Raw genomic sequence first — 144179 nt, forward strand, 5'->3', positions numbered from 1 at the left:
AATGTTCAAGATAAAGATCAAATATCTTCCCCTAAAAAGGGGAAAGGATTGTGATAAAAATGAAAGACGCTTTCACTAGATTACAGCAGGTATCAAAGGGAATGTGAATCATTGTCGTGTATCAAAACTTATTGGCTGAAGGTCTGAGAATGATATGCATCTTAAAGACAAAGGACATATCCTAGAGTGAATCATCATTCATCAGTTAACTTCCAAACATACTTTGTACATTAAGGTCACAATAAAACCTCAAATACATATAAAAGTGTTGGCCATTGTTTCACAACTCCCGACAATGCAAATAACCTGAAAGATTAAGTCATTTCACCAGGTTCTGTGGAGAGAATGGTCAGAATCTACTTCCCTGAAAGATGTTGAGGGAATTTAGGGGGATCTGTTTGGCTGTATCAAGCTAAGTTAAAACCTCTTGAGCTCAGTAGGTGTTAAGGGCTTTATCCCTCTTTGCAAATGGACATTAGATTCCAACAAATCCTGCTCTCTCTGCTGTGTGGGGCCGACCCAGACAGCTTGATCCTCACCCTGGAGGGTCTGACCTAATGACGTACCATGCTCCTGTTGAACAGTCAGGAGAATAGACCTGCCGTTTGATGTATTCATCTAACCAGTCTTGTCTTATGACAGAAGGATGCTGATCAGAAGCAGCATTACTACAGAACAACATTGTTTGAATGAGATTTATTTGTTTTACTCTTGTTTTGCGGAGAGTGTAGGTTGGGAAAATGCAATTCAATTGTCATTGTAATGAAAGCTGACAAATTAGATGTGTACTGTGCTTCAAAGGAAATTGGTAAATACATTCCTTGGGGACACCTGCAATCGGTTGGAAAGGAATTGAAAAACAATGTAAATGTAAAAAGCCTAATTGGAAGTTCACGTTTCTCCATCTGCTTCATGACTTTGTAGTAGGGGTATGGGTTTAGACAAATTGCATAGCCTGTGGTTGATGTTGGAGACAGAAGAAGCTATTAATTCAACTCAAGACAGAAAAGATTTCACACTTGCTTTCTCACTTATTTCTTAGGGTTTTCACATACAGTGAGCTCCAAAAGTATTGGGACAGTGACACGTTTTGTTGTTGTTTTAGCCAGTGGTGAAAAAAGTACCCAATTGTCATACTTGAGTAAAAGTAAAGATACCTTAATATAAAATGACTCAAGTAAAAGTGAAAATCACCCAGTAAAATACTACTTGAGTAAAAGTATTTGGTTTTAAATACACGTAAGTTTCAAAACTAAATGTAATTGCTAAAATATACTTGTGTCAAAAGTAAAAGTATAAATCATTTCAAATTCCTTATATTAAACAAACCACAATTTTCTTGTTTTTTAATTCACTGGTAGTAAGGGGCACATTTCAACATTCAGACATAATTTACAAACGAAGCATGTGTGTTTAGTGAGTCTGCCAGATCAGAGGCAGGAGGGATGACCAGGGAAATTCTCTTGATAATTATGTGAATGGACCATGTTCCTGTCTTGCTAAGTACTTTTGGGTGCCAGGGAAAATGTATGGAGTAAAAAGTACATTATTTTATTTTGGAATGTACTAAAGTAGAAGTAAAAGTTGTCAAATATATAAATAGCAAAGTAAAGTACAGATACCCTAATAAACAACTTAAGTAGTACTTTAAAGTATTTTTACTTAAGTACTTTAGACCACTGGCTTTGGCTCTGCATTCCAGCACTTTGGATTTGAATTAATACAATGACTATGAGGTTAAAAAGGGGAGTAAGTACAAAAAGTATTGTCATTTCTAAACAGTTCACCTGATATGGATTAAAATAGCCTACAATTAAAGCTGACAGTCTGCACTTTAACCTCATAGTCATTGTATTAATTCAAATCCAAAGTGCTGGAATGCAGAGCCAAAGCCAGTGGTCTAAAGTCAAATCCAAAGTGCAGGAGTTCAGAGCCAAACAAAAACAAAAATGTGTCACTGTCCCAATACTTATGGAGGCGACTGTAAAGTCCTCTTTAAAATAACCTGTCGGTCCTCTTTAAAGTCAGTTAGCTAACTACTTCTCTCACACATCTGCTGTCTCAGCTACTGCCTGTCACCAAGGGTATACCACAAGGCTCGATCCTAGGCCCCACCCTCTTCTCAATTTACATCAACAACATAGCTCAGGCAGTAGGACGCTCTCTCATCCATTTATATGCAGATGATACAGTCTTATACTTAGCTGTGCCCTCCCAGGATTTTGTGTTAAACATTCTACAACAAAGATTTCTTAGTGTCCAACATTCTTTCTCTGTCCTTTACCTTGTTCTGAACACCTCCATAACAAAGGTCATGTGGTTTGGTAAGAAGAATGCACCTCTCCCACAGGTGTGATTACCCCTGAGGGTTTAGAGCTTGAGTATCTTACAAGTACTTGTGAGTATGGCTAGACGGTACACTGTCCTACTCTCAGCACATATCAAAGCTGCAGACTAAAGTTAATTCTAGACGTGGTTTCCTCTATCGTAATCACTCCTCTTTCACCCCAGTTGCCAAACTAACCCTGATTCAGATGAACATCCTACCATGCTAGATTACGGAGACATAATTTATAGATTGACAGGTAAGGGTGCTCTCGAGCGCCTAGATGTTCTCTACCATTCGGCCATCAGATTTGCCACCAATGCTCCTTATAGGACACATCACTGCACTCTATACTCTCCTGTAAACTGGTCATCTCTGTATACCCGTCGCAAGACCCACTGGTTGATGCTTATTTTTAAAACCATCTTAGGCCTCACTCCCCCTATCTGAGATATCTACTGCAGCCCTCATCCTCCACATACAACACCCCTTCTGTCAGTTACATTATGTTAAAAGTCCCCAAAGAACACACATCCCTGTGTTGCTCGTCTTTTCAGTTTGCTGCAGCTAGCAACTGAAAGAAGCTGCAACAAACACTCAAACAGGACAGTTTTTATCTCAATCTCTTCATTCAAAGACTCAATCAACACTCTTACTTACAGTTGTGGCTGCTTTGCGTGATGTATTGTTGTCTCTACCTTCTTGCCCTTTGTGCTGTTGTCTGTGCCCAATGATGTTGGTACCATGTTATGTGCTGCTACCAAGTTGTGCTGCTGCCATGTTGTTGTCATGTTGTGTTGCTGCCATGCTATGTTGTTGTCTTAGGTCTCTCTTTATTTCGTGTTGTGTTGTCTCTGTTGTCGTGATGTGTGTTTTGTCCTATATTTTTATTTAATTTATTTTTTATTTTAATCCCAGCCCCCGTCCCCGCAGGAGGCCTTTTGCCTTTTGGTAGGCCGTCATTGTAAATAATAATTTGTTCTTAACTGACTTGTCCAGTTAAATAAATAATAAATCAATTAATTTAAAGTGAACTCTGGGGTGAAAACCTCAACTCAAACTCAACTAAAGCTCTCTTGCCAGTTCACTTCAAAATGTTTGTGATCTGAGTCCTCTGCATTCACTTTGCAATGTTTAGAAAAGAACGAAGATCTTTTTCCAAAATTTTTTGTTTATTTTATTTATTCATCCTTTAAGCAAGTCAGTTAAGAACAAATTCTTATTTACAATGACGGCACACTGCAGGACAAACCATACCATAAGAACCTGTTATCGCACAGCCATGGATGTACCTACATACATTTTGAAAGGTAATAGTTTGTATTTAGTTACAAAATAAGACGTACTAATTATAATCAAAATATAATATTTACATGTAAAAATTACTGGTAGCGGGATAAATAGCAGAAGAATAATTGTAGGTTTAAATAATGCTTAAATTGAAAATGTTATACTCAAAATCTTACCATCGACCTGCACATCATCTTTTTTTAGTTGGTGGCACTAAAGAGAGGGGCTGTGGCAGGGGAAACGGTGTTGCAGTAGCTTATGGTGCTTGGTGTGGAAATAATAAGTAAACCTGGAGAGCTTTGTGTTCACATTGCACTAAAACAGAGAACCGAACAAAAGACTTCAAGTGAACCGAACTCTGACCACCTCACGAGGATGTTCTCAGTTCGGTTCACTTTGTGGGCTCTTTTGACGGGTCTCTTAGTTCCTTTGGAGCATTCACAATGCACAAAAATGTAAGCGAACCGCACTGAGTTCCCAAAAAATGTCTGAAAGGGACCAAGTGTGAGTTCCCAGTTCTGCTTGAGTGAGGCACCACTTTGTTAAATGGATGATGAATGACTTGTGTCTTGAGGAAATGTCACCATGGCCTAAAAGCCATAACAGTTGGTCCATAAATGATTTTAGCCGCTGGTGCAGTGCCTGAATGAATAATGTTCAGACATTTAAGATATTTTAGAGCTGAAAGTTTTCCTTGCTGAACAGACGAGCTGGCCTTTTCATTGTACTGCGCTCCTTGCCGTTAGACAGTAATTGGTTTTAATGCACAGCTAATTGCACTCTCTGGCAGGAGAAAGACAATAACCGAGCTGAGTGCTTTAAGTAGGTTGTTGATAAAAAAAAATGTATGCTTTTAATCAGTACAGTTACAGTTCAATTTTTATGTGTGGACATCCATTTTACTAATGGTCTCCAATTTGCTGAAGCAATTTGTAGATAATGCATCATTACCTCTCTCTCCACCTAAACCACTGGACAATGCCCTTCTCTCTGACTTTGACACAATAATGAGGAAGGAGAAATAGGATGTTTTTCATATCCATTGTCCTTCCAGTATCTTCACTCATCAGGCACACTCCACTCCAGTTAGACTTCAGTGTGAGAGTGTGAGGGAGTAGCATGGACATGAGGAGAGCAGAATGCAAATTATTCCCTCTCCAAATGAACCTGCCCCCTCCCCTCGACCACACAGCCACTCTAAGGAACATTCCGGTGACTGTAGAAACCTGTGACAGGACCATTGGACCCATGAGCACTTCCATTTCCACAAATGAAATGGCCCGTCCTTCTCAATGAGGCCCAGATCCGTTCCTCTTAAAGAAGCTATTAGCTTTCTAACCAGATGGAGCACAGTTGGAGGAGACTGGAGGAGGAAGGAGGAGGGCTGGAGGAGACTGAGGGAGGACGGAGCAGGAAGAAAGAGGGAGGAGGCTGGGGGAAGCAGGAGGATGCTGAAGGAGACTGGGGGAGGCAAGAGGAGGTGGAAGGAGGCTGGAGCAGGGCTGGAGGAAGCTAGAGCAGGAAGGAAGAGGGAGGAGGCTGGGGTTGACTAGAGGAGGATGGGGGAGGCAGGAGGAGGCTGAAGGAGATAGGAGGAGGCTGGTGCAGAGCTGGAGGAGACTGGAGAATTGCTGGAGCAGGAAGGAAGAGGGATGATTCTGAATCAGGAAGGAATAGGGAGGAAGTTGAAGCAGGAAAGAAGAAGGAGGAAGTTGGAGCAGGACTGGGGGAGGCTGGAAAATGGAGGTCCTGTGCTGTTGAGACAGAAAAGCTTTAGGCTACCCTCAGAGGGAGAAGCTGCTTGGGTGACTCTGCATGTGTCCCAGGCAGCCACCATTATACGCTTAATTTGCAAACACAGGTACTGGGATTTGGATGTTGTTGTGTTAGTGAGACAATTTTATCTTACTGCATTGTGTGCCTCGAGGACAATATCATTTAGCTTCTCTACATGAATGGCTTTGCTATTGCTTTCCTGCATTCCCATTTCCTTGGTGGTGTGATGCTTTTTCTCTCCCCTCCATCTGACCCTGGTGAATAATGAGCCCACACTGCTATCGATTACCCCAGGGCCCATACAGCCAAGGTCTACAATTCAGAAAGGGGTCAATAGTATCGTAACAACAAAGGTTAGCGCAATGGCTATAACATGCCCCATTTGCAATTAGATTGACTAAACAGTAGGAGAAAGACACTTGTTAAAGTTCACTTTGAAATAGTGTCATTCACACATCTGGGATTCAATAGTTTTCTGTTCAATTGTTTCCCAGTCTAACTGGCTAACTATAGTACACAGCCCAAAAGGAATCACAAAGTGAAATGCTGTGGGGAAAAACATTTCTATAAATGTTATGTTTCTGGTTGTGGTTGTTGGAAAATGTCATTTCAGGCTGCTGATATTATTTAGGAAAAGGAGTCCATAGCCATTGCCAGTTCTGCAGTGTTCAGATTGGACTTGCTGGGGCAAAGTTAACATTATTTTTATGCATTATGTGGGAATGTTTGATTATTCTTTATGCTTCTTAAACATCACTCTAAAATGAATTGGTGCTATTTATTCTCTCCAGAGTTTGTATTGAAAACGCAGCAGTGAATATGTGATGTCGTGTTTTGGCTAGGGCAGAGGCATGGGGAAGAGGATTGCCCGGGCTAAAGCTCTACTCTGAACCCTGACTCGGACTCTGGTACAAGACAGCGACGTTTCTCAGGGCCTGATGTCCATGATGAAGAGTGAATGTTGATCCAAGTCAACAAAAAACTGCCCAGTAAACAAACAGTGTCCCAGTATTCCTTCCAGGTTATGGCATATGCAGTACTAGTTCTGCAGAGAGAGATAGCGTGTGGTGAGTGTAGGCACGGAGGAAGAAGAGGCCGATTACAAATCCCAGACAGCAGGCAGTAAATCGGCAGTCCCTCAGCGGTTTGAGATGTGAACCATGTCACACTTCTACCTGTATTTATCAGACCCGGGGGGCAGTCTGAATGGCTTGTCATGTTCGTGGGGGGATATGTGTTCTGACAGTGTTGGTGTTCTGTCTGCACATCTCTCCACTTTGTGTCAGAGGAGCTCATGGACGCATACATCTAGATCAGATGTCCTGATGAACAGATTTAGTTCATTTCTCACAGGAGAGCATTCTGTAGTATTGCTTTGGCTTCAGACCCTGTGTGGTGCAGTCTGGTCTGGCATGCAGGATGGGAGCGTTCATGACCATTGAATCACACAAGGGGAGTTATGGACACACCGCAGTGGACTTCTACTTCACTGATGGGTATGACCAATGGTTATGTAGCATTTCAAAGGGCTGTCTATTTCCAGACAGACAATTACTACAATTGCTACATAAGAGTTCTTACAGCTGTAGAAATAATACAATGAAATATCATTACTCTGTAGATTAGACAATATAACTCAGGTAGAGAGGAATGGTTACATCATGCCACCTCTGGCACAGCATCAATCTAAGGTGAAGGCAAAGAACATTGGATTTGAACCACACTGGAGCTATTGCATTTTTTGCCAGGAGTACAGTAGCTGCAGTGGATATTTGGTCACATAGGGCTGTTAGACAATACTTTTAAATGACACAAATGCATGAGAAGCAACATTCTTGAGACACAAATAATAATATGATGTCTTAAACTCCCACAGCATATTTAAGCCTATAAATATACCAGGTCATGAAAAGCCATGGCCTTTATTCTGACTCTGTATGAATCAACCCCCAAAGCAGAAGTAAATGCAGCGCAGCAGTCTGGATGCTCTGGTGCTCTGGTGCTCTGTACAGCCTGCTGAGGCATGTCTGTGGCAATTAACCTCCTCCTGAAAACAAACCCTGAGTCCTCACTGTTCCACTGTGGCTTCCCTTTCAACTTTAAAACGCAGGTCTGAGAGAGAGAGAGTGAGAGAGAGAGAGAGAGAGAGAGAGAGAGAGAGAGAGAGAGAGAGAGAGAGAGAGAGAGAGATTGAGAGAGAGAGAGAGAGAGAGAGAGAGAGAGAGAGAGAGAGAGATTGATAAAAGAGAGAGAGAAGGAGAGAGAGAGATAGAGATTGAGAAAAGAGAGAGAAGGAGAGAGAGAGAGAGAGAGAGAGATTGAGAAAAGAGAGAGAAGGAGAGAGAGCGAGAGAAAGGGAGAGAGAGAGAGTGTGCGTGTGAGAGAGAGACTGATAGGATAAATCAAAGACCCTGTGGAATCACAGACCATTTATAAGGATATTGTGTTCAGTTATAGCATAAATCATCCTTTGCCAAAGTAACTCTCCAGCACACAAACACAATTGGTAAAATGTGCAGTATAAAGTCACTGTTTAATATTTTCAGTTTGTACTGTAGGCTAGTCTATGTCTGGAAGTTAGAAATACCACACCTTTCAGGGTTTCCTATTGTCTCTGCAGCTAAACCTATAACTTAATTACAAGTATATGCAGCTGGAAAATGTAATCGCTACGGTGGTGTCCCTTTTGGTGTTTAAATCCACTTCTTTCCATTCCTAGAGTGCTTCAGAGAATATCAGAAGCTAGTGAGACAGTGAGAACCAATAGCCATGAACTGGATATGCCACAGGCGTGTAACCCCAATTTCAAATGTTAAAAGAACCTAATTAAGCCAAGGCATGCCTGGACTGCCCTACAATATCATATAATACTGTTGTAGTGGCTCTAACTCAAGATTACAGTTTGTACTGATTGCACATGTGAACATTTATAATAGAGACGAATGATGCTCTGTGTCAGCCAAGCTTATTATTTAGTGGGCTGTCAGGTCAATTCAAGTACTGCTTTTTAATAGAATAGAGGATCTTCCTAATGACTGTGAATTGTACAGTGCATGCTCGCTCCTATTAGTGGAGTAATTTTGTCTCAGAAGAGGGTAAATGAACTGCAAAATACTCCACAGAGAATGATACATTCACAGTGGATATCTGATGATTAAAGGAAAGGTAAGCAGTGATCTGTGCTTAGTTTAATTATTGCTAATAGTTTCAGGCTTGTGAATGATTCCATATTCCTTTGTTTCAGCTTCAGAGCTTTGATCTTTGAGACACAAACACAACATGTCCACACAGACACCTGTTTCCGGCCTCTCCTCTTGGCTGATCCATCCAAACTCCCATGGATCCAAATGTTCTTCCCCAGGTTTCCCAGCCTCATCCACCTCTCTAATGTCTCCTTCGTCTCACCTCACAAACTTTGTCTCACCTCACTGGCTGTGATTGGATATACCTGATTGGACATACATGTGGCACCAAAGTGGGCACCTTCATTTACACTGGTTACTGGTGACACTGGGATATGGAACAGACAGGGTCCCTTGCTTGTCTGGGGAGCTTCTGCCAATGCCTTACAAATGAAGGTGAGTGTAGTTGATGTATGGTCTAATGCTGTTTTCTGTGGGTTCCTCTGTCTGAGAGATAAGAAAGCTACATTATTTCTGCCTTATATCACTGTGCTTCCAGGGACTTCATTTAGAGTCATGTAGTGAAGCTGTAGGCTGATGGAACACTGTTTTAGTGAGGAGAGACGCATCACCTTCTCTGAGAGAGGATTTTTTTGGTTTGTTTTGTGGAGGGGATTGTTGTTGGATTTCAATCTACTGACCGGTGAGTGTTGTACCCACACTGTTGTAAAACATGAGAAAACATCCTCTTTGTGTTTCTGTATTTCACCCTGTAGCCATGCAAATTCAGTTAAAATCTCAAGGGTGGTCTCGCTAAAACAGTCTATGATCCACCTCTATACAAAATCCATGTATTTTATTTTCTAAATAAGACATCAAGGTCAGGGCTACGCTTTCAAACAACTTTGCGTAGTAAGCAACTCTACAACAAGCCTCGGAGCTTAGCCCAATTGAGGTTTTTAATAGACGAAGCACCCAGTCAGCACTCCCCACTTTATAACTCTGACTAATGAGAGGAAGCAGTGCACTCTGGATCCGTCCACAGCACAGAGCAATAGCATAGTGACATCTCTAGCAGACACAGCATCAGGAGGTCAGCGGCCTAGCACACAGGAAACAGAGCAGGGAGCTGCCCATCAGCTTTTGATGTTCTCCCAACACAGAGGAAAAAAACACAGCAAGTGCTGTGAGTGACAGCTGAGGACTCGTTTGCTCATCAAAGCCTCAGTCTGAATCCTTAACCATATCAACTGGGCACAGAGAGCACCTGCCCGGCAGTCCTAATGTTAGAGAGACGCTGGCCCAGAGTAACTGGGGGGAACCATCACCCTCACTTCAATTGATTTCCCCTTCTTTCCCAGACTTAATGAAATCAGAACCAAATCTGGAAGGCTTTCTGTCCCCACCTCTCTCTCTCTCTCTCTCTCTCTCTCTCTCTCTGTCTCTCTCTCTCTCTCTTTCTCTCTCGCTCTCGCTCTCGCTCTCGCTCGCTCTCTCTCTCTCTCTCTCTTTTGCTGTTGCTTTGAAGTTTAAATTAGATTGGACTGCTACATGAAAGCAGAAAGCTCAGATCATACACCAGAGACCTTTTAAAGGGCAGAGGGCATGCAGGAGGTCGGCGGGTGTCAGAGTGCATCTATTTCACCAGACGCATAGTTCAGAGAGGTCCACGTTACACTATCAGTAGAGCACCAGATCAGGACATGGTCCTCTCAGACTTGTTACTTCTGCTAAGTATATGGACTTAATGCCAGAGAGTTAGAGGATTGGTTGTTCCATGTGATTCAATCTGGATGGTGGAAAATGTCTCAAAATTGATAGTCAATATCCACCCTAAGGGCAACTGGTGAGTCAGAGACGGAGTTCAGAAATTCAGTGGAGCGAACTTAGGATAAAAAAATGTCAACATCCAAATGCAGTAGACTGCTCACAACTGTTCTAGGGTATAATGTATGAGCAATCTAAAGAACATGACTAAGCATGCCCTATTACATTTTGTATGTAACTACTTCACACAGCATGATAATGCGGTCATTAGGGCAGGCTGCTTAACTTCTACAAGAACACCACAACATTGGCTCAGACATACAAGCCTATGGCCACTGGGCAGTGTTCAATGCCAGTGGAACAATACAATTTAGAGATAATCCTTATCACTGGATTACTGCTAATGATGTGTGGGCTTCCAGTTTCCCAAACTATAAATGGTGTTCCTGTTGGATAGAAGAGGGAGTTTGTGTTGGATGGTTTACCATAGAAATGGACGGAATAGAAAAGACAGAATTAAGGGTTGCCCTGATTAGTCCTACAGTTGACTAGTTACTGGTTACTTACCGAGGCCCTTATTCTATAGTTTATGTAACCTAGCACGATATACAACTATGGTTGACGGCCACTGAAGGTCTTTGGCTGACATAAATGGGGTTCTTTTCAGACTTTTTTCAGGAGTGGATTTGATCAGTGTTTGCTCCTTGACTCCTCCACTTCAGTACATAATTCCCTTTTTGTACCATATATTACGGTCTCCTGTTCAGTTCATAATGTCTGTAATATTATTTTCTGGCAAAAAAAGATGGGTGTAACGCCGATGTATGATAAGATCTAATGAATTAGCCATCGCACCTCCTGCACTTGCATCCATTTATAGAGAGAAGAACAAAACGACAACACAGACAGTGATGTCCTCATTTGATTCCTCCATGATGACATCTGTCCCCTGTGCTGCTGGAGCTCTTTCAATAATGCAGGTTTGTCGTTCGGCCTCAAAACACACACTCACACACACTAACACGTCAGTGAGTGACAGGAATCACCATGTGATTGACAGCGTAAACATGATGTGCTCGGTGCTCCATGACAAAGCCGGCAGACATCAAGGCGTCCTGATGGGCTCGCTCAGTCCCCCGGAGAGAGGATGTCAAGACTAGTTAGCATTTAACAATCCAGGCCCAACACCTGCTGCTACTGCTCATCCAATGATCTTCACTAACAACCCCATCAACTAGCAGAGGGCTTGTCATGTTATACATGACTCGGCGGCAGGTAGCCTAGTGGTTAGAGTGTTGGACTAGTAACTGAAAGGTTGCTAGATCAAATCCCTGAGCTGACAAGGTAAAAATATGTAGTTCTGCCCCTGAACAAGGCAGTTAACTCACTGTTCCTAGGCTGTCATTATAAATAAGAATTTGTTCTTAACTGACTTGCCTAGTTAAATAAAGGCACATCACTCAGCATTTGGTCATACTTGCCATTGGAAATGGAGAAGCACAAGATAAGAACCCACTGGGTACAGGTATCAGTTTAATGTCTATTTTGGATTTACACTTGGTTGAGTTGTCAACTAATGTGAATTCAACAAGAATTCACCATGACATTGGATTTAGGTTCCAAGTTGGGTGAAGAAAATGCTAAATTACGTTGATGACTTCTAGCAAATCCAATCAGTTTTCCACGTTGATTCAACGTCATCACGTTGAATTGTTTTTGCTGAAATGACGCGGAAACAATGTTGATTCAACCAGTTGTTTTCAGTGGGAAGTGACCTATGTCTATTCCTAATGAATCGTGATCTTTACTACACTTACCCCTTTGTCCTCTAGCTACCTCACAAGAAATCCATCTGCCTTAAGGAGAGAGCAACTACATGTCTTCATGAGTGATGCGGCACTCTCCCAAGAGGGTAGACTTTAACTTTGCTCTGAGCCAGTTTGTTTTGTGACCTCAATTTGCACTGCGCGAGCAAATGTTCCTCGTCTAAATAGGTTTGACATTTCAAAGAAATGTGTGTTTATTCTGTCAAAAGGGACCCCGTAGAATGGGTTTGTTAAAGCCTCGACATGAAACAAATGCAGACTTCCATAACATATATATTTCCATTCTGCTTCAGAAGATACACTTGATAACTAAGATTCATTTAATGGGTTCATGCATGCAGTCGGTTATCCTCCAAAGTTTGTCTCTACCCCTACCCACATGTACAGTACATACTGTACTACCTCAATGACCTCAGATATCTCGTACCCCTGCACATTGACTGGGTACTGACTCCTTGTATACAGCCCCATTATTGTTTTTGTTGTGTTACTATTTCCTTTTTGTATTTAGCAAACACTTGTCTTGCTTTTCAACTAACTCTGCACTGTTGGGAATGGGCTCATAAGTAAGGATTTCATTGTACAGTCTACACCTGTTGTATTCAGCGCAAGTGACCAATACAATTTGATTTGATTTTGATTTTGAAAAGGTCTCGTATAGCTACCAAAATGTATCAGATTCAGTTAGTAGCATAAATCAGAATCAGGCATAACATACAACGCCTCATGTACACGATAGTGTCATTGTTGTTCACAGTGCTCGACTTGGAATGAAATAGGTTCCGGTACTCATTTTGGGTGCAGCTACTGTTTATATTTAGGTGCAGAAGCTCAACAGTACTTTTGTGCTTATATTCTGTAGGAGGAACAGGAGCTCAAGCAGTAGAACTTTTTAGGTGTCGGTGAGCTCAAGTTAAGCACTGGTTGTTTAGTTAAATAATATCCCCCATGCACATGGGTCAGAACACTAATAATCTGTTCATGTAATTCTATCCCTGCTCATGGGTCTATCTTTATTGTGTTAATAATTCAGAGACTCAAAAAGCATCAATCAAATGGGCTAAATCATTAAATTGTCGAGAAGTCAGAGCCAGGAGAATCCTCACAATTGATTTTCTTCTCAAGTGTTCCTGCTATGCCTGTACTTAGATGCTATTACCGCTCAAACCCATAGGCTATTAGATTATCAAATATCATGGTGACCTGATCAGGAAATTCAGTACATTTCTCAGGAAAATGCTTTTGTTGTTCACTCCTCCCATAGCCGCTTGGTTACGATTTATATCCTCAAAATGGGATTTTCCTTTAAAATTGCATTTAAATATACTCACCATTGCTACTGGGTGTTCAGTCAAAGACAAAGTGTTGTTTGCACACACTGATTTGTAAAAGCCTCTCTTCAGGGACAGAGTTTCCTCTCGTGTCCTTGTTTTCTGCTGCCCACAGAGAACATGGAGATAAGTGACAGTAACAAATTGGTATGAGAGATGAAGTGGCAGACACAAGGACGGGCAGGCAGGCGGCAAGCACCGACTGGTAGGCGGCCCTGAAAGCTTTTGTTTCACCAAGGCCTGTCGCAGACTTCTTGGTCACAGTTCTCAAGCTTTACAAGCTTTCCCCAATATGTAAAGAGCTTTTCAACAGCAAGCTAGCTAATCACCATACCGTGGTAATTACAAAGACACTCACTGAAGATAAATGAGTGATACCATCTGTAATATTGTCAAACATTTATATGAATATGCTATATTGATCTGATATGTATGTCAATTGCTTTATAGGTCTAGGGAGAAATGAAAACAAGTTCTGCTGAGAAGGATCTGAGTCACGGTGGATGCAGCAATGACAGTCAGGTATTAGAACAATGTTACATTTACCCTGACCCCTGGGTGCCTAGAAATGACTGAGGTACGATTTAGGAGTGAAATAGGGCAAAAGTGACCAGGGGCTTGGAAAATCACTCTCAAATAGGCCTAGTGTACAATATTTGGTAAAAATGTCCTTTCCCCCTTGCAGAGATGGCGATGCATTAGGACAGAGGCAGCAGTGTTCCTTTCCTGTCTAAATGTCTCTACGCTATAGAAAACCCCCATGCAGTCATTATTACTGACATGATCTCCTGAAGAGGATCCTCTTGACAATGGACATTTCCTCAGATGAGGCCGATAGGAGTCTGTTGAGAGATCAGGCACTGAGAATCATGGGAGGTCAGTAATTAGACGCTGATCTACTCTGACCACATGATGTCTGGCTGCTCCTTGCACTGCTGATATGTGACTCACCGCTCACCCTGACATGTGAGTGAAAATGTGAGAGGCAATAGTACATTCAAGAGCAGATTGTGTCCTCTCCTCAGTGCTCTTCTTACTGTATACACCAGAGAAATGGAGCGGAATTGCTGCCTCCGCCTGCAACTCAAACTGAAAAAGAGGGGCAAAGGGATTTTCTCCCAGGTGTTAGTCCACTACTGTTATCATGTTATTATTGCTACTTTCTGGTTACTGGGAGAGAGCAGAGCAGAATTTGTACAATTTTTGTGAATGCAAATGTCGCGTTATCTCATAAAGGGCCATAAAAGGTAAAGAACTGCAGTATCAGCAAGAACCACAAGCTATAAGCACAGCACTACACTATCTACACATAACATTCCAGTAGCATAGAACTGACATGCAGCTGTCTCCATGCATTGTTGGCCGGTTACTCGAAGTCTGTTGATCAGGAGGAGAGTTCATTGGATTGGATTAGAATAATTAATTAACCCAAAGCTGTACTTGACAAGGCTTATCAATTGGTTGTTTTTCCTCCACATAAAAAAAAAGCACATTATGATTCAAACTAATACATCACACATCCAGCACAGATTAACCTGACAAGCATCTTTATATATCTATGTGGGACGAACACAGCATACGTGTGTGGTTGTTCCTACATGATGCAAAGCGACATGCAGTACTAAAACGCCTCAGAGATAAATTGCAGTTTATTTGCCAAAACTTTTGTCTTATTTTGATTCTATTACAAGAGACCCCTATGATGTACAGTGGGGCAAAAAAGTATTTAGTCAGCCACCAATTGTGCAAGTTCTCCCACTTAAAAAGATGAGAGGCCTGTAATTTTCATCATAGGTACACTTCAACTATGACAGACAAAATGAGAAAAAAAATCCAGAAAATCACATTGCAGGATTTTTTATGAATTTATTTGCAAATTATGGTGGAAAATAAGTATTTGGTCAATAACAAAAGTTTATCTCAATACTTTGTTATATACCCTTTGTTGGCAATGACAGAGGTCAAATGTTTTTTGTAAGTCTTCACAAGGTTTTCACACACTGTTGCTGGTATTTTGGCCCTCCTCTAGAGCAGTGATGTTTTGGGGCTGTTGCTGGGCAACACAGACTTTCATTGTCTCAATAACTCGAGCTCAGTGATAAGTTATCCTTATTTGACTCCTGACTGCCTGCAGAGAGAAAGGCCCCAGACTTTTGTTCCAGGGGACCCAACTATGCCCGTTAATGCTATTACCTTCAAATCCCCTGTGACATCACAGATGATTCTCTTCACATATTAATTTTCCTGCCTGTTGTTTCTCCTTGTTTCCTGATTATTTTCCACAATCTGAAGCAATTCTTTTTAAAGGCTCACATCTGGCCCCACTGAGCTTTCCCAGCATGCAGCATGATGAGAAAATTAAAACATGTCCCCTGCTAACTCCCCTCGTTGGTGACCTAAAGTGTCTGTTCCTCCTGTCTGAAGGCCTCTGTTTCCCTCCATTCTCTGGGCTCATTTATTGTGAACTTATCTGAAGCCAGTGAAGTCAGAAGAGACTGGCCAAGGGCAGGAAATGTAATATCCCTGTTCCACCTTAATCTCATCAGTGACCACCCATCCAACAGCTCAACAGAATGGGGCACAGATAGTAATGAAAAACAAACAGACATTCTCCTCTGGGTCCATTTACAGCTTAGATCAAGATGACATAAAACTCAGAGCTCTGCATCTGATATTATTATAGACGTATGTACGTATGTGAATTTTGAATTAAAAAAAAACATATCTCTAAACATTGCAACAGCAGTTTAGAAGTATGCCAGACTTCCAAAATACACATACACACACACACACACTGAGCTATACTGTCCAAAGAGGAAATTGGAGTCCATCCCCCAAAGACCTACCACGAAGACCAATAAAACTGCTTAGCTATTCAAACACCCTACACAGATCTCTTTAAAGGTGTTAGGGAAGATACTCTATAAAGGGAATTAGTTATGTATGCCAAACGCAGCGCCGTAATCCCTGCAGACGCACAAAAGGTACACATAGCACCTGGCTCCTTCCTGTTGCCTTTTAGTTTTTCACGCTGTAATAAGCTGTGAGCTCATTAACGTGGAGCTGTGTGTTTGTGTTTACTATTAAGAGGATCCATTTAAAATCTTTAAAACCTCCATATAAAACCCTAGTCCACTCTTAATAATTAATATGCACAATGTGGAGACATTTAAAAAAATGACTCGAGCTCGTTGAGTTTATTTATTTCATCTGTGCCTGTGGCCTATAAACTGTGTGGATTGTTCATGCATGCAGAGAGTGGATTAGTCCCATGAATTATTCTATGAATCACCCCACCACCACATTCCCTAGCTAAGAATCAATCGGTTGATTACTAAAGGGACTCATGGGACCCCAGAGCTTCCATCACAGTAGAGGATGCCATAACCCCATAATTAACCTGTATGAGTCCCATCAAAGTATTGATCATGGAGATTGGCCATCATTGAACATTTTCTGACATGATAACGAAGTATGAGTGTTCTCTGGGGCTCAGATGAAGGAGAGTGTCTGCAGACCAGCAGCCAGAGGAATACAATTACATCAGCACTGTTCACATCTGTAGGATCAAGTATCGTATTGTCAATAGTGTGAAAAGTACCCAATTGTAATACTTGAACAAAAGTAAAGATAACTTAATAGAAAATTACTCATGTAAAAGTGAGAGACCCAGGAAAATACTACATGTGTAAAAGTAAAAAAATATTTGGTTTTAAATATACTTATATATTGTATTTTTTTATTTAGTACATTTTTTGGGGGGGGAATTTTGTCCTATAAGGAGCATTGGTGGCAAATCTGATGGCCGAATGGTAAAGAACATCTAGCCACTTGAGAGCACCCATACCGGCCAATCTATAAATTACGTCTCCGTAATCTAGCATGGTAGGATGGTCATCTGAATCAGGGTTAGTTTGGCAGCTGGGGTGAAAGAGGAGCGATTATGATAAAGGAAACCAAGTCAAGATTTAACTTTAGCCTGCAGATTTGATATGTGCTGAGAGAAGGACAGTGTACCATCTAGCCATACTCCCAAGTACTTGTATGAGGTGACTACCTCAAGCTCTAAACCCTCAGAGGTAGTAATCACACCTGTCTGTCTGTCATTCTTCTTACCAAACCACATGTCCTTTGTTTTGGAGGTGTTCAGAACAAGGTTAAGGGCAGAGAATGTTGGACACTAAGAAAGCTTTGTTGTAGAGCGTTTAACACAAAATCTGGGGAGGGAACAGGTGAGTATAAGACTGTATCATCTGCATATAAATGGATGAGAGAGCATCCTACTGCCTGAGCTATGTTGTTGATGTAAATTGAGAAGAGCGTGGGGCCTAGGATTGAGCCTTAGGGTACACCCTTGGTGACAGGCAGTGGCTGAGACAGCAGATGTTCTGATATTATACACTGCACTCTTTGAGAGAGGTAGTTAGCAAACAAGGCCAAAGACCCCTTAGAGACACCAATACTCCTTAGCCGGCCCACAAGAATGGAAGGGTCTACCGTATCAAAATCTTTGGCCAAGTCAGTAAAAAAAGCAGCAGAACATTGCTTAGAATCAAGGGTAATGGTGACATCATTGAAGACCTTTAAAGTTGCAGTGAAACATCCAAAACCTGAGCGGAAACCAGATTGCATACCAGAGAGAATACTATAGACATCAAGAACGCCAGTCAGTTGATTATTGACAAGTTTTTCCAACACTTTTGATAAACAGTGCAAAATAGAAATAGGCCTGTAACAGTTAGGATCAGCTTGATCTCCCCTTTAAATAAATAAAGGATGAACCATAGCTGCCTTCCAAGCAATGGGAACCTCCCCAGAGAGGAGAGACAAGTTAAAAACGTCAGAGATAGGCATGGCGATTATAGGGGCAGCAACCTTAAAGAAGAAAGGCTCTAAATCATCTGACCCAGATATTTTTGGGGGGTCAGGTTTAAGGAGGTCCTTTAGCACTTCGGACTCAGTGACTTTCTAGTGGGGCAGGGGAAAAAGAGGGAGGAGCATTGGGGCTAGTGGCATTAGAATGGGTGGGAGATGAGGAAATGTTGGACGGGCAATGAGGCACGGCTGAGTCAAATAGGAATCCTCACTTAATGAAGTGGTGATTAAAAGCTCAGCCATGTGCTTCGTCAGTAACAACCACATCATCAACTTTAAGGGACATGGGCAGCTGTGAGGAGGAGGGTTTATTCTCCATGTCTTTAACCGTTTTCCAGAACATCTTGGGGTTAGACCCACAGAGAGAGAACTGCTCTTTAAAGTAACTAACTTTGGCATTCCGGATAGCCTGAATGCACTTTTTTTCTAATTTTTCTGAACGAGAGGCAGTCAGCCTGAGTATACATGTGCCAAGCCTTTCGCCAAATGCAATTCTTGAGGTGGAGTAACTCTGCAAGATCACGGTCGAACCAGGGGCTGAACCTGTTTTAAACTCTAATTTTCTTAACAATATCACTGAAAATATCTAAAAAGAAGGTCCAAGCGTCTTCGACAGAAGGGATCAAGCTGATTCTATACCAATTTACAGAGGCCAGTTCATGAAGGAAGGCTTGCTCATTAAAATATTTTAGCAAGCGTCTATGACAAATCAGGCAAGGTAATTTCACTGTGCAGCAATTACGAACACAGCCTGTAAAACAGTGATCACTAAGGCCATTACAGAAAACACCAGACTGATACCTATCAGTATTATTTGTGAGGATAACATCCAGGAGAGTAGCCTTTTCTGGGTGTTTGGAGTCATACTTTGTGGGATTGGTAATAATCTGAGAAAGATTTAGCGAGTCCCATTGCTTTAGGACTTGGTCAGATGGTTTAAGCATGTTCCAGTTTAGGTCACCTAGCAGGACACATTCAGACTTAGTGTAAGGGGCCAGGAGAGAGCTTAGGGCAGGTAGGGTACAGGCCGGTGCTGATGGAGGACGATAACACCCAGCAACAGTCAACGAAGAGCTATTTGAAAATTGGGGCTAGTAACAGTAGATGGGCCAGGATGTATGTGTACATGCACATTTCCAGATATCATCAACAGTAATACAATCAAAGCCCGGCAGAGGACAGGGAGAGCTCTGTAGTGTTGATTTATGACATTTGAATGTGCATTTGATGGCAACAAGATCATATTATACAGCAATTTCATCAGGTAACATGATTACAAAGCCAGCGAGAGGTGGTTAGAATAGGAAGGGAGGCCAAAAGTCAGTGTAACCAATAGAGAGTCAGAATACAGAGTGTGGGAACAAACATAGTCTGTCCCACAGTTGGGCAAACAAGAAAGTTCATAGTCAACAAAGCATGCAGTAGTCATGAGGAAAATAGCAAAAAGAAAAATGCAGAAGAAAAAAAAGATAACGACTTGGGGCTAGCCATTGTGAGTTCAGGGTCACTTGCCCCAACAGTGCCTGTGTGCTGGAGGTGAGCGAAAGCTCGGAGAGGGGGGGGGGTGGGACAGGGGGAGACAACCAGAGCAGAAGGTGACAGATCACCAGGTGGAATCCAAGCAGGAGTGCAGCAGGCAACAGGAGTAGGTGTCACGTCCAAGCTTTTATTTCTGGAGGCAGATTTCTTGTAGAAAATGCCAGTGGATGGACTGAACAGCAGGAGGAGGCTTCAAGGCCTCTGGATTTGGGTGGGGTAGCCTGCCATGTGTTGGGCTCATAGGCTTCGACACCTCTCACTTCACACCTCAGTGCTAATTGAAGTTGTATCTAGTCTGTCCGGTCTGTCTCATTTCCAGGTTGGGGCGGCAGGGTAGCCTAGTGGTTAGAGCGTTGGACTAGTAACCGGAAGGTTTCAAGCTCAAACCCCCGAGCTGACAAGGTACAATTCTGTCGTTCTGCACCTGAACAGGCAGTTAACCCACTGTTCCTAGGCCGTCATTGAAAATAAGAATTTGTTCTTAACTGACTTGCCTAGTTAAATAAAGGTAAAATAAAAAAAACATGGTGTATTAATCCTTCCAGATCATTTTTTCCAAAATTAGGTAATACATTTGGAGTTTTGATCTGGAGTGAATGTTATGCTGTGGAGGGTAGCATCCTGTATATGTCCCTGTCGAAAAATCCATGTTTATCTAACTCCAAATCTATCTTTTTGTAAAAAACATGTTGAAAAATGTGAGAACTCACATGCAGCTGTGTTTCTCTCTCTCCCTCCACCTCTGTAGTAAATATAATTGCCAAAATATACTTTAGTATCAAAAGTAAAAGTATAAATCATTTCAAATTCCTTATCTTAAGTAAACCAGAAGGCACCATTTTTTTTACAGATTGCCAGGGGCACACCAACACTAAGTTACAAACGAAGCATTTGTGTTTAGTAAGTCTGCCAGATCACAGGCAGCAGGGATAACCGGGGAGGTTATTTTGATGTGAAGTGTGTGAACTGGACAATATTTCTAACCTGTTAAGCATTCAAAATGTAATGAGCACTTTTGAGTGTCAGGATAAATGTATGGAGTAAAAAGTACATTATTTTCTGTAGGAATGTAGTGGAGTAAAAGTAAAAATTGCCAAAAATATAAATAGTAATGTAAAGTACAAATACAGTGCATTTGGAAAGTATTCAGACCCCTTCACCTTTTCCACATTTTGTTACATTACAGCTTTATTATCAAATGTATTAAATTAATTGTTTTACTCATCAATCTACACAAAAAAGCTGATAATGACAAAGTGAAAAGGTTTTTAGAAGTTTCAGCAAATGTATAAAATATAAAAAACATAAATACCTAATTTACATAAGTATTCAAAACCTTTCGAGAATTTCCATTGATCATCCCTGAGATGTTTCTGCAACTTGATTGGAGTCCAACTGTGGTAAATTCAATTGATTGGACATGATTTGTAAAGGTAAACACCTGTCTATGTAAGGTCCCACAGATGAAAGTGCATGTCAGAGCAAAAACCAAGCCATGAGGTCAAAGGAATTGTCCGTAGAGCTCAGAGACAGGATTGTGTCGAGGCACAGATCTGGGGAAGGGTAGAAAAACATTTCTCTAGCATTGAAGGTCCCCAAGAACACAGTGTCCTCCATCATTCTTAAATGAAAGAAGTTTGGAACCATCAAGACTCAAGCTAGCCGACCAGGCCAAACTGAGCAATCGGGGGAGAAGGGCCTTGGTCAGGGAGGTGACCAAGGACCTGATGGCCACTTTGACAGAGCTCCAGAGTTCCTCTGTGGAGATAGGAGAACCTTCCAGAAGGACAACCATCTCTGCAGCACTCCACCAATCAGGTCTTTATGGTAGAGTGGCCAGACGGACGCAACTCCTCAGTAAAACAAACATGACAATCCGCTTGGAGTTTGCCAAAAGGCATCTAAAGGATGATGAATAACAAGATTCTCTGGTCTAATGAAACCAAGATTGAACTCTTTGGCCTGAATGCCAAGCGCCACGTCTGGAGGAAACCTGGCACCATCCCTACGGTGAAGCATGGTGGTGGCAGCATCATGCTGTGAGGATGTTTTTCAGCGGCAGGGACTGCGAGACAAGGGAAAGATGAGCAGAGCAAACAGGATAACGACCCTAAGCACACAGCCAAGTCAAGACAGGAGTGGCTTCGGGACAAGTCTCTGAATGTCCTTGAGTGGCCCAGTCAGAGCCCGGACTTGAACCCAATCGACATCTCTGGAGAGACCTGAAAATAGCTGGGCAGCGATGCTCAACATGCAACCTGACAGAGCTTGAGAGGATCTGCAGAGAGGAATGGGAGAAACTCCCCAAATACCAGTGTGCCAAGCTTGTAGCGCCACACCCAACAAGACTCAAGGCCATAATCGCTGCCAAAGGTGCTTCAACAAAGTACTGAGTAAAGGGTCTGAATACTTATGCAAATGTGATATTTCAACAACAACAACAAAAAAAGTTTAAAAAATAAGTCTAAATCGGTTTTTGCTTTGTTGTTATGGGGTATTTTGTGTACATTGATGAGGTAAAAAAAATAAACTAAATCCATTTTAGAATAAGGCTGTAATATATGGAAAAAATCAAAAGGTGTGAATACTTTCTGAATGCACCGTATCCCAAAAAAAACGACTTACTGTAAGTAGTACTTTAAAGTGTTTGTACTTAAGTACTTTACACCACTGCATAATGTAGTTTGACAAGCATAGTTTAGTTAAGTATTGTTCTGTGTCTGGCAAGACTTTTTAGTTTTGTAACATTCCTCTCTAGCAAGTTTTCGCAAAGAGGAAATTAATTTCTAGCTAGAAGCACCATGGGTTGAGTCACATCCATGTTTGCAGGCTATAGTTCAGATTGCGTCCTTGGTACTTAAACAATAGACGTAAAACTTCCTACATCTGTTCACAGTGAATCATTGTTCTCTCTGTAATGTAAAGGTCAGACTATAAATATACAGCACCCGCTCCAGTGTAAGGTATGTTGATTAATGGACCCTGTCTCTACTGGCTTAGGGCAGTTTCTCTGAACCCCGCAAAGTCTGGGTCTCTGTCGAGATTGGGAGGCTGCTAGAGTTAGCTGCTGCATGACTAGGCCTACTAGCTTCCAGCTGTGATGGTGTTTCATCAAACGAGGACGATGGGGTAGCTTTGCTGATGTGATAATTTGGCACGAGCTTGATCAGATAAAGCTTTTTTTGGTGGCGTATTTGTGCACCAATTGGTCTTGACTATTGTTTATCCACCTTGAACAACTCACTCACTCTCCATCCGAGTTCGATCCGATTCACCTAATCTTTTGGAACTTGATAGGCAATAAGGTGATGAGGCCGAGGCGGGCTGCCGCCGGCGCTGTTGAGAAATAGGCTAATTCGATTCATGGAAACTATATTGTCTGACTCACCTACTGTAGATTGGACAACACAAGAATTTTAACTGTCCAAATTATTTATAAAAAAAATATATATATATACAATTTAGACATAAATGTGAGATGACAGGCACATGGGCCCCAAGATTAATGACAACACACTGCTATGTCACTGCGGAAGCAAGGTTTCCAAGGTTAGCATCCTCAGCCATTATTATACCTGTAGTCAGAGATTGTTTGAGGATACTTTGACCACAACATGTGAGATAATCCTATGTTGGGAAATACAGGCATCTACTGTATGCACTGTCAGGACTAGATGTATTGGGTTAAAGAGGATGGAGTATATTTGCATCATGGGCTGGAATAAGCATCATGGGCTGGAATAAGCATAAATCTATTTAGACATTAGCACTTCATGATTTGATGGCCTCAAAACCTAAGGGCCATCTGTCAGCCATGTCTGTCATCAGAGTGATTAAAGACAGAGAATATCATATTAATAATATGGTGGTCTAAACCCAAGGAGAGTTGCCATCTGCTTTCTATACGCTTTGATTAAAACGCTAATGCCATAACTTGAAGCAGAAGAGCTTAAGGCCAGTTCTGTACCTTGTTATGAACTGTGCAGGGTTAGAACTTAGTTTAAAAAACACTTCAACTGACCTGGAAAAATCCAAGTCCATGTTTTTTTTTAGGATAGTCTGAAGACTGATTTCCAAGACACATACTGTAATGTAGATAGATATGGCAAGGTTAAATGAAAGGAATGGAGGCTGGGCTGGAGTGGTGGGGTTGATATTAATTCTGATGTTAGTGTAAATAATCAGATGAAAATAAGCACTGCCATTTTACATCACACCCAGGTAGCCCTAGAAGCCTCTGCCTCCACACTGTAGTAAATCACAGATGCAGTGGGCTGTATGCCTGTTAGCTGGGAGGAATGGACCACACTGATCATACTGTATAAGGGCCTGACTCATTCTCGCATGAGTGTGAAGCTGATGAGATGGAGCAGTAGAGGAGACCAGTGGTTGTTTGTCATGTCACCTCAGGGCTGACACTGGGATCCAAAACAAATGGATCCCATCTTGCCATACAACTCTCCTTCCGTGGCCTCCAACTGCTCTTAAATGCAAGTAAAACTAAATGCATGCTATTCAACCGATCGCTGCCCGCACCTGCCCACCCGTCCAGCATCACTACTCAGGATGGTTCTGACTTAGAATATGTGGACAACTACAAATACCTAGGTGTCTGGTTAGACTGTAAACTCTCCTTCCAGACTCACTTTAAGCATCTCCAATCCAAAAATAAATCTAGAATCGGGTTCCTATTTCGCAACAAAGCATCCTTCACTCATGCTGCCAAACATACCCTCGTAAAACTGACCATCCTACCGATCCTCGACTTTGGCGATGTCATTTACAAAATAGCCTCCAAATTGGATGCAGTCTATCACGGTGCCATCCGTTTTGTCACCAAAGCCCCATATACTACCCACCACTGCGACCTGTACGCTCTCATTGGCTTGCCCTCGCTTCATACTCGCCGCCAAACCCACTGGCTCTGGGACATCTATAAGTCTCTGTTAGGTAAAGCCCCACCTTATCTAAGCTCACTGGTCACCATAGCAGCACCCACCCGTAGCACACGCTCCAGCAGGTATATCTCACTGGTCACCCCCAAAGCCAAGTCTTCCTTTGGCCGCCTTTCCTTCCAGTTCTCTGCTGCCAATGACTGGAACGAACTGCAAAAATCACTGAAGCTGGAGACTTATATCTCCCACACTAGCTTTACGCACCAGCTGTCAGAGCAGCTCACAGATCACTGCACCTGTACATAGCCCATCTGTAAATAGCCCATCCAACCACCTCATCCCCATACTGTATTTATTTATTTATCTTGCTCCTTTGCACCCCAGTATTTCTACTTGCACATTCATCTTCTGCACATCTACCATTCCAGTGTTTAATTGCTATATTGTAATTACTTTGCCACCATGGCCTAATTATTGCCTTACTACCTCCCTTATCCTACCTCATTTGCAGACACTGTCTATAGACTTTTTGTACTGTATTATTGACTGTATGTTTATTCCATGTGTACCTCTGTGTTGTTGTATGTGTCGAACTGCTTTGCTTTATCTTGGCCAGGTCGCAGTTGTAAATGAGAACTTGTTCTCAACTAGCCTAGCTGGTTAAATAAAGGTGAAATAAAAAATGAAATAAAAATCTTGATGATCAAATATATTTAAATAACAATGCCCTCTATGTTCAAATGTGATGTGATTCTAATGGGATTATAAAGGAATACATTTGATATCAAATGATAAGCAGATGGTACATCTTCTAATTGTGTTTGCATAATGTCTTCCCCTACTGATCCTTACAAATTCCCCATCAACGCAATTGTTAAAGCTTTTTAATTCCCAGAGATGCTGAGGCTGCTTGGTGCTCTCTACTTGTGGCATCCTCTCTCTAATCAAGTTTGTAATCAAGGCCAGGCACACAGGCGGCCAGTAATTCATTATGTTCTGAAGAGGCAGGGACTGTGAGTGTCCCACAACGAAGGTTGAGAGGGCAACTGCCACCTCCCTGCTGTGGCATAAATATGTTTGGTCAAACTCCTTAAGCAGTGCAGACGTCTGTCAGGGGCAAAGAACTGTCATAATTATTCGCCTTTAATCCGGTGTTGGAAACACAACTGGCCTGCTGGGGCAACATTCCCTGCCTCTCTTTCATCACATCTATTGTGAGTCTGGCCCTGCTGCAATCTTTGACTGGTGCTTGTGATGACTAAGACACTGAGTGCCAATGACCCTCTAGCTCTCCTTCAGATCATATTGAGAAATGTAGTTTTTGGTTGGATGCTGATACCAGACTTTGATACTGCCATTTATGCCCATTAGGAATCCCGAGGGAGAGGAGGCTGAGAAACTCAGTGCTTTAGCAATAGGGAGCTACACAAAAGTAATATTCTGGTCACACTGCAACAAACCTCACAAGAGGACCATGGGGCCAGCAGGATTTATGAATACAATATATAGAGTGAACTGACCAGTAAAAAGGTATAAATTAGTTCCTCTTGATTGGCGACAGGAAAAGGGGGGTTGGAAGCTGCTCGTATCAGAGGAACAGTTGAGGCATTACACAGAGATCTGTCATCTCTAAAAGCAGCCAGCATGAAGAGGGAATCAGAATGGGTTTTGGGGACATTTTGTTCCAACAGGTACACAACAGAAAATCCATTGGCCCCACTGCACCAAGAACATTATATTCCAGCAGATATGAGAATTACAGCATGATGCTTTGGACTGAGATTTTTACAAAAACCTCTCCACTCTGACTAGGTTCTGCGGAATAAGCCTGGCTTTCTGCTGTGCCCCTTAATTGAGTCTCCATTCTCTCCCACAGCTGCAGTGTGCTTGGCACTTACAAAACTGCCACTGAAGTCATTCACAAAGGGCCTGCACTCTGAGCAGATGCAAATACCAATTTTCCAAATTAAAGTTTCATACGACTAGACGATTTGAATTCCATTAACGGCGTCACAACAAAAGGGAAAGGAAATTAGTGTACAGTGGGGCATGTCATTCGGGTTCAAGTCCAGGTTCTGGCTGGGCCACTCAAGGACATTCAGAGACTTGTCCCGAAGCTACTCCTGTGTTGTCTTGGCTGTGTGCTTAGGGTCGTTGTCCTGTTGGAAGGTGAACCTTTGCCCCCAGTCTGAGGTCCTGAGTTCTCTGGAGCAGGTTTTTTTTATCAACGATCTCTCTGTACTTTGCTCCGTACATCTTTTCCTCGATCCTGACTAGTCTCCCGTCCCTGCCGCTGAAAAACCCCACAGCATGATGCTGCCACCACCATGCTTCAACGTAGGGATGGTGCGAGGTTTCCTCCAGACGTGACGCTTGGCATTCAGGCCAAAGAGTTCAATCTTGGTTTCATTAGACCAGAGAATCTTGATTCTCATGGTCTGAGAGTCTTTAGGTCCCTTTTGGCAAACTCCAAGCGGGCTGTCATGTGCTTTTTACTGAGGAGTGGCTTCTGTCTGGCCACCATAAAGGCCTAATTGGTGGAGTGCTGCAGAGATGGCGGTCCTTCTGGAAGGTTCTCCCATCTCCACAGAGGAACTCTGGAGCTCTTTCAGAGTGACCATCAGGTTCTTGGTCACCTCCCTGACCAAGTCCCTTCTCCCCCGATTGCTCAGTTTGGCCGGGCGGCCAGCTCTAGGAAGAGTCTTGGTGGTTCCAAACTTCTTCCATTTAAGAAGGATGGGGGCCACTGTGTTCTTGGGAACATTAAATTATGCCTAATTGTTTTTGTACCATTCCCCAGATTTGTGCTTAGAAACAATACGGTCTCGGAGCTCTAGCACAATTCCTTCAACCTCGTGGCTTGGTTTTTGCTCTGACATGCACTTTCCACTGTGGGACCTTATATAGACAGATGTGTGTCTTTCCAAATCATGTCCAATCAATTGAATTTACCACAGGTATACTCTAATCAAGTTGTAGAAACATCTCAAGGATGATCAATGGAAACAGGAAACAGAAAGCGCCTGAGCTCAATTTCAAGTCTCATAGCAAAGTGTCTGAATACTTATGTAAATAAGGTATTTCTGTTTTTTATTTATAATAAATTAGCAAACATTTCTAAAAACCTGTTTTGCTTTTACATTATGGGGTACTGTGTGTAGATTCATTTTTATTGAATCCATTTTAGAATAAGACTGTAACGTAACAAAATGTGGAAAAAGTCAAGGGGTCTGAATACTTTCAGAATGCAGTGTCTATAGTAAAAGACAATGCAAAACCATTCGTCAATGAATCGTTGTGGTGCTGAATATGTTATCTTTGCTTTACTGTGAATCCATTACTTTACAAAATAATGACACCATATCGTTCAAGAACTGAATCACTCGTTAGAGGGGAGGAAATAATGGCTTGCACCAGCACATTTGCATCCCTACGAGGCATAAAGTCAAAGTCTCAATGTCCCACTGAACTCACGCTGGCATCAGAGATCAATAGCCTTCTCAACCTTACAATATAATATTGTATATCCATCTTCCATGATGCCCCCCATTGAGCGGCTGTTGAGATGTTTCAGTGCTTATTACCGTTTTCAGGCCTGCAGGGGTGAAATCATTTTTAGGCCTGAGGGGTGACATTTCTCTCATGCTTTCATGTTCCAGAGGAATACAGGGGGAGAGGGATCAGGCCCTGTCTGATGCACACAGCAGGAGCAACTGGGCACACTGAGTTCCCCCCAGAAGGAGCCACTGTGCATGGTGGGGTCAGTTCTAAGACCACTGATGGAAGGACTGGGCCAAATGCTTTCACCATGGTCCCTACCCAAACAGTTGTGGCCTGTTTCAAGTAGGCTTCTCACTCAGGGACACCTAAATGCACATAGCAAATATTGATTTCTGTGCCATTGTGCAATTAAGTATGTTGCTGTGCATGCAAGGATAATGTGTATTCTAAGCGACTTTGATTATAATAATAATGATGACGATGAGGATGAAAATGGGAATGTGTTTCAGCACCTTATTGTTTTGTTTGGCTGTCTGTTTGTGTACTCCACTGTGTCCTCACATAGCGTACCTGTGATGATCAATCGAAATGTAGTAATTGGGTTGTCCAGTGTTCCTCCCTTTGGATAGAGAATAGACTTCATCTACGAGCAACAAGCAGGACACTGTTATGAGATAAATGTGTTCATTTTCTAACATGAACCTCTCCTGTCGAACTGATGAAGTAGTGTGAACAAACAATTATAATACACCTTGTCATTTAGGTCCCAGTGTCTCTATCTTGTGGCTTAATTAAGTATTGCTAGTGATCTCTCATGCTCAGTGCTTCATCCATTGGAAACAAAGTTGAATGTTCAATTTGCATGGAGAGACACTATAAAAAAAAATAGGTCAAACATTTATTTGGATACAGAAACCATTAGGTGTCAACAATTACCATAAGCAATATGGGGATACTTTTATCACAAGTTCATGACATACCAACTGATTCCACTTTTCTCCAAGCCAGTCAGTCTGATTGTCAGTAAAGGTGGCACTATTTAATATGCTGTCATCTCTATGATACGTTTACTAGGCCTACTCTTAGTATGTGACAGGTTGTAGATGACAAGAAGGCATGTGACAATAAATAAGTATTTGACAAGAATGTAAACGTCACATTTCGCTATATAAATGGTAGCCTAGGTTTAATCTTTTCCTTTAATGGAAAACAGTAAAATCAAACTTGAATCAATGTATGACTTCTTGGACTGTACAGTAGCCTACCTTGATGTAAAAATAGGAAAATATTGAAACAATTACAGTTAATAATTGCTGCGACATTGTAAACGAGCAATTACTATCTATTAATTATTAGCACAATTGAAAACGTTCACAATAAAACCCTCCCACATTCTAATCTAAATGGATAATTGTGGAAATGAATGCACAGTAGCCTATTACACAATTTCACTATCGTATCTCATTGGACAGCGGTTGAACGTATGTTCCACACGCCTTCTGTCGGTCGGTGAAATCGCGACTGGTGTGGATTTGCAAATTAAGCGAAATAGGGAACGTTCGTCACCAAGGCAATCAACTTTACTTTCCAACAACTGAGATATTTTTTAAATCTTTGACCTACCTATTTGGATTAAATCATAGCCTTCTGCGTGTGAAGACACAGTGCGGTTATTGGCTCCGTTGCCCGCGTTTGCAGAACGAATTGCAACGTTGTGGAGTTGTAATTTATCCAGGTTGCTCTCAAGTGACGCGCATATCACATTCTATGATTTTGGTGGGCGACAGTCGCACTTGTCCTCTGGTATACTGAATTTTGTTGGCTGTATGGAGGGATGTCGGGATGGCTTGCACCAGGAGAACCAAAACTTTGGTGTCTACATGCGTGATCTTGAGTGGCATGACCAACATCGTGTGTCTCCTCTATGTTGGATGGGTCACTAATTATATCGCGAATGTATACATCAAAGTCCCTATGCCTGTCCCAGAGAAAAAGTTAGAAGGCGACAAGAAGGGGGAAACCCTACGGATCATAGAAAGACTTGATCGACTTGAGAATGTGGTCAACCAGCACATACAAGGTAAAGTAACCACTACAGTGAGCAAGTATCCTTTAATTGGCATTTGATAGATTCTGAGTTGCATATGATTAATTGCATTGAATGCATGGTTTGTGATTTATTCATGATATAGGCTCGTTCACTTAGGTCGATATCTCCAAACGCAGCAAATAATGACATTGTTGATTTATAACATAAGATGACCATAACATTGTCCTTTGTGAATAATGTGACCGCCATTTGTCATCTCCTTACTTCGAATGGTGTGCCTGTCTGGACCATGTGCCAGAAAGGGAAAAGGACAATGAGATCATTGCAAAGGCCATTGATACTCTGGGGGCAAAATTCCTAGTAGTCTATGCATTATAATTTGAACAGTGTTGGTGACCATAATAGCTTCTCCCACCATGTGAAATATACATATAATAAATGTATAGCTGCAGTTATACTCAACCTTATTGTTCAGTTTGCTGTCTCTCACATGCTGAAGCTTAAAACCTTTTTCAAAACCCAAGTCTGTCTCCTTATACATTTTGGCATAATTGTCTATTTTTTTGCATCTGTTCATCAGGTTTATTATGAAACTCTTGAAGTTTGTTTTTATGTTAGGCCAATAGTAGAAAACAGTCTAATTCTCTGACTGTCTCAAGACTGTCTACAGTTTGTAGTGTAGAATGTGAAAACTAGCCCAGCATACTGTATGTATCTGCTACAATGTCATCTATTTTGAACTATAAACTCCATGTCAAATGTACTGGGACTACATTTTGAAGGATGTTATGTCAATGTAATACGGCACACACAGTATAAACTGTACCCAAACAGACGTTGGTCTGTCTTCCCCAGACATAGCGTTGGAGACACTGTTGAACTTGCAACAAGTGAACTTCCACAGACAATTTTTTTATACTGTACTTTATAGTATTATCATCTCACAAGCTCAAATGCAACAGAATGGTGCCATTAATTCAGTTAATCTAATGGGAAGCTGATATTATTTTATTTTATTTTTTATTTATTTTTTTGTAGACCATATTGAATATCCTTTTGACTTTGGATTACTCTTGTGTTCTAGGGAATGTCTGGAATTCCCTTCTCAAATTCCTTCAGGCTTTGCCCCTCCATACTCCTACTGTAATTCTCTCCCTCCCTTTCTGTGTCATGATTTGAGCTTTACTATTGTCAACTTGAGAATAATGTTACCCAGGCTCTGATTTGAAGAGAGGACAGGTAGAGTATGAGTTACAGACAGACAGGGAGGCACCCATCCCTAGGTCACGGGCAGAGGTGGACTTCACTGAGCTGTGAGGCACCGTACATAGTCAAGCCTGGCTGGTCAGTTGAGTAAACATTCTTTGTGGTGCCAAGACTACATTTCACTGTTTGGCAGCCTGTTGAACAGCGCTCTGTACGTTTTCTGTGTAAGAGTGTCTGCCTATCTCCTCAGGAAATGTTTTGACTATTTGTGTTACTCAAAAGGGGAAATGTCGCATTAGGTCAGATTGTAAAGATCAATTCAATGTGGCACAGAACACAGCTGGAAGGACAGAATGCACTCTGTCTATAGCAATATACTGTATGGATGGAGGGTGGACTGATAAAACATGCACTGTAACTCACCTGTACATGCATGTTGATTTGGAATGTATCATCAATCAGCCTATTAGAGGTGGGCCTCAGGTTTGAGAGAGGTTTGAAGACACGGCTTGGGCAGGCATAAAATATTTTGATTCATTTTGTAGAATAGTAAACTAGGAAGACTACTACTCAGAACACATATAGAGTTCTGTTTATCTTGCCAATGTAAGTGCCAAGAATGAAAACATTTCTAGTTTGCGTAGCTGACAAGTCCACACACGCCCACCATAAGTGCTGTTACTGCACTCTATGGCTTTCCTCATACTCCCAAAAGGCTTCATACTGTTAATGCATGTGTGTGAGGGTGCTGCTGTACTAAACGGACAACAACTTACACAGTCCTCTATTAATAAATGCGCTGCCATGACACTTGTTTACCCTGAACAAATGACTATCGTTCTAAACCATTTAGTATGTGACAACCAAATATGGACGGAGTGTTCTTGTACAGAGACATAGAAATGTGTCTTGCACTGTATAACACTGGGCATCATTCAGGCATCAACCACTCCGAATGATGGTGTTTTGTCTTGTAAGTGTGAAGTGTCTTTCCTCCTACAATGTGTTTACCTGGCTTTTTATGAGCATACCAGCACTCACATTTTGAGCCACTCCGAGTGCTCCTCTACACAGGTAACTGCGAATTCACCTGAGAGGTCTTTTTGAGTCATCAAAAAGTGAATATGAATTTAGACATGACAGAACTCCAAAGGAGTTTTCTTCCATAAAGTACAGCTGTGCCTCAGACTTATTTTTTTTACTCTAGATCTCCCCTCTGAACATGAGGAAATAAAAGACAGTATGGGTCTATTTAATGGTGATTGTTTTTGTGAGAAGGCAGTGGTCCTCTGGTTGATTTAACCTCAGGGGCTGTATATTACCCCTGGGGATAACTAATTATATGGTGCTGATTCAGCGGGAGATGATGATTCCTCAATCAAATCAACCCGTCAAATCAATTGAAAAGCCCTCTAAATCATAATGAGTGTTTACTCTTGAGAAGAGGAGTGAGCGAGTGTGTGTGTTATACGCTCCTTGCTGGAAGGCCAGTAATGCATGTTGTATAATGGAACAAGAAATGTATATCCGATGGTATTATCTTTTTGCATGGTTTTGGCTACAGAGCACTTATCTGCCTTGTTGCTTCCACTAAAATATCACTCCACATAATCTGCCATGCCAAGTCAGTTTGCCCCTATATCCTTTCAATGAAATATTGAATGACACATAACGACTGCAAGAGGCTGCAGGCGTTGACCAAGTGTCATAATAATACATAATGCTTAACTTGCTGAATATAGGTTGAATATGGATCGCAAACAAGTGGTTCTCTTGATCTAACATTAGGGCTGAACCGGTCGTGTTCTGCTGATCTGCTGACGGTTGGGAAGCTGCCCAAAACATTAATCAAATCATTGGCGATGCCAGGTTACATTTGTATTTGTAATTGTTACTTTATGCATGAAAGACTAACATTTGATTGACAGACTGGGGAAGTCTGTCAGAGTTTCCATTAGATATTTAGTTAAGTACCCTGCTTCCTTTCACTGACAGTCTTTATGTAGCCTACTCTTCAGAGACCAATGAATATCCTCATTTCAGAGCAGAATGCAGATATGCTGTAACCCTTTTCCCTCAAAGGGAAGTGCAGATACAGTATCATTCTCCCATACTTCCTTTTTTTTCTCTCAGAATTCCTCTTAGCAACTCCCACAACTCCCTTAGCAGGTTGTGGATTGGTAGAATGTGGGTGTCAGGGTAACATTAGTTCCACGATAATCAAGTAGAAATGTTGTCATTTCTCTACAGCGTGTCTGTTCTTTACAGAGCACAGCCTCAATGTATGTAGTGGTTTTTGGATTGTAAACTTACTGGAATGACAAAGATCTACCAATCCTAAGTGAATGTGGTGTCAGTGAAAGTGTGCTGAAGTGTGACAGTGTGGATAGGGAGGGGAAAGGGAGTCTCCAGAATGTTGATTTCCTTTACCAGTAATGGAACGATTATTGAATTACAGTTAAACAAATGCACAGGAGGACGATTGCTAATGAAAACAATTAATTACCATGTATCCAGAGGGCAAAAGCATCATGAAGAAAATCTGCATAAATTGTAACCTCCCTTGCAAGTATTTCAGTTCTGAGTTTCCCCTGACAATTTACTCTAAACAGGAAGATATCTATGGCACTTCTTCAAGGCTACTGTTCCTTGTTTATTTGAATTAAATGATAAAATAGTATCTTCATGTAATTGTTGTTAGTCACTACTCTGATTCTGAGGTAGATTCATGTCTCATTGCTGGAGAAGTGTAAGGAGGGGGTTATTTTTACGGTTTACTCCGTATCTGCTATAATATCTAGAAAGCAAAGTGCAGATAATTCAGGACAGTGTTTAGAAGTGTCCCACTGAAACAAAAGCGTTTGACAGCCCTCTCTGGCTTTACCTTGATTAAGATGGTCCCAATGCAGACTCTTCCTCTCCTCTACCCCACCATCATCCAAAGCAATTTGTCTCAGTCCCTCATATCTGCCCGGTCTATTTGCTAAGTGCACACATGGGCACAAAGACAGCTTGTGTTCCACCAGACAGGCTTTTTAGGGAAGGCTCATCTCCATGTGGCGAAACGAGGAAGCTGAGTGAAGGTGACAGTAACTTAGACAAATTGGAGTGCTTTGTTTTTACATGCTAGATTGTCTACCCATATTCATCTGCCATCCTATATACTTCATAATGCATGCCTCTGAGTAAGAAAGCAACATTTTGGTTTGAGCAAAAAATAACGTATTACTTCTGGAGTTCTACAGTCTTTCTAGTTTTCTAATACCCTATTAGTGTTTGTATTAATTTATTTATGAGTAGGAATGTTTTCTCATAGAGCAGGAAACATACCAGGATGTACTACACAGGGGAAATGCACAAACACATTTTCTTATTTAGGAATTCATATAGAAACTCCCTGACAAGCATGAAGGAAGGGTTGGCACAGTGGTGCAAATCGAGGTCATGCAGAGCACAGCACAGTCTGGCTGCATTCAAAAACAGGTCTGGAGATATTTACATATGTAGGATCTTAATTTGAGCCATTTCGCTACAGCAGGAAAATAATCCTGCAGCAACAGGAAATGTGAAGTATTATGTGGATTATCATGAATGGACATCTTTGTAGGGGTTGATGCATTTTTCAAAGGGAAAAGCAAGGGAATAAAGGGAAATTCCAAACTTCAGAATCCTTTTTAAACCTTAAATACACTACACGTTTTACATTTTCTGCATTTCAGGAAGGTTCTCCTGCAACACAGTGATCATTACAGATACAGGATCTTAATTTGAAGATATTATTTCGTAGGTAGTGTCTGCAGGTTAAGACATTTAAGGTAGGGTATTGCTGGAGTATTGGCAAAGAGGAAAATAAGTTGTTCTTTATTGCATGCCTAATTTCTCTGCGCCTCTCCCTTGTGAATCAGCAGACTACAGATGTAGGATCTTAATTTGATCACCCTGTTGCAGGTGAACTTTCAAATGTAGTGTATTTGAGGTTTAAAAGGGCTTCTGAAGTTTGACATTTTCACATAGACATTTCAGACTGGATTTACCCTTATGAAAAATGTATCAACCTCTACAAAAATGTCTTAATTATAATCCACATTTCCTGTTGCTGCAGGATATTTTAACCACTGTAGCAAACTGGCTCAAATTAAGATCCTACATCTGTATCCTGCTGAACGTTGGTGTAAACCGTGGATTGATAACCCAGAGACTGAAGGAAGAGATGACCGGAAGGAAGGAGGATACTCCGCAGGAGGCTGCTTCACCAGTGACCTGCCTGGGGATTCATCGCTGTTAACCCTAATTGGGATGTTAATCAAAACGCGTATGTCTCCTCTTGTCCCCTGCTCACTAGCTCCCAGGGCTCATAAAACAACAATAATAATCCATCACTGACACAGAAGTGAACTGAATGGACCTAACTAACTGTCATTGTGTGTTATTCTATGATAGTAATTCATTGGCACATGCGTAGCTGTGAGACTATTGAGGTTGTTGCTATGTCGTTGTTGAACAGTCAGTGAGTGAAACAACTCCCTCCTGCATCAGTGTTCTTATTACGGAGTGTACTGAGTGGAGAGGCTTTCTAACTTATACTAACTATTGAGTGTATGAAGCAGCCAATTACAGAGAAGCCACTTTTTTGCTCCCATATCTTGAGCAGGGGATTCTAATTAGCGGCAATGGGACCTAATTGCTGGTTAATTAGAGGGAATGAGGAACCTGTGAGTAGCTGTGAGTATCTGCCCAATCAGCCAGAGTTGAACATTCCCTGATCCTGACAGAAATTAGCGCTCCACTGCAGACAGGCATTTGTGCTGATGTATTGCAAGAGAGTGCTACTAAGGCATCTCATACCCACAGGATGTTGAAAATCAGCCTCAATTATCGCCATGTCTCATTTGATAATTTTTACCCTGGAACTTAATTACTCAGTGCCGCTAAATTCTCCTGTTATCTAATTGTTTTTCAGTATTCGTCACAAAACACCTGAAGGCAACACCCACACCACACAGGTTTATTTTCAGATGTTTATTAAAATCGCTATAGCAATTAGCATCTGGCCACTTTTGTCCACTGGGCTGAAACACGTCCTGTTATTCATAATAGTTATTACCAATCCATATAATCACAATCTGCCCTGTGCGCATTAAAGACATGCCTCATTCATGCTGTTGTGTTTTCTCTTAGTGCACATTATTACTACCAATAATAGACTACACATTACTATCATTATATTGAACATGTTCCAAGTAGGGCTGTGGGGGTCATGACATTTTGTCAGTCGGTGATTGTCAAGCAAATAACTGCCGGTCTCACGGCAATTTACTGTTAATTAACATAAACACGTTTAGCATCTCCTTGCTTCCACGCATAGCCTACAAGCCACTGATGCAACCTTTGGAACATCTACATTTTAAGAAGTTTAATTAATCCATTTAATATAGCCTACACCATCACAATAAATCCATGATTAATTTTAGCCCGGTCTAAAGAAACATGATATGAAGAAAATGTAGTCTTTCGAAGAACAGTACAGCATTCTGAGTTGTCCATATATTAGCCATATGCCATATGGCTGTGGGCTACACTAGTTCATTTAGCAGACAAGAGTTGCTTAGATTCCACATTATTTCATAGTATGGAGAATACAATTGAACATAGCTGAATAAAAATTAAAGGATATTTTCTCCAAATGATTTCCAAAAAAGTGCACGCTATTCTGTGTTAACAAAGAAACAGGTCCTGATATATGATTAATATCGAGTTATTTATGTAACTTTAGTTGTGATATAAACGTTGGGCTATATGTTTAGATTTAGGCATGAGCTCTGATTTGTTTGTTCTGCAGGCTGCACAAACTTCGTCAATCACTCATTCACAATTTGACAAGCATTTGATAATATTCTCGACAGCCCATTGTTCCAATAGCAGTTGGATATGTGTTTTGTCTTGTCCCGTGTATATATCATTTCTTCATATACATTTCGTAAATATTTTTAATCTCGATTTCCATCTATGGACTGAACATACTCTCCTGCAACCCGCCTCACCCAATGTGGTACGGATCTGCTATTTTTTTTATACTTTAGAACCGGAACCCCCATCAGAAGCTAGCCAGCTAACTAGCTAGTAGTCAGTTAGCCACTACTAGCGGTCAACACCGTTAACTCGGACATCAGCCAGCCTCAGTCCGGTCAATTCCTGCCAGTCTGCACAGCGTGATATCAACCCAGAGCATATCGGACTGCTTTTTCTCTACTACCGCTCCGGATTCCTACTGCAAGCTCTGGACCTTTACACCGGATCATTGCAGCTAGCTAGCTCCTATCCGAGTGGCTACTCCTGGCTGATGTCTCTGTCCCGAAGCAAGCACCAGTTAGCCTGGAGCTAGGCCCATCTCCCGGCTAGCCGAAGAGGTCCATCAGCCAATTCTTGGGCTACAATACCTCTTTTGCCAATTTGCCTGGACCCGTTGCTGCCGACACGGAGCCCAATCCATCATGACTGGTCCACCAACGTAACCGTCCGAGGTGGTTTCAACAGGCTCTTCCGTTGCGACGTCCCCTGTTTTGGTTAGTGATTGTCTTATTTCACTGTAGAGCCTCCAGCCCTGCTCAATATGCCTTAGCTAGTCCTTCTGTTCCACCCCCCACACATGCGGTGACCTCACCTGGCTTATATGGTGCCTCCTAGAGACACAACCTCTCATCATCACTCAATGCCTATGTTTACCTCCACTGTACTTGCATCCTACCATACCCTTGTCTGTACATTATGCCTTGAATCTATTCTTCCGTGCCCAGAAATCTGCTCCTTTTATTCTCTGTTCCGAACGCACTAGACGACCAGTTCTTATAGCTTTTAGCCGTACCCTTATCCTACTCCTCCTCTGTTCCTCTGGTGATGTAGAGGTTAACCCAGGCCCTGCAGCCCCCAGCACCACTCCCATTCCCCAGGCGCTCTCATTTGTTGACTTCTGTAATCGTAAAAGCCTTGGTTTCATGTATGTTAACAGTAGAAGCCTCCTCCCTAAGTTTGTTTTATTCACTGCTTCAACACACTCCGCCAACCCGGATGTCCTAGCCGTGTCTGAATCCTGGCTTAGGAAGGCCACCAAAAATCCTGATATTTCCATCCCTATAACATTTTCTGACAAGATAGAACTGCCAAAGGGGGCTGAGTTGCAATCTACTGCAGAGAGGGCCTGCAGAGTTCTCATACTATCCAGGTCTGTGGCCAAACAATTCGAGCTTCTACTTTTTAAAAATCCACCTTTCCAGAAACAATTCTCTCACCGTTGCTGGTTGTTATAGGCCCCTTTCAGCCCCCAGCTGTACCCTGGACACCATATGTGAATTGATTGCCCCCCCTATCTATCTTCAGAGTTTGTACTGTTAGGTGACATAAACTGGGACATGCTTAACACCTCGGCCATCCTACAATCAAGCTAGATGCCCAAAATTATCAAGGAACCTACCAGGTACAACCCTAAATCCGTAACTATGGGCACCCTCTTAGATATCATCCTGACCAACTTGCCCTCTTAATACACCTCTGCTGTCTTCAACCAGGATCTCAGCGATCACTATCTCATTGCCTGCGTGCGTCAACCGCTCCCTAAAACACTTCAGCGAGCAGGCCTTTCTAATCGACCTAGCCCCGGGTATCCTGGAAGGATATTGACCTCATCCCATCAGTAGAGGATGCCTGGTTGCTGTAGCACTAATTACAAAATGTTTTGGGACACTAAAGTCCATGGAGAATAAGAGCACTTCCTCCCAGCTGCCCAATGCACTGAGGACAGGAAACATTGTCACCACTGATAAATCTACGATAATCGATAATTTCAATAAGCATTTTTCTACGGCTGGCCATGCTTTCCACCTGGCTACCCCTACCCCATCCAACAACTCTGCACCATCTGCAGCAACTTGCCCAAGCCTCCTCCTGCTTTTCCTTCACCAAAATCCAGACAGCTGATGTTCTGAAAGAGCTGCAAAATTGGGATCTCTACAAATCAGTTGGGCTAGACAATCTGGACCCTCTCTTTCAAAAATTTCTGCTGAAATTGTTGCAACCCCTACTACTAGCCTCTCGTATTGTCTGAGATCCCCAAAGATTGGAAAGCTGCCGCGGTCATCCCCCCCCCCCCCCCCCCCCTTCAAAGGGGGAGACACTCTAGACCCAAACTGTTATAGACCTATATCAATCCTGCCCTGTTAACTTGGCTTTTGAAGATTTTAGAAAGGCAGATCACCGACCATTTCGAATCCCACCGTACCTTCTCCACTATGCAATCTGGTTTCCGAGCTGCTCATGGGTGCACCTCAGCCACGCTCAAGGTCCTAAATGATATATCATAACCGCCATCAATAAAAGAAGGTACTGTGCAGCTGTCTTCATTGTCTTGGCCAAGGCTTTCGACTCTGTCAATCACTGCATTCTTAGCCTTGGCTTCTCAAATGACTGCCTCGCCTGATTCACCAACTATTTCTCAGAGTTCAGTGTGTCAAATTGTAGGGCCTGTTGTCCGGACCTCTGGCAGTCTCTATGGGGGTGCCACAGGGGTTAATTCTCGGGCCGACTCTTTTCTCTGTATATGTCAATGATGTCGCTCTTGCTGCTGGTGATTCTTGATCCACCTCTACACAGACGGCACCATTCTGTATACATCTGGCCCTTCTTTGGACACTGTGCTAACAAACCTCCAAACAAGCTTCAATGCCATACAACTCTCCTTCCATGGCCTCCAACTGCTTTTAACTACAAGTAAAACTAAGTGCATGCTCTTCAACCGATTGCTGCACGCGCCCGCCCGCCCGACTAGCATCACTACTCTGGATGGTTCTGACTTAGAATATGTGGACAACTACAAATACTTAGGTATCTGGTTAGACTGTAAACTCTCCTTCCAGACTCGCATTAAGCATCTCCAATCCAAAATTGAATCTAGAATCGGCTTCCTATTTCGCAACAAAGCCTCCTTCACTCATGCTGCCAAACATACCTCCGTAAAACTGACTATCCTACCGATCCTTGACTTCGGCGATGTAATTTACAAAATAGCCTCCCACAGTCTACTCAGACTGCATCCAATTTGCTATCACAGTGCCATTCGTTTTGTCACCAAAGCCCCATATACTACCCACCACTGTGACCTGTATGCTCTAGTTGCCAAACCCACTGGCTCCAGGTCGTCTAAGTCTTTGCTAGGTAAAGCCCCACACCTTATCTCAGCACACTGGTCAGCATAGCAACATCCACCCATAGGGTGCGTTCCAGCAGGTATATTTCACTGGTCATCCCCAAAGCCAACACTTCCTTTGGGTGCCTTTCCCTTCAGTTCTCTGCTGCCAATGACTGGAACGAATTGCAAAAATCGCTGAAGCTGGAGTTTTATATCTCCCTCTAACTTTAAGCATCAGCTGTCAGAGCAGTTTACCGATCACCGTGCCTGTACACAGCCAATCTGTAAATGGCACACCCAACTACCTCATCCTGATATTGTTACTTATCCTCTTGCTCTTTTGCACCCCAGTATCTCCACTTGCACATCATCATCTGCACATCTATCACTCCAGTATTAATGCTAAATTAATACATTAATGCTAAATTTTGCCTCTATGGCCTATTTATTGCCTTACCTCCCTACTCTTCTACATGTTGGCAGGTAGCCTAGTGGTTAGAGCGTTGAACTAGTAACTGAAAGGTTGCAAGATCGAGTCCCCGAGCTGACAAGGTAAAACTCTGTCGTTCTGCCCCTGAACAAGGCACTGTTCCTAGGCCGTCATTGAAAATAAGAATTTGTAATTAACTGACTTGCCTAGTTAAATAATGGTAAAATAAAATTTGCACACACTGTACATAGATTTTTCTATTGTGTTATTGACTGTATGTTTGTTTGTGTAACTCTGTGGTATTTTTGTTGCACTGCTTTGCTTTATCTTGGCCAGGTCGCAGTTGTAAACTGGCCTACCTGGTTAAATAAAGGTGAAATAAAAAAATGAATTTCCCAGTGGCATTCCCCTTGTGTGGCCATAATGCCACCTAAAAAAATCCATACCTTTTGCGTTGGCCGTTGTGCCCTTGGGCTGAATATAACAATTATAATTCCCTCCCCCTGGCTGTGGCACTCCAAAGCGCCTCTCACTCACATAGCTCTCTCGGATATCTAAATTCTTATTAACCAATGCCCTTCACATGATCAGGTCCGACTCCGGGATGCTGGCCTTCTAGGCAGAGTTCCTCTGTCCAGTCTGTTATTTTGCCCATCTTAATCTTTTCATTTTATTGGCCAGTCTGAGATATGGCTTTTTCTTTTCAACTCTGCCTAGAAGGCCAGCATCCCAGATTCACCTCTTCACTGTTGATGTTCAGACTGGTGTTTTGTGGGTACTGTTTAATGAAGCTGCCAGTTGAGATCTTGTGAGACATCTGTTTCTCAAACTAGACACTCTAATGTACTTGTCCTCTTGCTCAGTAGTGCACCGGGGCCTCCCACTCCTCTTTCTATTCTGGTTAGAGCCAGTTTGCACTGTTCTGTGAGGGGAGTAGTACACAGCATTGTACAAGATCTTCAGTTTCTTGGCAATTTCTCGCATGGAATAGCCTTAATTTCTCAGAACAAGAATAGACTGACGAATTTCAGAAGAAAGTTCTTTGTTTCTGGCCATTTTGAGCCTGTAATCGAACCCACAAATCCTGATGCTCCAGGCCAGTTTTATTGCTTCTTTAATCAGAACCACAGTTTTCATCTGTGCTAACATGATTAGCCTTTTAAAATGAAATATGGGTTAGCTAACACAACGTGCCATTGGAACACAGAGATGGTTGCTGATATTGGGCCTCTGTATGCCTATGTAGATATTCCATAAAAAATCTGCCGTATTAAAGTTTATTTGTCACGTGCGCCGAATACAACACCTTACAGTGAAATGCTTACTTACACGCTCTAACCAATAGTGCAAAAGAGGTATTAGGTGAACAATAGGTAAGTATAGAAATAAAAACTACAGTAAAAAGTCAGTGAAAAACAGTAGCGAGGCTACATACAGACACCGGTTAGTCAGGCTGATTTAGGTAGTATGTACATGAATGTATAGTTAAAGTGACTGTGCATATATGACAAAAACCGAGAGAAGCAGCAGCGTAAAAGAGGGGTTGGGCGGGGCACACAATGCAAATAGTCCGGGTAGCTATTTGATTACCTGTTCAGGAGTCTTATGGCTTGGGGGTAAAAACTGTTGAGAAGCCTTTTTGTCCTAGACATGGCACTCTGGTACCGCTTGCCATGCGGTAGTAGAGAGAACAGTCTATGGCTGGGGTCTTTGACAATTTTTAGGGCCTTCCTCTGACACCGCCTGGTGTAGAGGTCCTGGATGGCAGGCAGCTTAGCCCCAGTGATGTACTGGGCCGTACGCACTACCCTCTGTAGTGTCATGCGGTCGGAGGCCGATCAATTGCCGTACCAAGCAGTGATGCAACCAGTCAGGATGCTCTCGATGTTGCAGCTGTAGAACCGTTTGAAGATCTGAGGACCCATGCCAAATCTTTTTAGTTTTCTGAGGGGGAATAGGCTTGGTCGTGCCCTCTTCACGACTGTCTTGGTGTGTTTGGACTATTCAAGTTTGTTGGTGATGTGAACACCAAGAATCTTGAAGCTCTCAACCTGCTCCACTACAGCCCTGTCGATGAGAATGAGGGCGTGCTCGGTCCTCCTTTTCCTGTAGTCCACAATCATCTCCTTAGTCTTCGTTACGTTGAGGGATAGGTTGTTATTCTGGCACCACCCGGTCAGGTCTCTAACCTCCTCCCTATAGGCTGTCTCGTTGTTGTCGGTGATCAGCCTATCACTGTTGTCATCTGCAAACTTATTGATGGTGTTGGAGTCGTGGGTGAACAGGGAGTACAGGAGGGGACTGAGCACGCACCCCTATGGGGCTCCAGTGTTGAGGATCAGCGTGGCAGATGTGTTGCTACCTAATCTCACCACCTGTCAGGAAGTCCAGGATCCAGTTGCAGAGGGAGGTGTTTAGTCCCAGGATCCTTAGCTTAGTGATGAACTTTGAGGGCAATATGGTGTTGACTACAGCTCAGCGTGCAATGAATGGTATTCTCACATAGATGTTCATTTTGTTGACGTGGGAAAGGGCAGTGTGGAGTGCAATAGAGATCGCGTCATCTGTGGGTCTGTAGTCATTTAGGCAGGTTGCCTTTGTGTTCTTGGGCACAGGGACTATGGTGGTCTGCTTGAAACATGTTGGTATTACAGACTCAATCAGGGATATGTTGAAAATGTCAGTGAAGAATCCTGCCAGTTGGTCAGCACATGCCCGGAGCACACGTCCTGGTAATCCGTGTGGCCCAGCAGCCTTGTGTATGTTGACCTGTTTTAAAAGTCTTACTCACGTCTGCTACTGAGAGCGTGATCACAGTCGTCCGGAACAGCTGATACTCTCATGCGTGTCTCAGTGTTGCTTGCCTCAAAGCGAGCATAGAAGTGATTTAGCTCGTCTGGTAGGCTCGTGTCACTGGGCAGCTCGCGGTTTTGCTTCTGTTTATAGTTTGCAAGCCCTGCCACATAAGATGAGCATCGGAGTCGGTGTGGTATGATTCAATCTTAGCCCTGTTTTGACGCTTTGCCTGTGATGGTTCATCGCAGGGCATAGCAGGATTTCTTGTAAGCTTCCGGGTTAGTGGCAGCTCTGCCTTTTTTTAGTTCTGTGCAAATGTTGCCTGTAATCCATGGCTTCTGGTTGTGGTATGTATGTATGTACAGTCACTGTGGGGATGACGTCCTCAATGCACTTATTGATAAAGTCAGTGACTGATGTGGTGTACTCCTCAATGCCATTGGAAGAATCCCGGAACATGTTCCAGTCTGTGATAGCAAAACAGTCCTGTAGTTTAGCATCTGCTTCATCTGACCACTTTTTTTTATAGACAGAGTCACAGGTGCTTCCTGATTTAATTTTTGATTGTAAGCAGGAATCGGGAGGACGGAGTTGTGGCCGGATTTACCAAATGGAGGGTGAGGGAGAGCTTTGTACGCGTCGCCGTGTAAGGAGTACAGGTGATCTAGAATGTTTTTCCCTCTGGTTGCACATTTAACATGCCGATAGAAATTTGGTAGAGCTGATTTAAGTTTCCCTGCATTAAAGTCTCCGGCCACTAGGAGCGCCGCCTCTGGGTGAGTGGTTTCCTGTTTGCTTATTTCCTTCATTTGCTGACTGAGGTCTTAGTGCCAGCATCTGTCTGTGGTGGTAAATAAACAGCCACTAAAAGTATAACTGAAAACTCTCTAGGCAAGTAGTGTGGGCTGCAATTTATATCAATATACTTCAGGCGAGCAAAATCTAGAAACTTCCTCAGATTTCGTGCACCAGCTGTTATTTACAAATATGCACGGACTGCCCCGCCTCGAGTGTGCTGTTCTATCTTGCCGGTGCAGCGTATATTCCACTAGCTGAAATATCCATGTCGTAATTCAGCCACGATTCTGTGAAACATAGGATGTTACAGTTTTTTTATGTCCCGTTGGTAGGATATTCGTAATCGTACCTCATCTAATTTAGTGTACAATGATTGCATGTTGGCGAGTAATATTCATGGTAACGGCAGCTTTCCTACTCACCTTCTGCGGGTCCACTCGAGGCATCCCACTCTGTGTCCCCTGTACCTGCGGTTCTGCCTCTTGCAAATAACGGGGATGTTGGCCCTGTCCTGTGCCTCTTGCTTGTTGAAGAAAAACTCTGTCTAATCCGAGGTGAGTGATCGCTGTCCTGAAATCCAGAAGCTCTTTTTTGCCGTAAGATATGGTTGCAGAAACATTATGTACAAATTAAGTTACAAATAACATGAAAACAAAACATAATAGCACAATTGATTGGGTGCCTGTAAAACTGCTACCATTTCTTCCGACGCCATTTTACTACAATAGTCATTTACAACATCTACACTGTATTTCTGATTAATTTGATGTTATTTTAAAGGACAAAAATGTGCTTTTCTTTCAAAAACAAGGACATTTCTAAGTGACCGATCCTGATGATTTGTTTTGAAGCCAGAGCAACGTGCACGGTTCGGTTGAAGCCCATTAAAAGCACCTGCTGTTATTGTTTTTTGTTGTAAACCACAGATGACTCAAAAGACTAACTTCGAACAGATGTTATGAGGGGGAAATCATCCATGCCTGCACTATCAAACCTCTCCATTCTGGCCAGTGGGCGGAGGGCAGCGGTTTAGTCATCTCTGTCTCATAGACTGACTCATCTCATAAGGAAGAACAGAGCTGTAGAAGCTAACAGAGACTCAAATTCAGCGTAGCTCACTCAAGAGACTGTTGTCTTGAAACAAAACATTGGATTAGGTTAATATTCGTGTTTTAAAGATTTTTAAAGCAGTTTCCCAGGAACGGTTCAGGTAGGCTTCAAGGCAAGCTCCTAATCTGCTCTGCTCAGAAAGAAGACGCAATGATGTGTAAACTTTCCCACTGTGTTAACTTTGCCACCTGTGTCGGTATGGTTCGCCTCTGGCATTACCATGCGTCTTGTAACCTTTTGAATCGAGATAAAATTGCTTCAAAGAATATCGACCACTCTCATTATCCCATCCTGTTTTGATTACTTCATTCACTTTACATCAAAGATAAACCCTAATTATTTGAACTTTAAGGTGTGACATTAATATGAAAGACCGTAGCCTTAAATTCTTATTTTAAGAGAATGATAATCTACTTAGCCTTCAAGTTCAACTCTTCCTCTTCTCTCCAGTTGAAATTGAAAGCCCCTGTGACATTGGCATTTGCGTACGTCAGATGTGAGGACAGATGGCAGCCTGTTCCTCTGCTGTTTCAGTAAACTCTTACACTTGGGGTGTTGGTGTCAGATGCCTCATGTTGAAGAGCACAGACCACAGGGCTGGAGGAGGAGAGCCCTTTATACGTCTGTTTTCACAGGGAACCAATACAGAGACAACGACTGTGTTACTGTAGGACGTGATGCTAGGTGAAGTTATCAGGCCCTTTGAAGCTCAGAACTTGCACCTGAATTGCATCAGTGTCACAGTGGACATCTTCCACATTTGACTACAGCAGGTGCATCAGGCAGAAACCATGTGGGGGTATTTATCATACACAATATTCAGGAGTATCAAATGTTTTCTGTTTTAAATGTTGTCTGAAAAGGTCTCCAACTTGTCAACACTGGTAAAGTCCTATCCACCTTTCTAGAGCTGTCACTGTCACTGCAGGCCATACCTCAAGGAATGCCCAGCGAGATGAGTGGTGTTCTGAAACATGTCGTCTCTACTCCTGAAATAGTCTGACATTTTACTTGTTCCAACAAATGCGTCTGGCACACAGGCATCACACATGTGTTTCTCAATCAGCATGAGGTTTTGCACATTTGAGAGGTATGGATCTGTAAACCTCATTACTGATATCTTTAGCATGTGTGGTTTCTATATTATACATCCTTATGAAACCTGCTTCTGCTGGCATTCTTTTTGAGCTGCTATTCTTTCTATTGATTTTGAATCTCTCCTATGTTCATCAAGGCCATCAGCCTCTATAGAAAAGTAGCCTTCGCCAGTCAGAGGTTGAAGTGGAGCCAGAAACTTTAGTCAGAAGAGGAGTTTATGCCTGGAGTGCTCTGCTCTGCTCTGCCAGCCTCTCTCCTCTGCCTCTCTGTTCCGCCTCCTCACTGCACAAGTGCAAGCCATCAAACATTCACTGCTGCCTTTAGAATGCAAATGCAAAGTATAAAAATAGATCCAATATGTTTTAAGGTGGTGATACTGGAAGGAATGAGTCATTACACATTCTCCCCAAAGATGCTTAAAATGCTGTTTGTGTTTGCATCCGACCGCCTCCACTGAATTGTGTGCGGAACTCTAATGAACTCAGGTTGAGCATTCCAACAGCGGTAGTGTTGGCTCGCTGCAGTCTGATTCTGTTGGACTCACAAAAGGCTCCTTTAAATAGTAGTGGTACATTCATCAAAGAGGATAGCCTGAAGTGTATGATGTGCATCTGCTAGTACTTTGCGCACACATGACCCCTCAGACCTCAGGTCTCAGGTTCAGGTTCAGCCTCATTAGCTACTCCCGCTCTCTATCAGTTATTCAATAAATTCCCTAAACCACAATTATTCAGATAAATATCTATGTGAAGACAAATGGCACGGCGTGGAGAAGGTTAGAGGAATGTTAACAACAAACCTGATGCAGGTATTACATTCTAAAGTTAGTTCCACAACAGTGTATTGTATTCTCTTATTACAGGTTTATCAACTCTGACGAGAATTCCACATTTGTAGAAAGGATAGTACTGTACTGCTCTGTAATAAAATAACAATTTGTCAGTTACATCTGCTACAGAGGGACAAGAGTGAGCCATGGAAATGAAAATGCTAAAAACAAATTAGCTCCCTACTTTAAAAATGAGATGGAGAACAAGCTATGAAGGAAAATACTGGAGTTTTGGTGCAGGTACAGCAAACTAGTGCAAAAATAATATTGCGATATATTCAAACTGATATGATACAATATATTGTAAAAAATAATATCCTGATGTGCTTTAATCCTTAACTGTATACATTTTTTCGCTATCTCAAGTAATAACTCTACAGCAGGCATGCTGCACAATGCAAATAATGCCTATTTAGTAACCAGATATTCATTCTTCGGTCACAGCATTGAATGTCTTCATGCTATGGTTGGAGAATATTGTCCAGCCACCAGCAGCTTGAGAAGAACAGAAAAGAGAATGGTCTTGATTTTGAAAGGCTACAGGGCATTGTGTGTTACTTCTGAAAGCTCTAAATGGATACTTCTGAGCTGCCTTTCATAAAAACCCAGTTTGAAGCTTTGGAAAACAGATATTCTGACAAAACGTGATAGGAGGAATATAGCCACCAGGCAGCGCTTTGTCAGTCTGGCACAGAGGGCAATGGCAGCCGTCAGCGGCCAACCACTCTGTCTGACCTAAGGGGTTAGCAAAGCAGCACAGCGAAAACCTTCCCTCTCGTGTGCTTTAGTGGGGCATCTGCAGAGTGGTGATAAGGAGTGGACTGTGTAATTTTTTTCCCCCTCACTGCAGACAGTTTCGAGTCAATTAAATCTCTCATAGCACTTTTTAGAATTTTAAGTTAGAGAAATTGTTTGGTTCAGAATTTGCAACCCCAGTCGTGATAGAACATGTTGTAAAATGATAGCTGGGTTTATTGTCATAAACCCCTCCAACAGTAAGGTTAGCATGGATGTGCTTTACTCTGATTACAGAATTATTGAACATCTAAGCATTTCTTCCTCTCACTGTGCTGCATATGCCAGGAGACTGCAATTTTCTTTGAATTAGAGCTACAGTTTAAACTTAATCGTATTGCATCTGAGTATCAGTGTTACTGCCAATTTCACATCCCCTAGTCAATTTCAATTCATCAAGTTCACCTCACATGGGAGTTTTACTCCATTTTAATGATTTTGAAGGTAACATTTCCTTCTGTAAATAGTTTGAAGAATGATGGCTCTAGTGTTTTCTATGCCAGGAGACAGAAACAGCATAGATGTGCGTGATGTAGAATGCTTTATTCTCCAAAATGCAGAGACTTCCAGGGACTACATACTACCGAAACTTTCTTCAATGAATTCAAATGTAAACCGTAGGTGATGTCAACAATTGAAATGTCTTTTCTTCCATGGTTATCTATTGCTTTCTTGAGACGTAGTAGGCTGTGTATAAATATAAGTTTGTTGTTTTCATAACTGTTCACAAACTCTTCAGCACTCCCATAATCTAATGGCGCGTTCATGTGTTAGTCGTAACTAGGAAACTCGTACATTTACGACTTGCTAACAGGTTGTGGTTATACATGTGCCGCGTCCAACCAGTTAGCAAGTAGAACTTTTCCCTACTTCCGACTAGCACATGAACGCGGCATTAACTGGTGGTCCATGCAGCTGCCGTTCCCTGTTGTGATTCACTTTAAAGAATGTGTTGTTTGATGTGTCTGAGAGAGACTTTGCTAAGGAGATAGGTCAAACCCTCCAGCTTTGAGATAAATAAAAGTTGTCTGCTGTAGCAAGGTTGGTGAAATGGTAATTATCACAAATGAGAACGCTTTTACCTTTCCATAAATATTTAGAGAGGAAAAACATCCATGAAAAAAATATAAGACATCTGAATGCGCATCTTTGTAGCCTCATTGAGTAGCCTTCCACCTCAGGCAAACAAAGCGTAACGTTGTTTGTCTGGTACATACAATGCAGATTCAGCCAAGCACTTCTCCCTCTGAGAGGAGCCTAAAGCTCCCTGCTGGATGTCTGTCTCTGCAGCACACAGACTGAGCACACTCGGCAGAACAGAGCCCCCCCAGTCAGTCAGGCCCTGTTTAAAGGACAGTCTCATCCAGTCACTCCTAGCCTCCTCCCTCTTTCTTCCTGCTTCAGCCACTTCCTTCCTGCTCCAGCCTTCCCCAGTCTCCTCCAGCCTCCTTCGGTCTCCTCCAGTCCTGCTCCTTCTGGTTAGAGAGCTAATAGCTTCTGGAAGAGGAGGGGATCTGGGCCTCATTGAGAAGGACAGGCCTTTTCATTTGGTGGAAGTGCTGTGTCCATTAGTCCTGTCACAGGGTTTCCATAGTCACCAGAAAGTTCATTAACCTCTTTGGAATATGTGGGACGATAGCGTCCCACCTCGCCAACAGCCAGTGAAAGTGCAGGGCGCCAAATTCAAAACAACAAAAATCTCAGTTAAAATTCCTCAAGCATACAAGTATTTTACACCATTTTAAAGATAAAATTCTCATTAATCCAGCCACAGTGTCTGATTTCAAAAATGCTTTACAGCGAAAGCACCACAAACGATTATTTTAGGTCACCACCAACTCACAGAAAAACAGCAATTTTTCCAGCCAAAGAGAGGAGTCACAAAAAGCATAAATAGAGATCAAATGAATCACTAACCTTTGATCTTCATCAGATGACACTCATAGGACTTCATGTTACATGTTCGATAAAATGCATATTTATATAAAAAAATCTAATTTTACATTGGCGCATTACGTTCAGTTGTTCTAAAACATGCGGTGATTGTGCAGAGAGCCACATCTATTTACAGAAATACTCATTATAAATGTTGATGAAAATACAAGTGTTATTGTACATGGAATTAGAAATATATGTCTCCTTAATACAACCGCTGTGTCAGATTAAAAAAAAAAAAACTTTACAGAAAAAGCAAACCATGCAATAATCTGAGTACAGCGTTCAGACAACAAAGCAGCCAAAAAGATATCCGCCATATTGGGTAGTCAACATTAGTCATAAATAGCATTATAAATATTCACTTAAGTGTTTTCTATCCAATACTAATAATAATATGCATATATTAGCAACTGGGACAGAGTAGCAGGCAGTTTACTCTCGGCAACTTATTCATCCAAGCTACTCAATACTGCCCCCTGTCACCAAGAAGTTAAAGTGGCTCTGTGGTAGAGGGGAGCGGGCAGGTTCAGTTGGAGAGGGGTAACCATTTAAATTCTGCTCTCCTTGTGCCCATATTACTCCCTCCGAGAGAGTGGGAGGAGGTGGAGACAGGACTCAAGAGAAAGCTGTTTATTTTCAGACTGCATGCACCCTTATGGGTGCACCCTTATGGGAGACTTCTTGGGCTCTGGGGCTTGTTTTCCACCTTCAATGGCTGGTGACACATTCAGCCTGCTGGTTCAGTTAAGGAGGCTCTGCTATTAAACAACAACAACACTACTACCTCAGGCTATCATTCCACCCATCCCATCTCTCCTTGATGCAGCAAACCTGTTCGCACCGGCAGCAGAACAGAGGAGGCTGGTTCAGTAGAGCTGGGTTAGCAGAATATAATGCCAGACAAATCACACGCTTACTGTACTTCCATCAACTCTGTGCTTTGGTGAAGCAGGGTGGTGTACGTGTGATCCTAGAACTTATGTTCCTAGCCAAAAGCCAAGCACCAACAGAGCAGCAGTTCATCTGATTTGAAGTAATTGCAAAAGGCTCAGTCTGGACTGACCTGTACCAGATTCCCATCAACATTCCCTCAGTAAAAATCTGAGCTCTCCCAACTTGAATAATTAATTGAAAACCAACACCAGCTGGAATAACTGATGTTATGATGATGAGAGATCCCAGTGATTGGGCCTGCAATCCAAATCCATGTGGACCTAGTGTTCTAGTATATAGGCCAGTGAAGTCTGTTTTTAGTTGCAGTGAGAAACGACTCCAGCTCAGGAGCACATCACAAGTGGTTGGTGTGACATCTGTAGAATGGCTGTTTTAAAGACAGCAGTCTGTTAATGAAATATTTTAACACAGGAGATAGAAGAAACCTTCAGTTGTCTCAAGTTCCTTTACACTTTACCTACTGGTGTCTAAATGAGTCTTCTCAAGTTACTTTTTACTTCATCTACTGGTGTCTTCATGGATTGGTACAGGTAAAGGAATAGGTCATGGTGGAGCATGAATTCTAGATTTGTGTTTTTTGTTCTTTCTGTTCAAAGTTTTCTTTATAAAATATTATGTTGTCTCATTTGCTTGATACAATAATTAAGATTTACATATGGTTTAGATTAGAGTTCGGAATGGCCAATTTTTTTAATTAGGGCCAATTTCAAGTTTTCATAACAATTGGTAATCAGCATTGTTGGACACCGATTCTGGCCGATTATATTGCACTCAACAAGGAGACTGCATGGCAGGCTGACCACCTGTTATAAGAGTGCAGCAAGGAGCCTAGCTAGCATTAAACGTATCTTTATAAAAAAAAACAATCAATCTTAACTAGTGATTGTTAACTACACATGGTTGATGATATTACTAGTTTAACTAGCTTGTCCTGCGTTGCGAATAATCATTGTGGTGCCTGTTCATTTCTCATTGAATCACAGCCTACTTCGCCAAACGGGTGATGATTTAACAAGCGCATTCGTGAAAAAAGCACTGTCGTTTCACCAATGTATACCGAACCATAAACATCAATGCCTTTCTTAAAATCAATACACAAGTATATATTTTTAAACCTGCATATTTAATTAAAATAAATTAATGTTAGCAGGCAATATTAACTAGGTTGTGCAATGGAACAGCAATATTTAGACTTATGGATGCCACCCATTCAATAAAATACTGAACAGTTCCGTATTTCACTGAAAGAATAAACGTTATGTTTTTTGAAATTATAGTTTCTGGATTTTACTATGTTAATGACCTAAGGCTTGTATTTCTGTGTGTTCATTATGTTATAATTAAGTCTATGATTTGATAGAGCAGTCTGACTGAGCGGTGGTAGGCAGCAGCAGGCTCGTAAGCATTCATTCAAACAGCACTTTTCTGCTTTTGCCCACAGCTTTTCGCAATGCTTGAAGCACAGCGCTGCTTATGACTTCAAGCTTATCAACTCCCGAGATTAGGCTGGTAATACTAAAGTGCCTATAAGAACGTCCAATAGTCAAAGGTCTATGAAATACAAATGGTATAGAGAAATAGTCCTATAATTCCTATAACTACAACCTAAAACTTATTAACTGGGAATATTGAAGACTCATGTTAAATGGAACCACCAGCTTTCATATGTTCTGAGCAAGGAAATTAAACGTTTGCTTTTTTACATGGCACATACAGTTGAAGTCGGAAGTTTACATACACTTAGGTTGGAGTCATTAACTCGTTTTTCAACCACTCCACAATTTTTTTTGTTAACGAACTATAGTTTGGGCAAGTTGTTTAGGACATCTACTTTGCATGACACAAGTCATTTTTCCAACAATTGTTTACAGACAAATTATTTAACTTATAATTCACTGTATCACAATTCCAGTGGGTCAGAAGTTTACATACACTAAGTTGACTGTGCCTTTAAACACCTTGGAAAATTCCAGAAAATGACATCATGGGTTTAGAATCTTCTGATAATTGAGTGTACCTGTGGATGTATTATGAGTGTACCTGTGGATGTATTTCAAGGCCTAACTTCAAGCTCAGTGCCTCTTTGCTGGGAAAATCAAAAGAAATCAGCCAAGACCTCAGAAAAATATTGTAGACCTCCACGTGTCTGGTTCATCCTTGGGAGTAATTTCCAAATGCCTGAAGGTACCATGTTCATCTGTACAAACAATAGTACGCAAGTATAAACGCCATGGGACCAGGCAGCTGTCTCCTAGAGATGAACGTACTTGGGTGCAAAAAGTGCAAATCAATCCCAGAACAACAGCAAAGGACCTTGTGAAGATGCTGGAGGAAACTGGTACAAAAGTATCTATATCCACAGTAAAACAAGTCCTATATCGACATAACCTAAAAGGCCGCTCAGCAAGGAAGAAGCCACGGCTCCAAAACCGCCATAAAATAGCCAGACTACGGTTTATGTGAATTTCCGACTTCAACTGTATTGCACTTTTACTTACTTCTCCAACACTGTATTTTTGCATTATTATGTTTCGTAATTTTTAGACTAAATTAACTTTTATTTATGTATTAAGTATTCATAAAGTATTGTTGTAATTGTCATTATTACAAATAAATATAACAATTGTCCGATTTTTTTTAATCAGTATCTGCTTTTTTTGGTCCTCCAATAATCTGAATCAGTATCGGAATTGAAAAATCAATCAATCAATCGACCTCTAGTTTAGATATCATAGCAGACCCATTATTTGAACAATGTCACTCTTGCAAAAAGTTGTCTTGCTCTTAGATGAACTTTTCTTAAGCAGGATCCTTTGCAAAATATTTGTATTATCTTATCTCAGTATTATCTCTGTGATATAAATATCTAACTTATTAACCTGCAGGGCTTTGATCCAAGTTAGTGGAAATTCATGTTCTGTAATGGATCAAGCACCATAATTCTGTACTTATAATAGATTTTGACCACATAACTCTCTATTATCATCAGATAGATCTTGGCAGCTTTAGCTGCCTTGATCTCATTTCATTTGGCTCAGCCAAGTATTTATTTCCTGAATCTTGTGATCCAATCTAAAAGTTAAGGGAAGGAGAAATGTTATGGGCATGAAAGTCATTTTCTGCCTCTTTCCAGCTTCAGAGTCTTATTACCATATTGGAAAATATTCAAAAGGTTTAGGGAGGCGCAACTCTCGCTCTCGCTTGCTCTCTCGTGCATTAAAAACATTCAAGTATGCTTTGCTATTGGGTGTCTTTATCCTCTTATCCTCCCAGCATTATATTACTTTGGTTAATTGGCTATTATTGAAACTTTGATTAAAAGTTATGTGACATTCAGATTTATGTTCTCAATTTTGAAAAAGTTTTTTGATTTCCATTACAATACTTAATTTGTGGCAGAGGAGAAACATTTTCAATGAGGTTTAGGTGGTGAGCAATCAAGGCAAGTAATAGCTTACTGGAAATCAATGTAGTCAAACATTAAGGTGCACATACTAGAACTTAATTTGATACAATGTAAATGTGAGCCATGTTGACTTTTTATAGGTCTTTCATTTGAGGAATATTCAGTGCGTCCCTAGAGCTTATTGTATGTCATTGGTGTATTTGCTCTAGCCCTGCCAAACTTGTTAGCTGAGTGATGCGCTGTGAGTCAGACTGTCTGGCAACTGAGGACATTTAATCTGTTAGATGATTCCCAATAGGCTAGTATAGATCTGAGCAAATGAGACGCAGGATAATTTACATAAGAAATTAGACTTTTGGGGGATATGCCTGTCCCATAAAGTTAAGTGTTTCTTGATACCCCTCTAGGTTTGCAGTTTTGTGGCGTAGCCAAAGGAAATGAGAGTTTAAAGTGTAACCACACCTCCATGCTAATTTGCACTCACTAAAGCATGCTCAGTGCTCTCCATCTGTGACCATGTGACATTTAATCAAATGAATGACTCAAGGAGATATAAATAGCACCAGTGCAACAGATTTTTAACAACGCCCACACACATTATCCCACACTATCCATATTTCATTTACATTTTCAATGTACTTCTTTTAAATGTTCTCTTATATTTCGTAGGTAGTAGTTTGTACCATACTCAACTCCTCGTCTCTCAGAAAACAAGATTAGACATAGATTTTGGGGTTCTAAACTTGAGACCGGCCCTCTGAAACTGCTGAATATTTCTGAGGGTGTATGAAGGTTTTGTAGCAATTTAAGATTGGTCAAATGGTGAGGAAATAGTTGACCGATTATTTCCTGAAGAATGCATCTGTCGCTGTATTTCCTGGTCTTTGTCCTAGAATATACATGTATCGATCTGAAAAACATTTCTTTGTTTGAAAAAATATCACCCGTTGTTGAGTTCTATACAAACATTGATCAAGGGTTTTTACTGTAAAAATCTTTGCTTAAGTGGCTGCTCTACCATCGAAAACAGACGAGAGGCAATCATCAATGGTACTTGAGACATGTAATGTAAAGATGTGCTTCGGTAAGAAGATGCACGGTATTTTCATATTGATTCCTGACTGTCTTTGCATGCCTTTGGCAACCACTGTTGTTCAGCCACTGTAATGTGTTGCTGTGAAATGTTTTGATTTGTTTCCTGCGGTGGTGAGTTTGTTTCTGAGCAGAGGCCATACCCTACACTGAAAATAGAAACCCTTCATGAGAAATCATGCTCAGAGCGCTGTGCAGATGAGACTCACAAAGCAAAAACAGAATCTCTTTTTAAAATCTCCCCTCTTCAGAGAGTGAGCACTAATCCACAGGCGCCAAGTGTAGTGGGAGTCAGATCAACATGATAGGAGGCAACAGGAGACGCAACTCCACTGACTGGTTTAATAGAGTGACACATCTAACATCTAGTCTCTCAAAGACTGCTGTCTGCTTCATTGAAGAGACTGAAAAATGTACACAAACATAAGGAACAAAACAATGTTTTTTTGCTGTTTTTTTAACATATACTTTGCTTTGGGGAGAGAAATGTCCCCATTTGATGTTCTTGTTTATTTTTACATTATTTTTCATTTTGTAGCCTGGAATTGTTAGAATAGGCCATATCTATCATCCGTGAACCACCCATTGGTTTCCTAAGGGTTGTCAGGGATGGAAATGTGAGTGCCTTCCTGAAGGGCCTTGTGATTTGTATTACTTTAATGAGCAGAAAGGAAGAAGGAGCAGGGTAAACTATAGTTTGTGGGGAGCAGAGACGGGGGGGGGGGGGGGGGGGTTCCACCCCAGTCATAGACGGTTCTCTCTACTACCGCATGGCAAGCGGTACCGGAGTGCCAAGTCTAGGACAAAAATGCTTCAACAGTTTTTACCCCCAAGCCATAAGACTCTGAACAGATAATCAAATAGCTACCCGGACTATTTGCATTGTGTGCCACCCCCAAACCCTCTTTTACGCTGCTGCTACTCTGTTTTTCATATATGCATAGTCACTTTAACTATACATTCATGTACAGTGGGGCAAAAAAGTATTTAGTCAGCCACCAATTGTGCAAGTTCTCCCACTTAAAAAGATGAGAGGCCTGTAAGTTTCATCATAGGTACACTTCAACTATGACATGCAAAATGAGGAAAGAAATTCCAGAAAATCACATTGTAGGATTTTTTTATTAATTTATTTGCAAGTTATGGTGGAAAATAAGTATTTGGTCAATAACAAGTTTTTATCTCAATACTTTGTTATATACCCTTTGTTGGCAATGACAGAGGTCAAATGTTTTCTGTAAGTCTTCACAAGGTTTTCACACACTGTTGCTGGTATTTTGGCCCATTCCTCCATGCAGATCTCCTCTAGAGCAGTGATGTTTTGGGGCTGTTGCTGGGCAACATGGACTTTCAACTCCCTCCAAAGATTGTCTATGGGGTTGAGATCTGGAGACTGGCTAGGCCACTCCAGGACCTTGAAATGCTTCTTACGAAGCCACTCCTTCGTTGCCCGGGCGGTGTGTTTGGGATCATTGTCATGCTGAAAGACCCAGCCACGTTTCATCTTCAATGCCATTGCTGATGGAAGGAGGTTTTCACTCAAAATCTCACGATACATGGCCCCATTCATTCTTTCCTTTACACGGATCAGTCGTCCTGGTCCCTTTGCAGTAAAACAGCCCCAAAGCATGATGTTTCCACCCCCATGCTTCACAGTAGGTATGGTGTTCTTTGGATGCAACTCTGCATTCTTTGTCCTCCAAACATGACGAGTTGAGTTACCAAAAAGTTATATTTTGGTTTCATCTGACCATATGACATTCTCCCAATCTTCTTCTGGATCATCCAAATGCTCTCTAGCAAACTTCAGACGGGCCTGGACATGTACTGGTTTAAGCAGGGGGACACGTCTGGCACTGCAGGAATCGAGTCCCTGGCGGCGTAGTGTGTTACTGATGGTAGGCTTTGTTACTTTGGTCCCAGCTCTCTGCAGGTCATTCACTAGGTCCCCCTGTGTGGTTCTGGGATTTTTGCTCACTGTTCTTGTGATCATTTTGACCCCACGGGTGAGATCTTGCGTGGAGCCCCAGATCGAGGGAGATTATCAGTGGTCTTGTGTGTCTTCCATTTCCTAATAATTGCTCCCACAGTTGATTTCTTCAAACCAAGCTGCTTAGCTATTGCAGATTCAGTCTTCCCAGCCTGGTGCAGGTCTACAATTTTGTTTCTGGTGTCCTTTGACAGCTCTTTGGTCTTGGCCATAGTGGAGTTTGGAGTGTGACTGTTTGAGGTTGTGGACAGGTGTCTTTTATACTGATAACAAGTTCAAACAGGTGCCATTTAATACAGGTAATGAGTGGAGGACAGAGGAGCCTCTTAAAGAAGAAGTTACAGGTCTGTGAGAGCCAGAAATCTTGCTTGTTTGTAGGTGACCAAATACTAATTTTCCACCATAATTTGCAAGTAAATTCATTAGAAATCCTACAATGTGATTTTCTGGATTTGTTTTCTTTCTCATTTTGTCTGTCATATTTGAAGTGTACCTATGATGAAAATTACAGGCCTCTCATCTTTTTAAGTGGGAGAACTTGCACAATTGGTGGCTGACTAAATACTTTTTTGCCCCACTGTACATACTACCTCAATTGTCCCAGCCAATGTGCGGGGACACTGGTTGGTTATCTGCATTGTGTCCCACCACCCGCCAACCCCTTTATTTACGCTACTGCTACTCTCTGTTTATCATATATGCATAGTCACTTTAACCATATCTACATATACATACTACCTCAATCAGCCCAACTAACCGGTGCCTGTATGTAGCCTCACTACTTTTATATCCTCGTTACTGTATGTAGCCTCGCTACTTTTATATCCTCGTTACTGCATGTAGCCTCGCTACTTTTATATCCTCGTTACTGCATGTAGCCTCGCTACTTTTATATCCTCGTTACTGCATGTAGCCTCGCTACTTTTATATCCTCGTTACTGCATGTAGCCTCGCTACTGTTATTTTTCACTGTCTTTTTACTGTTTTTATTTCTTTACATATTATTCACCTAATACTTTTTTGCACTGTTAGTTAGAGCCTGTAAGTAAGCATTTCACTAATGTCTACACCTGTTTTATTCGGCGCACGTGAAAAACTTTGATTTGATTCTTCCTCCCCTACTCCCAGAGAAAGAACAATGTCAGGAAGATGTGTCCGCTGCTGATGTGTTCTAATGAGAGAGTACCCCCTTTACAGACCCAGTCAGAACTTCATCAGTCTCCACTGGGCCCAAGTATGACAGAGTACACAGCCTCCCAACCTGTGAGCACGTTAATTGGCTATTCGCTGTAAAATGTGCTTTCAAGCTAGCGGGCTCTGGCACCAACCAAACTACAGTCGTTGAGAGAGAAGTGATACATTATGTCACGGCACTGAGCTGAGCCGTGTGGAGTTGGAGTGTAAGCTAATTGTGCATTTATTTTCACAGGAGAAGTCTTGTTCTGTGAAGATGTGAGTGGTAAAGGGCTTTGACTGTTGAAGGGGGGGAGGGTGGTGATGGCTGGATTGGAGTTATGTAACCTTGTAGCATGAATAGATGATGAGCGGTAGAAGTAGTGGCTTTGTACACACAGGGAATAACAACAGTACTCCACCTCCTTATCCCACACATACTATAGTTTTCCATGTCAAGACATGATTATGCAGTACATTAAAATAGCAGCACCATTGGTTCTTTATTTAAGCATCAATTTAGCATGTCGAAGGTAATGTTTGTGTTCTGGTCCAAGTTTATTTTGGTAATAATTCCTGGCAGTGTGCATAAGCCAAAGTATTCCATCTGTCTGTCCACACGGTATGCTGACGCTGTTCAATGGGCCAGGTGCCCCTCTTGTTTCAGTAGCACACTAGTGTCTTTTCAACACCCCAGCTCACCTGAACACCTGCACAGCCAAACATATTCAATGAAAAATCCACCAAATAACACAAATTCCTTTAATTGAGTGTTAAATAACATTTAATATGTACACAAATGTTTAATTTTGGTATTACAATAAGGTTGGTAGCAACATGGAAAATGGTTTTGGGAATCTGTTGTAGCTTAAGTTGACTACAAAATCCACAAATCAAATCACATTTTATTTGTCACATGCACTGAATACATCAGGTGTAGACCTTACTGTGAAATGCTTAATTACAAGCCCTTAACCAACAATGCAGTTCAAGAAAGAGTTAAGAAAATATTTACAAAATAAACTAAAGTAAAAAAGAAAAGTAACACGATACAATAACGAGGCTATATACAGGGGGCACTGGTCCCAAGTCGATGTGTGGGGGTACAGGTTAGTCAAGAGAATTCGTCCATGTAGGTAGGGATAAAGTGACTATGCATAGATAATAAACAGTGCGTAGCAGCAGTGTAAAAACAAAGGGGGGGGGGGGGGGTCAGGGTCAATGTAAATAGTCTGGGTGGCCATTTAATTATTCAGCAGTTTTATGGCTTGGGGGTAGAAGCTGTTATGCAGCCTTTTGGACCTAGACTTGGCGCTCTGGTACCGCCTGCCGTGTGGTAGCAGAGAGAACAGTCGATGTAGCGCCTTACCGTCTGATGCCGAGCAGTTGGTCAGGATGCTCTCGATTGTACAGCTGTATAACTTTTGGACGATCTGAGGTCCCATGCCAAACATTTTCAGTCTGCTGAGGGGGAAAAGGTGCTGGAGTTGTGCTTGGCCATGCAGTCGTGGGTGAGCAGGGAGTACATGAGGGGACTAAGCACGCACCTCCAGTGTTGAGGATCAGCGTGGCAGATGTGTTGTTACTTACCCTTACCACCTGAGAAGTCCAGGATCCAGTTGCGGAGGGAAGTGTTTAGTCCCAGGGTCCTTCGCTTAATGATGAGCATTGTGGGCACTATGGTGTTGAACACTGAGCTGTAGGTGTTCCTTTTGTCCAGGTGGGAAAGGGCAGTGTGGAGGAGTGCGATTGAAATTGTGTCATCTGTGGATCTGTTGGGGCGGTATGTGAATGGAGTGGATCTAGGTTTTCCGGGATGATGGTGTTGATGTGAGTCATGACCAGCCTTTCAAAGCACTTCATGGCCACCGACGTGAGTGCTACAGGGTGTTAGTCATTTAGGCAGGTTATCTTCGCTTTCTTGGGCACATGGACTATGGTGGTCTGCTTGAAACATGTAGGTATTAGACTCGGTCAAGGAGAGGTTAAAAATGTCAGTGAAGTCACTTGCCAGTTGGTGCGCACATCCTCTGAGTACACGTCTTGGTAATCCACCTGTCCCCGCGGCGTTGTGAATGTTGACCTGTTTTAAAGGTCTTGCTCACATCAGCTACGGAGAGTGTGATCATACAGTTGTCTGGAACAGCTGGTGCTCTCATGCATGCTTTAGTGTTTCTTCCCCCGAAGCAAGCATAAAAGGCATTTAGCTCATCTGGTAGGCTCGCTTCGCTGGGCAGCTCGCGGCTGGATTTGCCTTTGTAGTCCGTAATAGTTTGCAAGCCCTGCCACATCTGACAAGTGTCAGAGCCGGTGTAGTAGGGATTCAATCTTAGTCCTATATTAACACTTTGCCTGTTTGATGGTTTGTCTGTTTGACGGTTTGTCTGAGAGCATAGCGCGATTTCTTATAAGAATCTGGATTAGTGTCCCTCTCGTCTGTGTGTAGAGTAAAGCAATGCAATGCTCTCTCTATGGACTGGCTGGTGGCTAGCTAGTTAGCAAACTACACACAATAATACCAAAGACAATATCAGCATGTAACGTAGCTAGTTAGCTGTAAAATTGCCAAAACAAATTACACTATCAATTTAGTCTACAATCGCATCATGTTCAACCTGCAGATCGATGTGCCTCAGAGTGGGGTCAACATTTGCAACAGCAGATATACTTTTGAGAAGATGGGAAACGTTGCCCATGCTATGTCAATGAGCAGCACGATGCATTCTGGGCAATTTTGGGACAAGGCGTGCTCTCCTTCAAGGAGTGAATGGGAGTCTATTGGGCGCTAGCTCATAAACCCAACATTGGCACGAATTTTGGCAACAAGAATTACATTATAAATATTTTCAGAGATGTGAGATTAACTTGTAATCTGTAGTATTGTATAGTTTTGGAATCGTGCCATAAGGGACTTTGGAGGAAAATAGGCACGTTTCTCGACATATACACTGACTTTGAGAAGGGATTGTGTGACCATTAGCTTAGCAACTGCGTGACACCGCATGACAACATGAGCACAATTGGTTGACAGTATGCTGGGTGGGGCATTTATAAGGTCCATCATTCAATGGATTCCTATCTCCGGTCTATAATATTTCTGGCAACATGCAATGCATGGACTAACGAGGCAGACAAATAGGAAAAATGCGCTAAGCCCTCCATTTTAAATGACACATTTCTCAAGGTTGGAATATCGCAGAAATATGACCAATGGGTCATTCGAGAGAAGACATCCTCCAATTATGGCATCGGCTAGTGTTGACATCTGACGTGCGAAAACGTTTATCATAATCTAAAAGTCGTATTCCTATTAAGTTCTAGTGTAGTGAGAGCGAGTTTATCACAGTGTTGCGTCGTACCGGACGGATTTCTGGGTAATAAAGTTACACACAAGGGCAATTTATGAGGGCCTAATGTGTGTACTGAAGGTGTACATTTTTCCTTTTCTTTTTTTTTGACAGGTAAAGATTTACAGTGTTTTTGTCAACACAACTTCGCCTCAGTGAGTTACATTGTGTGCAGGGCCTCACGTTGAAGTCGTCAAAGACAAACAGTTCCTGGTTGAAATATGTTCCCCCTGCGAGGCAACTGGGAGTTGTAATGTGATTTCTTCACTTTATCTCTTTTCATCATCTTCAGAGTACTCTTATCACAGTGATTTCATCAGATAGGATACGGTTAGTGTTTTGTGGGGACAATGTAATTGAAAATGATGGCATGATATGATAGCTTTAAAATATAATAATACTTAGGAGTAATTATTTAATTGGGTTGGAAAGGGGATGTAAAGGGTTCATGTAAACCTTCAGTGTGTTTTCTTCCCTCTGTCTCTGCTGATCTCCCCTCACTCTGCTGGAGAGCAGCTTTAATCCATCATGTATATCATCTGATAGTGTTTGATATAGTGTCTCGTGGTACAGCAGCACAGATGAGTGTTGTTGAGTCTTAATTGCCTATTATACCCCAGACAAGACATTCATCTCACTGAACAACTGAGGGGAACAGTGATCGGCAGGCAAGAGCGGAGCTCTGGTGCAATATCTTATTGTTCTGAAATCCCTGTTTTCCCATAATACAGCAGAAATCCTCCCTCCGTACGGTTCGCCCTGGGTTGATTCTGTGTGTTCTGTCATGGAGGTTAGCATAGGGAACTCATGTTTTGCTGCAGCATACAGACCTGCTCACTGTATCTAACTTTGTCTCCCTCTGCGGTGGACCTCCTTTTGTAAACCTTCCCCTCGCCTCTCGTTGCCATAATCCCTTCGCTATATTGTGCCGTTTGCCTTCCTGAACCAGGAATAAAGGCACTTTGTGTGTCCTGTTTCAAACTTCATGTTGTCTCTCAGCCTTCCTCCTCTGGATGTGCCACAGTAAGCACATGGCCCTAACTGACTTGTCCTGATGTACACACAATGGAGCGCACTGACTGACTCACTTCACCAGGCTGGGCTGCTGCTGATAAGGTCTGGGCCTATGTTGCTGCTCTCTGTGTCTGGACCAGAGCCATCACAGTTTAAAGCAAAACCCCGCTGGGTCCCCCTTCCTGAGCCCTTCAGAACCCACCGCATACACACAGACACACACTCCCACCCACAGAGAAACAAGCCAGGAGCGAGAGACCGGCAGGGTATTTCTCTTCCTATTACAGGAGTTGCAGTTGTAGGCTACTTAAATGGAACCGCTCAGTATTAGCTGAGGAACGCTCAACTCTGTTCTCTTATAATGAGGCGGGGTTGCGTTTTGACAACTGGTCACGCGATTTGCTATCAACAACATTGAGCCACCATCAGTCTACTTGTTAAAATGTAAATTCTGAAAACGCTTACTTGTACCTATGTTTGTCCTGTACAACTGTGGTCCTTCAACTGTGTGCTTAAATTCATGCTTTTAATAACTTTTATTGAATACAACCACCAACTTTTTCCTCATTTGTGTTACTCATCTCAGTGTGAATGCGCTTGGTAACTCAATGTTGTTGCTAGCAAATTGTGCGACATGCTATCAAAACTCAGCATTCCATAGCTAGACATGTATTGACATGCATCCTCCTTTCCTTCTACTCTCCCTCTTCTTCTCCTACTGAAACATCAGTTTATCTGCTTCGTGTCATGTTTATGAGATATACATTTCTTCTGCCTTCTAAATTTTTTAACGTCTTGTTTTGATGCCAGAGTGCTATGAGTTGTTGAACTGTGATTGGGACTTGTATGTGTCAGCAGAAAGTGGGATAATACGGCCTCCCGGGTGGCGCAGTGGTTAAGGGCGCTGTCCACCAGAGACTCTGGGTTCGCGCCCAGGCTCTGTCGTAACCGGCCGTGACCAGGAGGTCCATGGGGCGACACACAGTTGGCCTAACGTCGTCCGGGTTTGGCCGGTAGGGAAATCCTTGTCTCATCGCGCACCAGCGGCGACTCTGGCGGGCCGGGCGCGGTGATTCCTCCGTCAATTTGGTGTGGCTGGCTTCCGGGTTGGATGCGCGCTGTGTTAAGAAGCAGTGCGGCTTGGTTGGGTTGTGTATCAACCTTCATCTCTCCCGAGCCCGTACGGGAGTTGTAGCGATGAGACAAGATAGTAGCTACTAAACAATTGGACACCATGAAATTGGGGAGAAAAAGGGGTAAAAAATTAATAAAAAAGTGGCTAGCAATAAGCGTTTAGAAATATATGAATGCATTCATTTATAATTCATTACACAGACTTGGTTCATAGTGTCAAACTCAGTAACACTATCTTTTGTCTTCGATGCGATCATCACTGATCACCATTTTTTTTTTTTTGTCAGAGAGCACTGAGCATGCAGTAGTTGAGTTCCTCTACTGTGTTCAATGGGCATGAGAGGCTGCCTACATGTTTGAGGGGTTTTTGCGTTCTTGTCCCAACAAAAGAGCCTTTGGGATGACACACTGCCCAGACTAAGCCAGTACAAGTTGCCTAGGTTACCCTGTCTGCAAAACATCAACCCCCTTACCCAGCCGGGGCTCTAGGCTTCACTCCTGAGGAGAGCATCTCAGAAGGCCTAATTAATCACCAACACAAGTGGTCACATGAATGAGCCTGGAGGCATGTTTGCTGGGATTGGCAGACTTTTAGAACTTCATCCCTGTCTGAGCCTAATCACGGTGTTCTTCTCCCATCAAGAATGGAGGCATTCCCTTGTTCATCAAAGCAAGCAAAATGTTCAATGCTGCATGTTTAACTTACGGTACACGGCTCCAGGCATTATAGTGCCCTCCACTAACATTGGCACCCTTGGTAAATAATAGCAGAACCTTTTTTATCCTCTTGGTCTTTCATTCAAAATATTCACAAAAAATCTAACCTTTTTAATTAGTCAAATAATTGAAAGACAAAACTTTCTTATCATAAAACAAATATTTTTCTCACTTTTGAAATATTTCCAAAAAGCTCTATTTTGGTCTCATTTGACCATAGAACCGGGCCCATTGAAAGTTCCAGTAACGTTTGATAAACTGTAGGCGCTTGGGTTTGTTTGACAGCAAAGGCTTTTTATGGCAACCCTCCCAAACAACTTGTGGTTATGTAGGTAGCGTCAGATTGTAGTTTTGGAGACCTTCTGACCCCAAGACCCAACTAACTTCTGCAATTCTCCAGCTTTGATCCTTTTAGATTTTTTTGGGGCAACTCAAACCATCCTCCTCACTGTGTGTGGGTGGGGTCAATATAGACACACGTCCTCTTCCAGGCCGATTGCTAACATCTCCAATTGCTTTAAACTTCTTCATTATTGCCCTGATAGTGGACATTTTCAACCGTTTTCTTATAGCCATTTCCTGATTTGTGCAGCACCACAACCTTTGGTCGCACATCATTACTGTTCTCTGATCTTTCCCATAGTGATGAATGACTATGGGAACTTGGCCTGTGTGTCAACTTTATATTTACACTACTGGTCAAAAGTTTGGACACACTTACTCATTCAAGGGTTTTTATTTATTTATTTGTACCATTTTTTTTTACATTGTAGAAGTAGTGAAGACCTCATAGTGAAGACATCAAAACTATGAAACAACACATAATGCCAAGTGTGCAAAGCTGTCATCAAGGCAAAGGGTTGCTACTTGAAGAATCTAAAATATATTTTTATTTGTTTAACACTTTTGGTTACTACATGATTCCATATGTGTTATTTCATAGTTTTGATGTCTTCACGATTATTCTACAATGTAGAAAATAGTAAAAAAATAAGGAAAACCCTTGAATGAGTAGGTGTTCTAAAACTTTTTACCGGTAGTATATACCCCAATGACAGAAGGGGTGAGGGAAGAATTAATTCATTTTAAATGGACCGCCTGGAAATTTGTCACTCGTTCGTCCCACAGTTGTGTTTTCAGTCATCATGGAACCACCGGTAGCTGGTGTGTGTGTGTGTGTGTGTGTGTGTGTGTGTGTGTGTGTGTGTGTGTGTGTGTGCTTTGTATGCACTACAGTCAATTATGATTACATTTCATATCTTGGCTAGAAGCCAACGCATCCGCAGACATCGAACACTATCCGACGATATCAAGTAAATAGAAAATTACAATGTATTACTGTTGATGGCAGGGAAAGTTGTATGCGCTAGCTAACATACAACCAAAAATAAACAAGTTTTTTTGCCAACCTGCATTAGTAGCAATTTCTAACTTTTTTTACATTTATTTTTTTACTTAACACTTGTATGTTGATTGTTTAATAAAAAAAAAGTTTTGGTAGACTTTTCTTAGCGAATGTACAATTATTGCAAATTGAATTATGGGCCGTTTCTGGCCCTGGAGTGAACAGAATTGTACACTCGCACACTTGATCTCAAACTAGGGCTGAGGGGCTTACATGCTGACCAAAACGGACATGTGTGTGCACCATCGCACGCACGTTGATTTTGTCCACCCACACCAGAAGCGATCAAGGCACGCAGGTTGAAATATCAAAACAAACTCTGAACCAATTATATGAATTTGGGTAAGGTCAAAAAGCATTAAACATTTATGGCAATTTAGCTAGCTAGCTAATTTGTCCTGGCATAGAAATATTGTGTTATTTTAGCTAAAATGCACAAGGTCCTCTTCTCTGACAATTAATCCACAGATAAAACGGTAAACCACAGATAAAACGGTAAACCAAATTAGTTTTTTGTCATCTCTCCTCCTCCCTTCAGGCTTCTTTTTCTTCTTTGGACTTTATATGGCGGTTGGCAACCAACTTTACAGCATTACTACAACCTACTGGAGTATGTTCCTAAATTAATCTTTCAATCACCCACGTGGGTATATTCTCCTGAAAACCAATGAGGATATATATGGGAGAGGCCGGACCTGCAGGCGTTGGGCGTCAAAAATAGAACCAATTTCTATTTTAGCGCCTGGCCACGCAAATGCTCGCTGAGGCGCACGAGCAGTGTGGGTGCAATAATTTGAATAACATGTATGTGTACATTTATTTTGCAATGCTCGCACATGCAACGTGAGCAGTGTCATCAACATGATGTGTTGCCAACTTCCCTTGCTTGGCTAATTGTTTGGACTGACAGCAAAGATGGCCACGGGGATTCCACCAAGGGCATAAGGCCAGGGTAAGTGGAGGAGGGGTGTGTCTTTTATGAGTTTGAAACGCAGCCAATAACTAGGTTGTTTGTTTCATAGGAAAGTCCAATGCCGCTCTGCACACTGACTCAAGTAATATGATTAAATGCTATACTTTCACTATAGCAGGCTAGCAAGGGCAGATTTTTGCACTGATTTTTATAAGGCAGCACTGTGTTCCTGATAGAGACCTTTACCTACAGATAGACAGACCATTGGAGGTACTGTTTTCTATCTCTGGAAGTATACCATTCAATCTGAGGTAAACAATAATCAACCATCTGCTATGTTTATTTTGAGTTTTCGATAATTCATTAAAAGCACATATTTCCTTCTGAATTTGTTGGATGTATAACTTTAGCATTACTTGTTCATGTTTATCTATTCTTGGTTTGGAAAACACATTTGATACCTGATAAATGGAAGTGTTTTTTTTTCTCCCACTGTCAAGCTTAATTTTTGTTTTAACCAGTAACAGTGGGTTTCTGTGAAAGGGTAATGGTTCATTGTCACGCAGTCATCAAACAGATTCTCATAGTGCTGTTGTTTCAAGTCTAATTCTCACCCCATTTTTTTTGTTCAATATGACCTCATGTTAGGGGAAATGTAATTTGTCTTGTCAAAGCAATTATTTTAGCCTGCTGAGTTCATCTGGAGATAGCTGGAGGCAATCTAGATTCATTGGACCCTTGACATTTTGTTTGGTTTCATGTTATCTCATTTTTTTTCTTACAGTATGTTGTTACCCAGGTTTCTGAAGAAGGAAAACACTGTATAATAGTTACATTTGCATATGAATTACCTTAGTTTTCTTCATGTAGTGCATCCTATCACATGCCCACATCTAACAGACCAGGTTTTCATTCAGCCCAGGGACCTCCCTGACCCCTCAGTCTCAGCGTCCTGACCGGTGCCTCTGGAGCTGCTCTCCCTTAATGTTACAATGGCCGCGCACACTTGCCTTGTTTTGTGAAGAGAGAAACCAATGACTACTCGGTGACATTCCCACCTCCCCTGTGTTACAAGGTATTGGCTAAACCCCTTAAACAAAGACTGTCCTCCTGCTAAACTTGAGCCCCACTGTGGTCACCATGTGAGATGTGTATTTGACAAGAAATGGGAGACCTTGTAGGCTTAAGGTCATCACAGCAGCAAAAACAAAATGAGCAGATTGAAAACCTACAGCTCTTCAGCTTGATTTTCTGCAGTTTTCTCTAGGATCATTCTGGATCCATTGAAAGCTCCTAGATAGACACACTACACTGAACCATCGTAACAACCTTTTCCACTGATCCCCTTTAAAGTAATTTATGATGACGCGACATTCAAGATTTGCACAAATGTATCGAGTCTTTTTTTTCCCTTGTCTTCACAGCGATCATAAATGTAATCGAGCTGTACAACAATGTCACATTCAAATCACACTGCAGCGTTCAGCTTTACAGAGCTTTCAGATGTATCATTCTGTCCTCACTCTGACAGTGTAGAATCCCTCCACACTGGGATTTAAAGGAATGAGTGCATTAAATGACAGCCCTGGGGCACTCGCAGTGTGGCTGTGAGAGTCATAGAGGAAGACGCAGGATCTATTTAAATTCAATTGGATTCCAGGAGTAAACGCTGTAATCACACGTACCAACACCGAGTCTGTTTGACAGTTTTTTAATGTTTCACTTTATCACGCTCACTGGAGCCTTCATTTTTGTCGACTTGGTTAAATGTGTCTTTTGGTTTACAAACCACTAGCCCGTGGCTGCGTTCTGCGAGGGCTCTCATCACAATGCTTGACTACATCTTTCTCAGTGACCATGGAAATCTATCTTGAAAAGCTGTATAAATGGATAGAAAAAAGACTATCATTGTATACGAATGTAATACTATACAATTATTTACTCAACATTCGGAACTGTATATTGATATGAGTATTGTTACTGTTTTCTAAGGTGTGATAGCTGTGTGGACATAAGCAGTGTAACATTAATTTATTTATTAATGTAAGAGCTCAACTAAGTGTTGTAAGGGCAGTTACATTGACCTTGTTATTGAAGCGTTCCTCTCACCCTCCGTAACAGGCAGGGACTATGTGTGGCTGGCTTATACAAATATATATTTTTTTCTCTCTCTCTGGCTCCCACAGAAACCCCCCTGAAAGGAGAGGATGTTCTAGGAGACAAATCGTTTTCTGACTCGTCCCTGTTTGCCCACTGGGGTCAGGAGCTGAGCGCTGACAGCCGCAGGGTGGCCCTGAAGATGTTTCAGTACTACGGCTACAACGGCTACCTCAGCGACCGCCTCTCCCTGGACAGAGCCATCCCAGACCTCAGACCTGATGGGTAAGCTAAGCTATCTGAATGAAGCACTGAGAATATCACCCACTTAAACTTCTGCTGTCCCCCATCCAAGTCATACCAGTAGCCCAGGGGTTAACAGGACCTTCATATCCAGATTTCACTATGGTCTGACTATAACACACTAGTTGTGATCGTTTTGGATACAGACTATACGGAAGAGCACGCATTAGTCCCCACTAGTTTGACTGTGTAGAGAGCATAAAAAACAAAGCTGCCTAGTGGGTTTTCATGTTGAGAATATGCCTCTGCATTTGACTCAAGCTTTCACTGTTTTGACAGGCAACAGAGGAGGAAAGTGTTACTTCAAAACAGTGGGGTGCAATTTTATCTCCCATGATTACCAACTCTTGTCTACCCAGTAGGAGCATAAAATACCCTCACTCTCCCTCTGTCTATCTGTGGTTCTTACACTATAAAGTTACATTGTGAAAAGTGTCATCTTATCCCATTGTTTGCTTCACAGATGCTTTTATCTGGATCACACTGAACTACACATTGTATTGTTGCTGTCACATCTGCTGTTGCGTTTGGAGGTCTGCCAGGGACATTAACATAACAACCACCTCAACATTGAGACTACAAATTGCCGAAGTGTCTGAGAAACAGACAAATCTTTTTAATATAGCTAGAATGTTATTGCTATGAATGTCCACTTCTCTAAATCAGGTCCCTTCTTTCCACACTCCGCTCACAATAGGTCTGTTTTCTCCCCAGGTGTAAAAACATCACGTATCCATCTAACCTCCCTCAAGTTAGCATTGTGTTTATCTTTGTGAACGAGGCCTTGTCCGTCATCCTGCGTTCCATCCACTCTGCCATGCACAGGACCCCCTCCCACCTCCTCAAAGAGATCATCCTGGTTGACGACAACAGTGACAACGGTGAGCATCATTAGACTATAAAACTGAAATGACCCATGATGAAAGTGTATTGCAACCAAGTGTTTTGTCTGAAGCAGCCGTAGCTTGCCCATATTTTGTTTGATTGCCTTTTCCTTTGAGAACTTGAGCAGTGGTACTTTTCTTTCGCTCTGGGCCTTTGCTCTGTTGGCCTCCAGTTTCTGTGGGAATCTTCTAGTCTTAGTAATTACCCCTTTGTTTCCTGTAGACTATCTCTAATCTAGCTCTTTAATGTCCTTTAATTATGGGCTCTGCTCACTGGATTTAAAGGATAGGTGAAAGAATACTAATTAGCAGCAAAAGCAGAGAGATCTGCCAGATGGTAGATTACCATCCAAAGAGGTTGTATTATGGCCTCCCAGCTGTGTGAGTCCACTGGTTCTGAGCTCTGTCTCAAACTGTGCCTGGTTTAAAACACCAGCTGATCCGATGGAGTCTCACCACAAGCACAGTCTTTTAAAACAGTGCAGCCGTATCGATGAGCGGCCTGTGTCTACTGTTACTAATGACCACTGTCACACAGACTGGTGTGGAGGGGAAGGCTGATTAAAGATGAAGCCAGCTGTGAGATGTAGGCAAACCTCCTGCTGTTGTAGAGTTTGTGCAGGACGACATCACTAAAAGTCAATAATGCCCGCTATCAGTTGGTGCAGACTGCTGATTGGAAAGAATGCTTTTGGGTGGGTCAGTGGGTTGGGTCAGCCAGAAGAACCTCAAACTCTCCCTGCTGGGATAAGAACTAATTTAAAGATATCCCTCTTTCTCTTTCCTTTTCTCCCTCGTCTCTTTTCTCCTCTCTATCCTGCTGTGCACTCAACCTCCTGCACCCTTCTACTAATCCATAGGTACCTGAGGCACACTTTATTGCCTCTGCGAGTTGACAGCCTCCTGGGACAGTCCATTATTACCTGGGTATGGGGGGTAGGCTGAGTGCCCCTGTCTGGAGATGCCATGGAAATTCCAAAGGTTGTTGCCATCCTCTCTCAGCTCAAGTGGATTACCGTGTCCCATGGAGTCTTTGATTTTATCACGTAATTGGGAGGCAGAGAGCAGCCCCTGAGGTCCCTCGGGAAAGCTAGTCACGCTGTGACATTTTACTAATGGCATTGCAACCTGTTTGCCTGAGCATTCTGTCAGATTCACTCTGATAGATTTACCCTTATCATTATCGTCATGATTTCTAATCTTATCTCTACTAAACGTTGTCATCCTGTTGACCCGTGGTGCTGCCGAGGCCGTTTCAGGGGGTCACCATCTAGCTGCGGTCCTCCAGCACCAGGAGCATCATAATGGGAATCTCTGTCTGCAGAGCGAGTCCACCTCCACCTCCACCCAGCATTAGCATGCAGGAGACACTGTGACCGTTGAGGGGAAGAAGGGCCAATTTGCCTGGCTGATTGGATGATGTACCCTGCCTGAGGAAGACATGTCTCCATGCCACAGGGACTCTGACAGGTGTCCAATCATCTGACTGATTGGAGGAAGGCTTTCATTCAGGCTTTTCAAGATTTCATTGGAAGCCAAGCAGGATTTGGATTGGCTGCCAATGACTCCTCAGTGTTTCAACATTGAGCTACACACTACTGTATTTAAGGATAATTGTTAACAGCAGAACTTATATTGTTTGGAATGTTGTCAGTCCTTAGTTGAACCTGTGATCTTGTGTATTTCTCTGTATTCCAATTAGCATGAGGTCACCTGACAGGGTTGTATCACAGAGTGAGTTTCTAAATGATTATCATTACGAACAGGCAATGAGAACCCCTTAGGTACATCCTAACAGACAGAGTAGAATATCTATGAGGGTGTCATGCCTTGTTATCCAGCTACTCTCCATTGCAGGGAGAAAGGCCTTATATCACAGGGCAAGAGCAAGAAGCATGAAGGAGGATCCATCTTTGTCCATCTACTCTCTCTGTCGCTCTCTGTTCCCTCATCTTCTCTGACTCCATACATCAGTCCTCTCTCTCTCTCGCACTCGCGCTCTCTCTCTCTCGCTTTCTTTTCTCTTTCCCTCGCTCTCTCGGTCTGGGCGGAGTGATGAGGATTTGTTCATGTATTACATTCACAGCCCTGACAGAGTTGCCAACCCAGGCTCATTTTGAGTGATGGATGGCAGCCTCTGTGTCTCGCCAACTCCCAGCTTTTCGCTACAGTACATACAGAAACTTTGACTCAACAACAAGGATTGGGTCCATTCCCCCTGGATTATAAACTCCTCAACTGTGCCCAATTTAGAAAGACACATTTGGAATATAGGAAATGGCTTAACAGTGAGTTCCAAAAGTATTGGGAGAGTGACAAATTTGTTGTTGTTGTTTTGGCTCTGTACTCCAGCACTTTGGATTTTAAATAATACAATGACTATAAGGTTAAAGTTCATAAGTTAATTTGAGGGTATTTGAGGGTATTTTCATCAGCATACTAAACAAGCTGACAGTCTGCACTTTAACCTCACGGTCATTTTATCATTTAAAATCCAAAGTGCTGGAGTTCAGAGCCAAAGCAACAACAGTCAGTCCCAATACTTTTGGAGCTCACTGTATATCATCACCTATTCATTATGCTTCTTATACAGACGTAGGATCTTAATTTGAACCAGTTTGCTACAGCAGGAAAATAATCCTGCAGCAACAGGAAATGTGAATTATGATGTGTATTGTAATTAATTGATATTTTGTAGGGGTTAATACATTTTTTGTAAGAGAAAAATCAAGTCTGAAATTTCGAAGTAGAAATTACAAACTTCAGAAGACTTTTTAAACCTCAACACGTTTTAAAGGAAAGTTATCCTGCAACAGGGTGATCAAATCAAATTAAGATCCTACTGATCTGTACTGTGCATTTGCTTTTATAGCAACCTATTATGTCCATGATTCTGCAGTTGTCTTCATTATCTTTTTCCACAAATTTACAAAACAGAATATTTATCAAAGAAACTTTGAATCTATATGAAAAACACTTTGCACTTGATGACTTCACAAATTGAGAGGATGTTGCAGTGTTGTGCAGCTGGGTACTCCCACAGCTCTAACTGTAGGACTGTGCCTATTACATTCAAACATGAGAATTTCATAGGGAGCTTCAGTTAGGGTATCAGTCATAAAAGATTGATATTCTTGGTCATCAGCCGTGCCCAGGGTAATGAACCTGTAACTCCATGTGCTTTATTACGATTCATTAGAAACCATTACACTTCATCATTCTTCTCAATTCACACACATCTGAAGCTCTTAATTATTAATTGTATAAAACAAATGACTTAAGGCGGCTGATGAAACGTCATCAGCACGTGCCCTTAAGGTGCCAATTGCTTTCCTGAGGAGACTGATAAAGGGAATGATCTGAACAGAGAATGTCATTTAGCTACTCCCCATTCCATCACTGAACTGATATGTGCCACTCTGAAAGCATTAACACAATTTGTGAAACATCTAGCAGCTTGTAACCAACGCTCATTTTCTGAAATGGAACAGCCCCACCATTCACAGCACGTCCAGTTGGGCTATTGAACTTTCCCCAAAGATCGATGAGGGACAAATTTTGCTCAAGGATAAACAAAACGCTAGTGCGCTCAGCCAAAAAGAACAACTATTTCAAGGGCAATGTGTTGTGCTTCAAGGCAGCAAACAAGGTTCTCTCAGAACACGATCTACTTGACCTGAACTGGGACTGCATGGTGCTGGAGTGGTTATTATAAATAAATGTACCATTGTATTATAAAATAATCTAATTCAGTCATGTACTTTTTCAAATTCTGCTGCATGTATTATATTTGCTGAAAAATGTATCTTAGGTCTAGTAGAGATCTCGTGTTTTTTTTTTATTCAGTGAGATTCTATAGTACCTGGGTAACCGGGAAACCTAATGAGAATGTGTGGTGGTTGTTAGATGTTTTAGTGAATGTTAGGAGAACATTCCAAGGATATTTAATCAGAAACATTTTGAATTAATTATTTTGGGATGTTATTATCCGAATGTTCCCAGTTTGCTGGATCGCTACAAATGCTTTCTCAAAGGTTCTTCAGTCGATCTCGGTGGAGCGCAATCCCCATAGCGTTGTGTTGTAATGTGTGTGTACTGACTGAAAAGGGAACCACCCAGAAAATGTAGGCAGGGAGGCCTTCTGTCCCTTTCTCTGTGGATCCATTAGTGTTTACAGTAAGTCATTACTCCCAGGTGGACTGTTTAGTATGGTGACGTGTGATTATTGGATTATGGCTGCCAGCCATACACAGCACAGTAGTTGTAGTGCTTAGGGGTCCCTCTGTTCCTGGCCTGTAGTCATACCATCTGGTGAACATTGTGCGAGATGACTGATCGCTCGTCAGATGCACCCAAGCAGGTGCCTGGTGGTGGTGTGGAGTCATTTACCACATCTTTCGACTTTATGATTCAGCAGAACGCTGAGACTTGAACAAAGACTCTTCCAACGTGCCCATCTTCATACTGTAGGCATTTCTCTGGAAGTTTACTCAACACAGCTCATTAAAGTGTATTTAATATTCTTTGTAATTGACTGAAACCTTTGGATTGGCTGGCATTTCATCGGCTGCTATTCCCCAATGTGTGATTACTCTGAATGTAAAGATTTCCTGTCCTGTAGAGTGAATTGTAATGTTTCAGGTTAAGTCAGTGGTACCTCAGTTGTTTCACCTGCGTGCTAACTGTAACTATCTGTCCGCTGACGTCAGTTGATATCAGGTGGTTGACCTTGTGTTTCCTTCAGTTGGAGACTTGGCTTGACATGTTGATTAGTAAGCCCTTTACAGGTTGAAATGGCAGATTTGGACACTGATAAGCGCCTAAATTGGAATGCAGTGGCTGCACAGTTACATGCTATACATGACGTCAGAGCTCAGGGTCTTTACAACTCATTATGGGTTTTGAATGACTACCGTTCTGAATGTGAGCTCCGCGCACGACAAATGTTTTTCTTCTCATTAACAGAAGTTGAAGGAGAGGCAGCGTGACAACATTTCAGTTGACATATGTATATTCACTTTTCAATTCACATCAGTAACAGAACGTCATGTGCCGCAAGAGGGTTCGGCGCTCGGCAACGGACATTTTACCGTAAATATTCCTATGAACTATCCCAGTAGACTATAGCCACAACCAGTATGCTTCAACTATGCAAGCCACGTTTCATCTTAACCAGATTAAACATTTGAAAAATGGAAACAAACCACATTATACTCTTGAATAAGGCAACAATTCACAAGCATGTGCAGACAATAAGTTGGGCCAGTAACCGAAAGGCTGCTGGTTCAACTCCTCGAGCCGGTAAGGTGGAAAAAGCAAGGCAATTAACCCCCAGCAAAAACAGCTCCCCCGGGCACCGATGATGTGGACGTTGGTTAAGGCAACTCTTCACAGATGAGCTCTTCACAGATGAAAGCAGGTTCACACTGAGCACATGTGACAGACGTGACAGTCTGGAGACGCCGTGAAGAACGTTCTGCTGCCTGCAACATCCTCCAGCATGACCGGTTTGGTGGTGGGTCAGTCATGGTGTTGGGTGGCATTTCTTTGGGGGGCTGCACAGCCCTCCATGTGCTCGTAGGTCAGGTAGCCTGACTGCCATTAGGTACCGAGATGAGATCCTCAGACCCCTTTTGAGACCATATGCTGGTGCGGTTGGCCCTGGTTTCCTCCTAATGCAAGACCATGCTAGACCTCATGTGACTGGAGTGTGTCAGCAGTTCCTGCAAGAGGAAGGCATTGATGCTATGGACTGGCCCGCCCGTTCCCCAGACTTGAATCCAATTGAGCACATCTGGGACATCATGTCTCGCTCCATCCACCAACGCCACGTTGCACCACAGACTGTCCAGGAGTTGGCGGATGCTTTAGTCCAGGTCTGGGAGGAGATCCCTCAGGAGACCATCCGCCACCTCATCAGGAGCATGCACAGGCGTTGTAGGGAGGTCATACAGGCACGTGGAGGCCACACACACTACTGAGCCTCATTTTGACTTGTTTTAAGGACATTACATCAAAGTTGGATCAGCCTGTAGTGTGGTTTTCCACTTTTAAGTTTGAGTGTGACTCCGAATCCAGACCTCTATGGGTTGATAAATTTGATTTCCATTGATAATTTTTGTGTGATTTTGTTGTCAGCACATTCAACTATGTAAAGAAAAAAGTATTTAATAAGAATATTTCATTCATTCAGATCTAGGATGTGTTATTTTAGTGTTCCCTTAATTTTTTTGAGCAGTGTATATATGACGTTACCGCTTCGTTTCCCCTGACCAGCCCAGATTTAGGCTATCTGCAGCTGGTGTTGTTCTAGGCTGTAGTTGATAAGCATGAGTTGGAAAATCATGAGGCATATCAATGCATTTCTTTTTTGAGGTGGCGGGTATGGGGTCCATATAAAACAGCTCATCGCAACTCCCCAGTGAATTTGCTTATATAGTTTACTCATGTTTTCAGTCATAATTTTCTTTTGTGTGTTTATATATGAGGCGTCACTAAAGTCCCGGGTTCGAATCAAGGCTGTATCACATCTGGCCCTGATTGGGAGTCCCATAGTGCGGCGCATGATTTGCCCACCGTCGTTCGGGTTTGGCCGGGGTAGGCTGTCATTGTAAATAAGAATTTGTTCTTAACTGACTTGCCTAGTTAAATAAAAAATTGAATAAAAAATGTGTCTCTGCTTGACACTCACCATTAAGGAGATTGGGGGTAAGGCCCTGCTATAGACTAGTGTCCTGTCCAAGGGGTTTACTTGTACATCAAGCTGCCTCATGCTACAGAAACAGGAGATAGCACATGTTCCAGCTTGCACAAGCCAAGGCTACTTACTTACTTTACTTTGGGACCTGTGATGCCACCTCTGAAATCACCACATAATGTTAAAAATGTATATATCCTTTTTGTATGATCTACCATTGACATTATACATTTGGTGGTGGGGATGGGCTTCCATAGTTTACGTGGCTCAGTGCAGATAACAACTCAAAATCAGCCTCAAATATTAGGAAAATGTCTACATTTTAGCGGTTTCAAAAGTATTGCTCTAAGAGTGTTGGGCTGAACAAAGAAATTCTGTTCCCACTGCCTTGCTTCAAGGGGGGCAACTGTCAGGTGAGCGTTGTGCTCTCCCTCTGAAGGTAGATGTAGAATGTTTGCAAGATCACATTATTAAAAACAGTATAGCCAGGGTATTCTCTCAACCTCTAGAGAATCTGTCGTGGTGTGAAAAGGGTCAAAGTTGCCCCCACCACTCCTGCTAATTGGGCAACTTTTTTGGTTGTTTGAGGGATGGAAATGGTGTGTGCATATGACGAGGACTCAATGTATTTTGAAAGATGACATTTTGAGGATTATAATAAATACTGCTTTGATGTCATACAAGCAAGCCAAATGTGCACTTCACATTTCCATATCATAAAACTCATGTAATATACAGTGGTTTATGAGCAGTTGCAAGATGCCATGGCATTATACACTGGGCTGTCCTAAACAGAACTTCATTCTATGCGCACACAAATGACAATCTGCTTCTCTGAATTGCCTTGTGAAAGCCTAACACTGTAAGATCATATTTTATAATTTAGCTAGTCATGCTGGCAATAGAACAAGCTTTCAAATTATGCCCACCCTAACTCGGCTTCTGATTTGTAATGGATCGTTTTTGAATTGAGTAAACAACAGCACTTTGATGGCGGGGATGCAGGTCTGTGTTCCAAACAAAACGACTACAAGTGTGCTTGCTCTAGTTCCTCAACAGCACATCTAGGAGAGCAATAAAAAGCACCTTGTAGTTGAAGACTCTCCTTTGAGTCATAAAAGTGCATTGAAATAACTTAGGAACTGTGCAGACTTTGGAGATGTGTGTGGCCATTTTGAGACACCAGAAAGACCTCTTACTCAAACCCTTGTAATTATGTTGCATCTACCCCAAATTTCCCATGAATATTCTTATCATTTTACTGAATGTATTCAGAGTATTTACAGATTTTGTTATTAACAAATGCGGCAAAAAGTCCAGTAAATAAAATCAACAGTGTAGTGTTTGGATTGTCAGGTGAACTCTTGTGTCCTCACCTTTAGTGACTAACACTAATTTCCCCATAATCTCCAAATTGATCCCTTTTAATTGCTACCATGGTTATGCATACAGTATGCTTTCCATGTTTCTTCTGTAAGAAACATTTTAATTTAGCCCTATAGGCCAATACCCATGAGTGTAAGGGGTTAGAGAAAAACAGTCTTTGGTTGACCTCTATAGCAACACTTTACAAGCCGTGGCACTATGCCACCATTTTTATTTAGGCCCATTCATTTCCATAAACCTACAGTTTGTGTGACTCAAGCCTAATGTTGAACTGATGATGTAGTGACTTGTTGGTTTGTCGAAAAGTTAAATACTGTACTGAGGCCAAAAGCACCAACTGTGCCCAATTCCTGCTTTTACTTTCACTCTTTTGATAGAATTGCGGTTTGATTCTTCAGGATTGCAATATCCCCTCATGCACAGCGAGCCCTATGGAGCCCTACAACTGGAGGCAAGTTCTTTGGTCTAGTGATCAAAGCAGTGGAGCATGAGTGCTTTTGGCTGCCTCCCCCTACCCTTAAATACCCCAAGGTGGATAAGATGGAGTCTATTGGGTGTGGTGTAGGCTATGTATCATCAGTAGCCTTTCTTACTTACCTCAGCAGAGATTGAGGAAACTCAAGGTTTAACACATTGTGTGCATATGTGTGTTTGCGTGTGTGTGTGCCTAATCATGTGTGTTTGCGTGCATTCATTTCTTGTGTCTGTGTGTCTCCTTTTTAGATGAGCTGAAGGAGAAGCTACAGGACTTTGTGTCTGAGACCAACAGCCAGCGTCCCGGCTTCATCAAGGTGGTGCGCCATGATAAACAGGAGGGTCTGATCCGCTCCAGGGTGAGTGGGTGGAGGGCGGCCACCGCTCCGGTTGTGGCCCTGTTCGACGCCCACGTGGAGTTCAACATAGGCTGGTGAGTCACATGACATATACACACACAGTACATTAACACACTTCCTTACACTGATTTGTGAAGCATATGGGTTCTCAGCTACAGCACTCTATGGCCATGCTCAAAGCCACATTTGATCGAATACTTTTTTTTATTTTTATAAAAAAATAAAAATATTCACCTTTATTTAACCAGGTAGGCCAGTTGACAAAAAGTTCTCATTTACAACTGCGACCAGGCCAAGACGAAGCAAACCAGTGCGACGACAACAACACAGTTACACATGGGATAAACAGTCTAGAAAAATCTGTATACAGTGTGTGGAAATGAAGTAAGGCAATAAATAGGCCAATAGTGCCAAAATAATAATTACAATTTAGCAATTTACACTGGAGTGCTGTATGTGCAGATTAGGATGTGCAAGTAGAAATACTGGTGGGCAAAAGAGCAGAAAAACAAATATGGGGATGAGGTAGGTAGGTGGTTGGTTGGGATATTTACAGATGGGCTGTGTTCAGCTGCAGCGATCGGTGAGCTGCTCTGACATCTGACACGTAAAGTTAGTTAGGGACATATGTCTCCAACTTCAGTGATATTTTTTTGCGCAATTCGTTCCAGTCATTGGCAGCAGAGAACTGTAAGGAAAGGCGGCCAAAGCAGGTGTTTGCTTTGGGGATGACCAGTGAAATATACCTGCTGGAGCGCGTGCTACGGGTGGGTGTTGCTATGTTGACCAGTGAGCTGAGCTAAGGCAGAGCTTTACCTAGCAAAGACTTATAGATGACCTGAAGCCAGTGGGTTTGGCGACGACTATGTAACGAGGACCAGCCAACGAGAGCATACAGGTCGCAGTGGTGGGTAGTATAAGAGGCTTTGGTGACAAAAGGATGGCACTGTGATAGACTGCATCCAATTTGCTAGGTAGAGTGTTGGAGGCTATTTTGTAAATGACATCGCCGAAGTCAAGGATCGGTAGGATGGTCAGTTTTATGAGGGTATGTATGGCAGTGTGTGTGAAGGAGGCTTTGTTGCGAAATAGGAAGCTGATTCTAGATTTAATTTTGGATTGGAGATGCTTAATGTGAGTCTGGAAGGAGAGTTTACAGTCTAGCCAGACACCTAGGTATTTATAGTTGTCCACATATTCTAAGTTGGAACCGTCCAGAGTAGTGATGCTAGTCGGGCAGGCGGGTGCGGGCAGCAATCAGTTGAAGAGCATGCATTTCATTTTACTTTTGCCTCCTGAGGTATAGCTAAGAGTTGCCAGTGTGGTGGCATGACATGTCTATGATGACAGTGTGGCAGGAAGTGTGTGAGGCCTACTGTAGGCCCTACACATACTTCCCTGGGGTACAACGATCATTGCTCTGACAGAGTTCTCATACTGTCGAATTGTGGTCTCAACAGCCTGACCCAAATCTGTCAGGGCCGTTTGAACAGCATCCAAAATATTTCTGTTTTTAATTCGGTATTAAACCTACATAGCACAAATGGCATCCCTCAGGAATGCTTTTTCCTAGATGTGCACTTGCTACAGGCCGATTCATTGTTTCAGTCTGAATACTTGGCAGGAGTGCCTACGCACATGGTTTGTTCAGAATACAATAGATTCATTTTCCAAATCAGCTTCTACAAACTAATCTGTTTTTAGTGTCACACACTAGATGGGTGCAGTGAAATGTGTTGTTTTACAGGGCCAGCCATAGTAGTACAGCATCCCTGGAGCAAACTAGGGTTAAATGCCTTGCTCAAGGGCACATCAACAGATTGTTCACTTTCTTGGCTCAGGTATTCGAACCAGCAACCTTTTGTTTACTGGCCCAATGCTCTAACCGCTAGGCTACCTGCCACCCTGTCTCTACTTGTAACTATTGGTATATAGCTAATCCAAGCCTTTACTGAGCATGATTGCACAACTATTGTATACTGTTTGCATTTGTTTTTTGTGCTCATTTTGAGAAGTGAATCATTAACACATCTATGCTCTATTCTCACATTTCTTTTTTTCCCAGTGGCTTAAACTTTACATATATACATTTTAGTAATTTAGCAGACGCTCCTATCCAGAGCGACTTATAATTAGTGCATTCATCTTAAGCTAGCTGGGTGAGACAACCACATATTACAGTCATCGCAAATACATGTTTCCTCTAAAGTAGTTATCAGCAAAGTTTGTGCTAGTAAGATAATACACATTTTTATATTTGACATTTTTGGACCCTTAGTTACAATGGACCCTGGATCTTTTTTAGGGGTTGTTACAGAAAGTTAATTGCAGAGTTTTTATTTATTGCACATGGTCCTCATTTACATGTGTAGGGTAGGTAATTGAGCTTCTCATGTACTCAAACTTAATTGCATTCTACTATGTGTTTGAAGGGCTGAGCCTGTTCTCATGAGAATTCAGGAGGACAGAACACGCATCATCTCTCCGTCGTTTGATAACATCAAATACGACACGTTTGAGATTGAAGAGTACCCACTGTCTGCTCAGGGCTTCGACTGGGAGCTGTGGTGCCGCTACCTCAACCCACCCAAGTCCTGGTGGCACCAGGCCAACAACAGTGCTCCAATTAGGTAGGTAGAAATATGGGGACTTATGAATATATATTCTTTCAGATCTTTTGTATGCAGGCAGAATGTGATGGTTGCATTGTTTCATAACACCTGTTAAAACATGCAGTGTGTGTGTTCTGATTTACAAGGCAAATGCATACATACAGTATACATGCCAATTAAGTATCCAGGTGTATTAGAATATACTGTAAGTAATGAGAACACAATATTATTTTGATAGAGATATACATTTTATTTGGGGTAACAGTTTGTACAAGATACCAAGAGGATGACACATGAAAGTGTAAAAACACTTATTTCCTCTTGTAGGACAAAAACAGGATATAACGCATTGAAATATACATTGATTGATTTAATTTGTTCATGCCTCCAAGTTATTATTTTTTTAGTTCAGTAAAGTATCCAGTAGGTCGACTAACACATGTAATACATCTAATCTAATACATGTTGTATCTATTCCATGTGTGATGGTGTAGAAGCCCTTCTCTGATTGGCTGCTTCGTGGTGGACAGGCTGTACTTTGAGGAGATTGGCCTGCTTGACGAGGGGATGGAGGTGTATGGGGGCGAGAACGTGGAGCTGGGCGTCAGGGTGAGTAATAACGCCATATCCAGCAGGCACAGGGCATTGTTCATTTAGGTAATGGCTCTGATCCTGGAGAATTAACAATGATAATAATCCACACTGTTTTTGGCAGCCCTACCTTTTTATGTAAAGTGTCCTCTGGCTCAAAGCGTTGTGCGGTCTGTAATTAGAACACATTAACAATGTATAGTAAGAGGACTAGGAGGAGTTATACCACCCCCAAACTCATTTACATTTTTTTCTATTTCAGTCTTTAACGGCCCCCTTATTTCCTAGCAAAGAAAAATGTCAGATTTAAATCAACACCTTTTATACACTTCAAAGACTGCTTTGGGTTGTGCCAGTTATATTTCTTCGTGTTAATCTTACGTCATATTTCCAGACTGTCGAGCATACCTCCAGTCAAGTATATTCCCTGTATGTGTGAGTGATGGTCCATTCCCCTGCCTCAGCTCTCTCTCTGAGGCAGACTCGGTGTGATCTCAGCAGTACAATGAGCAGATGGGCCAGAGGAGGCACGACTTCCCCAGGGAGGTCTAATAATAACCCTGCTATACTCACTGTACACATACCGCCACTAAAACCGCAATCAACTCCAACAATAACACCCAGAGACGGGACAAACAGTCTTCCTCCAGCTGTACCTTTTAGATGACAGTAGAGAGAGAAGAGCGAGAGAGAGTTGATGCCAAAGTGGGGAAATATCCATCCTCTGTAATGACAGATGTAATCATCAGTCACTTTTTAGGAAAGAGGAGGGAGATTAGTCCCATAAGTCATTTTCCTCCAAAAAATTACATACTTTTAAGATTTGGGGCTTGATAATGGCCCCGCTGATTGCTTTCTGCTGAAAATGTTGGTGATTTTTATCACCTACATAATACATCAGTGTCCTGCATACTGCTATGTACAAACAGTTGATGAATAATTTCAGGTAACAACCTCTAAAAATAGAGACAAAGGAAATCTGTGCCTCCAGATGTGCTGCTTGAACCCCGTGCTGTTTTAATGGCTGTGGTCTGTATCTGGACTGAGTCCTATAGGAAGTGACCCCTGGTCCTTGGATGGAGGGTTAATGTGGCGTAGCCTGCAGCCCTTGTCTGTGTCCTGGATGTGTGGACTGATGGGAGGCATTGGTCTGACAGAAGGAGATGCAGTGAATTGAGAGCTGCAGGACTGGAGCCCATAGATTCCCTGGAACTGATCCCAGATCAGCAAGCGCACTGAGCTCCATCAGGGCCGGCCTCGTGTAGCATATTGGTCCTGCCTGCGGACCACCTGCCTGCACACACTCGGACTGACAGCAGAACAGCGCTAAGGGACATACACAGAGATACTCACACACAAGGCCAACACTGCTGCACAGAGCAGGTGACCTCTCTGGTCTAGGCTTGGGCTTAATCTGTAGGGGGATGTCCTGGGTGTATCAGGATGACAGCTGCACCATGTTCACATTCTGTCACTGGAAGAAAATATACAAGGATCATGAAATGTCATATGAATGGTATTTACAATGAATGGTGTTCATTTATTTAATGTATGTGTCTTAACGTAATCGTCCCCTGTGTGCTGCTTTAGCTTGCAGAATGTGTTGCTAGGGAATGGAAATAGAGGAGCTAGAGGGCACGACATGTTTCTGTCCTTTCTGATGAAAAAACCCAGCTGTAGACGGCGGCAAAATCGAAATGATTTTTCTGAAAGATAATCCCTCAAATTTAATTTGGTAATTAAACACAAAGCAGAAATGTACTTTGTTGTGCTAGATGGTGAGAATTAGGGTTTAATATTTTCCCGGTATTTTACAAATGTTCCATCCTGAGCATAAATCACTTTTCACCCGGGTAACCTGGAATTTCCCGCCAAAACCGGGAGTGTCATTCAAAAGCATTACAAAGTATATAAATTGGCCTATGTCTGGATTTGATTAGAGCTTTGATCGAAGAATTCAAGCCTGTGCCATTAAATCAATTTTATGAGCCCTACATTAAAGACATGCCCAAAAAAGCCCAAATGATTGTGCCGTTCAGTTTCTTGGCAATTTCTTGCATGGAATAGCCATCATTTCTCAGAACAAGAATAGACTGACAAGTTTCAGAAGAAAATTCTTTGTCACTGAACAAATACTGATGCTCCAGATACTCAACTCGTCTAAAGAAGGACAGTTTTATGGCTTCTTTAATTAGAACAACAGTTTTCAGCTGTGCTAACATAATTGCAAAAGGGTTTTCTAATGATCAATTAGCCTTTTTAAAATGATAAACTTGGATAAGCTAACACAACGTGCCATTGGAACACGGGAGTGATGGTTGCTGATAATGGTCCTATGTATGTCTATGTAGATATTCCATAAATAATCTGCTGTTTCCAGCTACACTAGTCATTTACACTAGTCATTTAAAAATGTGATGTGATGTGATTTTCTGGATTTTTTTTTCTTCTCATTTTGTCTGTCATAGTTGAAGTGTACCTATGCTGAAAATAACAGGCCTCATCTTTTTAAGCGGGAGAACTTGCACAATTGGTGGCTGACTAAATACTTTTTTGCCCCACTATATACCTTGCATAATATTTTCCCTTAATGTTATTAGTCTACCTCCTCTTTCTCTCTATTTTTGCTTCATTCCTTCCTCACTTTTAACAGTTACATGAAATAAGTTTTGTTGTCCTTCATCATTCTATTGACAGAATTAGATGGAGAAGGCTTTCACTTCTCTTCATGAAGATTGAATGATGATGAGTCTGAATAAATAACTGCTATAACCTACCGCCATATCGCGTTCACTCTTCTGGCTGCTATATTTAACATTCAGCAAACAAGCTTCTATCCCTCTTTGAATAGTCTATTGGTATAAGAAAAGCTAATCCAGCAAACTATTCTAGTCTAGATTTTCCTGCATGGAACTCCAAGAGCAAAGGAGCATTTTTTAAGGAGAGACCAGCGAGCACAGGTACGTGTGTATCGCGCAAGAGACGGACGCTATAATTTAGAAGCTTATTATGCATAACCCATCATTAATTAGCTAAATATAAGGCTAATACTGCATTGAATGTATTACCTGAAGATGTAGGCTATGACATCTTCGGAAAGTATTCAGACCCCTTTATTTTTTCCACATTTTGTTAGGTTACAGCTTTATTCAAACATTTTTTATTTATTTTTAAAATCCTCATCAATCTACACACAGTATTCCATAATGCAAAACATTTTTTTTAGAAATGTTTGCTAATTAAAAAAATATATAAAACTGAAGTATCACATTTCCATAAGTATTCAGACCCTTTACGCACCTAGGCAGGGATTACAGCCTCGAGTCTTCTTGGGTATGACGCTTCAAGCTTGGCACATCTGTATTTGGGGAGTTTCTTCTATTATTCTCTGCAGATCCTTTCAAGCTCTGTCAGGTTGGATGGGGAGCGTCACTGCACAGCTATTTTCAGGTCACTTCAGAGATGTTCAAGTCCGGGCTCTGGCTGGGCCACTCAAGGACATTCAGAGACTTGTCCTGAAGCCACTCCCGTGTTGTCTTGGCTGTGTGCTTAGGGTTGTTGTCCTGTTGGAAGCTGAACCTTCGCTCTGGAGCAGGTTTTCATCAAGGATCTCTCTGTACTTTGACTCCATTCATCTTTCCCTTGATCCTGACTAGTCTCCCAGTCCCTGCTGCTGAAAAACATCCCCACATCATAATGCTACCACCACCATGCTTCGCCGTAGGGATGGTGCCAAGTTTCCTCCAAATGTGACACTTGGTATTCAGGCCAAAGAGTTCAATCTTGGTTTCATCAGACCAGGGAATCTTGTTTCTCATGGTCTGAGATTCTTTAGGTCCCTTTTCGCAAACTCCAAGCGGGCTGTCATGTGGCTTCCGTCTGGCCATTCTTCCATAAAGACCTGATTGGTGGAGTTCTGTGGAGATGGTTGTCCTTCTTGAAGGTTCTCCCAACTCCACAGAGATATTCTGGAGCTCTGTCAGCGTGACCATCGGGTTCTTGGTCCCCTCCCTGACCAAGGCCCTTCTCCCCCAATTGCTCAGTTTGGCCATGTGGCCAGGTCTAGAAAGACTCTTAGGGGTTCCAAACGTCTTCCATTTAAATAGGATGGAGGCCACTGTGTTCTTGGGGACCTTCAATGCTGCAGACATTTTTTTTGGTGCCCTTCCCAGATCTGTGCCTCGACACAATCCTGTCTCGGAGCTTTACGGACAATTCCTTCGACCTCATGCCTTGGCTTTTCAACTGGGGGACCTTATACAGACAGGTGTGTGCCTTTACAAATCATGTCCAATCAATTGAATTTACTACAGTGGACTCCAATCAAGTTGTAGAAGCATCTCAAGGATGATCAATGGAAACAGTATGCACGTGAGGTCAATTTCAAGTCTCATAGCAAAGGGTCTGAATACTTATGTAAATTAGGTATTTGTTCTTTTTATTATTACTTTGCAAAAAAAATCTAAAACCTGTTTTCACTTTGTTGTTATGGGGGTATTGTGTGTAGATTAATGAGGAAAATCTGTATTTATCCATTTTAGAATAAGGTTGTCGTAAACAATGTGTAAATAGTCAAAGGGTCTGAATACTTTCCTGATGCACTGCAGATATTATATATATATGTGTGTATATACAGTGCCTTGCGAAAGTATTCGGCCCCCTTGAACTTTGCGACCTTTTGCCACATTTCAGGCTTCAAACATAAAGATATAAAACTGTATTTTTTTTGTGAAGAATCAACAACAAGTGGGACACAATCATGAAGTGGAACGACATTTATTGGATATTTCAAACTTTTTTAACAAATCAAAAACTGAAAAATTCAGCGTGCAAAATTATTCAGCCCCTTTACTTTCAGTGCAGCAAACTCTCTCCAGAAGTTCAGTGAGGATCTCTGAATGACCCAATGTTGACCTAAATGACTAATGATGATAAATACAATCCACCTGTGTGTAATCAAGTCTCCGTATAAATGAACCTGCACTGTGATAGTCTCAGAGGTCCGTTAAAAGCGCAGAGAGCATCATGAAGAACAAGGAACACACCAGGCAGGTCCGAGATACTGTTGTGAAGAAGTTTAAAGCCGGATTTGGATACAAAAAGATTTCCCAAGCTTTAAACATCCCAAGGAGCACTGTGCAAGCGATAATATTGAAATGGAAGGAGTATCAGACCACTGCAAATCTACCAAGACCTGGCCGTCCCTCTAAACTTTCAGCTCATACAAGGAGAAGACTGATCAGAGATGCAGCCAAGATGCCCATGATCACTCTGGATGAACTGCAGAGATCTACAGCTGAGGTGGGAGACTCTGTCCATAGGACAACAATCAGTCGAATATTGCACAAATCTGGCCTTTATGGAAGAGTGGCAAGAAGAAAGCCATTTCTTAAAGATATCCATAAAAAGTGTCGTTTAAAGTTTGCCACAAGCCACCTGGGAGACACACCAAACATGTGGAAGAAGGTGCTCTGGTCAGATGAAACCAAAATTGAACTTTTTGGCAACAATGCAAAACGTTATGTTTGGCGTAAAAGCAACACAGCTGAACACACCATCCCCACTGTCAAACATGGTGGTGGCAGAATCATGGTTTGGGCCTGCTTTTCTTCAGCATGGACAGGGAAGATGGTTAAAATTGATGGGAAGATGGATGGAGCCAAATACAGGACCATTCTGGAAGAAAACCTGATGGAGTCTGCAAAAGACCTGAGACTGGGACAGAGATTTGTCTTCCAACAAGACAATGATTCAAAACATAAAGCAAAATCTACAATGGAATGGTTCAAAAATAAACATATCCAGGTGTTAGAATGGCCAAGTCAAAGTCCAGACCTGAATCCAATCGAATCTGTGGAAAGAACTGAAAACTGCTGTTCACAAATGCTCTCCATCCAACCTCACTGAGCTCAAGCTGTTTTGCAAGGAGGAATGGGAAAACATTTCAGTCTCTCGATGTGCAAAACTGATAGAGACATACCCCAAGCGACTTACAGCTGTAATCGCAGCAAAAGGTGGCGCTACAAAGTATTAACTTAAGGGGGCTGAATAATTTTGCACGCCCAATTTTTCAGTTTTTGATTTGTTAAAAAAGTTTGAAATATCCAATAAATGTCGTTCCACTTCATGATTGTGTCCCACTTGTTGTTGATTCTTCACAAAAAAATACAGTTTTATATCTTTGTTTGAAGCCTGAAATGTGGCAAAAGGTCGCAAAGTTCAAGGGGGCCGAATACTTTCGCAAGGCACTGTATACATATATATATATATATATATCTATATATCTATCTAACAGAATGAGCTACTATATTTTGGATGCGATTTGAAGCCTGGTGGAGATGTGTAAATTAGACACGCATTCAGTCTCTATATTGCTGTAGCATAGACTATGCAGCAGCAACTGTAGGCCTTCCTGTCATAAGAAAAAAAGTTATGATGAAATGATAGGTCTACACGCATTGTGAGACGCGCTGTCTGTCCACACCCTGAGTGTTGATTTACCATGCAGAGGCCGTAGAGAAACCAGGTTTAGACATTGCATATAATTTAACAGTTCCATTTCATGCTGTTCACATGAATTATTTATTATAATTCACCGGTAACCGGGTTCCCGCCATTCAACCCCATTGAGAATGTATGGCTTTGCATACATATTCTTTAATAACACCTGCACATTTAGGAAAATCAACACATACTGCACAGAATGAATATTAATGTAGCCTATGTGTCACACAGAAGTAATTTACTGAGCATCAGGTAAAAACAAAAAGTTAAGTTCCCATAGGCTTTGAGACTGTTTCACTATATTAGTTATTGTAGGCAGGAAATATTCCATAGATTCCAAAGGCACTTACACGCTGTATGTTGTGAACTGCTCCGTTCAACATCCTATTCACAATGTTGACGCAATAAGCCAATGGCTGGAAAACTGTCATAACACACCCTCTGTGTATACACAGCTCCTGTATCATGAAATGCAATCTTGACGACATGTAGGAGAGAGAATGAGTGGGTTGTGAAATGGTTTTCCTGAAGGTTCACCTGAGGTCATGTGTCTGTAATCTGTCTGTCTGAGGTCATCATCTCTCTGTATCTGGCGTGTCCATACTCTGCACAATGCCGTAAGGGCTGAGAGATCAGAGGATGATGATGAGAGCAGTTTTTGAGGACCTTTACTGCACCTCTCCAATCAAAGAGTGATGAAGATTTCTGTCTGTAGTGTATTAACACCAGTTCACTCAGGTCAGGGGAAAAGATCGACATACGTGACTTTTTCACAGATGCCTGTTTTGCACCTTCACTTTGTTTAGTAGAATCTCCAGATGGGGCAATGGGACTGTGGGTGTTGACATTGCCAGTTGGTTAGTTTGCCATGGAGAAATGAGCACAGCAAACAGAGGCGAGGAGGTGACTCTGGAAAGCAAGACTGAACACCTCTGTGAGAGAAAGTGACAGAGTGCCTCGTCCTTGGAAGTAGATCACAGCACAGCAGTCACAGACATCATCAATTACATGACTTGCGTCATTGAGCTGTATCACTCCCATAACACTGTAGTCTGACTGTTGTGGTCTGTAACTGTGTGTTGTTCTGTGTGCACTTGTTTCTCTCTGTGTGTGTGTGTGTCCTGTTTCGTATCCCCTGATAGACGACTTAGAGATTTCTGTGGCTGTCCCTGAGTGCCATAAGTAGATATAGGAAGGTAAACTCCTTGCAGACAGCGGGAGCCGATCTACTCTCCATGCCAGTTCATGCAGTGCTGTGGGCAGCAATGTAGGAAATGATAACATTACGGAATGAGCATTACCTTTCCAGAAAATCTATCAGAACTCTGGAACAACATCAGAGCTTTGAAGTACATGTTTGCACATAGGACCTGATAAGAGGAGATGTGGAATGAACGTCGGTGTGCAGGAATTCTCAGAATGGAATGTTAGCCCGTTGAAGCCCGGTTAGATGTCAGTTAGTGCTGTGCTGTGGTGGGAGTCAAGAGGAGACAAGAGGCTATGAGCTCTTCAGGGCCAGAGATAAAAACAGGCAAAGCACAGAGCCACAGGGGACAAAGAGCAGAAAGTTTTATCACAACACAGTGAATCGCAGCATTACACTACGTCTAAGAAAGAACAGGAGATATGGCCATATTGTAGGAATGTTGTTACTGACATACTGAATTCCCCCTCTCCCTTTTTCTCATTCGCAAACACTCTCTCTCTCTCGCTTCCTCTTCCCCTCTCTCTCGCTCTTGCTGTCTCTCTCTCTCTCGCACTCCTAGCAGCCATTAATCATGACGTTAAGCATAAGGCACTGGGACTCCAAATGTCATCACATATCAGCAATTAAAACTGTTAGCCCACTAAGTCAGACACAGCATGTCAGATGTCAGTGAAGACATGGTGCTCCTTTTTGATGAGGCTTCTGGCACCCTCAACACCTCACAGTACTATCTGGATGAAGGAGTCTCCAGGTTCTCCTGCTCTGGGTCTTTTCCTGCCCGGCAACATAATTAACCAAGCTTTGCTCTGTCTTTTTATGTGTAATACCAGGTGTGGCAGTGTGGGGGCAGTGTGGAAGTCCTGCCCTGTGCCCGTATCGCCCATATAGAGCGTGCCCACAAGCCCTATACTGAGGACCTGACGTCTCACGTGAGACGGAACGCCCTGAGGGTTGCGGAGGTCTGGATGGACGAGTTTAAGAGCCATGTGTATATGGCCTGGAACATCCCTCAGGAGGTGAGTGTTTGTCAGCTGCTAACTGAACCAGGGCTACTGAACCATGTCTAATGGCGGGTGGGCAAGAGGTCAGGGTGGGAATATTGTCTCGCTAGTGGGGATTTGTAAATAAAGAGTGATGTATAGTGTAATATGTTAGTGTACAGGTTTAGGATCTTCATTTGATCACCCTGTTGCAGGAGAACGTTCCTACAATGCAGGACATTTGAAACTTGTAGAGTATTTGAGGTTTAAAAAGGCTTCTGACGTTTCCACTTTGACATGTCAGACTTAATTTTCCCTTATGAAAAATGTCAGCCCCTAAAAGAAATGTGCATTAATTATAATCTACATAATGAACATTTTCTGTTGCAGCAAACTGGCTCAAATTAAGATCCTACACCTGTATTGTGAAAAGAACTGTTACTAAAGTTATTTTTGTAGATCCCAATTTTATATGGCATTGTGTGTGTATATATACAGTTGAAGTTAACATACACCTTAGCCAAATACATTTAAACTCAGTTTCACAATTCCTGACATTTAATCCTAGTAAAAATTCCCTGTCTTAGGTCAGTTAGGATCACCACCTTATTTTGAGAATGTGAAATGTCGGAATAATAGTAGAGTTATTTATTTAACCTTTTATTTCTTTCATCACATTCCCAGTGGGTCAGAAGTTTACATACATACACTCAATTAGTAGCATGGCCTTTAAATTGTTTAACTTGGGTCAAACGTTTTGGGTAGCCATCCACAAGCTTCCCACAATAAGTTGAATTTTGACCCATTCCTGCTGACAGAGCTGGTGTAACTGAGTCAGATTTGTAGGCCTCCTTGCTCTCACATGCAATCTATAGGATTGAGGTCAGGGCTTTGTGATGGCCACTCCAATACCTTGACTTTGTTGTCCTTAAGCCATTTTGCCACAACTTTGGAAGTATGCTTTGGGTCATTGTCCATTTGAAAGACCCATTTGTGACCAAGCTTTAACTTGTTAAATTTAACTGATGTCTTGAGATGTTGCTTCAATATATCCACATAATTTACCTCATAATTTATCCTCATAATGCCATCTATTTTGTGAAGTGCACCAGTCCGTTCTGCAGCAAAAGCACCTCAACAACATGATGCTGCCACCCCCTTGCTTCAGGGTTGGGATGGTGTTCTTCGGCTTGCAAGCCTCCCCATTTGTCCTCCAACAATGGTCATTATGGCCAAACAGTATTAATTTTTGTTTCGTCAGACCAGAGGACATTTCTCCAAAAAGTACGATATTTGTCCCCATGTGCAGTTGCAAACCGTAGCCTGTCTTTTTTTATGGCGGTTTTGAAGCAGTGGCTTCTTTCTTGCTGAGTGGCCTTTCAGGTTATGTCGATATAGGACTCGTTTTACTGTGGATAAAGATACTTTTGTATCCATTTCCGCCAGCATCTTCAAAAGGTCCTTTGCTGCTGTTCTGGGATCGATTTGCACTTTTCACACCAAAATACGTTCTTCTCTAGGAGACAGAACGTATCTCCTTCCTGAGCAGTATGACTGCTGTGTGGTCCCATGGTGTTTGTACTTGCGTACTGTTGTTTGTACAGATGAACGTGGTAGCTTCAGGCATTTGGAAATTGTACCCAAGGATGAACCAGACTTGTGGACGTCTACAATTTTTTTTCTGAGGTCTTCACTGATTTCTTTTCTTTTTCCCATGATGTCAAGCAAAGAGGCACTGAGTTTGAAGGTAGGCCTTGAAATGCATTCACAGGTACAACTTCAATTGACTCAAATGATGTCAATTAGCCTATCAGAAGCTTCTAAAGCCATGACATAATTTTCTGGAATTTTCCAAGCTGTTTAACTTATAGGCACAGTTAATTTACTGTATGTAAACTTCTGACCCACTGGAATTGTGATACAGTGAATTATAAGTGAAATAATCTGTCTGTAAACAATTGTTGGAAAAATGACTTGTGTCATTCACAAAGTAGATGTCCTAACCGACTTGCCAAAACTATAGTTTGTTAACAAGACATTTGTGGAGTGGTTGAAAAACAAGTTTTAATGACTGCCACCTAGGTGTATGTAGACTTCTGACTTCAAGTGTGTGTGTGTGTGTGTGTGTGTGTGTGTGTGTGTGTGTGTGTGTGTGTGTGTGTGTGTGTGTGTGTGTGTGCTATATATAAATATTAGCAGAGATGCCTGGTGTTTCTTTGAACAAAGGCTGAGTTGATTAGATGCTTTATAGTTTTCCTATTTGCACTCAATACTCACAATTATGTAAAAACTCCTTTCAAATAGATGAGCATCAGCAGGCAAATCTCCAAATTGATATCGATACACTGAGTTATGCTATTCTACTCAACAAGCTTGGAGGGAAATTTGGCCTCGGGATTAGCCTCATGAATTTATTATGTCCAAACGTATTAGAAACCTATTCCATTTCAAGTCACAGCTGTTGCTGTTTTGTCTATTAGACTCTCGTTAGTCCGTTTATTGTATCTCAGAAGGATGCAAGTTTCCTCAATTGCAGTTGATGTTGGATCTATCAGGTCTGCTTCAGCTTTTAAGTTTGTCAGTGAGGCAGCAATTAAGATAATTGGGGTAGTGTGGACAGGAGCGGCAGCTTGCTGCAGAAGGAAGGCTGGGCCAGAGCGTGGCTGTTGCAGCGTGAGGACTCAGAGGAAATGGCAGATGATGTTAAATGATGTCAGTCACTGAGTCCTGCGGTTCTATATACAAGGAACATGAAAGGCTCGCAGGAGTTATGTCACATGGCCTCTCTGAAATCAGTGAAACTGGGAATGTGATTCCTCTTTCCACCTAAGAGCTTGGCACATATAATCTTTCCTATGCATGATATCTTTATGAATTTGTATCTTTACAGCAATCAAGGTCAAACTGTTTCTCTGTGTTTATGTGTGTAGGACTCAGGAATAGACATTGGAGATATCTCTGAGAGGAAGGCCCTTAGGAAGAGGCTCCAGTGTAAGACGTTTCGGTGGTACCTGGTCAACATCTACCCAGAGATGAGGATGTACACAGACACCATTGCATATGGAGTGGTAAGCAACATGCCCTCTGCAAAAAAATTGCGATGCTATGTCAAGTAAAGTCTCTACAGAATAAACCATGCGGTTCCATGCCTGAACAAATAATCATCCATTGAGTTACGATTTGGATGACTGCTGTTAGGAATACATTAATTTCACAGAGAGATGCATTTCTGTGGCAGCTTGGCTCTAAAACACGTGGACATGCCTACCATAGCCTCAGTCTTTGTGTGTACTGCCAGGGTTGGCACGCTTAAGCTTGGGCAATGTGGGCATGATGTGGAAAAGGTGCAGGAACTCAGACTCCGGGAGAAGACAGAAGACTTGCTGGAGATTATACAGTACACAGACCTGCCCAAGTGCTAAAGCTTTATTTTTCCAGTCTACTCAGAGGAATCTGTCCATTGTGTATGCACATAGAGTAGAGTCTATTGTTTATACACGCATACAGTAAGAGACAAATCATTGTATAGTATGCACATACACTGAGTATACAAAACATTAAGAACACCTGCTCTTTCCATGACACAGACTGACCAGGTGAATCCAGGCGAAAGCTATGATCCCTTATTGATGTCACGTGTTAAATCCACTTCAATCAGTGCAGATTAACAGGATGAGACAGGTAAAATAAAGATTTTTAAGCCTTGAGATGGATTGTGTATGCATGCCATTCAGAGGATGAATGGGCAAGACAAAATATTTAAGTGCCTTTGAACGGGGTATGGTAGTAGGTGCCATGTTCACCGGCTTGTGTCAAGAACTGCAACGCTGCTGGATTTCTGACGCTCAAAGGTGTCCTGTGTGTATCAAGAATGTTCCACCACCCAAAGGTTATACCATTGAGTATGCACATATTGTTGTGCAGTGGTGGGGCTGGTGAGCAGAGCTTGTTTTATGTCACCTCCTCTCACAGTGTGTGAATTCTGTGTGGAATTCTCAGCAATGCTAGACAAATGTTTCTGAATTTGTATTCTGGCCATGAGGGCACGCTGGCAGTATTTATATTAGCAATTCATGTTCAACACAAACAGCTTTATTTCTGTGGGGCCACAGTGCATTAGTGCAATATGCCTGAATCTACAGTGACACACCCAAAAAGCAGTCTCATTGGAGTACGGTCTTCATTTCATGGTTGGTTTCTTTCTCTGTATTTCCATATTATTATGAAAGGTAGTAAGACACAGAGAGGAAAATAGGTCAGCCTTATTAAAATTTATTCAAGTAGTAAGTGGGTTCAAAAATAGAATGTCCTCATTACTCTGCATTTGCTAGGTGCATTTTATGAACTTGTCAATCATTTTTGTCAGAGAATTCATTATCTAGAATGCAGACTTTGTTCAGCACTGCATTTGAGGTCAAAGGTCATGCTACACCCCACACTGACAAGCAGCCCCAGGTTTTATTCACTCATGCATGAACCTTGCACGTTATAGTTTTTTCATTTCATGGAACCTGAGTGGAATGGTTAGATGTTGTCTGTCAGACTTTATTCCATCATGTTCAGTCCCTGACGAGTATCCCAGGTGCTGCCTGGCATTTTAATGATCAGCTGACAGAATGAGACATATCCTGTGCCAGTGGGGAGTTGACAGGCACAGTCTCTGACTGTGTCCTTGTAATGTCATATCCGTACCTAATCCTGTCCTCACGGAGAGCAAGGCAAACACATCTTAATCCGCCCAGCCACCAATCCCTGGCTCCAGAGTACCTCCCCTCTCCTCACAAAAACCTGTTGACTGTATCTGTAAAATAAATACTGCTACATATTGAAATAACTGTGCAAACACCAGGCTTCATGTTTGGATTACAAGTTCCATTTATGTTCTATGTCATGTTGTTCTGCAAAGAACAGAAAATAGTTCCCTCCATGTGTTGTTTTGAAGTTATACCGGAAACCTGCTCTCTGGTTTGATTGAATAGGGAGGGAGCTGTGATGGCAGAAATATTTTAATCGTTTCAAGGTCTCATCGATTCTCTGTCACACAGCTAACCTCTCCCTGAACTAGCCGATTGAGTGACATGTCAAATGATGACTCCCTTTGTGATCATTTCCTCCCTCAGCTGAAGAACTCTCTGAAGAGTGACCTGTGTCTGGACCAGGGGCCGGACACCGACAACGTCCCCATCCTGTACCTCTGTCATGGGATGACACCTCAGGTTAGATCCCCCTCGAGCCCTCTTCAGCCCACATCACTACATCATCACATCTGTCTCTGTGTCAAATCTCCCACATGTGTATAGCCCGCCTTTTTTATCCCTCCTTTTGACCCTTTCTTATCTTGCATAAGGCTTATCAGTGAAATTCAGTCCACGACTCTGCTACAGTACGATTGGTCCCTTTAAAGAGCTATTATTGTATGAAACGTGTCTGATCTCTTATGGCTTAGTAAGGGCAGCACCTGTGATCTACCAGCTGACCAGCAGGACTCCACTTATCATTCACCACACTGCTAAGGGCCCCCACATCCACCATGGGCTTTATATCTGAACTTCATTCAATCTGAGAGAGAGAGAGAGAGAGAGTATAAATAAATAATCCAAAAGTGTTTATAAAAGGTATACTTTCCCGGTCTCCAGACAGGCATTAGCAGTTAATTCCAGGAAGCCACTACAATGCTGTTGAGATGGAGAGCATCCCCTGACACTGTTTCTATCTGGGTCAGGCTGGCAGAATGATACAGCCCTATTTCAGCACAACTGCTGTCTCTGCACTATCTCACCTCTAACAATTTCCATAATGTTGTGAAAACTGAGAAACCATGGACTATGTAAATGTTAAAACAAAAATTGAAACTCAAATAACTTTCTACAACGGCTACCTAGTTGTATATTTTTCTGCCATAAATATGCACAGCAGTCATTTCTTATTAGAGCTTTGGTTCTATTGTTTCTGAATTTACTTCTCTCAAGTTTGCAGAAGGTGAGATTTTAGGCCAGGGTGAGTGTTTATACTTGCACATACTAAAGTCGGCTAGCACCAACCTTAGCCCAGGCCAACTGTAGCTGGTCCTGTTCCGGAGCAGGGTTAGCATCGACTTTTCGGGGCTAGCCCCAGAATAGCCAGCCAAAATAGGCAGTGTGAAACAGAGTCAAGAACAATGCCTGGAATGCTCACTGTCCAATCACAAAAGCTGCACGGTCACTTAATTTACATATTCTTGTGATGATGCCTCTGATGCATTCTACACCATTTAGTAAATTCATACTATTTCAACCTTCCATCTGAGGGAAAAATATATATATATATTTGGTTGCTATGCCTAAGGAATGGTTGCTATGCAGGCTGGTTAATGTCTTCTCACTTAGCCAACTAAAGCTACAAACTCTACAGCTGGAAGGGCAGCATATGCTTAATTTTCTTTGCCTTTTTATATGTTTTGTATTGACATTTAATTTGATATATCCATGATAATAATATTGTTGCATAATTTGGCCTGGATCAGAAAATGTATTGATTTTTGTTCATGCACAGCATTCTCTGTGTAGACCTACAGGGGCAAGATCGAATTTCAAAATTAAAACATTGTTTCCGAGGTTAGACAGGCAGACATCAAGGTTTATACAAACCATCACTGTTGGAAATCAAATGATCGACTAGAAGCAAGAGGAAATCATGTGCTAATAAATGTCTTATTGCTTATAACATTGGTTGCGTGTCATAAATATAATGTTGGTTGCATGTTGTGTTTGTACGTTAGCCCAGGGCTTTGGAATACAAGTGTGAATCCTTAGCCCGGGGCTCAAGCTTAGCCCAGGATTAACAAATGCTTGTGTGAACACATGCTAGCCAGGGGCTAAGAACAATGCCTTGAGATTTTTATGTGATCCTTAACCAGACTAGAATTTGTATTTTCTAATGATCCCCAGTTGGTATTCGCGTAATAATAAGGAATTCCCCTCGACCACATTATTTTCTATTGACCCCCCCATTGTAGGAGAGGCAACTTGGTAATCTATTTTTATTTATTTTCTGTTATACATGAATAACAAAACATGCTGAAAAGCTGCTGTATTGCTCAATGTACATGTAGCCAGGTCAAAAATCACAATTTATGGTTCGTAATTCTTCCACGTAGGGAAATGGAGCCTGCGAGAAGAGCCCTGTGGCTTCAGGCTATTCGGTGTGGGATAGTGGGAAATGTAGGGATGCAGTGTCCAAGTAGGCTACACGTAGCAATGTGTGTAAAAAACATTTAATCACAGGTAAGACATTTAACTTGTTAAGTACAGTCTGCTTGTTAATTCCACTCACTACTTGTAGCTGTATAGTCTATTTGTTTGTGGTGTTGGTCTTGGCTAGCTTAATGTTTCGGTCGGTAGCCAGCTACAGTAGCTAGCTAGCACTAGTGGCTGCTAGCACCGTCATTAAAAGGGGCTTGAGAGATGTAGCGAGTACTTTTTCTAAGTAGTGAGAACACTAGGGAGCAGGCAATATTTAAAAGTAATCTTTAGACATGGTGTACTTTTCTTAAATGTAGTTTTGTAACTGACTAAAACGGACAACAACAAAACAAATTGTTTGAATAAGGTCAAGTTTTTGCCATGAGCCAATGGGATCCAAACGAGATTAAAGCATTTGCATCACACAAAAACAGTACATCATACAGCACATTATTACACCACTACACTTAGGTTGGAGTCATTAAAACTAGTTTTTAGACCACTCCACAAATGTCTTGTTAACAAACTATAGTTTTGGCAAGTCTTGTTAGGCAAGTCTACTTTGTGCATGACACAAGTAATCTTTCCAACAATTGATTACAGACAGATTATTTCACTTATAATTCACTGTATCACAATTCCAGTGGGTCAGAAGTTTACATACACTGAGTTGACTGTGCCATTTAAACAGCTTGGAAAATTCCAGAATTATTTAATGGCTTTAGAAGCTTCTGAAAAGGCTAATTGACATCATTTGAGTCAATTGAAGTTGTACCTGTGAATGCATTTCAAGGCCTACCTTCAAACTCAGTGCCTCTTTGCTTAACATAATGGGAAGATCAAAATAAATCAGCCAAGACCTCAGAAATAAAATTGTAGACCTCCATATGTCTGGTTCATCCTTGGGAGCAATTTCCAAATGCCTGAAGATACCACATTCATCTGTACAAACAATAGTACACAAGTAATAACACCATGGGACCATGCAGCCATCATACCGCTCAGGAAGGAGATGTGTTCTGTCTCCTAGAGATGAACGTACTTGGGTGCGAAAAGTGCAAATCAATCCCAGAACAACAGCAAAGGACCTTGTGAAGATGCTGGAGGAAACGGGTACAAAAGTATCTATATCCACAGTAAAACGAGTCCTATATCGACATAACCTGAAAGGCCGCTCAGCAAGGAAGAAGCCTCAGCTCCAAAACCGCCATTAAAAAAAGCCAGAATACAGTTTGCAACTGCACATGGGGACAAAGATCACACTTTTTGGAGAAATGTCCTCTGGTCTGATGAAACAAAAATAACATAACATTTTGGCCATAATGACCATTGTTATGTTTGGCGGAAAAAGGGGGATGCTTGCAAGCCGAAGAACACCATCCCAACCGTGAAGCACGGGGGTGGCAGCATCATGTTGTGGGGTTGCTTTGCTGCAGGAGGGACTGGTGCCCTTCACAAAATAGATGGCATCACGAGGAAGGGAAATTATGTGGATATATTGAAGCAACATCTCAAGACATCAGTCAGGAAGTTAAAACTTGGTCACGAATGGGTCTTCCAAATGGACAATGACCCCAATTATACTAGCAAAGTTGTGGAAAAATGGCTGAAGATTATCAAAGTTAAGCTATTGGAGTGGCCATCACAAAGCCCTGACCTCGATCCTATAGAATTTTTGTGGACAGAACTGAAAAAGCGTGTGCGAGCAAGAAAGCCTGTTGCACCAGCTCTGTCAGGAGGAATGGGCCAAAATTCATCCAACTTATTGTGGGAATCTTGTGGATGGCTACCTGAAACGTTTGACCTAAGTTAAACAATTAAGGCAATGCAACTGATTGAGTGTATGTAAACTTCTGACCCACTGGGAATGTGATGAAAGAAATAATTCTCTGTACTATTTTTCTGACATTTTACATTCTTAAAATAAAGTGTTGACCTAAGACAGGGACATTTTACTAGGATTAAATGTCTGAAATTGTGAAAAACTGAGTTTAAATGTATTTGGCTAAGGTGTATGTAAACTTCCGACTTCAACTGTATGTACGGTCACTGTGGGACTGACGTCATCGATACACTATTGGATGAATCCAAGAACTTATTCCAGTCTGTGCTAGCAAAACAGTCCTGTAGTGTGGCATCCACTTTTGTATTGAGCAAGTCACTGGTACTTCCTGCTTTAGTTTTTGTTTGTAAGCAGGAATCAGGAGGATAGAATTATGGTCAAATTTAACAAATGAGGGGTGTGGGAGAGTTTTGTATGCGCTTGTGTGTGTGGAGTAAAGGTGGTCTTTTTTTCCCCTCTAGTTTTTTTTCCCTCTACAAATTAGGTAAAACGGATTTAAGTTTGCCTGAATTTAAGTCCCCAGCCACTAGGAGTGCCACTTCTGAATGAGCATTTTCTTGTTTGCTTATGGCCTTATACAGCTCTTTGAGTGCGGTCTTAGTACCAGCATCAGTTTGTGGTGGTAAATAGACGGCTACGAAAAATATTGATGAAAACTCTCTTGGTAGATAGTACAGCTTATCATGAGGTACCCTACCTCAGGCGGGCAATACCTCGAGACTTCCATAATATTAAACATAGTGCACTAGCTGTTATTGACAAGTAGACACACCACCAACCCTCGTCTTACCGGACGTAGTTGTTCTGTCCTGTCGATGCACAGAAAACCCAGCCAACTGTATATTATCCCTGTTGTCGTTCAGCCTTGACTCTGTGAAACATGAGATATTGCAATTTTTAATGTCCCGTTGGAGAATTTATTCTCCAATGATTGCACTTTGGCCAATAGAACAGATGGTAGAGGTGGGTTATCCACTCACCCAACAAATTCTCATAAGGCACCCCGATTACCGCCCCTTGTACCTCCGTCTTTTCTTCACGCAAATTACTGGGATTTGGGCCTGGTCTCGGAGAAACAGTGTATCCTTCACTTCAGATTCATTAAAGAAAAAATCTTTGTCCAGTTTGTGTAATCGCTGTTCTTATCTGAAGCTCTTTTTGGTCATAAGAGATGGTAGCAGCAACATTATGTACGAAAGTTTCAAACAATGTGAAAAAACAAACAAAATAGCACAGTTGGTTAATGGCCTGTAAAACGGCAGCCATCCCCTCCAATGCCATTCTCTAAAAGTCTTTCATACATTGATTGGTCAGTTATGCATGGATGTGTGGGATTAGAGTTTGTTGGCATGACATGCCTAATTTTGCTGATCTTGCCACTGAAAAAATCATTGAAGTAGTTGGCAATATCAGTGGGTTTTTGTGATGATTGGGCCACCTGATTCAATGAATGGTTCGCCTTTTTGCCCAAAATTGTATTTAAGGTGCTCCAAAGCTTTTTACTAACATCCTTTTTATCTTTATTTCATGGTACAGTTTGTTCATTTTACTCACACGATTTCTCAATTTACAGTACGTTTGCCAATTTGGCAATTGCTTATGTCTCTTCCCTGTCAACCATACAATTTTTAAATTCCTCATCAATTTATGGGTATTTAGCAGTTTTTACAGTCATTTCTTAATGGGTGCATGCTTATTAGTAACTGGAATAAACAATTTCATAAATGATTAAAGTTCAGTGTCTGGTTGGTCCTCATTAAAAGACACCGACCAGTGAATACTATTTACATCTTCAACATAAGATCAGTACAAAACCTTTTGTAATGATCTCTTAAACACTATATTATGACCACATGTTGGTGTTCTTAGATAGGGCTACTATGATCACTACATCCAGTTTAGAGCAGATTTCTGTAAATACCCTGGTAGGTTGACTGACAGCCTGAACCAGGTTGTAGGCACTGGTTACCGTTTGAAGCTTTTTTTGAGTGGACAGCTTGATGAAAGTCAGTATTTAGGTCACCCAAAAAATATATCTCTGTTGATATCACACACATTATCTAGATTCTGACTGTTAGTACTTTGTGATCTATGGCAACTTCCCACAAGAATAGGCATTAGGTGAGGCAAGTGAACCTGTAGCCATATTACTTCAACAGCATTTGAAATGAGATTCTCTCTAAGTTTTAAAGGAATATGACTCTAAATATAAACAGCAACACTTCCCCCATTGGTATTCCTGCCTCTAATGTATATTTTATAGCCACGTATTGCTACCACTGTATCATCAAAGGAATTAACTAAGTGAGTTTCAGAGATAACATTAATATACTGGCTATCTGTTACTAGCAAGATATTGATTTCATCAACCTTGTTTCTTTGGCTACATACAGTATGGTAATGTGGGCTATTCAACACTTTTCTGTGTTGCGTTATTGTTTTTATTGCTTTTCTGGGAGGTTTATCAGAGGTAGACATGACAGTGATATTTATATTTGCGCTGATAGTGCAGGTGAACTACTCACAGTGGGCTTCCTACTAGAGCAAACCCTATCAGTGCTAACAGTATAACTCCGTTTTCATAAGCGCATGATTACTGCTGACAATTGCTGTCCGATTGACGGAGGCATTCAGGGGACTTAGAGGAACATAAATGAGGTTACTTACATTATGACTGATAACTCTCTTGGGAAACTGGACGGCAGGGTAGCCTAGTGGTTAGAGGGAGGACTAGTAACCGGAAGGTTGCGAGTTCAAACCCCCGAGCTGACAAGGTACAAATCTGTCGTTCTGCCCCTGAACAGGCAGTTAACCCACTGTTCCCAGGCCGTCATTGAAAATAAGAATTTGTTCTTAACTGACTTGCCTGGTTAAATAAAGGTAAAATTAAAAAAAAAAAAAAATTTGCAGCAGCACTACGACATCTCAGAAACACAATGGTAGGGATTATTTAAGCAGGGCTTGGGTCACTGATAAATCATTGTCTCAACGCAGCCTTGAAATGGGAGGACAGGGTCCAAGCACCAAGATGATTTGGATGGACTCCGTCACTCCTGTAGAGTATCTTCTGTTTCCAAAAGGTGTCAACGTTATCTATAAAATTTATGCCAACAGAGCTACAGTAATCTTTTAGCCAGATGTGTAGTAAAAAGTGGTCTAATCCTTGAAAGTGAAGCTAAAAGTTGCATCCACTATCATCCTTGCCTATTCAAACATCTCCATGGTAAACCATTCACACTCATTGCACCTGTATTGATGTTTACGCTGGTTTGCAAATGAAAGCTCTGGAGGAATCTCCTGTGATCTCTTACAAGAAAGACAGTCAGAGCTGATCTTTCCCAAGATGCCTTGCACACTTTTCTTAACAAATAACTTCAGAGAAAACATGACACCAAATCTCACATCCCGAGAGCAGGCTAATTTAAGAACTCATTAATGTTAGAAATCTGTTCAGATGTCTCTGTTGAATAGTTGTCGGGTTACAGTGCTGTTACTCCTTTTAGAATCCGTTTTCATTTCACACCACTTCTGATGCCGTTTTCTTCCTGCTTTACCTCCCACTGATGGTGAGGGACTGAATGATAGTTTTAATTTTTTTGTTATATTTTTTACGAACTTATACATACGATCATCAACTTACAGGCGCACACAAACAATGGCGCCATCTTTTCTATCGAGATCCGCATGCTCATACCCCTATTCCTTGTACCAGCATTATTGTTTGCCAAATGGCCTTAAATTGTACCAATTAGTTTTTCTTGGTCACCCATGCTATTTCAATAATAAATGTTTATTTTTTTCCATTGTGTCAAAGATGGCAGATTGATTGATTGATTGACTTCCACGTTTATAGTATACATTTTTTCAAGATGAGTGATGATAAAATAATCGTCCTGTAAAAAACCTGAAGGCCCGCACACTGTTTCTGCTCCCAATTCACCGCTTGGACTGTTTCGATCCGAAGCTGATCTTCGTCAGGTCAAACAGACTGAGTGCTCACATCCAAAAATATAAACATTTCACCTCACATGACCGTTACGCACATGATGCATGGTTGGTGTGGAAACCATTTAAATTCACTTTTGCGCATAGTCCATCATAATTAATCACATAGGTACTGTACATAAAGTATTATATACATACAAAAGGGTCCAAGTTTAAACCTAGGCAACAGTAATGAGATTACGTTGGAAACTGTTACCAGCACATTTAACCATTACACGCGGAACGAGCAGTGGCCATAGATATAATTAGTGACCTATTTCAAAAACAACTTGTGTACCTCTAATAATTTAATATCAGTAGTTACAAGAAAATGTATGTACAAAATGACCAAGTTGAGACCAATATGCCAGAACAAATCAACGTGACATATTCATGTAAGTAATGGTCTAATACATAACTCTTGGTTCAGACCTTTAGGAGACATGGCCGACAAATAGTGAATCCAATACAATTCTCTTCATAGTAATAGATTATCACAATCCCCACCCCCTTAAGAGTTTTAACATGTTCGATACCAATGTATCTCAGAGAGCACTCCATGAAATCCACAGCCACAGTGTTTCTCTGATCAAGAGTCCTGATATTACTATGGTGTTCTGCTATCCCTGTTTCAAATTTTTGGTGGAACACGTAATGTTACCCTTAATCTTAATGGCCTTGGCCATGATATGTGATTGAACATTGTGCATTGTTCGTAAAGTTACACGGGGTACATCGGCCACACCTGTAATTACCGTCCAGCACTTTGTCTAGGAAGGTGCTGCGTGGCACCGGTGGAAGATCAGACGTCACCACCATTTGACTGATGTTGAGGAGGGGTCGAAAGACTACCCGCGGGGGTTCTAAAAAGCCTATTTTCCAGTTGTGAATCAGGGCTCAAGTAGAGTATTGAAGGAAACTCTGAACTCGTTGGTCAAGACGGGCAGTGTGGTTTGGGTGTGAGGATGTCATTCTGGGTCCTTTTTTTTTATCATCCCTTGCGCCATGCAGCCATTCCTCTGGGTAACCCTGCTGTCTGAAAAGCTCATCCAGACAGTCGGCTTATTTGTCATAGTCACTCTGTGTACTACAGATCCTGCGTATGCAAATGTATTGGATGATAGGGTTGTCAGCACTCAATCTGTTTGACCTGACGAAGATCTGTTTAGCATCAAAATGTAGACGACAAAGCGGTGAATTATTTGAAACTATCTACATTTGTCAGTGCAAAATTACTTTTAAATTCTGTCATGGAAATAAATGTATTTCCTGTTACCAAGTCATTTACAGTTTCTCTGCCTTTAGTTTTCCATGTGGGCCTATTTTTCGATTAATTCTGAAAAGCTATCCAAGGATTGTTCCATAAGGTTGTGTTTCTAGAGTGATATTGGTTCTTCCATATCATTATAGTTCTTAACTAGGAAGTTGTTCATGTTCTTGTCTATTTTCCAAGGATAAAGCTATGTGAAAAGATTCTGGGGGTTAGCATGTGCATCTTCAATATGTTCACATTGTTCCTCTTTAGTGCATTTAACTATATGTGGCAAGTAAAAGCCTTGGGTGGCAGGTTGATACAATTTTGTATTTGGTTTAAACCACCATCGGACTTAGGAAGAGGTAACACTTTTACATTTTTATTCTACGACTGAGTATGCTTTTTTAAAGAATGTCGGTGGTGGAGTAATTGGAATTACCAACAACAAAAAAAACGAAAACTTTGGCAGCAATGTCATTCTATAGAGATGTGTTCTACCTGTAAGATTGATGGGATAGTTTTCAAGGTGGCATACAGTGAGTTTATGACACCTGTAAACCCCTCCTAATGTAACCCTGTGCTACCTACCACCTTCATCCCCACCCCTATCCAGCTGTGATGTCCTCCCTCCCCTCCAGCTGTTACATTCCCCCGCCTCTCCCAGGGTTCTAGCTACCCAACATGTCTAGCTACCCCACATGTGCAGACAAGCCTCCTCATCCCTCATATGCACTGCGATGGAGTCAGAGCACAGATGTAGCTGCCATCTGTAGCACACACACAACTAACTCTGCTGCTCCGCTCAGTTCAAACAGATGCTTTTTCCTGCCACTGGTGTTTTACGGCCTGTTGGCTAAATATGGGCACTCAAGTGCCCTTGGAAAATACGGTCTGGAAGACCGCATCAGAGAGTGTAATTAGAAGTGTTTGGGCTAGCTGGTCGATTTGAACTGTTGATGGAGAGCGCTCCTCTCCATAAACAATAAGCCATTTCCCACACTGTGCGATTTCCTGCCCTGTGCTCCAGTCCAGTGAGGTTAGCTGCATGAATAGACATGCCATATGGATGATGTAAGTCCTAGTGAAAAGCCTAAAACAAATCAACATTTTGTGAAATGCTTGAATGCCTTCCAGCTCTCAGTAGCTTATGTATGTGCTGTCTCTTCTGTCATTCCAGAATGTGTACTACACCAGCACTCAGCAGTTACATGTAGGGGTGCTCAGTCCCACCATCGATGACGATGACAACAAGTGCCTGGTGGATGTGAACAGCCGACCGCGCCTCATCGAGTGTAGCTACGCCACAGCCAAGCGCATGAAGCTCCACTGGCTATTTACTCAGGTAAGAAACCATACAGACCTGACCAACAGACTGCTCACTGAATATAGACCAGCAAGTGATCAAAAATGGAAGGTAAATGATCTAAATTAATACTTTTTTGCAAGGGAGTTGGATCATTAGTAAATGTGGCACAAGTGGAGGTAGATATCTTGGGTACATTTTAGGGTGTAATATTCACAGAAGTCCATGGCTCTGTGCTCAGTGTGGTTGGGTTGGTCTCATTAAGGAGTATCACAGGAATAAGAGTTTTACGGTCCATAGACCTCTCCACATTCCTCCAAACCATTTAGACGTGAGCAGTAAATACATCATAATGACTATCTCTGTCTTCATTATTGGACTGGCTCACTGAGCACAGTGGCCTGTAATGAGGGCCACATCAACATGGCCTGAAGAGTACTGAAGTTTTGAAGGTGCAATTAAAACCGTTCTGATCATGTTCAGTGTCGTCATAATGTATGCACTCAAAATATCCACTCAATAGTGGGGTGCTAACCTTGAATTCAACTTCTGGGAATTGTGTTTACAGATAAAGATGTTTTCTCCATTGGTGGATCACTTATTTATTTTGGGTGGATGCCCGCACAAGTTATAAACTTGTAGGTTCTGTACCTTATCCCCCCAAAAAAATTATAAGGAGTGAGACATTGAAAACATACTATACAGTAGTATGTACTGTATGTCAAATGCCTGGATTGGTTGAATCTCTAGCACTAAAACGCCTAAAAGTCAAGGTATTGTCAATATTGGATTCAACCTATTTGCGTCTATAGTTTTGACATTAGTGTGATATCTTGTGAACTCACTGAGAAGGAAATCATGTTGTATGTTCCGTTCAAAGGTTTTCATTGAAATGCTGCTAAGCACAGTTTTACATCTAAATGCAATTTTTGTTTGATTATGTTGGAGGGATCATTGTTGATGGAACTGTGTCACATTCTTAGTTAGAATGTACCGACCTGGTTTCACTGAAGTATAGGTAGCTCTGCGATGTAAAATGATTTAAATGCTTCGTCTCACGTGTCACATATCTACATGACTCTTCTGTAGGTGGTTTCTTGGTTTAGCATTGTATAATTCAAGAAGGAATGGAGTCAGACACCATGCATTATTGATCACATTTCTGCTAGACATAGTGTTAAATGTGTTTTACCTCAAAAGGAAGTAGGATGCATCGATACAACTCAAGCATAGGGTTGTACGGTGCTGTAGCGAGGAGGAATGTTCCCATTCTAGCTTAAGCGTTTCCATCTCGTAGAATTTAAGTGTGGTGAGGAGGAGAAGAGCAGCAATCAATGCCTCTCTCTGTGGTTGAATGTGCCTGACAATTGTGTGACTTTTCTTTGCTTTAGAGCCTTATAGTGGAAATTCAACAAGTGAAATAATTGTGATGTATCTTGGGAAGCAGAAGAAAATAAGTGGGTGTTTTTGTATTTGTAAAGATTTTGTCAGCAGTTAAGGTGGCTGCAGCGTGGGCTGAAGTATGGAGACACAGAGGGTTTAGGTGTAAAGAGCCCTGCTTGGGAGACAGTCTTAACACGCTGATTAAACACATCTAATTAGCTTTCTGTTCATCCTCAGTGCTTTCACTGACTCGATGACAAGTGCTTCTGTTTTCTACTATCCTTTGTGCTTTTTTACTACATGGTGTATATTCTGCCTCTCATGTTGGTCTACCCACTGTAAATACGTCCTCCTTATGCAACACACAAACGCATGCACACACAGACTCCCAAACTGTTCACTCAAAAATAATCAATTAGATGAAAGAACACAGGAGAGTTGGTTAACCTTTCACCCCTGCTTGTGAACCCAGGACCATTATCATTCTGACTCGCTGGTTCACTCTCTATAGCAAATCAATATGTTGGTTTTGCAGCAGCCCACGGGATCAAGCACAGGGAGCAAACAGGATTGGTCCTCTGCCGGTACAGAATTCAACCTCAGGCCTCGTATTGTAATGCAGCCTCTCCTGGAGAGAATGCAGGCTTTTTAAGCACCCTGAAGGTTATAATGGTTATTGGTGTTTAAAATCTTTTGATGTTGACTTCCCAGATAGAGAAAGGCTGAGTAATGCTGATATTTGTTGCTGTGTGAAATTGTTCTGAAGTGTTCAGTGACTCACTGGAATTTAACTGCCTCAGAAAATATTTGCTATTTAGCCATGTATAGCCAAAGCATCAGGTCAAGAACATTATGCCGAAGCCCTGGGGTAACTTGGCAGGCTTCCTGCTGCAAGATGGTAATCTTGCAAATATGAGTAGAATCAGGATGAAATTATGAATATTTTCTGTAAATAAATGCGTGTTTTAGCAGTTTGGTAGATGCCTCGTAAATATTTCAGGAAGTGCCTCTGGCAAAGTATGATAATGACAGAATGAAAAATGAATTTATTATTGTTTTATATTTTGAAACAACTTCAGATGTCTAAACACAGTCTTAACAATTGATGAATAAATACAGCAGCAATGATAAGAAAAATGTACAACTTTTTTCATATGTGACTTTTTGGTTCTACTACATTGTGTAGCTCAATTTGTTTTCTTTGTCATATCTTATTTGCAGGTAATGTTGTTTTCCTTGGACTCATTCCAGGCTATATGCACCATGTGGCCAATGAGGTGTATCTAATGGCTAATGTTTTTTTCATTTGGTTGAACATATGGAATCCACCATGTACAGTAGCATGAAATATAACATCTGACAACCAGTACTACACGTGGAGATGTTGATTACTGATGAAAGACTATTAGTGAATATGTAAACTGTATCCGTCCCCCATGTATTTGACAGAATGCACTCAAGCAGATAATTGTTTCATTCCATAGCTTTTAGGCATGCAAGACCTGACAAGCACTCTTAACTAAACAGACAGTATTCTATTCTAATGAAAACCTATCATATCCTGAATCAGTGACATCAACTAGACTCTGTCATTTTGATGAATTCACTTTCAAATTAACCTGACCAAATCCTCAGTATGCTGTATGTGCAACAAAACATTAATGACAAGTTGACAATGAGATCGCTTAGAGGTGGTTGTTGACTCTGCGTATAAATATTAATCCCTCATAAAATGTCCTCTTAACTATTAATTGTTAAGTGCAAATCTTAAGGATGTGTATTGGTCTGAATTTCTGAACCTTAACATGCCCTAGCCTCTTTCTTATTAGAGCATCTAATCTTGAACCAAAACGAAAGCCCATTTTAAAACGGTTGCCTTTCCAGTTTGAGTCATCCTTCTTCCTGACTGAGAGGTGACGGGGAGATTTTCTGGCCCTGAAGTTACACATAGATAGGGAATTTATCTGATCTGTGCAGTTACTCCCATCGCACTGGTCCCAACAGTTGAGTCCAACCCAACGCTTTAAGGCCTCCAATACATGTGAGAGACTCTCCGCTCTAACAGATGGCAAAGAGAGATGAGATGGAGAGACACTTCGACGCACACAATTCCTTAGTTGACAAAGATTGAGTGACAAAGTGTAAGGTTTTTTTTCTCAGGTGACGTGTGACATTTTTTTCTTCTCATCTAATGCTGTCTTCTGTTATCACATAATCTTGGCATTCCTACTGAGTGCTACTGAGTATAACGGTAGGTACCATCAGCATGCTCATGAAGCAAGAACAACACTCTATCTGGGAAGGCCCCAGTGCTGGCGCCAAAGGGAAATCCGTACAAAACAGCGCTGCAGGTGCTTGTTAAACTATACACATCAACCCCATCCATTAATTCATAGCACTGTGGGGTTAAGGTGACACAGCAATCAACGACATGCACACCAATGATGCGACAGCATCCCACTGTAATTTGATCTACCTGTTTTTCCTTTCAGGGAGGTTCCGTTCAGAACAGGAAATCAAAGCGATGCCTTGAGCTGGTGGCCAGCAATGACAACGAGTTCGGGTACCAGCTGGCCCTTCACAAATGCACGGGACAGAAATGGTCCATCACAAACACACTGCCTGGCAGTGCCCTATGATGGGCTCTTCTGAGAGAACACTGGGAATACTGTAGCACACTGGACTGGGTGGGGTGCTTATTCTGTTGCTCCTCTGGACTTTCTGTTGTGGATAAAGGAGAATGGTGTATGGTTAATGACAGGCATTGGAGGACCATGATGTCTTTTGTTCACCAGTTGACATCACATGATAAATGTTAAACATTTTCTTTCGCCTATGGATCAGCCATAGATGGTTGATATTGTGCATTATGAGATACTACAATGTTATGAAACATATTTTGTTAAGAGTGTAGTTGGTTTTCTGTTGACTTGAAGGTTGTACTGGGTTCTATATATTCATTGTTGTACTTGGTAAATAACTGCTACTGTGTAGCAAGCATTACGAAAAGTTATCTGCTGTTTTCTTTTCTTCTAGTGTCTCAGGTTTGTAGGATAAGTTTATTATGCGATTAAGCTGTACAGTTTTGGGGAATTGCCAACATGTTGGAATATATATATATATATATATATGGAAATAATATACTATTTTCTAAGTGTAAATATTCAAAATATTTATAATATATGTCAGTAAAAGTACTGATGCTATATGAATGTGTTGCAGTGTTTTTTTCCCCCCAATGGTACAATGTTGAGTGTGCCCTTTCCATGTAAACAGCCACCAGCTGTTCCGTATGTGCGTCTGTCCCATGTGACACAAGGCAAATGTCATGTAATCAAAATGAATGCGTGTCTTTCCCCTTACGCTCATGCCTTTCCCCTTACGCGCATGCCTTTCCCCTTACGCTCATGCCTTTCCCCTTACGCTCATGCCTTTCCCCTTACGCTCATGCCTTTCCCCTTACGCTCATGCCTTTCCCCTTACGCTCATGCCTTTCCCCTTACGCTCATGCCTTTCCCCTTACGCTCATGCCTTTCCCCTTACGCTCATGCCTTTCCCCTTACGCTCATGCCTTTCCCCTTACGCTCATGCCTTTAAGGTTATAGCTCTCTCAACATACAGAAGTGAATCATTATGTTCACTTTTTTAATGGATGCGGAATACACAAATTCTATTAATGATCACATACAGATGTAGGATCTTTGTGATCACTCTTTTGTTGTTGAGCAGCAGGAACTTGTAGTGTATTCAAGGTTTAAAAAGTCTTCTACAGTGTCACATTTCCACTTTAAAATGTCAGACTTGATTTGCCCTAATGAAAATTGATCCACATAATAATTCACATTTCCTGTTGCTGCAGGATTATTTTCAAAATAATATCCTACATCTGTATACTCTTTTTATGGTTTTGTGCAATGTATCAAAAACATTTTACACACACACACACACACATACTATACACACACACACACAGATACTATACACACACACATACTATACACACACACACACACACACACATACTATACACACAGGGAGAAAATTGGAGAAATTACATCTCGTCAGTTTCTCAGTGATATCAGTAGAAGCAGACAGCAGTCTAGAATCAGGGCTTGTTTCTGTCGAAGCCTTTCTATTCTGACTGTTGTGTGTACCCGGGGAGGAGAGGAGTGGCACATTCGGTTTTCAACATGCCAGTCCTCATTAACATCCACATTCATGCCGGGCCAGGGGAGGCGTGCCATTAAATATACATGTAAACCCACTTTCATCAGAGCTTCCTTCGCCAACAGATTTAAATCAGGAAAATATTTTTTTTGCGTTCTCAAATTCAAAATGGAATTGATTTTCCAAAGGTTGCGAACTGATATGCACAAACCTCATGTGGAAAACCATATTCATCAACTCAAATTTTGCCGCAGTAGTTGTATTGCTCTAAATTCATAAAATAATGCAGAACCACATACAGTGAAATCTTCAAACAAATCTCACGTTCAGTGAGATATTCAAATCTTTGAATCTCAGCTTGACATTGAGTTATTTATGACACTGGAGCTCTTCTTGTTAACGCATACAGTAGGTGGCCTTTTTGCATAATGTTAATCGTGAATCTTTAAAACCTTTCAGATGAGCATAATGATGAGAGAGCACCTGCTTTGAAATGTCCTCTTTAGACTGACAGTAAAAGCATTAGGATTCACATGCCGTGAGAAATGTAAGTGTGACTTATTACATGATGACAACATGGACCTGTTCAATCAATCCCAGTAACAGTGATTTTAAGATTCCTAAAAAAGCATGTGCATCATATGAGAAATAGTATTACATTTTATATATATTTTTTGTTTTTACAGATATTGTACAAACTTTACATAAAGATACTGATTTCATTCCTGGATATGTCACTGAGTAATGACCATCTTGCTTTGACAACTGAACATGTTTTCCAATATCTAAAATTCCGGTTTGATTCTATGAATGGCATCGCTTCTTGTTTTTTGTTTTTTTTCATCTGAAAACCAGAGCTTTCTGAGATCTAGAATTCCTAACCCAGTAAAGCAGTGGTGTCTGTGTGCGTGAGACGCTCCCATTACCCTTACCCACATTTATAATTCAGGTTTCTGCCTCTTGGGAGAAAGGCAATGGGAGAGCGCACCGCGATAATCATGCACACTTGCAGTTACGGCTGCCTCTGACACAGCTGCAATAAAAAAGAGTGAGAAGAGATGTATTCTTGGCACAAAACAAGCCCACTGTGATCGGGGGAATCAGAAAAGGTTTGGGTAGCAAATGGAGGGAGTCGGCGCCTTGTCTGAATTGAGAATGAATAAATGTCCCACAGGACTCGCTGGAGGAGAGAGTTTATCAGTTGTGGATCCTGCAGGTAAGATACAGGTGGCTAAGTGAAGCAGAAGAGCCACCGCAGGAGGGCCCAGGGGATACGAGAGACATATTGGAACTGGGGCTGGCGATGGGGAGCCAACTTTCAATTGAAAATTCAATTAAATCTTGCTCAAAGTAAAGTCATTTGTCATCTCTATATTGCATATATATTTCAAGCCTGCTGAGCTGTAAAAGAGACCGATTTATAGTCAAATAGCTTTACACTGGTTTAGTGTGACCCTACATCCAACACATAGGGGCGGCAGCATAGCCTAGTGGTTAGAGCATTGGACTAGTAACCGAAAGGTTGCGAGATCGAATCCCCGAGCTGACAGGGTGCAAATCTGTTCCAACCCTGAACAAGGCAAGATAACCCAGTCAGGCAGTCATTGAAAATAAGAATTTGTTCTTAACTGACTTGCATAGTAAAATGTCCCTGTTAGTTGTTTTCCGAATCTAAAGTGCATTTTATCCACACCGTCTCTTTGAGGATGTTTCATGTATCCTTGAATGCCTTGAGCTATGCACAGGAACTGACTGACAAACATATCTGCATATATTGTGGTCTGCGTGTGGTACAAAGGGGACATGAGAAGAACATTTACGAGGTGTGCTGTGCACTGATGGATAGCTTTCCAGAGGTTCACATGTATTAAAAAGGCAACCACAATAGCATGCAATACCATCAGCTTTTTTTTTTTTTTGCCCCTTGTACATCTCAGACCAAACTCAAACCATATCTGAAGTGAATTCAAGCCATGCAACTCATCCATAAACTACTCTGAAAGTATTTTTTTAGTCCTTTCCCATTTCCTCACTGTTTTCACAGTCCTCGTTTCGATTGGGCATCCACTAGTGCAACTTCAAAGCTCCTCCAAAGCAAATGTCAGATGGACTGTCTGTCAGTAGATCGATACATGTTATTGAAGCAGTCGGTGTTAGCTTCTCTGCTCCAGATAGAGCAATGAAGCTGAATAGTACGGCATTCTGTATTTGTCAAACTTCTGGATCATCACAGAGAGGCAGAAGGAGCCTTGATAAATCATAAGGCTCATTTCCTGGGCCTCACTTTCTTGATGCTTATGGATTACAGCAGTATGCTGGATGACAGTGTACATTTACACAAGGCACACATACAGTATGTCTGTACACCTCAATCACTGTCTAAGAACATTTGGTTGTATGACGGCGCCTGCAGTGACAGATTGTGCCATTGCCCAATGGAATGGTGTTTGAATAAAGAGTTCCAATCCTCTAAATAAAGGTTGGCTCATCTTTTTATACCAGTACTGTATACATTTCTATAGTTATTATACCAGCCCTCCAATTGCACCAAACCCTCCTGTGGACTGTTGTGAAATTACTTTTCTCTTGTATATAACCACACCCTCTGTTAAGCTCTGCGTGAATAAATCAAGCTGAAAATTACACAGGTATCTTGGCGTCATGAAGCAGACAGATTTGGAGCAAGTCTGCAAATGAATTCATTACATACTGAGAGGAGGGAGAACCTTTTGGAGAGTCAGCGTTTCTCTGTTCAGCATGAGCTCATCACTTGGAGAGACTATCCTGCGAGGCAATATAAAGAGTGAGTGGATCTTTATTGAAATAAATAGACATGCACACAGCTCAGAAAACCTCTCAACACAACCAAATATCAATTGCAATTAGTATGTAGGAATATTTCATGCAAAATACCTTGAGATTTTGGTGCTGTACTGAATGTTTGATCTTAAAAAGTGCAATCAAATATGCTGACTTATATTCAAATTAATCATAGATTGCCTGTTAGGCAAACCGCACCTTTCAAGTTGGAGTTCAATATTTCAATGGTGTTTACTTTACAGGGATAAAGACCCATTTTATGACCACCTGGTGGTGAACTTCTCTCGGCGGTGCACCGGCGGTGCACGCAATACAATAAGCCCTAATCCTCTGTATATTGCAGTAGGAAAACCATCAATACTTCTGAATGGCCTTGTGACTCAGCTTCATAAAATACATTGCTTATGGCATTGAAACTCATAATGTGCTTCTTGGCGATACATATTGGGTTTAGAGTCCTAGTTTGCACAATGATTTATAAATGTCTGAGTCATTTAGAATTTTCAGGGTTTTAATGTGAACCTCATCCTTGAAGTCTGCAAAAACAGAAGCACAACCAGAAGCTTTCTGTTCCCCTGCCGTTCCTAGTTTAGTTAATATACTTTTGATCAACATCTCAGCTCAACTTTGTTTTCCGTGCGCTTTACCGGTCTGTGTAATTAAATCATCTACATATGAGAGATGAACTTCTCCTTTATAGGCAAGGTTGATCTTTTATGTAGGCTACTGATCTTCCTCTAAAGTAAAAGTTCATGCAATGACAATATTTCTTTATTTATCTACGTCTCTGCCTCTGCCTCAGTAATCTTCTCACTTGAGCTGTAATTCTTACAGTTAGAGACACTTTGACATGACCTAATTTATGAGCAGGTTAGTGTTTTTAGCGTTCATCATGAATCTTGTTTTGGAAGCAGTTCTGCAGAGTGGTCACTACAGCCACAATGTCATAAAATCTGATTTTAAACCGAACCCTAACCTTAACCACTCTACTAACCCTAATGCCTAACCCTAACCTTAAATTAGGAACAAAAGCACATTTTAGCAGCTGGCCCATCTGGCGGAAATCGCTCAGTTCTGCCTCCAGGACAAGACTCATGGATAGATGATAACTGAAAGCAATACACTGCAACTTTGAAGAAATCCATTAGTTTATACATTCAGAGTGCAGGGGAGGTCTAGCCCCCCATTAGAAGACTGACAGTTCTCAGTGGTGGTGGTGGTGGTGGTGGGGGGGGGGTTGATAGGGGGACAGGTCAGCTCAATCACTGGGGTAGTGTTTTCATACAGCTGAGCTAAGGTTTGCTTTAATTGGAAAATGAACAGGGATATGTCAGGAATACATTTGTCAGCACATCCCCATGCTTGTGTCAAGTAGGGATCACATAACAGTGACATGGGGTGAATAGATACAAACAGAAGGCAACATTAAATGAGGCCTCCTACTAGGCTGGCCTTCTGAGGCTGACCATACCGGGCGCCAAAAGATTTAAACAGAGGTTAGACACTTGGCCCACAATATAAATTGTCTGCCTTGTACTGTATGTGTGATATGATTTGATTTAGGTTTCATCTTGGACAGATATTGCAACCTGAGTAATCATGCTCACTCTGTACGCTAGACACAGGACCAAACCTCACCACAGCATTAATCACATTCATATTGTGGTTTGTATTGTCAAACAATATGAACATTTCCACAGAGACAGATACCTCAGTAGGAGCCAGGAGGTGTGTGGTATGAGTAAGTGTATACTGTATATGTGTATTTTCACATGTGATCACCCCAGGTTCTCTTTCATCCCTTCTCCTTACTTTCGATGATTGTCTGATGGCTGCGATACAAAACACAATAGGGTAAACTGGGGCATAGAGGAAGGAGCGTTACCTTTGTATTAATATGCTGATAGAACTATGTGTGATAACAAGCTCCATGCCTCATAGATGCTGCAGTATTACCCTCTGCGGTGCAGGTTTTATCCTCCTCATCCCACTAATGCAACCTGGCTGCAGAACTGATTAGGCTGCCTGCAGACAAACCTGCCCTCTGACACATTGTTTCAGATTAGCAGTTTCCCAGGGAGCAAATTGCCCACAAGCCTGGAGATGATAGCTTTTGATATGACAAAAAAGGGTTCAGGTCTTAAACTATTTGTTGCCCATTGTTACCCATAAATACAATTAGATTATAGAATATAATAGCTATTGAGATTGTCAGTGTGTGAGATTGTGTTTTATTACCTCCGCTAAACTAAACATACAGTATATATTGGAAATGTACTGCTGCACTCAGGGTTAACAATGTCATTGTATTGATTATGAAAAGGATTTATGGTTTGATACTGTTAAAGAAACCAATAATTGCACTCTCTAAGGGATAAACATTCATTTACAGACATGCTGATCAAATTAGTGTTGAGTTTGTTGGGTAGAAGAATAGAGTTAGAGTCTCTAGGTCAAAATTATACAAACACTAGGCATAGATTTATTATGCCTCTCACTCCTCCTTCCCCACTGAAACCATTTGACCTGAGTAGCATGAAACAAGAGGCATTCACATTGAGCAGCTGTGATGTTGTTTCCTTGGCCGGAACAAGGGATGCGACAGATGCTGAGATAGTTTGATATGCTAATGATATCTGTCAGGAGAAAACTGTAAGCAGAGGAGGGTGTTTGATACTGCACAACAGTGGGCAAGGTCACACACACACACACACACACACACACACACACACACACACCAATGTGCAAGTACAAAATATTGATCCATGCCAGCACTCTACCCAGAGAGACAAAGAATGTGTGAGACAGAAAGAATAAGACGGGGGAGAGCGAGAGAGAGAGAGAGGAGAAAATAAGAAGTCATTACTGTAATTAATTTATTTGGGACGATGTGCTCATCTCAGCGCTAAGACACAGTAATGGAAGCCCTTGAAGTTAGGACTGGGGAATGACCACACAAGGAGTGCCAGCCAGGGAAGGATGAAGTGCAAGGCCAAGTGCTGTGAGGTCATTCAGAGTGGTGCTCACAGTGACAGCCTGATGAAGTCAGACTATCAACTTTCTGAGTGCTCCAGCAGTATATCAAACATATTGATCATTGTGCCACGTATTGAACTACACATTGTGCCCTTGCCACATCTCATGAGAGAGCTCATTTGGATGGGCCAGGATTATTTCCTTGCCTTTTTTAGTATTGTGAGATAGATATAGTGACAGGCATCACCAGCCTTGACAAACAAAGTGTGTGTGTGTGTGTGCGTGTGCGTGTGCGAGCATGAAGTGGCTGTTTGAAGAGACAGACAGGCGGTGTAGGAGGCAGACGCAGAGGGACCACCGTGTCTGTCTGCCTCCTACACCGCCTGTCTGTCTACAGGAATGGAGCACCCAGAGAATTAGGCCACTGCCAGGGGGATGACAGCTCAGTGACACACCACTCCAACAGCATAACACCACATCTGAAAATGTCTTATTCAAACAATCTGTGTGTTGTACTTGAATGAACTCTAATATGCGATATATGGGCGTGACTTTTGGAATGTTTTGAGTTGAGTAATAATCAAGGTACTGTAACAGACACATCTCAGGGGTTTTCTTTTTTTAAATTGTATTTTTATTTTTTATTTTTTTTTACCCCTTTTTCTCCCAAATTTCATGGTATCCAATTGTTTAGTAGCTACTATCTTGTCTCATCGCTACAACTCCCGTACGGGCTCGGGAGAGACGAAGGTTGAAAGTCATGCGTCCTCCGATACACAACCCAACCAAGCCGCACTGCTTCTTAACACAGCGCCATCCAACCAGCCACACCAATGTGTCGGAGGAAACACCGTGCACCTGGCAACCTTGGTTAGCGCGCTCTTCGACCAGCCCGCCACAGGAGTCGCTGGTGCGCTTACCGGCCAGACCCTCCCTAACCCGGTTATGACAGAGCCTGGGCGCGAACCCAGAATCTCTGGTGGCACAGCTGGCGCAGTACAGCGCCCTTAACCACTGCGCCACTCGGGAGGCCTGGGGTTTTTAATTGAGTAGAGTTAGGTACATACACACAGTATCACTAAGTGCACAGAGTATCCTATATTAGGGTAGACTAAAGTGTATTTTAACACTTTATTCATCCCTCCTCTACTCTTCTTCAGTTTAACAGCATGAGCCTTGTCATTATATGCTTCCTTTTCAATTCACATTTGCTTAAAACATTAGTTCCCTACTGCAATGTATTGTTTTTTTTATTATCCAGGCGTCACTCAAAATACTATCTGAAACCATATATTTAATGACACGAGAAAAGTCACTTATTTGTTGGCGAAAAAAGCCTAAGCCTCAGTAAATTGTTTCCTAGTGACTAACGCACTGAGCAAAATTAATTATACAGTGACTGCACAGAGCTCAGAGGAAAGTGAGAGACAAGCCACCCAGGGAATGAGTCTGCAAAACTTTCCACACTTCTCCTCTGGAATCTCATTTGAATGTAACTTTAGAGCCCATCAGTCTCAATCTTGAGGAAACAAAATCAATAGGAACTGGGCAAAGCAAATTGAACCAGAGGAAAGAGGGGTGGTAAATTGTCTTAAAGCCTTGTTTCTCTTACATAGTACTTCACCAAACTGGATACATGTTTAAAGTGTTATAGATGTCTCTGACTGTGAGTAAGGTGCACGAATCAGAGTGTGCAGATTTGTAATTGACTTCATTAGATAAGGAATTAGGTAAAATCTCAAATGTTTTCCACATCGAATTGGGAATATGAATTTCAACATATCTACCCAGAAATTGCTTTATTCCATTTTTTATTTTAATGCATCCCTGAAATGTCAGCTGATGGCCACTAGACACAGGAGTTGGCCACTAGATTACTATTTTTACACATTTGCCATTACACAGTCTGTGTATTCTTCATTATAATTGGATTTAAGCTAGTGATGTCTATGTTACCCCAGCATTGTGAGATGGGGGAATATTGGGATCACTTTATTACTCAGGCAACAGGGGGAGAAACATGTTAATGAAAATATAAACATGAGAGGAGAATTAGAATTAACCTAATATTCTCTCGCAAAAGTTTGTCATTTCCCGTTTTACTTCTGGGGGGAATTACCTTTGTGTTAAGGAAGGAAGCGAAGTCTCCTCCCTCGCAAACGGAAACTCTCGGCCAAACCCCCACTTCCGCTAATTTCATCCGTATTTATCATGGTCAAAATGGAAATGTTTGTTTTCATGAATTTTTACAATATAGCCAATTTTGACTTGGCTGTGTGGCTGTGACATTTAGTGGGAAGCATTTATGATCCACACACAGGCTTGAAAATCACTGCACCAGTTTAAGCACTGTCTTTGCCCAATCCTGATTCTTCAAATAATCAATGACGAAAACCCCAAACCAAGAAGTCCTGCTTCTCGTAATAATATTTGAAATACAATGTAACTCTCTAACGCAGAAAACTGGTATCCAGTGTTTAGATGCACCAAGCAAGCTTGGCCTCCTGGGTGCCTGCTATGCTGGATAGCAATCTATGGTCCCTTGGCAACCATTGCTCTGATTGTTCAGGTACCTACTTGGAGGGGATACTAAATCATTTGCATTCTGTTTTATGCACATAATCTTCCATAAAGAAGCCTGCAGTTGAAGTCGGAAGTTTACATACGCTTAGGTTGGAGTCATTAAAACTCGTTTTCCAACCACTCTCCAAATTTCTTGCAAACAAACTATATTTTTGGCAAGTCGGTTAGGACATCTACTTTGTGCATGACACAAGTCGTTTTTCCAACAATTGTTTACAGAGAGATTATTTCACTTATAATTCACTGTATCACAATTCCAGTGGGTCAGAAGTTTACATACACTAAGTTGACTCTGCCTTTAAACAGCTTGGAAAATTCCAGAAAATGATGGCATGGCTTTAGAATCTTCTGATAGGCTAATTGACATCATTTGAGTCAATTGAAGGTGTACCTGCGAATGTATTTCAAGGTCTTACCTTCAAACTCAGTGCCTCTTTGCTTGACATCATGGGAAATCAAAAGAAATCAGCCAAGACCATAGAACAAAATTGTAGACCTCCACAAGTCTGGTTCATCCTTGGGAGCAATTTCCAAATAACTGAAGCTACCACGTTCATCTGTACAAACAATAGTACGCAAGTATAAACACCATAGGACCACGCAGCTGTCATACCGCTCAGGAAGGAGAAGTATTCTGTCTCCTAGAGATGAACGTGTTTTGGTGCGAAAAGTGCAAATCAATCCCAGATGCTGGAGGGAACAGGTTCAAAGGTATCTATATCCACAGTAAAACAAGTCCTATATCGACATAACCTGAAAGGCCGCTAAGCAAGGAAGAAGCCACTGCTCCGAAACCGACATATAAAAGCCAGACTACGGTTTACAACTGCACATGAGGACAAAGATTGTACTTTTTGGAGAAATGTCCTCTGGTCTGATTAAACAAAAATAGAACTGTTTGGCCATAATGAGTATCGTTATGTTTGGAGGAAAAAGGGGGTGGCTTGCAAGCTGAAGAACACCATCCCAACCGTGAGGCACGGGGGTGGCAGCATCATGTTGTGGAGGTGCTAGGCTGCATGAGGGACTGGTGCACTTCACAAAATAGATGGCATCATGAGGGGAAAAAAATATGTGGATATATTGAAGCAACACCTCAAGACATCAGTCAGGAAGTTAAAACTTCTTATGGCTGGGGGCTGTATTGAATAGCTTGGGTGATTAAGGTTCCTGCTACTCAGGCCCAGTTGCTAATATATGCATATTATTAGTAGATTTGGATAGAAAACACTCTGAAGTTTCTAAAACTGTTTGAATGATGTCTGTGAGTATAACAGAACTCATATGGCAGGCAAAAAATCCAACCAGGATGTGGGAAATCTGAGGTTTGTAGTTTTTCAATTCATTGCCTATCGAATATACAGTGTCAATGGGGTCATATTGCACTTCCTACGGCTTCCACTAGATGTCAACAGTCTTTAGAACCTTGTTTGATGCTTCTACTCTGAAGGAGGGGGGAATGGGAGCTGACTGAATCAGTCAGTGGTCTGGCAGAGTGTCATGAGCTGGTCATGCGCGTTCACGTGAGAGTTAGCTTGCGTTCCATTGCATTTCTGAAGACAAAGGAATTCTCCGGTTGGAACACCATTGAAAATGTATGATAAAAACATCCTAAAGATTGATTTTATACATCGTTTGACATGTTTCTACGAACTGTAATATGACTTTTCTTCTGAACTTTCGCCTGGACCTGCCTGTGCGTCATGAGTTTGGATTTGTGAACTGAACGCGCTAAAAAAGGAGATATTTGGACATAAATTATGGACTTTATCGAACAAATCAAACATTTATTGTGGAACTGGGATTCCTGGGATTGCATGCTGATGAAGATCATCAAAGGTAAGTGAATATTTATAACGCTATTTCTGACTTCTGTTGACTCCAACATGGCGGATATCTGTATGGCTTGATTTCTTGTCTGAGCGCCGTACTCAGATTATTGCATGGTTTATGTTTTCAGTAAAGTTTTTTTTAAATCTAACACAGCGGTTGCATTAAGGAGAATTATATCTCTAATTCTGTGCATAACTCTTGTATCTTATATTAAAGTTTATGATGACTGTTTCTGTAAATTGATGTGGCTCTCTGCAAAATCACTGCATGTTTTGGAAGCAAAACATTACTGAACGTAACTCGCAAATGTAAACTGAGATTTTTGGATAAAAATATGCACTTTATCGAACAAAACATACATGTATTGTGTAACATGAAGTCCTATGAGTGTCATCTGATGAAGATCATCAAAAGTTGTGATTCATTTTATCTCTATTTCTGCTTTTTGTGACTCCTCTTTGGCTGGAAAAATGGCTGTGTTTTTCTGTGACAAAGGTGCAGACCTAACATAATCATTTGGTGTGCTTTCGCTGTAAAGCCTTTTTGAAATCGGACACTGTGGTGGGATTAACAACCGGTTTATCTTTAAAATGGTGTAAAATACTTCTGTTTGAGGAATTTGAATTATGAGATATCTGTTGTTTTGAATTTGGCACCCTGCACTTTCACTGGCTGTTGTCATATCGATCCCTTTAACTTGTTATGGCTGCAATCCCGATATCGGGATAAGTGTCATCAACAACCGCTGAATAGCATAGCGCTACATACAATAAATATTACTATAAATATTTATATTCATGAAATCACAAGTGCAATATAGGAAAACACAGATTAGCCTTTTGTTAATCCACCTGTCGTGTCAGATTTTGAAATTATGCTTTACAGCGAAAGCAATCCAAGCATTTGTGTAAATTTATCGATCGCACGATAAACATTAAGTACACTTAGCATCAGGTAGCTCGGTCACGAAAATCAGAAAAGCAATCAAATTAATCGTTTACCTTTGATGATCTTCGGATGTTTTCACTCACGAGACTCCCAGTTACACAACAAATGTTCCTTTTGTTCCATAAAGATTATTTTTAGATCCAAAATACCTTTGTTTGTTTGTCGCGTTATGTTCAGATATCCACAGGAAAGAGCGGTCATGACAACGCAGACGAAAATTAGTTTCCATAATGTCCACAGAAACATGTCAAAAGTTTTTTATAATCAATCCTTAAAATATATAATCGATAATATATCAACCGCAAAAAAAGGGAAAAGCAATACCTATCCAAATTCTGTTGCGCGAGGAAAACTCATGTGACCACTTGACGCAATGTTATCGTTCTGGCTCATTTTTCTAAATAAAAGCCTGAAACTGTTGACATCTTGAGGAAGAGATAGGAAAATAAATCTGGTTCATATCCCTTTAAATCCAGCAGGGAGGCTATGGAACATGGAGTTTTCAAAATAGAAGCCACTTCCTGTTTTGATTTTCCTGCGGGTTTCGCCTGCAATATCAGTTCTGTTATAATCACAGACAATATTTTGACAGTTTTGGAAACTTTAGAGTGTTTTCTATCCAATACTAATAATAATATGCATATATTAGCAACTGAGACTGAGGAGCTGGCCGTTTATAATGGGCACCTTTTCATACAAGCTACTCAATACTGCCCCTGCAGCCATAAAAAGTTAACGGGATCTAAGCCATAAGAAGTTTTAAAGCTTGGTTTGGTCTTCCAAATGGACAATGATGCCAAGCATACTTCCAAAGTTGTGGCAAAATGGTTTAAGGACAACAAAGTCAAGGCATTGGAGTGGCCATCACAAAGCCCTGACCTCAATCCCATTGAATATTTGTGCGCTGAACTGAAAAAGTGTGTGCGAGCAAGGAGGCCTACAAACCTGACTCAGTTACACCAGCTCTGTCAGGGGGAATGGGACATGGAAGGCTACCCGAAACATTTGACAGAAGTTAAACAATTTAAAGGCAATGCTACCAAATACTACTTGAGTGTATGTAATCTTCTGACCCACTGGGAATGTGATGAAAGAAATAAAAGCTGAAATAAATCATTGTCTCTACTATTATTCTGACATTTCACAGGATTAAATGGCATACATTTGGAAAAACTGAGTTTAAATGTATTTGGCAAAGGTGTACATAAACCTCCGACATCAAGTCTATATGTTTTCCTCAATGGAATCAATTGTTAAAAAGTAACAACTTGTAAGCCCTCCACCAATAAAGACATGGAACAGAGCATCTTCCCATATACGTAAAATTTACCTTCTTTTGACATAGAAAGCACATACAGTTGGAGGGGAGAGTAGCATTCTGATTCCAAGAATGAGTACATGTCAGTGGCTATCACAATATAAAAGTGACTTTGTCCTTGATGAGACAGTCGGAAAGGTGAGAGAGTTTGATTTTACCCAGAAATACAGTTCGTTATAGCTGTGGATCAGCCTATCGTAAACAATCTAATGTAATAAGCATATGCATGCACTTGACTGCTAGTGCAGTTTTGCAAGGGACAAGGACAAGATTAGATGCTGCTATGGGACTGAAGGACAACTCGCCCCCAAAAGACAATCAGTCATCCGTGATAGTCACACCTCCGTGGCAGTCAGATAACTAGGGAGAGGAGCATGGCTGGGTAGAGTTCACATGAGGATGAAAGCTCTCTGACAGGACAGAGATAGTGGTCAATAGAGGGGTTGCAGTGATAACAGTGGGCATGTGGCCACAGGAGTGTTTTCTTTGTGTTGCAACTGCTCTGATTGACTTTTATAGTTGTTGTGAGGCTCAATACAATGCTGAATAGCAGCATCTTGTGAATGTCTCACTGTGATACAAATCATTTCTGTTCAATGACAAACAATATTGGTAACCAGGGGTGCAACTTTGGTTTTAGAAGTCGGGGGGGACATATCCTGTTGGAGGGATATATCCTGTCGGGGGTTCTGGTGGTCCTCCCTCAGAATGTTTTAGGCATCTAAAGCTAATTTCCTGCATTTCTACACAATTTAATATGACCATTTTGGGGTTATTTTGGTGTTACTTTTTGTTGTAAATAACAATGTTTCTAAACACTTCTATCCTGAATGTCTCCTTTACCCAAATCCAGATAGCAGATGTTCTGAAAGAGCTGCAAAACCTGGACCCGTACAAATCAGCTGGGCTTGACAATCTGGACCCTCTATTTCTGAAACTATCCGCCGCCATTGTCGCAACCCTTATTACCAGCCTGTTCAACCTCTCTTTCATATCATCTGAGATCCCCAAAGATTGGAAAGCTGCCACGGTCATCCCCTTCTTCAAAGGGGGAGACACCCTGGACCCAAACTGTTACAGACCTATATCCATCCTGCCCTGCCTATCTAAGGTCTTCGAAAGTCAAGTCAACAAACAGATCACTGACCATCTCGAATCCCACCGTACCTTCTCCGCTGTGCAATCTGGTTTCCGAGCCGGTCACGGATGCACCTCAGCCACGCTCAAGGTACTAAACGATATCATAACCGCCATCGATTAAAGACTATTTTCTCTGTATACAGTGCCTTGCGAAAGTATTCGGCCCCCTTGAACTTTGCGACCTTTTGCCACATTTCAGGCTTCAAACATAAAGATATAAAACTGTATTTTGTTGTGAAGAATCAACAACAAGTGGGACACAATCATGAAGTGGAACGACATTTATTGGATATTTCAAACTTTTTTAACAAATCAAAAACTGAAAAATTGGGCGTGCAAAATTATTCAGCCCCCTTAAGTTAATACTTTGTAGCGCCACCTTTTGCTGCGATTACAGCTGTAAGTCGCTTGGGGTATGTCTCTATCAGTTTTGCACATCGAGAGACTGAAATGTTTTCCCATTCCTCCTTGCAAAACAGCTCGAGCTCAGTGAGGTTGGATGGAGAGCATTTGTGAACAGCAGTTTTCAGTTCTTTCCACAGATTCTCGATTGGATTCAGGTCTGGACTTTGACTTGGCCATTCTAACACCTGGATATGTTTATTTTTGAACCATTCCATTGTAGATTTTGCTTTATGTTTTGGATCATTGTCTTGTTGGAAGACAAATCTCCATCCCAGTCTCAGGTCTTTTGCAGACTCCATCAGGTTTTCTTCCAGAATGGTCCTGTATTTGGCTCCATCCATCTTCCCATCAATTTTAACCATCTTCCCTGTCCCTGCTGAAGAAAAGCAGGCCCAAACCATGATGCTGCCACCACCATGTTTGACAGTGGGGATGGTGTGTTCAGCTGTGTTGCTTTTACGCCAAACATAACGTTTTGCATTGTTGCCAAAAAGTTCAATTTTGGTTCCATCTGACCAGAGCACCTTCTTCCACATGTTTGGTGTGTCTCCCAGGTGGCTTGTGGCAAACTTTAAACGACACTTTTTATGGATATCTTTAAGAAATGGCTTTCTTCTTGCCACTCTTCCATAAAGGCCAGATTTGTGCAATATACGACTGAACTGATTGTTGTCCTATGGACAGAGTCTCCCACCTCAGCTGTAGATCTCTGCAGTTCATCCAGAGTGATCATGGGCCTCTTGGCTGCATCTCTGATCAGTCTTCTCCTTGTATGAGCTGAAAGTTTAGAGGGACGGCCAGGTCTTGGTAGATTTGCAGTGGTCTGATACTCCTTCTATTTCAATATTATCGCATGCACAGTGCTCCTTGGGATGTTTAAAGCTTGGGAAATCTTTTTGTATCCAAATCCGGCTTTAAACTTCTTCACAACAGTATCTCGGAACCTGCCTGGTGTGTTCCTTGTTCTTCATGATGCTCTCTGCGCTTTTAACGGACCTCTGAGACTATCACAGTGCAGGTGCATTTAAACGGAGACTTGATTACACACAGGTGGATTGTATTTATCATCATTAGTCATTTAGGTCAACATTGGATCATTCAGAGATCCTCACTGAACTTCTGGAGAGAGTTTGCTGCACTGAAAGTAAAGGGGCTGAATAATTTTGCACGCCCAATTTTTCAGTTTTTGATTTGTTAAAAAAGTTTGAAATATCCAATAAATGTCGTTCCACTTCATGATTGTGTCCCACTTGTTGTTGATTCTTCACAAAACAATACAGTTTTATATCTTTATGTTTGAAGCCTGAAATGTGGCAAAAGGTCGCAAAGTTCAAGGGGGCCGAATACTTTCGCAAGGCACTGTATATCAATGATGTTGCTCTTGCTGCGGGCGATTCCCTGATCCACCTCTACGCAGACGACACCATTCTGTATACTTCTGGCCCTTCCTTGGACACTGTGCTATCTAACCCCCAAACGAGCTTCAATGCAATACAACACTCCTTCAATGGCCTCCAACTGCTCTTAAACGCTAGTAAAACCAAATGCATGCTTTTCAACCGTTCGCTGCTTGCACCCGCACGCCCTACTAGCATCACCACCCTGGATGGTTCCGACCTAGAATATGTGGACATCTATAAGTACCTAGGTGTCTGGCTAGACTGTAAACTCTCCTTCCAGACTCATATCAAACATCTCCAATCTAAAATCAAATCTAGAGTTGGCTTTCTATTTCGCAACAAAGCCTCCTACACTCACACCGCCAAACTTACCCTAGTAAAACTGACTATCCTACCGATCCTCAACTTCGGCGATGTCATCTACAAAATAGCTTCCAATACTCTACTCAGCAAACTGGATGCAGTTTATCACAGTGCCATCCGTTTTGTTACTAAAGCACCTTATACCACCCACCACTGCGACCTGTATGCTCTAGTCGGCTGGCCCTCGCTACATATTCGTCGCCAGACCCACTGGCTCCAGGTCATCTACAAGTCCATGCTAGGTAAAGCTCCGCCTTATCTCAGTTCACGATGGCAACACACACCCGTTGCACGCGCTCCACCAGGTGTATCTCACTGATCATCCCTAAAGCCAACACCTCATTTGGCCGCCTTTCTTCCAGTTCTCTGCTGCCTGTGACTGGAACGAATTGCAAAAATCATTGAAGTTGGAGACTTTTATCTCCCTCACCAACTTTAAACATCTGCTATCTGAGCAGCTAAACGATTGCTGCAGCTTTACATAGTCCACCTTGGCCAGGTCTCAGTTGTAAATGAGAACTTGTTCTCAACTAGCCTACCTGGTTAAATACAAAAACTAAAAAAAACAATTGTGAATAATGATGAGTGAGTAAGTTATTTATTTAATACTTAACATTTATTTAACTAGGCAAGTCAGTTTAGAACACATTCTTAATTACAATGACGGCCTAGGAACAGGGGGTTAACTGCCTTGTTCAGGGGCAGAATGACAGATGTTTACCTTGTCAGCTCTGGGATTCAATCTTGCAACCTTTCAGTTACTAGTCCAAAGCTCTTACCACTAGGCTACCCCACCCTAAGGGGTCCACCACACTACAGCACCCCAACCCAACACACCCCACTCAGCTTTAGGATCTTAGTGAGTGAAACATTCATTATTGGTTTCAGGTGTGTTAGGCCAAGGCCAGAGTGACAACCAACAGTATGACAGACCCCCAGGGCCAGGACTGAGGAGCCCAGCAGCTAGGGATTGCCTAAATAGGTATCTCATCTGATGTGGGCATCATTAATAGCTTCTACCAGGTCTTCTTTACATTTATATTTGACATGTTTTGTGTTATTGGGAAAAGTCTCTAGCAACCATTGATACAGTTTAGAAACTAAAGAGGTTTGTCAGACTGCCTTAAAATAGTTTCAATCTTTGAAGCTTCTGTCTTCTCCCGTGTTTTCTGCACAGAGAGAATAAAGTGTTGCAGCTGCAAAAGCTCACCTCAGCGCCGTCACAGACTGGTCTTCCCTGGTTGCCTGACCCTGCTAAGACCCCTGTCACCATCTGATCCTGCTCAAATGAGGCATGTCAAAAATGACTTTGGTGTACATTTATACATTATATTATCCAGGAATAGAATCAATGGTTCAACAATTGAAATGACCATTATTCCCAGATTCCAGACTGTAGCCTACCCATCAACTCAAGATGGAACTTTGTATCCATTCACTGATTGTTATAATATACTGCAAAATTCTGCTCCATAGACTGGTCTTCACTGGCTGTCTGACCCGGCTGGGAAAACCTGTCATCATCTGATCCTGCTAAGACATGATGAGCATAGTGTTGTGTACTAACTGTGCACCATGACAGTGAAGCCTGTAGAGCTGTTTAGACTGTGTCAGTGTGAAAAGTAGGGAATTAGCTAGGGAAACTGACAGATCAATAACATTACATTGCAAATACCGACCCCCCAAAAACTCACATTGTGCTGTCAAAAACCATCTGAATATCGGTCTTCAATCATTTGGCCGCTGGTTTTATCGTTTGATTCAGGTCGAGTGTTATTGAGGCATAAATAATAGCTATCGTTAGCCAACTTTTGGCTAGCTCTAATGGTATATCAGCTGGAGCTGAACTGGCTGTGCTCGCTAGCTAGCTCGTTCATTCACTTCAGACAGAACTTCAGTCAAGAGGGATGAAACCCGACCGCTCTGCGGCGTCCGCATGGTCCTAAAGCACACCGATGCCGCTTTTTGTATCATAGTGCAATGATAAAACCGGGGGGTGACAAAAATACAATTTCAGAATGTGGGTGGGGGTCATGTCTCCCCCGTCCCCAGTGAAAGTTGCACCCCTGTTGGCAATAATTGTTTGTTTCACACTGCCTGCATGGTTGTTTTACCTTGTTTTACCTTATTACTTTGAAAAGCAAGAGATAAATAGACATTGTAGTTCAAGAATATCACCGGCCCCGCCTGACAGGAGCTGTAATCACAGTCTCAGAGTACAGAGACAACGGAACACCACACAGAGCGAGGGGTACTTGACAAAACCTTGTTTTACTTCCTCTGTTTAGAAAAGGTTGGCACAGAACATTCAGCAGACCAATTGCCTTTGTGTTCTCAGTCTCATACTTTCTGTGTTAACACCACCTGTGATTTATTAGATTGTTTTTCTCACCAAGCGATGTTTGACTGGAACTTCAGCTCTCCTGTCTCGACAGTGAGTTATGGTACTAAAGGAAATAATTAAGCAAGCGCCTCTCCTCTACTTCTCATTCCCGGATATTGGATCGGCACAGCCCAACCACAGTGAACATCAAAGGAGCCTTTTCCAGCAGGCAGGGAGTGGAACCGTCTCAGTATATGAAGATGTGGGTTTGATTTGATTGTCAGAGCCTCCTCATCTCTTTGATTATCCATTACTCAAGCTGTGTTTGACCTTGATGACTCAACCAATTAATTATGACAGGAAATCATTTGACACGGAGCTGTCATAGCCATAAAGGAATAGTATGGGGAGTAAACATTTATGATATTTATATTTCATTACCTGAGATGAATTCCGTCAAACTGTCTTTTTTTTAAAAACATTTTTTGAATTTTTACCCCTTTTTCATGGTATCCAATTGTTGTAGTAGCTACTATCTTGTCTCATCGCTACAACTCCCGTACGGGCTCGGGAAAGACGAAGGTTGAAAGTCATGCGTCCTCCGATACACAACCCAACCAGCCGCACTGCTTCTTAACACAGCGCGCCTCCAACCCAGAAGTCATGATCAATACTGAATATATATAACTATTTAAAGCTGGGATCCACAAAAGGGGAAACAGTGGCACTGGTCGCTTCAGGCGCACTTGTTATTGTTTTTGTTATGTTGACTGAACAGAGGTGAGGAGCATCCTAATGGAAGTGAACAGCATGTTTTAAAAACTCTGTACATATTCCGCTGTTCTATTGCGCTTGTAATAGATGTTTGAGATGGAAAAAAATGTGTTTGTTGTTTGCAATAACTTCTTTATTGTTGTAATATCCCAAACAGACATGGCAGTTTCACAATTAAGGATTCCAGCATTAACTCTGGCTCAGTGAATTGAAATGGCACAGTGTGAGAAAATATATTTTTTAAGAAAATGATTGAATGATTATGGAATCAATCTAATTGTACCCTTTTTGAGATGTATTAGGTAGTAGTCAATTACTGGGCAGGGCAACCGACCTATGAAAGTGGTCTTGGGTAATGGTGATGCTGATTTATCAAATTACTCAAAATGAAATGCAAGCTATTTCAATTCAGAGTATATTCTGGTATCAGCAGTATTGAGGATTATTATCTGTACAGTGTGGTAGATTAATATTCTGTAATTGGGGGAAGCGACCATGGAGGATGAGACCATCAACTCAGAAGTGAGAGAGAGAAAGGGAGGAAAAGTGAAAGAGCGCAATGAACAAAAAGCCTTTCTTGGCCTGAAATCTCATCGCTGTTGGAACATTTCTGTCCCCATCAAGATTAGTTCAGCCTGAGTGGTTTAGTCCCTTACTGAAATAGAGTGCCTTCAGAAAGTGTTCACAAACTTGGACTTTTTCTACATTTTGTTGTGTTACGGCCTGAAATAAAAATGTATTAAATTGAGATGTTGTGTCACAGGCCTACACATAATGTCAAAGTGGATTTGAAAAGCTGAAATGTCTTGAGTCAATATGTATTAATCCCTTTGTTATGACAAGCCTAAATACGTTCAGGAGTAAGAATGTGCTTAACAAGTCACATAATAAGTTGCATGAACTCACTCTGTGCATAATAATAGTGTTTAACATGATTCTTGACAACCTCATCTCTGCACCCCATACAAACAATGATCTGTAAGGTGGCTCAGTCAAGCAGTGAATTTCAAACACAGATTCAACCGCTTTTAATGCCTTGCAAAGAAGGGCACCGATCAGTAGATGGAAGGAAAAAAAGCAGACATTGAATATTTCTTTGAGCATGGTGAAGTTATTAATTACAATTTGGATGGTGTATCAATACACCCAGTCACTACAAAGATACAGGTGTCCTTCCTAACTAATTTACCAGGGAGGAAGGATACCGCTCAGGGATTTCACCATGAGGCCAATGGTGACTTTAAAACAGTTACAGTGTTTAATGGCTGTGATAGGAAAAAACTGAGGATGGATCAACAACCTTGTAGTTACTCCACAATACTATCCTAAATTACAGAGTGAAAAGAAGAAAGCCTGTACAGAATACAATTATTCCAAAACATGCATCCTGTTTGCAATAAGGCACTAAAGTAAAACTGCAAAAAATGTGGCAAAGAAATTAACTTTATGTCCTGAATACAAAGCGTTATGTTTGAGGCAAATACAACATAACACATGACTGAGTACCACTCTTTAATATTTTCAAGCATGTTGATGGCTGCATCATGTTATGGGTATGCTATTCATCGGCAAGGACTAGGGAGTCTTTTAGGATAAAAATAAACGGAATTGAGCTAAGCACAGGCAAAATCATAGAGGAAAACCTGGTTCAGTCTGCATTCCAACTGACACTAGGAGACAAATTTACCTAAAATGACCTAAAAAATTACCTAAAATGCAAGGCCAAATATACACTGGAGTTGCTTACCAAATAAAGAATGACATTGAATGTTCAACAACCAATGATCAACAACCAATTTGACTGAAATAGATAAATGTTTTAAATAACAATGTGCAAATATTGTACAATCCAGGTGTGCAAAGCTCTTAGAGACTAACCAAGAAAGACTCACAGCTGTAATCACTGTCAAAGGTAATTCCAAGGGACATATTCAAATTTACTGGGGAGGGTTGTAAAATGTACTTAGGTTTTTGCTTTGCGGAGGGTTGTGTGGTTTTTTGGGGGGCACTGGGTAGGGTAGTGTGTTTTTACCCTGGTTTATATTTGCTCTTCTGCTCGTATTTTCCCTATAAACAATGGCCTGACTTACTTTTGATATTACCCAAATATAGTTTAGAAACTTTTGTGAAGGTTTGGTATGGTTTGGCTATTATTAAGCTTTAGCTATTGCAGGCCTATGATTTATTTATTTTTATTTATTTTTTGCCCTTTTTCTCCCCAACTTTGTGGTATCCAATTGGTAGTTACAATCTTGTCCCATCGCTGCAACTCCCGCATGGACTCGGGAGAGGCGAAGGTCGAGAGCCGTGCGTCCTCCGAAACACAACCCAACCAAGCCGAACTGCTTCTTGACACAATGCCCGCTTAACCCAGAAGCCAGCTGCACCAATGTGTCGGAGGAAACACTGTGCACCTGACTACCGTGTTAACGTGCACTGCGCCCGGCCCGCCACAGGAGTCGCTAGTGCGCAATGGGACAAGAACATCCATGCTGGCCAAACCCTTGCCTAACCCGGACGATGCTGAGCCGATTGTATGCATCCCATGGGTCTCCCGGTCGCAGCAGGGTGCGACAGATCCTGGACTCGAACCCAGGATCTCTAGTGGCACAGCTACAGTAGCACTGTGATGATGTGAAGGCAGTGCAACAGTTGACTCCGACAGTTGAACTTGAGGTGAGGAAGGCTGTTTCAGGCCTACCAGAGTGATTCCTATAATCTAACAATATAAAGCTTATGTTCATACAAAATATTCAAATCGAAAATGTAAGAATTACCCTCCCTCTGTACAACTATATCTGTATAGCAGACGCAGTAGTCCTCTGACATAAAGAAGTGCATGTCAATGCCATAGCATGCCACCTGTATATCTCTATCTCTCTGGGGTTAGGCTGAGCTTCTCTTTCTTTATATAGAGTGCATTCGGTGGACACCTAAGCCTTTGCATGCAATGCCCTGATACATTTAGTACTCTAATCTCTGACAGCTTAACCGTGAGATGGAAAATAATTGGCTATTAAGTTTAGCATATGCTACACATCATTTTGAAATATTAGAAAGGCTATTTTTAAGGACATGTAAATGTTGCTTAATTGGCCAACATCCCTTATTTATTGACGCCGCTGGCTGTGCCAGGTTGGCTCTGAATGCATATGGATGGACGTTCAATTTCTTAAATGTCCAGTACATTAAAATCTTCCCTGTCATGTTGTCAAGCAGCAAATTTTCCTAAAGGAAACTCTGAAATTACATTTAGTTTTTATAATTAAAAAATATATATTTACATGAAAATCTGTCGCCAATTGGATGGAAACCTAGCTATAGACATCCTAAAAACACTGGCAAGTGTGCAAGTCCAGTGTAACTTTTATTATGTCGTCACATCATGGTTCACCAGCAGCCCCAAACGTATAAAGAATAAGCTACCAGCAAAACATGATTGTAAGAATTTGACTTAACCTTCCTCCTCATACTCATCTAAAGGTTGAGCATTTCTTACCTCTATCAATGTAATGTGTCTGCATCTGTGTAAATGTTTATGTATTCATGTTAAAAAAAGGGGACCACAATGGAAATAAGTCTCTGACTTTATTGTGCAATCCTTGTCACTTTAAAAAATCTTTGTATATACAGTTGAAGTCGGAAGTTTACATACACCTTAGCCAAATACATTTAAACTCAGTTTTTCACAATTGCTGACATTTAATCCTAGTAAAAAAATAATTTTCTTAGGTCAGTTAGGATCACCACTTTTATTTTAAGAATGTGGAATGTCAGAATAATAGTAGCGAGAATTATTTCTTTTATTTCTTTCATCACATTCCTCGTGGGTCAGAAGTATACATACACTCAATTAGTATTTGGTTGCATTTTCTTTAAATTGTTTAACTTGGGTCAAACTCTAGGAGACAGAACGCGTTTCCTTCCCCAGTGGTATGATGGATGCGTGGTCCCATGGTGTTTATACTTGCATACTATTGTTTGTATAGATGAACGTAGTACCTTCAGGCGTTTGGAAATTGCTCCCAGGGATGAAACAGACTTGTGGAGGTCTACAATTTTTTTTCTGAGGTCGTGGCTGATTTCTTTTGATTTTCCCATGATGTCAAGCAAAGACGCACTGAGTTTGAAGGTAGGCCTTGAAATACATCCACAGGTACACCTCCAATTGACTCAAATGATGTCAATTAGCCTGTCAGAATCAAATCAAAGTTTATTTGTCACGTGCGCCGAATATAAGGTGTAGACCTTACAGTGAAATGCTTACTTACAGGCTCTAACCAATAGTGCAAAAAAGGTATTAGGTGAACAATAGGTAAGTAAAGAAATAAAAACAACAGTAAAAAGACAGTGAAAAATAACGGTAGCGAGGCTACATACAGACACCGGTTAGTCGGGCTGATTGAGGTAGTATGTACATGTAGATATGGTTAAAGTGACTATGCATATATGATAAACAGAGAGTAGCAGTAGCGTAAAAGAGGGGTTGGCGGGTGGTGGGTGGCGGGACGCAATGCAGATAGCCCGGTTAGGCAAAGTGTGGGGGCACTGGTTGGTCCGGCCAATTGAGGTAGTATGTACATGAATGTATAGTTAAAGTGACTATGCATATATTATTAACAAAGAGTAGCAGCAGTGTAAAAGAGGGGTTGGGTGGGGCACACAATGCAAATAGTCCAGGTAGCCATTTGAATACCTGTTCTGCAGTCTTATGGCTTGGGGGTAAAAACTATTGAGAAGCCTTTTTGTCCTAGACTTGGCAATCCGGTACTGCTTGCCATATGGTAGTAGAGAGAACAGTCTACGACTGGGGTGGCTGGGGTCTTTGACCATTTTTAGGGCCTTCCTCTGACACCGCCTGGTGTAGAGGTCCTGGATGGCAGACAGCTTAGCCTGCCAAGCTTCTAAAGCCATGACATCATTTTCTGGAATTTTCCAAACTGTTTAATGCACAGTCAACTTAGTGTAGGTTAACTTCTGACCCACTGGAATTGTGATACAGTGAATTATAAGTTAAATAATCTGTCTGTAAACAATTGTTGGAAAAAGTGCATGTGTCATACAGAAAGTAAATGTCCTAACCGACTTGCCAAAACTATAGTTTGTTAACAAGAAATTGGTGGAGTGGTTAAAAAACGAGTTTTAGTGACTCCAACCTAAGTGTAACGACCGTTGGTGGAAGAAGGTGAGGACCAAGATGCAGCGTGGTAAGTGTTCATCATTATTTTAATAAACTGAACACTAAATACAACAAGGAACAAAAGAAACAACCGAAACAGCTCCGTCAGGTGCAAAACACACTAAACATAAACAAGAGTGGGAAAACAGGCTACCTAAGTATGGTTCTCAATCAGAGACAATGATTGACAGCTGCCTCTGATTGGGAACCATACCAGGCCAAACACATAGAAATACCAAACGTAGAACAAAAACATCGAATGCCCACCCCAACTCACGCCCTGACCAACCTAAAATAGAAACATACAAAAGGAACTGAGGTCAGGACGTGACACTAAGTGTATGTAAACTTCTGACTTCAACTGTATGTAAATGCTGTATTTCTATATTTAATTCACTTTGTCATTATGGAGAATTGTGTGTAGATGGGTGAGAAAAATATATATTTCACCAATTTTGAATTCAGCCTGTAACCCAACAAAATATGCAATAAATCAATGGGTATGAATACTTTCTGGAGACACTGTATAATCACCAGGAAACAGAGCATGTCACAGTCTTTGCCAGTTCAGCAGCAGAGTTCACTGTAAATCAAATCACTGTTGATCAATTGGCTTGGTTCACTCAGAACATACCTGTTGTTGTATCCTTTCCAGATGCTGAGGTGATCACTAAAGCAATGGAGCATGCTGGGAGATTACAGTGTCTGTAATCCAGAGAATGAGGGTGCATTTATGTAGCGAGTTGGCTTGACACACTTGTCCATGTGAGAACAATCATAGCCCTTTCCTGCAGTCAAATGACCTAGTGGCCTCATGGGTGGAATGTTACTCATATTTTTCATAATTTCATAATGAATAAACATTTATTTTTTACGCTGACAATCTGGTGTTTCTATGTCAAACAATTTCAGTCTTCTGTGATGTATATAAAGTGAAATATTGGCATGCAAACTGAAAATTAAATACATTTCAACTCTATTTGACATGGTACAGGTATCTTATTTTAATTAAGCCCGTAACCATGTGTGTGAGGTGTATACTTTTGTTTCCAAATTGATATATTTAAGACTACCAATAAACACTCTGTGTGACCCTGATTTTGCCCACTGCGGTTAATATCCTAGTTATTTTCCAAGGCACAACCTCCTTATGGTAAACATATTAAATCATAAATATTAAAATATGTATTGCATTCATACTCATTAAATGACACATTTTCAACAAATTTAGTTGGACTTAATTTAGCTTACATCAACATCGTGTAATTATTAATTTGAAAGATTGGAAGGAAAATATTATTTATAAGTTGAGCAATCCTTTTTTCTAGGAAAACATACAGTACCCGTCAAAAGTTTGGACACACCTACTGATTAAAGGGTTTTCTTTATTTTTACTATTTTCTACATTGTAGAATAATTGTGAAGACATCAAAACTATTTTGCCTTGATGACATCTTTGCACACACTTGGAATTCTCTCAGCCAGCTTCACCTGGAATGTTTTTCCAGCAGTCATGAAGGAGTTCCCACATATGCTGAGCACTTGTTTTCCTTCACTCTGTGGTCCAACTCATCCCAAACCATCTCAATTGGGTTGAGGTCGGGTGATTGCGGAGGCCAGGTTATCTGATGCAGCACTCCATCACTCTCCTTCTTGGTCAAATAGCCCTTACACAGCCTGGAGGTGTGTTGGGTCATTGTCCTGTTGAAAAACAAAATATAGTCACACTCAGCACAAACCAGATGGAATGGCGTATAGTTGCAGAATGTTGTGGTAGCCATGCTGGTTAAGTGCGCCTTGAATTTACTAGCAAAGCCTCCCCACACATCACACCTCCTCCTCCATGCTTCACGGTGGAAACCACACATGTGGAGATCATCCGTTCACCTACTCTGCGTCTCACAAAGACACAGCGGTTGGAACCCAAAATCTCAAATTTAGACTCCAGACCAAAGGACAAATTTCCACCGGTCTAATGTCAGTTGCTTGTGTTTCTTGGCTCAAGCAAGATTCTTCTTCTTATTGATGTCATTTAGTAGTGGTTTCTTTGCAGCAATTCAACCATGAAGGCCTGATTCACGCAGTCTCCTCTGAACAGTTGATGTTGAGATGTGTCTGTTACTTGAACTCTGTGAAGCAATTTCTGAGGCTGGTAACTCTAATGAACTTATCCTCTGCAGCAGAGGTAACTCTGGGTCTTCCTTTCCTTTGGCGGTCCTCATGAGAGCCAGTTTCAACATAGCTCTTGGTTTTTGTGACTGCACTTGAAGAAACTTTCAAAGTTCTTGACATTTTCCGTATTGACTGACCTTCATGTCTTAAAGTGATGATGGACTGTCGTTTCTCTTTGCTTATTTGATTGGTTCTTGACAAAAAATGGACTCGGTCTTTTGCCAAACAGGGCTATCTTCTCTATACCACCCTTTCCTTGTCACAACACAAATGATTGGCTCAAACGCATTAACTTTTAACAAGGCACACCTGTTAATTGAAATGCATTCCAGGAGACAGTGGCGGATTTAGGTATGGGCAGTCACACCATTTTTTTGTTGGAATGGTGACATTTGTGCAATCACTTTTCTATAGCTCATTTGCACGCCACGTCAATTATATCATGTCACCGTGTGGGACTGTGGGTCGGAGTGGGCGCCCTGATTCTTTGTGAGCTAGGCAGGGTACTGCCTGGGATGCTCCAATTCAGAAATACGAGATAGGTAAGGGGGAGGGGATAGGTTGACCTCAGGTCTCCCCACTGGATGCCCGAGGTAGGGGGAGAGGGGGAATCTATCAAATAGCGCACCTCTAACTTTGTACAGTACTAATGAAATTAGTAAAATCAGTCACTACGAAATGCTACCAAATAAACCACAATTCATTCAGAATTCTGTGAATATATAGTTTCACAGACATGTTGTTTGCATTTTTTTCCAGTTTGTGTGAAATCGTTAAGAATAATATAAAACCAGTCTGCACACCACCAAGGTGAATTGGTTTAGTATTCACTCCTGGTTGACAGTCTTGGGGGATGGGTAATGTATTGATGCTCGAGTGCCAAATCAACACAAATGGATAAGAAAAGGTCTAAGCCATCAGGTGCCCAGTTTAGGAAAAAGAGGAAAGAAGAAGAGGAGAAACACGCAAAAGATTAAGGTATGCAGCTATGTCATCTCTTTATGAGTATAATATTATGCATGTCATGAAATAGGCTAGTATAACAGTTGTGTTTGTTAGCCTATGTTGCTATGTTGCTTGCTATGCTATTACACATAGGGCAACAATATTCCGTTTTCTGTCCAACTAGCGTACATAATGTTGGATATAATTTCACACAGTTTCATCATGATGATGTGTGTAGCCTGCAGCAAAACGATTACAACCTAACTAGCACATTATTGATTTGGTTAACTTTCATTGAGGTGACATCATAAAAGTTTTCTGTGATTGTATTGACTAGGTCCTAAGCTCAGTAAGGCGAATTTCCAATGCTGTAGGCTAACTTAAAAGATGTCTATCTTATGCTGATATTTTGTATCTTCTGTGATATATTGAGTCTTTTGGGGTGTCTTATTAGAATTAGTCCAGGGGGTTGTATGGTTCCTTTGGTTCCAATTCTGAAAGTTTGATCAATTGTGCATAATGACATGTATATTTAATTGTGCAACAAATGTATTTAGGGTGTCAGACTCATATACTGTATTTCAATGCAAATTCAGGGGCACTAATGAAATATTTTGGAGCACCCTCTGGCACTGACCAGGACGAGGCGCCATCTACCTCCTCAGCCACAAAGGCCTCTTCAGAAATGATCTCGGAGCCTCAGAATGAGGAGCCATCACCTCCTCAGCCACACAGGTGTCTTCACAAATGTTGTCTGAGCCTGAGGATGAAGATAAAGACCCATTTGCTTCCACTTCTCCCGAGCAGGATTCTTCAGGTGTGTTTGTAACATAACATAAACATAAACAAAATAAATAATTTCCCTTTTGCAAAGTTTTAAGTTTCCATATTGTAGGTAACAATGATGATTTTATTATTACTGGGTGTGTACGTGGGATAATCCCCCACTATAAATGCTGTGAATAACGTGTGTAAACGAATGCCCGTGTGCTCTCCATTAGAAATGCCTGTAGCAGCATCCCCACTAAATCCTGATGCTGAGGATGAACCACTGTCTACAGACCCTGCTGCTGAGGATGAACCACTGTCTACAGACCCTGCTGCTGAGGATGAACCACTGTCTACAGACCCTGCTGCTGAGGATGAACCACTGTCTACAGACCCTGCTGCTGAGGATGAACCACTGTCTACAGACCCTGCTGACTGGCCTTCAGTTCTGACTGACATAATTCGGACACAACTAGTTTGCAGAGGACCAAGTGAGGTACCACCTAACTTTGTTTTCCCAAGGAATGAGAGTGATGGAAGAAGTTGCCACCACCAGTATTTCAGGAAGACCTTGGTGAGTGGTGAAAACATCCCTAGAAGTTGGTTGGTGTATTCTGAAAGAAACAACAGCCTCTTCTGCTTCTGCTGCAAACTCTTTTCTAAGAAGAACATTAATTTAGCAAGCTCAGGACTGACAGACTGGAAACATGCAAGTTCTTTGCTGACTTCACAGGGCATCAAAACTGCATGAAAACATGAAAAGAACTGGCAATGAGGATAAAAAATGGGACACAATTGATAAGCATGAGATGGCACTTATTGAGGCTGAAAGGATAAGATGGAGAGAGGTGTTGACACATCTGACTGCTATTGTGCAGTCTATGGCAATTAGAAATCTGCACTGAGGGAACACACAGAAACACTTTACTCTCCATCAAATGGAAATTTCCTCAAAGAGGTCTAACTGATGGCACAATTTGATTCAGTCATGAAAGAGCACCTTAACCGTGTCCAAAAAGGGACCTTGAGTCACACCACCAGCTACCTTGGCCACCAAATACAGAATGAGCTCATTGATTTGTTGAGCAGCAAGGTCACTTCAATAATGGTGAGTGACATCAAGCTGCCAAAATACTTCTCTATCATTCTAGAATGCACCTCAGATGTCAGCCGCACCGAACAGCTGCCAGTTTTATTAGGATTGTGTCACTGAAGAAGGAGCCCCACATAAGGAACATTTGATGGGGTTTCTGGGGGCAGAGGAGTCAACAGGCCAACATTAGGCATCCCTGATTCTCAAAAGATTAGAAAAATTCATTTTGAGGACTGCAGAGGACAGTCTTATGATAACGGGGCCAACATGAGTGGCAAAAACAAAGGTGTCCAAGCCAGACTCCTGGAAAGGAATCCAAGAGCTCTATTTGTGCCATGTCGGGCTCACCCATTGAACCTGGTTGTGGCTGATGCTGCTAAAAGTTCTGTTGATGCCACAGGTTACTCTGGCATTTTACACAAACTGTACATCTTGTACACCTACATCCAGAAAAAACATGTGGACATCTCTTTGAAGATGTAAAGTTAAGAGTGTTGAGCAACTGATGGATCAGGCAGCAGCGGTGAGAGAGGCACTGATTGAGGTGAGGGATCAGACTAAAGACCGTGTGACAAAGATTGAGGCCTAGTCCTTGTCAGGGGAGGTGGGATCATACTGCTTCAGCACCTGTACAGTCATGTGGTATGACATCTGGAGCCAGATCCAACATGTGAGCAAGCTGATGCAGTCTCCCAGTATGCATGTGGATGTTGCAGTCAGTCTTCTCAGAAAGACAGAGAGAGGTCTCAGCAACTACAGGCCAGCAGGTTTTATGACTGCACAAACAGCCCATCAGGAAAGATTATCCGCATTGGAAAATGTGGGAGAGAAGTTTGGAGTGCTATCAACCTTCCAATGTCTCTCAAATGAGGAGGTGACAAAACAATGAGGCCTTTAGTATGACACTGCACTATAAAGAACACTCAGACTTGGATGACAGAGAGCTTTCACAGGAACTGAAGAACTTGCCTGACTTGCCATCGAAGACCATGACCCTGCTGGGCAGATTTCTTATGATGATGTAATTGATGACTTTGCATCAAGGAAGGCAAGAAAGGTCAAGGTTTAGATGGCAGTTGTGCAATTTAGTTTGTGTGTTTCTTGTTTGAAGTGCAATAGTGTAATAATCAGGTTCTCTTCTTTATACGTGTTATTCTATTTGTGTATTTGTGTGATTAAGGATCTGTGCAATAGTGTAATAATTCAACAACAAAAATGTATTTGTATTTATATACTACAATTTGTTTGTATTTGTCTATGTTACTTCTTTTTGACATTTATGAGTCTTACTTTTGTATATATTTTAGATTTATATGTGTGCGGGGGTGCTAAAGCGGAGGGGTCACCCAGGGTGCCATGCAAGCTAGAACCGCCACTGCCAGGAGACTATCGCATGAAGCTGGTTGAGAGAATACCAGGAGTGTGCAAAGCTGTCTTCAAGGCAAAGGGTGGCTACTTTGAAGAATATCATATATAAAATATATTTTGACTTGTTTAACCCTTTTTTGGTTACTACATGATAATATATGTGTTATTTAATAGTTTTGATGTCTTCACAATTATTCTACAATGTAGAAAATAGTACAAATCAAGAAAAACCCTTGAATGAATAGATTAATAGACATTTTTTAATGGTGCTGTATGTGAACTGCACTGTTGAAAATCTTGACTCTGGTAGTCATGACTCACTTCATGGAGGTCAATAACATGATCAGGCTGTCAGAGCTAAATCCCATTACACCTTACACCTGTGGAGAGGATGAAATACTGAGGAGACGGAGTCATTTAAGGCCTGATACATAAAGTGCTCAAGGATGTGGTAAATGTCATGGGCTGTGGCTGTAACACAGGGTAAATCTTTCTCTCTCCAGCCTCCTCACAGATTGAGATGCTTGTAGAGAATGTGAAACCTTAGACTATATAACACAGGTCTACTTTTACAAAAAGAATGCCATATCTCTATTCAACCGTTTCATGAAAATAGGCAGTAGCCTTCCTTTAAATCTATAAGCCCTAAACATTTGATAATGCATCTTATTTTTCGTTCTTGTGCAGGTTCTAAAGTTATAGTTTACTGCTGCTGTTATTGGGTGATTTTTGATAAATGGCTTCATTACTTTTCCTGCGGTCTAGAGGAGATGTTTTGTAATGGAACAGTGCAACTTGTTTGTCCTTTCAGAGTGTTTGTGTCAGTAAGGGAATACCCCCCTGATTTGTACAAAAATGAATGTCAAAATATTGGCATTGGACAAACCATGTACACGATGTC

At 41.6% G+C, this 144179-nt stretch overlaps 1 protein-coding gene across 1 annotated transcript; it reads left to right on the forward strand.

Annotated features, from left to right (window-relative positions):
* Window positions 1-29841: 29841 nt before the first annotated feature.
* On the forward strand, window positions 29842-111795 carry LOC139411437 (UDP-N-acetyl-alpha-D-galactosamine:polypeptide N-acetylgalactosaminyltransferase 18b). The gene is made up of 11 exons (XM_071157806.1): window positions 29842-30328; window positions 69808-70003; window positions 70736-70902; window positions 79712-79895; window positions 82254-82451; window positions 82928-83042; window positions 91566-91751; window positions 94646-94783; window positions 96836-96931; window positions 107195-107359; window positions 111196-111795. The coding sequence occupies exons 1-11, from the start codon at window positions 30091-30093 to the stop codon at window positions 111340-111342; spliced, it is 1830 nt and encodes a 609-aa protein (XP_071013907.1). The 5' UTR covers window positions 29842-30090; the 3' UTR covers window positions 111343-111795.
* The last annotated feature ends 32384 nt before the right edge of the window (window positions 111796-144179 follow it).

This window comes from Oncorhynchus clarkii, chromosome 6 (genome assembly GCF_045791955.1).
Source record: "Oncorhynchus clarkii lewisi isolate Uvic-CL-2024 chromosome 6, UVic_Ocla_1.0, whole genome shotgun sequence".
Lineage (NCBI taxonomy): Eukaryota > Metazoa > Chordata > Actinopteri > Salmoniformes > Salmonidae > Oncorhynchus > Oncorhynchus clarkii.

Coding starts and splice junctions, on each gene's coding strand:
- LOC139411437 (XM_071157806.1), top strand. CDS start 30,091: ATGGCTTGCACCAGGAGAACCAAAACTTTGGTGTCTACATGCGTGATC. Junction 70,004..70,735: donor CCAGACCTCAGACCTGATGG/GTAAGCTAAGCT, acceptor TTTTCTCCCCAG/GTGTAAAAACATCACGTATC. Junction 107,360..111,195: donor TCCACTGGCTATTTACTCAG/GTAAGAAACCAT, acceptor TTTTCCTTTCAG/GGAGGTTCCGTTCAGAACAG.